The 121,013-nt window shown below is 45.2% G+C and overlaps 2 protein-coding genes and 1 pseudogene across 2 annotated transcripts; 1 reads left to right on the top strand and 2 right to left on the bottom strand.

Annotated features, from left to right (window-relative positions):
- Positions 1 to 16,259: 16,259 nt before the first annotated feature.
- LOC142433165 (mitochondrial pyruvate carrier 2 pseudogene) lies at positions 16,260 to 16,809 on the bottom strand (annotated as a pseudogene).
- A 6,485-nt stretch (positions 16,810 to 23,294) lies between these two features.
- ACE2 (angiotensin converting enzyme 2) lies at positions 23,295 to 65,375 on the top strand. The gene is made up of 18 exons (XM_075538567.1): positions 23,295 to 23,569; positions 29,202 to 29,360; positions 30,564 to 30,657; positions 32,323 to 32,466; positions 34,750 to 34,847; positions 37,011 to 37,116; positions 39,605 to 39,702; positions 43,047 to 43,216; positions 45,314 to 45,540; positions 48,512 to 48,656; positions 51,556 to 51,654; positions 52,817 to 52,939; positions 54,150 to 54,310; positions 55,769 to 55,839; positions 59,262 to 59,362; positions 60,705 to 60,818; positions 62,949 to 63,143; positions 64,883 to 65,375. Exons 1-18 carry the CDS (start codon positions 23,306 to 23,308, stop codon positions 64,989 to 64,991), a joined length of 2,478 nt encoding a protein of 825 aa, XP_075394682.1. The 5' UTR covers positions 23,295 to 23,305; the 3' UTR covers positions 64,992 to 65,375.
- Positions 65,376 to 67,560: 2,185 nt separating this feature from the next.
- On the bottom strand, positions 67,561 to 120,721 carry BMX (BMX non-receptor tyrosine kinase). The gene is made up of 18 exons (XM_075538890.1): positions 120,581 to 120,721; positions 118,324 to 118,428; positions 115,355 to 115,436; positions 108,986 to 109,105; positions 105,964 to 106,025; positions 100,679 to 100,854; positions 97,463 to 97,534; positions 96,296 to 96,349; positions 92,211 to 92,265; positions 90,679 to 90,758; positions 87,457 to 87,584; positions 85,014 to 85,088; positions 83,420 to 83,591; positions 81,823 to 82,039; positions 80,941 to 81,005; positions 76,519 to 76,637; positions 71,934 to 72,091; positions 67,561 to 67,727 (listed from the first exon to the last, which is right to left on the bottom strand). The coding sequence occupies exons 1-18, from the start codon at positions 120,716 to 120,718 to the stop codon at positions 67,653 to 67,655; spliced, it is 1,953 nt and encodes a 650-aa protein (XP_075395005.1). The 5' UTR covers positions 120,719 to 120,721; the 3' UTR covers positions 67,561 to 67,652.
- Positions 120,722 to 121,013: the final 292 nt, after the last annotated feature.

Raw genomic sequence — 121,013 nt, 5'->3', positions numbered from 1 at the left:
AAGCATTTGACAGCATGGCCTACCCTGTCCTTCCCTTTGGCATACTTTCCCCTTGGCGTTTGTGGACAGAGCCCTGGCTTTTTACGGGTCCTCTTGCTCCATCAGCCACTATTCTATCACCCCTAAAAAAGCTGACAGAGAAATGACCAGATGAAACATGATCCGAGTGGTATTATGAAAAGCATAGTTGAGCTGCACGTTGTGAAAGGCGGAAGAGAAGTGGATCTTATGCCTAAAGAGGGGGCGGGGAGGGGAGATCATAGCTGGAGTTAACTATTCTCTCTGCTGATAACTTGTTTGCTATGCAGCAAGATCTTGGGGTCCCAGGGAGGAAAAAAATTGCAAGTCACCATTGTACATAAAGGGTTGTTTTCTTCACCCAGTGGTGGAGAATGCTAGGGCCAGGGGAATGCATATGCTTAATACCTGACTGGCCACTTCCAAACCCAGACACTTCTGGAACCATCTGGTGGCCGCCCTTGACTCGAACACCCCGGATGCTCTTCCTGGTTTTTTTTTAGCCTTCTTCATATGACATTCCATTTTTTTTAACTGAATGCAGCTTGGAGAGTGAATGTATTTGGGCATACGATGCTGCCCCCAGGCCCCATGGGGACTAGATCTCTTTCTTGTATGTACAGCCCCATCTGTCCTGCCGGTTCTACCAAATCTAACATCATGGGTGGTCCCTGGAGAACAGCGTTTCGTAAAACAAAAAGGAGGACCCCCAGTGAAGGAGCTTTGCCTTTTTTTTTTTGATAGTTCAAGGACTGTTTGTTAGTCTTTAGGAGTGTTTTCCGGTCGAGTCTGATGGGGTGCCATGCCCTGGCCCCAAAGTCTATTTTTGCTGTTCACTGGGGACTTCATTGCTCTGTTCTCCTTGCTGTTCTGTTGCATGTCCTCAGTGTTTTGCCTAAGTGTGGTGGGGTCAGATGGGGCGCAATTCCCACACTGTGTCTCCAGTGTTGTCCCTTGTAGGGCTATGGGTCAGGAAGGGATATCCTGTCTCATAGTGGGGGCCAACCATAAATAAATTCTTTTTTGGAGGAGGGGCAGGTGTCCATGTAGTTGGGATTGGGGCCGGCCTCTCAGATCTCTCCACTGGTTCCCTACTCCATGCCCATATGTTGCATTCACATCTTGGAGCACCAGGTTGAAGTCTGGTCCCTCTTTCCCTGTGGAGATGTAAACAATACCGCCCCGTTCAGTGGGTTAGTGCCCTGTTCCCCTGCTACCCATTTCTTTTTCCCCCCTTTTAACTCCTCCTTTTAAGTTGGCTACCATATGTATCCCTGGATTTGATCTGGCTCCTGCCTTACTACTCGGAAGAGCTTTTCCAATGGGGTGTAAGTCTTTCCCCAAAGGACACTTCCTTTAAAAAGGAACGTGGAGGGTTATTGTGAGACTCATTTGAAACAAATAATGAAAAACGTCAGAGTCAATATTCTGTGAGTGACATTTTATTCATTAGAAGTGATATTTAATAGCTGAATGTCAGAGTAGGATAACATCCATTTGGAAAGACTCAACCATATATCATATATCTAGCAGAGAGATGGTGGGAAGGAACAGAGATATTTAAATTATCTTTTTGAATTTTCAATAGAAAGAAATAAAAATGACATAACACTCTGTTAGTCTAATTGCACAGAAAAAGTTTCAGGATACATATTATTTCTAGTCCTAACAAAGGAAATATATATATATATATATATATATATATATATATATATATATATATATATATATATATATATATATATATATATATATATATATAGAGGGAGAGAGGGCAGGAGACTGTGAGACATTTGGGAATTGATCTAATTATCCCAGTATTATTAACTCTCACTTCATCAGGTAATGATAATCATGCTTTTAAATGATTATACTTTTTTTTAACTGTACAACATCATTGAGCCTGTTGGGGTTTTAAAAATCAACTGGTCTCCCAATCAATTGGGCTTAAAAATCTGATTGGAGTAGATGAACAAACTCTTTTGTTCATCTAACTGAGGACGGTGGAACTTTGTGAAGGTCAAAGGCTAATGACACTTCAACTCTTACATTGGGAAATGGAGCCTGTGACTTGTCTTCTAGTTATGCAGGGATGGGCCCCCCACCCCATCACTTCATTGCTTGGGGATGCTACAAGCAAAGACGAAAATGTCCATGGGATGACAGGCCCATAAGTAGAATGACTCATTCATATTCTAAGCCTTGGGCTTTCACTTGGGGAAATTCCAGGCGACTTAACTGCTCTTTGAGAGGCAAAGAAGATTGAAGCCCATGAATAGAACAACTAAAATCTTGCTCAAAGATATCAGAAGTTTGCTGATTAATACCTTTGCCAGGGTGACTGCGGCTCAGATTGAATTTCTGCCATAGATCATAACTTGATTATCATCTGCCTCGCTATAAAGAATGCCAAGGTTCATTTCCGTAGTACAGTGAGTGCTAATTTTGAACACAATGCTTCGACACAGCCTATTCCCATAGATCAACAAATCACATGCCAATGACAAAACTTTCCAGAAGAATAAACAGGCGTCCTTTGGAGCTGCAAAGTAGTGTGCCTGGCAGCTTTTCTCAAAGTTTTGTCATTATTTCTTTGTATTGGAAATCATTTATTTTAGAAATAATTCAAAATAATTCTTCGGAATACATGCTTTATTACTCAGGGGATTTTTGTTTTTTACTGTTTTTCATGAATGTTTCATTCCATTGTCACAATAGGCCTTTGGGTAGATAAGGCAAGCCTTCCTAGCTCTACTTCCCCGAAGAGGAATGGAAGGTTATTTGAATTTCGTTATCTTTCCCACTAAATCACATGGTGTTTAAAAACCTACATGAGTCGTGTTAGACGTCTCAAGCGACTTTAAGTACGACTATTCTACTTCTCACTTATCACCCTGTAAATATGCTCTTCTGTTAACTCCACTTCCTGGAATCACCTGGACATGCCACCTTGGCCATGCCAGGCATGTACATGCACCAGAATCTGGACTCCTGGACCTGCAGGACTGAGGCGTGTGGAGGGAGCCATCGTTTGCTTCTGATCATAAGTAGCTGGCTAACTGTGGGGTGTGGCATTCACCTGCTTTCCCTTGATTCAGGGCCCATGTGTTTGGTTTCTGTTTTTTAATAGTTTATTGGCACTTGCTTCACATTTCATACATTTTAATCATTCAAACATAGAAAGAAGATTTGTGCATTCATTACGACAAATCAATTTCACAACATTTTCTTCTAGGACACATTGTGGCAAGCTCCCCATTTGCCCTCCATTCTCCTCTGCCACAGCCCTAGGCAGTCATGGATCCAGTTGCTGTCTCTCTAGAGCTATCTCTCCTGGATTGCATACACAGAGAATCAGACAAAACACCAACAGGATGCAAGCGAGCGAGCAAACAAAACCCACCACAATGTTGAGACAAAACACAGAAAACGCTCAGTCAAAAATTGAAACAACTTTAGAATGGATCAAAACCGAGATCAGATGATAAAGTATTACATTTTAAACTAACTAGCATTTTATCTATCTATCTATCTATCTATCTATCTATCCTCCCACACACCCACCCATTTATCTATCGATTGATCTATCACCTCTGACTTTTTTTGGGGTTACTGACCTTGCCTTTGTTTCGATGTGCGTCTGCCCTCTTTTCCTCCTTCCTTCAATGCAACTACTCAGAACAGTGATAGTATGCCAGAAAGCCCCTTGTGTAGGTCATCCTATCTTTTCTCCCCTCCCCCTCCCTTCAGGGGCATTAGGTTATTCTTGTGGGTATTGCAGGGTGAATTCTAGAAGCCTCTGCTAAAACAGCCCACCACCATGCTCAACGGAGCCTCCTGGGATAGACATAGGTTTAAAAAAAAGGAGACAAACCCTGGCACAGCCTGTCAAAGCTGGAGACCAGACGGTATCATTGCTTGATGCAGACTGCTCCATGCCTCCCCATTTGCCCAGGTGAGGAGCTTAAATCTCCCGCCTTTACGTAACCTGCCCTCACACCCCTCTGACCACTTAGAATACCAAGCCAGTGCGATCAAGTCCCTTCTGATTCCTGACAACCTCGTGTGTGCAGAGTGGAACTGCTCCATTGGGTTTTCTCGGCTAGAATCTGTATCAAGTGGAGCACATAGTGGGGTGCCACAAGTCAATAGTCTAAACCCACCAGTCACTCTGAAGGAGAAAGATGCGGTTTTCTGCTTCCCTAGCGAGGCCCACCTCAGAAACCTTAGGGCTACTTTGCTCTACAGGGTTGCTATATGTCAGAACCAACTCAATGGCCATGGGTTTGGTTTGTTTTTGAACCCGGATGGAAACGGATCACCCGGCCTTTCTTCTGCACCGCTGTTCCAACTGTCAACCTTTAGGTTCCTAGTCAGTTGTCAAGTACACGTCATTTGTATCACCTGGAAACCTTGTCCGCCACCAAGATTTAATCATACAAAACAGAAATTGTTCAAAGTCTAGAGAGAAGGTGCCCTGGGAAGAGCTAGAAGTGAAAGGAGGGAGTAATAGGTGCATGTGTGTGTGGGGGGGGGGGGGGTGGAAGCCTAGGGTACCTCTACAACGGTGGTTCTCAACCTGTGGGTTGTAACCCTTTGGGGGGGGGGTCAAACGACCCTTTCACAGGGGTCACCCGATTCATCACAGTAGCAACATGACAGTGATGAAGTAGCAATGAAAGCACTGTTGTGGTTGGGCTGGGGGTCACCCCCACATGAGGAACTGTATGAAAGGGTCCCGGTCTAAGGAAGGTGGAGACCCACTGCTCTGACTAGGAAGTGGGGGGTGGGAGGCTGCAGAGGGCAGAAGAGGTTACAGCAAGGCTGCGGTTGGATTCTTCCCAGAAACCCTCCACATTCTTCGCCTTTGGGCAAGACCACATTCAAAGCCTTCGCAGTCAAGAATTCATCCTATCAGTCCCCCCAGAGACGCGGATTACCCAACCTCTTCCAACAGTCTGCGTCAGAGTCAGGAGATGTCAAGGCATTCGCCCTTAGGACTAAACAGGACCCTTGGCTATGTCCTCTCAATTTACTGCTTCCAGTTCTTTTCTCAGGAGAGACAGAGCTGTCTGGATAATATCTCTGACACACTGACGTCAAGAGCTTCAAGGCAAAAGTAGTCCTTGGGTTTTTTCCCCCCTTTCTTCTAGTTCTCAAGCTTGGCTTCCCTTTCTTTTCCAACAATCTTACTAGTTCTTCTCAGCCTGTGCTGCATCCCACAGAGAGGGGGCACAGATTAGAGCTCACTGCCATCAAGCCATTTTTGATGTACCATAGTCCTGTATAAGGCTTCTGAAACTGTAAACCATTATGGGAGCAGGCAGCCTCATCTTCTTCCCTCGAAACAGCTGGTGGGTTTGAACTGCCAACCTTGTGATTAGCAGTGCAATGTCTAACTCAGTGACACCAAGGCTCCTTCTGTGGTACTCTGTTGTTGTTAGGTGCCCTTGAGTCAGTTCCAACTCATAGCGACCCTCCGCATAACAGAACCCACCGTGGACCAGGCCTGTGCCATCCTCACAATTGTTGTTTTGTTTGAGCCCAGTGTGTCAATCCATGTTGAGGGCCTTCCTCTTTTTTCACTGCCCCTCCACTTGACCAAGTGTGATGCCCTTCTGCAGGGGCTGGTCTCTCCTGACAACATGTCCAAAGTATGTGAGACCAAGTCTGACCGGGTGATGCTTTAGTCAGGGCTGATTATCTGGACTGGTATTTTATGTTTATGTTCCCGCCCCCCCCCCTGCCATGCTGTCTCCCTCTTGTTATTGAGACCACTGCATATGCACATCCGAGCAGAATTAGTTACGCTGTGCGTGAACGCCTTGTTAGCTGTGCAACCAGGAGCAATAACTTGGTTCTTGACATCACTAAGTTTGTAGTGCTCTATAGATCAGGGTTGTCCTGAGACGCTGACCTGTGCCTTGTGGGCACAGAAGCCTTCCTACCCACTAGATGCCAGTAGTATCCTTCCCCCTGTTGTAACAACCCCAACATGCCTCCTGGTAAACAAAACTACATTGGTTGAGAACCACTGTCATGCTTTGATGAGAACAAAGGTATTCCCATGTTATCTGCAGTTGCCGTCTGTGAATCTGTGATGTCTAATTGCTCTATTCCTAAACATTCAGGGCCTACTTCGAAAAACCTGAGTTACTAACAGGATACAATCTCTCTTCTATGGAAATCATGACAGGAAATCAGATATAAGATGTCCAAAGGGTATCTGTAGCCCATGTACTTTTTTTGTCATTAGGAGACCATAAGTAAGACTGTTTAGTTGCAGCGATTCTGCTTCCTCATGCCTTACTGTCCTTGTTCTCCAAGCCCCCGAATGAGAATTATCTCAAAAGGCCTTCTGATCACAGAGCATCTGGGTTTGAAATTACACTACTATGACTCAAATCCCAGTTTGATTGCCGCCCACCATTTTCAGTTTGGGAATGAAAGGGAAGTTGATCCAGGAAAGCCCTTCCTTTTTCATAACATGTTGCTAGCAGTAGATGTGATGCCTGGAACGACCAAGAGGGGCGCCTTCTTCAGCGCAGAATTCAATTGGCTGAGGGTGGCAGAAACCTGTTTTTTTTCCTGACAATACCACTAGGTCCCTATATGAACGAACTCTGCATTTACTCTTTCCTTTATGCGGGTGACTAGATTTTCTTTCTTACTTCAATCAGTTGAATAAGAATGCTCCTTATTTGCAGCCCCAAAGCATCCTAACTGAATAATGGTTTGGACCTTGCTTCAGTGGCATGGTTCAGGCGGCACACCAGTTTAGCCTTTGCTAGATAGAATGTGGAGATGATCAAAGGATATTATTAATAGCACACACAAATACAATTATGCTAAAGGTCTCACAAAATGGTCGCAACAGCTGAAGCCAGATTAAGAAGAGGACATAGAACGGAGCATGTCCTTGCTGCTGTTAGATGATTCTTGACAGAAAGCAGAAACTAGCAGAAAGATGTTGCCTGTGTTTTATTGACTATACAAACACACTTGATAGTAGTGTGGACTGTAACAAATTATGCATAACCTCGTGAAGAATGGGCGTTCAAGAACACTTAATTGTGCCCATGCAAAACCTGTACATAAAAGCTGAACATAATTGTACTCAAAAGGAACCTGTACATAGGCATTGTTTGAGCAGAACAAGGGGGTTAAAATGCATCTTATAACATCAGGAAAGGTGTGTGTCAGGGTTGTATCCTTTCTCCAGACTTATGCACTCTCTGTGCTGAGAAAATACTCAGAGGTGCTAGGCTATATGAAGGAGAATGTGGCTTCAGGATTGGAAGGTTTGTTAACAACCTACAATTTGCAGAGGACACAACCGTGCTTGCTGAAAGCAAAGAGGATTCGAAGCACTTGCTGATGAAGATTCAAGACTTTTGTATGGATTATCCAGCAACATTAATCAAACAAAAATCTTCAAAACTTAACCGATAAGCAGCAGCATGATCATTGGAGAAAATATTGAGGTAGACAAGGATTCATTCTACTTGGATCCAATCAAGGCCAATGGGAACAGAAATCAGGAACTCAAAGGGTGTGTTGCATTGGGCAAATCCGCTGCAAAAAGCCTCGTTACGTGTTAGAAAGCAAAGATATCTCTTTAAGGACTAACACGTGCTTCACCCAAGGCATACTATTTTTAATTGCTGGGCGATGAATCAGGAAGACCCGATTCTTTGATGCCTGTGAGTTGTGGTGCTGGTGATGAACATTGAAAAGCCCATGGACAGCCAAAAGAAAGAACAAGTCTGTCCTGAAAGAAGTACAGCAAGCGTGCTTCTTAGAGGCAAGGGTGGTGGGAGTTTATCTCGCATAGTCTGGGCATGCTATCAGGAGGGACCACCTCCTCCTCAAGCTGATGGATCAACAAAGTGACTGGAACAATGGGCTCATGGAGAGCAAACACTGTGAGGCTTGTCAGGACCGGGCAGTGTTTTGTTGTTCTCTTGTACGACTTGTCACTAGGAGTCTGAACCGACTTGATGGTACCTAGCAACACATAGCAAATGACCCCAAAATGTACTGGCTTGAAACCACAAGCATTTAAGATTCTGTGATTTGACACTTTTGGGGGGGTTCTCAGGTCGCAACAGAAAAATTCTTCTGAGAAATGCTTATGATTATGAGCCGTGCTGGTGATGCAAATCAAAACAGCCGTGACAGCCGAATTCAAAGACAGAGAAAACAGTTAAATGCTGGATCAAGTCAGAGATACTAGAGCCTTCATGCACGGCTGGTGGGACTGTAAATATGCACAGCCACTGTGGAAAGCCACTGTCGGCCGCGACCTCAAACAACTGGGAACAGAACTTTCACCCTCAAGAAGTAAGAGCCACCTCACAACCAAACAAAATGCACAGCCAGGTTCAGTGCAGCACAGTTCACATTAGTGAGAAGATGGAAACAATGTAAATGTCCACCAGTAGAAGAATGGACAAGAAACCTTGGCACATGCATACAACGGACTACTATACATCACTGAAAACAATGATGAAACCACAAGGGACCTCGGGGCATGGAAGGGCCTGCAGAACATTTTGCCGAGTGAAAGTAGGTAATCGTAAAAGGAGCAATACTGTAGGCGGCCACTATTACAAAGGAGGAAGAAGGGGAGGAGAAACAAGACAGACTTTCATACTAAAGGGAACAGACTTCGGAGAGTACCTAGTTGGGGAGGGGGGGGGCAAGGGAGGGAAGATGAAGGCTGACAGATGTCAACTTGGGTGAAGGGAAAGATAGTGACCCAGGAAAGAGAACAAGGAGACCCAAAGACGGGATTAGAGTAAGCTATTGGAGGGATTCATAAGTAGTTTGAACAGTTGAGTCCCAAATTGATGATCTGAAATGTAAGCCTCCACCTAATTTAAAAACAGAACAAGTTCTTCCGGTCTCATGCATGCATCTGTGGTCAGCTGCTAGGAAACTGGTGGCAGACTGCTCTGGACTGACCTCTGCTTGATTGGCTCATCTCTTCTCCAGGAGTCCCTTGCTCTTGAAGGAATTCAATTCAAGCTTGTTCACTTTGTGGTCTCCATAGCCTCTTGAGACCTACACTCAGAACTTGCACACTATCACTTCTGCTACATTCGTTCGGTTGAAGCAGAATCAAGGAGCAGGAGAGGGTCTATATGTCCCAGTGCGGGAGAGAGCACAGTCTTAATGTAAAGGACGTGGAGACAGGGAAGAACGGAGTCATTTTGAAAGCTACCACTAATCCCTCATGGGAAAGAGTGACAAGTCCTCTCTCGAATTAGTTGAGTAGCTCAGCAAATATATGGGCTAAAATCTGCGCACCTGCATTTGTTGTTTGAACTTGGGCTCTTGAATGGCCCTCTTTAAGTCCTTTCTTTTCCTACTAAATGAAAATGATAATAGTTCCTTACTCATAGGGGGGCTATGAGAATTCGAGAAGATAATGCTTGTGAAGTGCTTGGCATGGTCCCTGGCATATAGATAACACCATCATCTACAACCTTTAAAGACAGTCCTGTACTCTCTGATCAATGCTTCTGGCCTCCATCGCCTCTTTCCTAAGTTAAGTAATAATTAGGTCATTTCTTATCTATTATGGCAAGGAGCTGGGTTGCCTATGCCAAATGCTCTTTGGTGGGTTTCTTGGGGCCTGGCCAATTGCCTTGCTTTGTCCCTGGGCCTCAGCACCAGTGGTTTGTGACTATCAACAGCTTTCTCCTTGGAAGAGTGCTGGGCTGAAATCCAACCTGGGTAATAGATGGAGAGTTATGAATTCCCCCTACCATTTTTTTTTCTTTCAGTTTGCCAAGGAGAATGTTGCCTTACAAAAGGTATCTCCAGGGTGCCCCATATTCCCAGGCTTCAAAGGTCTTCCAAAGACATCTTATGGAAGTGTGGAAGATGTCAAGTTGATATTGAACCTGTGTGGCATTTGAGTCTAAGGACTTATGGACTTATTGATCAAATACATTCAGATAGGATTCTGAAATAGCTCCCAAAGATGAATAAGCTTCTCACTGAGCTCTTATTCCCTGGACAAATCATGGGGGATTCTAGTATTGATCTCAGAGAAATTTTTAGGCAATACTAACCATCAAATCCAGTGAGAAGACTGAACAGAGAAAAACATTCACTATATTGAAGGTTTCTTCAAGTCTACCCCCCCCAACAGTTTTATTGGCACCTAATTTACATATCATACAATATTTTTAAGTTTTCAATTTTTACAAATACTTAAAGATCTCATCCTTGTAGAGGCGGCTGAGGCTTTGCCTGCTCTTATGGAAACCAATGTTGATATTGAGCTCCAACAATAGCATCTTAAGGCACAATGACATTATCTAAATCCCAAGGCCCCAGGGCCCCGGTTCTTTGCTGGATGGAATCTATGATAACACTGCTAACCACAAAGAAACTGGCCCCAGAAAATATGTGATGCTGTGCTGAACTTTATGGCACTAAACACAGTTTATATGCACTCAATACATTCCTCAGCCAAAGAACCAGCCTGGTGAGATGGAAGAAGGACTGTAAAATCTTAGGAGGGTCTTTGGTGTCAAAGAATGAAGTGTAGGAAAGCTGTTATTACCCAACCGAGCCTCCAATTTTTATACATTCATGTTCTTATGATTCCTGCCTCATGAAAAGCCTAGAGATTTTGATTTGGAAAGTTCTTATAACTTGAAGTTCATCATTCGCATGGGCATGAGATGAGAGAGGCATTGGCATCCAGGCTGGTACTTCCTGAAGCTCAGATGTTAGGTACCTGAGGATTTACATTGTGATTTATTCATTTCTCATTTTTGTGATTCTGGGAATTCGAAGCCTCTTCTACTTGCTGGCCACACCTTCTCCTGGCTTAGGTTCCAGAGAGAGTGCACGCAAAAGAGCCATGCAACCAGATCAACACTAGTATTCTTGGGCAGAGGGCCAGTCCTCTAGAACAATTTAGACGGACACGTTGTAGCCCCATATAGACCATACCAAGGCTCCTTCTTTAGAAGAACATATAGACCAGATCACACCTCCTACTGAGCCCCCTCCAGCTCTCCAGAACTCAGATGCCCTCACAAAAGGTACCCAATCCTTAAGGTCTATAATCCTTCCAGCACCACAAGTGTTAATATGTGCTCTAGTTCTTGGATGATGTGTGTCAGGGAGTAGTGCAAATGGACGAGAAGAGAATATAGTACATTGCAAAATCATGAACACTCACTCCGCCATGGCCCTCTGCCTTTGCAAGAATCCTTTTTCAATCTGAGGACTTACTTCTTTGTGACAGTTTTATGTGACTGTGACAGTGAAGTGTATTGACAGCACTCTAAGTAATTTCCGGCTCGTCAACATTTTATTGATCATACATTCACTTTTGAGTTGTCCCCTTAACCAGCAATTATGAAAGGATGAAAATATTATGTAGAAATTTGTGATGCCAGCACTATCCTATGGGGAATGGAAGTAGACTTTTAAATTAGCGGTGAGGTTGGCGTGATACCTTACAGAGAATCCCTAAAGTTTTGTAATGTGTAGTTAGTTTATTTCTCTATAACTGGTGTTAACTGCTGGAGCCCTCGTGGGCAACATGGATGTAGTGGGTTATGTGTTGGGCTACCAACCACAAGATCAGCAGTTCAAAACCACCAGCCATTCCATGGGTTAAAGATGAACCGTTCTACTCTGGTGAAGACTTATAGTCTCAGAAACCACTGGGGCATTTACCCTGCCCGATACGGTCCCAATGACTCAATGGTTTGATGAGTTTTAATATTGACTAATTTATTCTGAAATAAGCACATCTACTCCTGTACTTTAAGTTGGAATTGAGCTGATGACATTGAGTTTGGTTTGGCTTTTATTCCAGTACTAAGGAAGCCTTGGTGGTTCTTTGGGTTAGGCCTTGGGCTTGCTAACCACAAAGTTGGTGGTTCAAAGCCATCAGTCATATGAGACTATCTGCTCCCATAAAGCGCCATATATAGGCTCCCTTTGAGTTGGCAGGAGAGACCAATCCTTGAAGAAGGACATCATGTTTAGTAAAGTACCGGGTCAGCGAAAAGGAAGGCCGCCGACGAGATGGATTGACGCACGACTGCCACATTGGGCTCAAGCATAGGCATCGTTGTGAGGATGGAGCAAGACCGGACAGTGTTTCCTTCTGTTGTGCATAGGGTCACTCTGGGTCACAGCCAACTCGACACCTAACAACAGCAACAACACTAAGAGTGGGAATAAAGTCTATGGCAATGGTTGAGTATTCCGGTACCAGACTTGTTAACAAGTCCGGCATCTCTAAGAACTCTAGGTCAGAATGATCTCATCCTGGCTCCGCTGAAACGGTGGCGGCTGTGGGACATGACTACTCGAGCAGGTTTTCAGTTTAGCCATTAAATTGGACTTTTTATGAGCTCTGTGGTTACTTGTTTACTCCATATTTGCTAAAGCTAATTACTGGACATGGAGCCCTGGTGGAACAGTGGTGCCGAGTTGGGCTGCGATCCTCAAGGTCTGAAGTTTGAAACCACCAGCCTCTCCTCAAGAGAAAGATGGGGCTTCCTACTTCCCTGAACAGTTCCGGTCTCAGAAATTCCCAAGGGCCATTTTACCCTGTCCTCTAGGGTCAACTTGATGATATTGACTCAATGGCAGTGAGTGAGAATTCTTAGACATAGGATGATCTTTAAGCCACAGTAACTTCTCAAATATGGAATTTTGATGGCAACCGAACCTTTGGAGTATACAGCATGCCCCCCGTCACTCCCCCCCCCACCACACACACACACATACACACACACACACACACACACACACACACACACACACACACACACTCCCGATCTTGGAATAATCTAGCAATGCTAGGATGACCTATGTTTTGCTCGTGCAGTTTAAAGAGTTTGTATACTTTCTGACTCCTGGTCCAAAATCCTTATTCCTGGTTTCTTTTGTTATTTTTCTGGAACGTGCTAGTTTGTGCTCCTTACTTGAGGGATAGGCTCCATCCGGTCACCTAGGAACGCTTGATGACCACAGCTGTGAGATAATGAATGCTAGCTCATGGCCACAGATAAGGCGGCGCTGAGTAGGCGTGAAGAGTCAATGCAGCATTCAAATGGGAAGAGTCGACAAATAGATTTAATATAATAATGAAATAAAAATTATTAATTTTTATTGCCTTTACTCCTCTGACACCCAGTTTTCCCAGTCAGCCTGAGCTGTGTCACTATGGTAGTGGTGACATACAGATGATCCATCTCATAAACTTTTAGCGAATCCTTACTTGAGTTGTTGCCTAAAGCACTGTGTGCTGAGATACCTGGCTTAAAGCAAAACCGCACCTGCATGCAATGCATGCCTTTGCTACATATTCATCAATAGCCTGGTCTTAGAAGAAATGACTTCAGAGAACGAATTTTCTTCTTTCTAAAAAAATCACGTTATTGGGAGCTCTTACAACTCTTCTCACAATCCATCCATCCTTTGTGTCAAGCACATTTATTCATATGTTGCTACCATTCTTTTCAAAATGTTTTCCTTCTTCTTGAGCCCTTGGTATCAGCCCCTCATATTTTTCTCCCTCCCCCACTCACCCTCTCTCATGAGCCCTTAATAATTTATAAATTATTATTATTATTATCATATCTTATACCGACTGCTAGAGAGAGCTGGTTTTCATTTTCCTTGTTTATGAAAAAGGTGTTAACAACGTCTTCCGTAGAGAGTCATTTGGTAGATTCAGGGACTAGACATTGAACCTAGTTCCTGGCTCATAGTCACCAGGTTATTTTTCTTCCATTTTTTGGATCATCTTAACTCTAACCGTCGCTTCTCAATACATATTTTATTCAAGAAAATGTTTTTCCTACCTCCTCTTTATTTGTATCCATCACCTCTCTCAGATGGGCGAATAAACAGATAAAACATACCTTCTTCACCCAGCACTATGTTGCACCTGGGCTCGGCCAACTATTACTCTGAAGGCAATGGAAATCTTGTCTTGCAGACCTACTCTACCTAAAAAGTTCTCCATTGAAATGGATGCCAATCTTATCTTTCCAAATGTTAAAAAAAAAAAAAAAAAAAAAAAAAACCCACCCACCCAAACCTTGGGGTGATCCTCGATCCCTTTCTTTCTCTCACACCTTCCATTCAATTCACCAGCAAATCCTGTTGACTTCACTTGCAAAATGGAGTCAGAATCCATCCACCTCTCATTCACTCTCCTGCGACCATCAAGCCACCTTCATATCCCACCTGAATGGTTCTAATCATCTGGCCTCCCTTTCTTTAAGTTTGGCCCCAATGTAGTCTTCTCCACATGGAAGCCAGAAGGATTTTTTCTGAGATACAAATGAGATCATGGCATTCCTATGCGCAGACGCTACTGTGGCTCCCCATTTCCTGTAGGAGAAAGACTCCACTCCACGTTTTTACAATGACTTGCGGCTCTAGCTATCAGTGGACACCAGTGGCTCTCTTGTTCTAGTGTTACTTGTTTGTACAGTCAGGTTGAGGAAATACATCCCCTAATGTATGACTGGCCACTGTTTATTGGCTAAGCTACAACATGACCATGTCCTCGGACCTGATAGTAAATGGCTCCAAAGACTTAACTGCTATTCACTTTGCTGTCTCAGCAGGCGCTGGGTTCACTGTCACTTCTTAGTGTTATCAACTTCTAGTAGCCCTACCCCCTGCAGAGCCCCTCCCTGCCCCTGTTCTGCTCTCTGCTAAGCCCGGAGCAAGAACTGTACTACTATAAATCCAGGCCAGTAATAATCAGTCCAGTTTTCCCGGAACCCACAGTTGATTCTCAGCTCTGTGAATTCTGAATGTTGAATGTATGCATGTCAAGCACAAGGTTAAACCCTTGATTGGGGCTCCTAAGTGCGACCCAGGCACTCGTGCAACGTTTGCTATTTGGGCACTGTCGAAAAGAGACTGCTACGCAACTAGAAATGTAAACAGGAAAGAGCTTAAGCTTCTCATTTGGGCTATAAAACCAAGTTGCTTATGTTTTTCTGTAGGCCATCTTATGTGTAAATCCTCTTTGCATGATCGCCAGATGGACAAACGTAATTGCACCAAGGGCAAATACTCCTGTAAGCAGTTTTCAATTGCTCCCTGCGATCTATTCCTGATCCCACACCTTCTTTCTGGCAGCGGTATGACTCCATCCATTTTAAGACAAGAACTAGTACCAAATATCCCATTTCTCCCTGTTTATCAAAGTTCCCCTCTCTGCGTGAGGGACTAGGGCAAGGCTTTGCTGGCTATTTGACAACCTCTTCATTTATGACTCAGTGGAAGGCCCTAGAAAGTGGAGCAGGAAGGGCAATACGTAGCTCAAAGTCTATGTACTTTGCTCAAGGGGAGTGAAGACTCACCCTTCGGTCCTAGCTTGAGGTCCACCCTTAGGGCCTGACTGAGCTCTCTGGTTATCTGGCTTTGCTGGAGGGCTTGGCAGACAGCAGAACAGAACAGTGACAGGGAGGGGAGTTACCATGGGCTGGGCCACTAGAAGTTGGTACATTAAGAAGTGACAGTGAACCCAGAACCTGCCAAGACAGCAGAACTGATAGCAATAAAGCTGCCTGGAACCATTTACTGTATGATCTGAGGACAGTGTCATGTTATAGCTTAGCCAGTAAATGATATTTAAGATGATGATTCTTGAGTCATCTGAAAAATAAAATAAAACAATATTCAGGCAACATCCTGATGAAAATGAAATGCCTTTTGAGAGATTTCTCCATAATAGGCTTGCTTTTTTAAATGTAAAACTGGTCTAACGAAGCAGGAAGCTCTGGTTGTGCTTCTGTGCCCTTCATTCTCTGGGTGGATGAACACTTAGTCCTACGGGTAGTTGGCGGATGACTGACCCCGTGACTCAGTGGAGAGGAAACCCAAACCCAGCCAAATCCGTGTCCATGGGTTACAGAGTTCAAATGCGCCACCGAGTGCTCTTGGCTCTGCTCTTTATGGAAGTAGCTCGCCAGGTCTTTTCTTCCGAGGGATGCTTAGGTAGCTTCAAATCACCACCTTTTCTTTCTTTCTTTTCTTCTATTAAATTTGCATTGTTGTGTTTTTGTTGTTGTTGTTGTTGTTGTTAAATCAAGCACCAGCTACCAGGTACAGTTAATGTATTTTTATCTTCCAAACGTTCACATGGTTTCGCATCACCTTATCCATAACCAAATAGTAAGTCAACTCAGGTCTCAGGGGTTCCGTCCACATCTAGACTGTCCAGGTGATCAGAAACTCTTTGATGTGTTTTCTTTGAGTTCTTGACTCCATCTCCAAATACAAAGGCGTGGAGAGGCTCCTGCTGCTCCCAGGAAGAAGTGAACTGCAAACTGACTCCAGGTTTTGGGAATGATGAGAAGTGAGTACGTTGACCAAATAAGCCCCGTAGCCAGCCAAACCACAGATGGTGCAGTGCTGTTTTTCGGCAGGTCTGGCCAAGTCAGCCAATCCTGCGCACACCATCTCCCCTTTCATAATGGGAGGCCCCACAAAACGGTCCTGAGACCTGCCAGGACCTCAATTTCTTCTTTTTTTAAAAAAATCATTTTATTGGGGGCTCGTACAACACTTATCACAATCCATACATGCATCCATTGTGTCACACACATTTGCACATTGGTTGCCATCATCATTCTCAAAACATTTGCTTTCTTCTTGAGCCCTAGGATGAGGGACTGATACCAATGGCCTCAATTTCTCAGGCAACATCAGCTCCACTATATCTAGGTCCCGGTGGTAGGTGGCCCACCGGCCTTGGGCGGCACCGGTGGCCACCATCTCTGCCATCCAGTAATTGTGGGCAGCCAGACGGGAGAGTCGCCATGCTGACAACCGAGGACAGCTGGTCAGTTTCCCCAGCCACAGTGCCTTGCATCCTCCTCCTCCTTAGGGCGCCTTTTCCCTCGATTCACCACCTTTTCCATTGTTTGGGTTGTTGTTGTTCAGTCCCATGGAGTCCTCTAAGGTTTTCTTGGCTACAATCTTTCAGGGACTACATCACCAGGACTTTCTCTCATGGAGCCTCCCAGAGAATTAGAATCACCTGTAATAGAATTCAATTATCAGCTGAGTACTTAACGAGTGTGCCACTAGGCTTCCTTTTGATTAGCAGCCAAGCCCAGACTGTTTGCACTGCCCAGGGCCCTTCTGTGGAGAGTGTTGTTGTAAGGTGTCATTGAGTCGGTTCTGACCCATAGCGACCCTGGGCATAACAGAACAGAAACAATGTCCAGTCCTGCCCAACCTCACAATTGTTCCTGTGTTTGATCCTATTGCAGCCGCTGTGTCAATCCATCTGGTCAAGGGCCTTCCTCTTCATCACTGCCCCTCTACTTTACCAAGCACGATGTCCTTTTCCAGGGACTGATCTCTCCTGACAATGTGCCCCGAGTAGGTAAGGTGGAAAGTAGAGGTCTCTTAACCAGCCTCGGATCCAAGTCTAACTCTCCTACATACCCGCTGTTGGAATTGGGGCCAGTAATGGGAACTCTTGGGAACTCAGTGTCCTTTATTGTCCAAGGAACCTTTTAATGCATACCTGACAAGGTTGTTATGAAGAGTTTAGGTAGAGAGGCTGATGCTATGTGTGTGCAATCCACAACGCCAGCCTCTGTTACATGCTGGGAGGGAGCCGTTTACTTCCACGACTTTCTCATTTCCCTCTAAAGAATGGTATTGATCTCCAGTTCTCCACCTGGTTCATCCAAATCAGAGCGTTCACCACCGACCCTGGCTGTCATCAGAAGCACACCGTGGTCCTGAAAAGTCCTCTGTGGGTGGGCTTGTCCCTGACGGACAGCCCGAGTTTTTTAGCAGATGCCCTTATTCCAGTGGTTCTCAACTTTCCTAATGCTGTGACCCTTTGATACAGTTCCTCATGTTGTGGTGACCCCCCCAACCATCAAATTATTTTTGTTGCTAATTCATAACTGTCATTTTGCTACTGCGATGAATCGGGCAACCCCTGTGAAAGGTGTCATGACCCACAGGTTGAGAACCGTTGCCTTATTCATTCCCTTCATGGGTTCTTCCATCCTACTGATTCAGCAAATCTCCTGCCATACAGGATCCTAGTGGCCAAGGGAATCTTTGAGTCCAGTTTCCGGCCAAGCGTTGCCACAATGTCCTTCACAGATAAACTTGCAGATGATTTGATTAAATCGTCGAACAATGGACGTTCCCTAGGGATTGCATAGCTCCATCTTATTTTGTGTGGCTTTTATTACTAGGCTCTCAAAATTGTCCTCTGTGTTCATATAATACTGGCAACATCCCTAAGAGATACATATCCTATTAACATCATTGCGATAAAACAATTGGGTGTCTAAGTCACCTCCCCCCCAAAAAATCCCAAATCCCAACCCAAACAAACCCGTAACTCATAGCAACCCTATAGGACAGGTTAGAACTGCCCTAAGGAATTGCTGAGACTCTAACTCTTTACCATCTCATCTTTCTCCCATGGAGTAACTGGTGGCTTTGAACTGCTGACCCTGCCAAATGCATAACCACTACACCACCCAGCAGAGAAAATCCATTATATTACTACCTAGAGTCTTCTTTGAAATGCCAGTCACATGATGGAAGAGAACGGTCCACTCTATTGTCTCTTCCATGCCAGAACTGTGCTTCAGATTATAGGACATATCAGCCAATTTACTTTCTTGTTTATTTTCCTCTGGATGCACTCCATCTTTCTCAAACATACTGATGCTCAGAAATAAGCACAGTGCACTAGATTAGATTATTTGATAGCTAATGCTTCTAGCATCAAAGTCTTAGGGGGTCTAAGATGGAGTCATTTTTACTTGGGCAATAAAGTTGGACTTACAATTCTTATTTAAGTGTATCTTCAACCAGAGTGACTACTGTGCTTCAGAAGCTCCCCCATGGATCCCCCTGCTTGCACCCTCACCCCTGCAGGGTCCCTTCTTGAAGCAACAGCCAGAGTGATCATATGAAAACATTGATCAGATCAGTTTTCTGCTCAAAGGTCTCTCATGTCTTCCCATTTTTCCCCACAGAAAAAGCCAAAGTCTTAAATTTTGCTCTAGGATTCCTTTGAGCTGGCCCCCTGTTCCTTCTCAGACTTCACCTCCTGCCACTTTTTCCTGCCTGCTGGCAATCCAGTCACAACAGTCTTTTGATGTTCTTGACCTGCCTACACTCTTCTCACTGGTTATTTCATCTGGCTGGAGCAGATAACACAAGACTTTCCTTCCTTCCTTCTTTCCTTCCTTCCTTCCTTCCTTCCTTCCTTCCTTCCTTCCTTCCTTCCTTCCTTCCTTCCTTCCTTCCTTCCTTCCTTCCTCCTGGCCTCTGTTCTAAAGTCACCTTCTCAGAGAGGCCCTCTTATAGGCAGTCTCTCTCTCGCCATCCCCATCGTTCTCCATTCCCTTATCTTTTTTGTTACATGCCATCAGATTTCTCTATTTGTTTCTTTCATCCCGACTGCTCTCTCCTAGAATGCCATGAGCCCAGGGGCTTATCTTATTCATTAGCGCATATGCACAGAGTCGAATCATTGTTAGATAATCGATGAACACGGAGTCCCTGCTTGAGCCCCACATGATTACTTGCCCATCTAGAAGTGCCTCAGAAGGTAGACCTGGCAATCTGTTTCCGAAAGGTCAGAATGGAGCTGTGGTTACATAATCTAGTGTCAATTTGAGGATTAAGAGTGTAGGGGTGGAGTCTAGGCTGTTAATCATGATATGGCCAATGAGATCTCTGTGTGGGCATGACCTTCCCCTAAGGATTCTGGGGATTCCTGAATTTTCCTCCTTGGAGGGGGGAGACTCTCTCTGCCACTCCTTGGGAGACATTGCAGCTGACAAGACACATGGATGCAACCAGACCTCTGAAGCCGGAGAAGCCATAGAGAGACCCCTGCCAGCGCTGAGGTGCTTACAACGCCACTGGACCCAATGACTCTCTACCCACTGGCTTGTGATCATGCTGCATTTGGCGTCATTGCATGTGTTTTGTGAATCTGAAGAGGACTCTATATATTAGTATTGGACATATGGGCTGATATCAGACTTATAGCCTTGGACTGGACTGGGTTGGGATGTTTACTTAATGTACAATTGCCCTTATATATAAACCTCTTCCTTATACACATATGTGTCCTTGGATTTGTTTCTCTAGTCTACCCGGACTAACACAGGAACCCAGTTCTGTTCTGCACACATGGGGTCATCCTAAGTTGGAATTGGTTTCATGGCAACTAACCACAACTACTGAATAAAGATGCTCTGTTGTTTTGTTCAGAGGACTACCTAATCCCATAGTGTTGTGGTTGTTTTAAGCATATTTAGATTGACTTGTACAACTTTCTGTATTATGAAATGCATTAGTAAAATGACAGATACACTCTCTTTGGATTTCCCCTCCCCCCTACAATTCTAGTCTCATCTCAAGCCTAAGAACAATTGTGAGGCTGGCTTAGGACCAGGCAGTGTTTCGTTCTATTGTGCACAGGGTCGCTATGGGCTGGAACGCACTTGATGGCACTTCACAACAATGATAGTCTCTTGTCAGGAAGGAAATGAGGCAAGCAGTATCTGATTTTTTTCTTAGTGGAACCAGAGATATTTTTCTAAGTGGAAACTACACTGTAAAAAGATTACATTTTATTCTTTAGCCAGGTGTCGAGATCAAACTCTCTACTTTTGAGTTCATGAAATGCACTCCCCCATCCTTTCGAAAAATATGAAGAGCTTTGTCTTCTCATTTCTTCTGACTTCCCATTCCTACCCCAAGACAACTCATTCTTTATGTGGGTTGCATTTCTAGGTTCTATCCTATGTCTCCGTGAAGTCTGCCTTCTCCAAACCAATGAGAGGTCTCTTCCAAGTAACCATCGGCATCTTTTCAGGGGAGACTAAACAGGAATTGCAACCATTTGGCCTGTGCTAGCTGAAAAAGTGGTTTGCTATGAAATCGAGATAGGCAATTCTCCTGATGCCTTCATTCCTCATAGCTTCAGTGCTTCTGGAAGTTTTCCGCCTCACTGTTTCACCAGACTTTTTGTCCACCTGCTTTTACCTTTGAGATTTCATCCCTTGCTTTCTTCCCCCCCCCCAAGTGATCGTGTTAATCTTGTTTTCTGCCTCAATGAATTGAATTTGAACTTCGCTTATTTTTCTTCCCCTCTCTCCACCACCCTGAAACCCAAGGACTGCCTTCAGGAAATGGCCTGTATGGAGTTTTGTTTCAGCTTTTCTTAAAGTAGAATTCCAACTCTTTGTTCAGAACCTGCCACTCGCTTGTTTTCCACCCCACCCCCCATCCTCACCCCCACCCCTGCCTGAAGCAAATTCTTCTCAGCTTCCTTGACTTGTGGAGGAACTTTGCTGGGACAGACCTTTTCACACTGATATTTTCCCCATCTTATTTTCTTGTTCCATTCATTAACAGTAAGTCTTATATTTGTCAGCGACTTTTTCTTTTTGCTGCAAAAGGCCTATCTATTTTGATTGTTGTCGTAATGGTTCTTTGCTATGCAGTGAAACCAAACCATCATCGTCACTGCAGGGAAGTCTTCATCTACCTCCCTGCGTGCTTTTCCACTGTTGCCTGAAACTGACTCAGGTGCCCGTATGTACTCTAGAATCAGCCTGCATGGATTCCGGTCGTGGCTCGCGAACCTGAGTGTGTTTGGGGCAGTGTGAGCTCTTTTAGTCTCTGTTTCATAGTCAGCAAAATGGTGATTGGTATTTACCTATCGATTTATGATGATGATGAAAGGTGGTAATACTTTGTAAATGTAAATGCAAATCACTTTGAACAGTGTTACTTATCATGGACCTCTACCCCCAGCCCCCACCCTCCACCCATCTACCATAATCTAGGAAACTATGGGCCTGACTCTTAACTAAAAGGTTGGCAGTCAGAACACACCCAGAGATGCCTTGGAGGAAAGGCTTGGCTAGCGGTTTCAAACCGCTGACCTTGTAGTTAGCAGCCCAACTCTTGATCACTAAGTCACCAAGGTTCCTCATTTTACCATCCTGGTAACCCTATAGGACAGGGTAGGACTGCCCTTGTAAGTTTCTGATGCTATCCTCGTTTTTGTTCTTGAACTATTCACAGAGATTACTGACAGATTACTGTAGGTCACAACAACTGATTGAGGAAAAAAGTGCTGCTGCTAGTTGGTCATTCTACCTCTCCTGCTTACTGGTAACTTTGAAAGCTCTATGGAGCACAAGCTCTACTCTGCATGGGCTCACTGTGGGTTGGAGTTGACTATGACAACTGGTCACTATCATTTCACCTGAGGTTGGGAGACTTGTTTTTCTGGGTGCAGAAACGTTTCCCTGTGTGAAGGTTTCACAATCACAGTCAAACAGGCCCATGAGCCCTGCCATTTCGAGTGCTTCCTCTCTTTTATCTATGACACTCAGACCTATCGTCCCAAGGCAGCTCCTGAAATTTAACACCACAGCCACCGAAACCTCTCCGGATCCCACGTGGGTGTGATCACAGGGGATGGATGGCTGGGACGCCATTTGGATTTCATACCACACTCTCCCTTCCTTGTGATCTCCACGGAGTTTGGAACAGGTGAGTGAAAGGGAAGGAGGCACAGTAGGTCCTAGCTCCAGTGTTTAACAGGGTCATCTCAGAATGGGACAAGGGACCTTCTTAACCTGTCCCAAGTCGGACTCAGACTCAGAGCATTAGTCTGTGGAGGGAAGGAGGGATGGAAGGGTGTGCGGGTGGGGGGCGGGAGGATACTCTCAGCATTTTTCTAAATATCCATAAAAATGAAAGGTTATCAGGATAAAAACAAATGCATTCCATAAGAACCAAGACTGAGCCATTTATTTAGTAAGAGAAATAAAAAGAAATGGGGCTGGGAAACTATTAATGGAATTGTCTGAAAAAACGTATCTATAAGGCAACAAGCTTGCCCCCATGGTCCCTAATTAGAGGCCTCTTTTGTCACTGTAAAATTGTGGCACTTTCAGGACATCTTAAACAGCTTTTTAGTAACATATTAACCATATGTAAAACTTTTGATTTGGCCGTAAAGTGCTTGGGAGAGCTATGATTCTCTAGGATTAATGAATAACATTTGTTTATTTGGTTTCCTTAAAAAAATTTCATTCTAAAATCTGTTTATATATCTGTTCCCTCCACGATGAACTCTATATAAGTTCAGCAGATGGTTGGCTGTGCTTTCTATTTTTTTTAAATTTCTTCTTCATCCTCTTTTTTTTTTTTTATCTTCTCTGCTCAGTGCCCAACCCAAGTTCAAAGGCTGATGAGAGAGGAACGCTCACGAGGAGCTTTGACTACAGGAAGACTTCTTCAGTGGATGGGATCTTGGTGCTCGTGGAAGATGTCAGGCACTATCTGGCTCCTTCTCAGCCTTGTTGCTGTATCTCTTGCTCAATCGACCACCGAAGACCAGGCCAAGAGCTATCTGACCGAATTTAACAAGCAAGCCGAAAACGTGTCTTACGAAAGTGCCCTTGCTTCTTGGAATTATAACACCAATATTACCGAAGAGAATGCCAAAAAGATGGTGAGTTCTTTTGATGACATAAAAGGGTATTTGTTGCTTCTTAAAGAAGAGATTACTACTCATAAAACGGAAAACAGAAATCATATACATTCTCTTATCTCTGTGGTTAAATGTTTGCTTCTGTCAACCTGATTCTGGGGTGCCAGATGTCTAAATGTAGTTGACTTTGGGGTTCATTTGGAATAGTATTGCCATAGAAATCATTGGTCTCAGTGCAGACTCCTGGAAGCCAGGGGGCATGCTTTAATAGAGTTATGGCCATGATTCTCATTATTGTCAAGGAGTCAAAACATGTAGTGGAACTGCCATCCAGGATTGAGTTTAATAATTTCCCCAAGCCTCCAATGCCAACAGGGATATCTAAAGATTCCGTACGAATGATACAGTAACTGAAAAATGCAACTCGCGGCTTAGTGGCAGATTTAGCTAGTCATTAAGTTAACCAGGGGTCGGGTATCGCTGGACTTGTGACTGCCTTCCCTCCCTGTCTGAGAGTTCCGAGGGATTTCTAAAGGTCACAAAATCCATCCAGAGCCCTCCAGGAAAAGCTATAATTAAACCAGTTCTGACAAATATCAGCATGCCTTGGGAAAGCAAGATGCTTTGGCTATTGCAAGGGTCTTAGGATCTCTTCGTTCACACACCCCAGACCAGTCTTCTCATGCACTTAAGTCACGGACAATGGAATCGCATTACTTCAGAGAATACTTTTCTGTGTGTGTGAGACAGCTGTATAGCAAAACATTCTTTCAGAAGGATTGTTCAGGACCACCAGTCCTACCCCCCGCCATGCTTATTAGCTTTTCATGTTTAAATTAAACTATTGCCCTTCACTGGACTGATCAAATCTGAGACCTGGTGCCTCTTTAGAAATCTGCCAAGAGGATGTTTCTATTTTTCCCAACCTCAGAGAAATCCTGGTGCGGATAGCCTAGGAGGGTCCTGGGGCAGGCTGTTCTTGTCTTTTCTCTCTTCCTCTTCACCCTTGCTCTTCCTCGCTTGAAATCTGGTCGTGGCGAGAGGTGAAAGTCGTGTGTTGTGTCTTGTGTGTTAGCTGAATTGTCCTGGGTGGCAGTAAAGGAAGATGTCCTAGCATCGCGCCAAAGAGTTTTGGAGCTAGCTTGTCTAGGTTCAAATCCACACTCTACCACTTTTGAGCTGTAAGAACTTGAGCTAGTTAATGAGCCTCTCTGCGCCCGCAGTTTCACACCATTCCCATCTGCCTCAGGATGTAGTTGCAAAGAAGGAAGGAACCCCCAACGCCACAGGACAACAGGTAGCCATCCTTACTAGGGTGGTTGCTGAAAAGGCAGGTGGCAGCTGTGTGGAGCGTCATGTTATGGAATGGGATGTGTGCGGAAACCATCTCTTTGGCTCATTAAGCACCTTTGAATCGTCCTGGTTGATTAGAGCAAAGGCCAGGAAGAGGAGGGTATAAATCTCACCATGTGGCTGAACTGCAGGAAAGCGTGGGTCTGTTAAAGGAAAAATGGAAAGAGTCCCCTGTAGGAAGCCAGCAGACTGGTCTCTTCTGCCTTCAGCGATGGTGAAGGATGACTTCATGCTAGTTGGGGCCCATGGGTGGGCTTGCCTGGGGGGAGGGAGGCAATGGGGGAGGTGAGGATGATTCTTTCTCCCCTGCTCCTATCGACTGAGTGTATTGAGAAGTGCCCCCCCACCCCCACGCTCCATAGGGATGTTTCTATCTTTTAAAGCTCAGAAAAACACTTGTCCCAGGTTGATGAGCTGTGGTGTGTGTGTGTGTGTGTGTGTGTTCCTGCCTTTCTTCTCTGTCCCTCCTCACCATTACTCTTCCTCAGTTTAAATCTGGTTTTGGCGGGAGCTGTGTATTGTGCATTCGCTGTATTTGTTGAATGGTCCTAGGGGATGGGGGCACTGTGGGAGGTGCCACAAGTGATCCGAACACGAGAAGGCTGCTGAGATATGATATCCTGCCAGGGCAGGGAGATCATATTTGCACTGTAAAGTGTAAGGGTCTAATGTTTGGACTAAGTGTGGACTCTGGGGCCAGACACGCTGGGTTCAAATCCTCACGCTGACTCTTACAAGCTCCAATAGGGCAAGTTTCCTAACTTTCTTGAGCCCTACTTTGCTCAGCTGGAAAACGAAGGAGCTGATGATCCTAGTTGTTGTTGATCCCTCACTCACGGTGACCCCAAGCACCATGAGACTTGCTAGACATGCAAGCTGGATTCAGAAGAGGACATGGGATGACGGATCTCAGATGGCTCTTGGCTGTTAGCAGAGTAAAGCAGAAAGATGTTTACCCATGATTTAGTGACTACGCAAAGGTAGTCAACTCTGTGGACCATAACTCATGCCCAACTCAAGCCATGGGATTTTCAGTGACCTCATATGCATGTGACACTAGACTGAAGAAGGAAGATGGGAGAATGGGCCCCTGAGAATCGTGGTGTTGGTGAACAGTACTGAATAGACCATACGTGCCAGAAGAGCGAACACATCTGTCTTAGCAGAAACACAGTCAGCATGCTCCTTAGAGGGGAGGGTGGCAAGACTTCTTCTCACATACTTTCAATATCAGGAGGAGCCACTCCCTGCAGAGAGGGATCATTTGCGGGGAAGGCGAGGGTCAGGGAAAAAGAGAAAGACCCTCAATGAGATGAATGGACATGACGGCTGCAGCCCTGTGCTCACACAGGAGAAGGATTTCACAGATGTCACAGGATGGGGCACTGTTCTGTTGTGCATAGGGTCACTGTGCACAAAATGACGTGTGTATGTTCGTGTTCAACCAGGACGGCATATTGAAGACCATCTGCCATTCCCAAATTGTCCCCTGGTGTAACTTTCAAAATCAGAAGACAGGGTTTGTCAATCTATGGACCTGACCTGTAATGGAAGTTCTTATATCAAACTGTGAGGAAGTATTTTAATGTAATGAACCTGTTGCTTGTGAGCCAGACTCAGTGCATGGGTCCCATAGGGTTTTCAATGGCTACGTTTCCTGAAACAGATTGCCAGATCTTTCTCCTGCGGCTCCTCTGGGTGGACTCGAAGTTCCTGTTTTGCAGTGAACCTTCTGTACCATGCAGGGACTTCCGCAAGTGGCAGGGACATTAAGAAATCCAGTGCTCTCCTGATTTGCCTTAGCTGGCTGAGCTGCCTTGGGCAAGTCACGTCCCTGATGACTTTGTCTCTTGGAATGTAAGGAGGTTGGTGGGTACAGGCAACATTTCTCAGCAGGTAACCATGATGACCGGGTAAGTTACATTTGTGGAAGATTAGATCCGACTTAACAGGAATCACATGCCCTGGGATCCTTGTTCAGACGAGTTTTTCTTTGTCATGAAGAGTAGATAACATTCATTTTAGTGACATCACCCAGGGTGAGACTGAACTTTCCCCATCACGGGACTTGGAGTAACACAAAATAGGCTGTCGAATCACCTCCACATTTTGGTGCAGTCGCTAACTGATCCAAGCACACTGGCAGCATGCCAGCCATCCACCAGCGACACCACGGGGAGGACAGGGGTGGTCGTCTGAACTCTCATGGTGACACCAGGCCTGGGAGAGTAGAACTTTGTCCCATAGGACTTCTAGTGGCTGGTTTTCAGACGTGGGTAGCCAGGCCTTGCTTCCGAGGTGCCTCTGGGTGGACTCAAACCGCCTGTTTCTTGGCCAACAGCCAGTGCACATAGTCTAGGGATTCCAAATGATGCATATGGCAAGGGCTCCAAAAGAGCAATGTATGTTTGTGAACTTTTGAAAACTCGAATGTAAGATTTTACATGTTCCATCCTGGAAAGTACAGACAAGCATATCCTGTGGGGCAGTTCTACTCTGGGACTCGACAACAGGCACCAGGAGCAATCCTTATATGTAAGGCTTGCCGGAGGTGGTCCTGAACATGAGGGCTTGCCCTGAACGCTCAACTCTGGCCACAGACATGGCTGTTGGTTCCGTCGCTGCCTTTTGTCTCTCTGAAATGGTCCCTTCGAGCCCCGGAGCTGTGTAAACTGCTGTCTATATATTCATTTCATCCATTATTCAGGTACAAGAATTATACATAGCTATCGACCCAGGCCTAAATCATCTGTTTGGTATGTATGAACTGACTTTCATTCTCAGCACAACTGCTAAGCCATCTGTTTCACTTGGTCTTGGGAGCCTTAGGGGAAAAGTACAGAATAAATTGTAAATAGTATTAGAAAAAGGGAATACTAGGTCCTTGGGGACCCAAATGCAAGGCAACCTTGCGGAATCTCTTCGTGATGGAAAAGCGCAGCCCTTCAGGATGGTAATGATAAATGAAATTCTATCTGATGCCCTTGTTCAACGTGCTGTCCTTTGGTATAATAATCAAAAATAATGTTCTGAGACTGAGGACTTTAGGGGCATTTTGAGTTGCTTCCAGCATAGATTGAGAATGGAAACATCCCTCTCAGTTGCTAGGACCATGGTGAGACCATTAGCTTTGGAGTTGATGCCCTTGGTGTTCCTGTGGGTTTGCAGGACTGTGATCTTCTGGAAGCACATTGAGTGGGTTCCAACCCCCCCCCCCGCCAAGGGACACCAAGGAATCAACTCAACACCCACTGAAACTAGAGTTCTTCAAATGCTGTATATGCACACCAGTGAGAGAAATGCTTCTCCATTCTTTTTTTTTCTTTCCATTTTCAAAATAATTTTTGGGGGTCTTGTACAACACTTATCCCAATCCATACATACATACATACATTGTGTCAAGCACATTTGTACATTTTTTTGTTGCCATTATCATGCTCAAAACATTTGCTTTCTACTTGAGCCTTTGGTATCAGCTTCTCATTCCCCCCCTCCCCACTCCCCCCTCCCTCATGAACCTTTGATAATTTATAAATTATTATTATTTTGTCATGTCTTACACCATCTGATGTCTCCCTTCACCCACTTTTCTGTTGTCCGTCCCCCAGGAAGGAGGTTGTATGTAGATCCTTGTAATCGGCTACCCCCTTTCTACCCCAGCCTCGCTTCTCCGTTCTAACGGTCACTATTCTCTTCATCTTATCTGAGCCACCGCTGTCCCTTCCAGACACCATATCCATCAGGTCACATCCCTATTTGGTTTCTTTTGCGGGTAGAAAATGACCATCACCGCCATAGGGCCACACCTGAGGCCAACTTTCATCTGGGGTCATCATTGAAGATCAGAACCTCTGGGCTACACCAGGGCACCTAGGTGCTTTCTGTAAAGAATCTCGTTTCTCAAGGTTTCCGTCACCACCATAATCATTAAGTCTACCTGGCAGTCTATTCTGTTCCCCTGTTAAAACATCCATCTTTGACTCCTTGGAAAAGTCACCCATGTCACAGCACGAAGACCACACAGCCCAGGGCCTCACAGTGTGAATCATCTCTGAGAATTCCATTGCAGCTCTGGGGCCAGGATTCGTGATGGGGAGGGGCGGGGGAAGGGGCGGGGTTTGAGAAGAACGAGGCAATGAGCCAGAAAGAGAAAGTGACCAAGAGTGGCCTCATCACCCTTAACCTTCAGCCAAGGAGAGGACTAAACCTTTCACCAGATGGTTTCTGAACCATAGCTTATGCTCTATGCCTTCCGACAGCACCATCCTCACTGCCGTGTATATTTTTGTTGTTGCTGTAGAGTGAAGCTGGGGCCAAGTGGTCTACCTTTTATGAAGAACAGTCAAAGTTGGCCAGCAATTTCTCACTGGAAGAAATCGCCAATCCCATCATCAAGCTTCAGTTACAGGCCCTGCAGCATAAAGGGTCATCGGTGCTATCAGCAGAGAAGAGCCAACGGGTGCGTTTGTGGATTGTTTTTATCTTGGGGTCCAAGAGTTTAAATATTTGGGAACTCTGAAATGTTCCTATCACCCCTGGCTATTTCCTTTATCTGCACAGATAGCAATACTGACCTTAAGCAAGAACCCAGTGTCTAGGTGGGATGATCATAAAATTTACCATCCAAACTGGGACTCTCCCCTGCCCCTTTAAAAATGGCTATGACAATATATCTATATCATCTATCTATCTATATATCTATCTTCATATATGTATATATAAATAGTTGCCAATTAAACATTTTTCTTCTGTTCAAGTCAATGAGATTGGTCTCTTTGTAGCCGGGAGCTTTCTGCACATGGTGATACAGTGTTTAAACAGCCCCCCTTGCCCACTATGTGCCAATCACGTTGTGCAACTACGACCAGTATCTGTTGCCAGTGTTCCCATCCCTATCCACAGACACTCACTGCTTCCTAAGCAATGATTCTCCCTCGCCTCCCCAGCTCCCTCCACCCTTGGTCACCACTATTAAACTCTGATCTCTATACATGTGCCTATTCTAGGCATTTCATATTCAAGAGATCATTTTCATGTTTTCTATTTGTCACACTTGGACCCTTTTGAGAGTGAAAGGGGGGAGCTGTTGAAGACCACACTATTTGAAGAGCACACTTAATGTATGCCAGTGGTTCTGGGAACACTTGGCAAAGTTGGGTCCTCACATCTGGGGGCATGCGATTGGCACCGAGTGGAAAAGGGGGGACTGCTTAAACACCCTACCATATGCAGATGGCTTCCCAATTCTTTCCCAACAAAGAATTAGCTGATCCAAAATGTGGACCCTGCTAAGCTGGAGAAGTCAAGTATGTTGTCTAACAGTTGCCTCCTTCGATTCTTGACTTTCCTTTGCAACCGCCTTAACCAGTGGTGAAGAGCCATGACTCAGGGATGGGTGGTTCTGCTCTCCCCAAGATCGCAACTCCATGTGTGGGTTCTTTCAGGAGGGGGCAGAGTCCCCACTACTAAGAGTAAAGCCACTCACCTGCACTTGGTTCCACCTTCTGGCTCTGGGGACAGCGGGGGAAGTAGAACAACAAAGACATTACTCCTGGTGTATGAGAATATATGGAGATAAATAAATATTTTTAATCACATGGCCAAAAAGGACATCTTTAACCTTTTTTCTATGGTTACATTGCTTATTACCTTTCCTTTACAGTTGGACACGATTCTCAACACAATGGGCACCGTCTACAGTACTGCAAAAGTTTGTAATCCCAATGATCCAGGGAAATGCTTTCTTCTTGAGCCAGGTAGGCTGTTCTTTTTGCATTGTTGTTAGCTGCCATGGAGTTGGGCCAAGATTTGTGGAGGTCTCAGGCACTATGAAAATGAGTTGTTGCCCAGACTGGCACTATCTCCAGGACTGGTTTTTGGTAGAACTGTTGTGATCCATGAGATTTCACGGGCACATTTCTGGAAGTGGATTGCCAGGCCTTTCTTCCTAGTCTGTCTTAGTCTGGAAGCTCTGCTGAAATCTTTTCAGCTTCATAGCAGAAGGTAAGCCGCGCCCGGCAGACAGGAGGTAGCCTTGGCCAGGAATTGAACCTTGATCTCTTCAATGGAAGGTGTGCCTTTACTGCCAAATCACTACTGCCCCTATTACTTATTTTGAGTAGCCATTTGTGTGTGTGTGTGTGTGTGTGTGTGTGTGTGTGTGTGTGTGAAGTTATGAAAGTCCTTGTCTGGCTAACCCAAAGAAGATAAAGTTCCAAATATGTGAGTTTCAACATGTAGATGTTTTTTTTATGTCTAGCAAGATCTTCTGGTAAATTTGGTCATGCTCATATAATTTCATTGCATTTATAATCATTTCAAGTAGTGTCTATAAGGATGAGGCAAAAGGTATTGCTACAAAATCATAGACATCCTTATTGAACAAACATATCAACACATGAAGTGATGGTTTCTCAACTTATCCTCCTCCTAGGTCTAGACAGGCCTGAAAATGGCATTTCCATAGCTCTAGCCCTTCCCCCAAAGAAGCCTGTGCTCTTTGATTTCCACCAAATGAAAACAGCAGTTTTGCCTTCCTTGAGGAACTCAAATTGTGTTCCTTTTCAATGTTCTTGGATACGTGGGAACCAAAAGAATTCTAAAGGGGCAAGATCAGGGATGTAGGGTGGATGGGGTTAGTTTTTCCCAGGACATGCTAGTAGGACAGCCCTTGTTCCCCTTGAACAATGAGCAGCGCATGGTCCCGCTGGAGAAAAGTACAAAATCTCTGGCCTTTTCCTTACTGATGTTGTTTTCAATTTTCTTAAGACTTCTTCCTAATAAGCCTCACCCACCCACCCCATGATTCTTCTGTGTCCTTCAAGGAAACTTTATCTAGACAAAACCCAGTTGCCAGAAACTTCTGAGGTCACCTCTCTTCCTTGAATTGATCTTTTGAGATCTTGCCAGCCTTCCTTAAAATGACTGATCCATCAAAAAATGGTTTTATGCAGAACATCAGAACCTGTGGCAAAGCTTCAATGACTTGGGAAGATGGCCACTTGGGCTTTGATAAAAAATGTGATTGGTAGTCCTGACCTAAAAGTCATTGTGTTCCCATGGCACAGAGTACCCATTTTCTTTCTTTCCTTCTTTTTTTTTTCTTTTTAAGACACCCTAATAAGACCGAGATGGAAGTATTATTGAGAGAATGTGCCTGCAGCCATTCACTGAGCACAGAGACATGTATCAACACGTCCTGGGAATAAATCTGTGCAGTGTGAACCGGATCCTAGTAGCAATTCTTTTACTCTTGCATTCCTTGCAGGCAGACATGAACAAGCAATGCAATTTCTTTTCATAACAGACGTGATCTGGCTAGCTGCTAATCTTGCTGCTACCCCTTTAAAGTCCCTATGCTTATTTACACATAGAAGGCCTACAAATGGAAGCTGGTTTACATGGGTGCTTTGTGATAACAGGGTTGGATCACATCATGGAAACCAGCACAGATTATGACGAGAGACTCTGGGCTTGGGAAGGCTGGAGGGCTGAGATCGGCAAGCAGCTCCGGCCGTTGTATGAAGAATATGTGGACCTGAAAAATGAGATGGCAAGAGGGAATGGTAAGTAAGTCTGCAGAGTCTGGACAGCTCCCTGGGAGACCCCAGTGGATGGTGCTCTGCTACTCATTTAAAGATTGGCGGCTAGAACCCAACTAATGACATCACAGGGGAAAGAGTGGCCTTGAATTAGGATTACAGCCAAGAAAACCCTTTGAAGCAGTTTTCTGCTGTAATAGAAAAAGTCTCCCTGAGTCCAAAGCCATTCAACAGCACCAGGTTTCTTTTTCTTTCTTTCTTTCCTTTTTTTTTTTGTTTTGTTTTGTTTAAACAAAAGAGGTCTGGAAGTCCTCAATGGGTCACAGGGCCAGTTCACAGGATGCCCAAATCCGCCCTTTCACATCCGGGCTGCCCCTAATTGGAAGCTCATCTGCTGAGCCATTCAGGGTACCCCTTGCAAGAAGAAGCCTTGACATTCTAAAGTCTGAAGAGCTCAGGAGTGAAGGTTTTCTACAAGAATTCAAAGGAAGCAACTATCTAGTGAGGTCTCCGCCATCCCCCACCGTAAAGGAGTCTAGAAATTGAATGTAGATTCTACATCTTGGCCCACATAGTCAGAGTTCATTCTCAGAGGTCATGGGAGGGTGGGGGAGGTGTCTGCCTCAGGGTGTCACCCCAGAAAGAAAGAACAAATCAGATGAGTTTCAGCAGCAACCTTCTTCTTTTCAGCAGTTGCCCTTAGAATTCAAAGGACTCTTGGCTACACAGTGGTGGTGTGATCAAAGCCCTTAACTGAAAGGTTGGGGACTCCGCGGGGGAGAAACCGGAGGATCTGTTCCCATAAAGATGACAGCCTAGGCAACCCTAACCGGGCAGCTCGACTCTGTCCCATGAGGTTGCTCTGAGTTGGGACCACATTAACGACACTCAACCACAACACAGCCAGAAAAGACCGATCATGCTGTGGCGATTCATAGCCTCCTGGGGCAGAGAAAGGAAGAATTTTTTCATCTGTCCTTTCTAAATGTCATCCGCCGTCGCCGAAGCTCTAGGCAAGCTCTAGGCAACAATAACAAACACAGCCATATCCCGCATCACTCTCCCTCCAACTATTTTATTCCTCTATTCATTGGCTGGATCCGCCATTGCCAAAGTGTCTGTAAAACTAAGTGCCTGAAAAGAGTTCGCTAACTGGATTAGCTGAGAATCCCAACACAAGCTCACATTGCCTGACGGAGAAATACTAAAGAAAGCACATCAAGATGTGCTGTGCATGTCTATTAGGTACATTGAGTTTGCATGTCATTTGAGAACCCAAACAGGCCCAAGACATCTGAAAACTGAAGGCACGCAGCAACATGTGGGTGAAATGATTCAAATGTCCTAGCGTGTGTTCTGTTCTAAAGGTCAAGATGCAAACTGACCTATGAGAGTTAAAAGACTCAGGCAGAAGGGAATAGGAGTGCACTTCTGCTCTTGACCATCCATCTGACCTTGGATAAGTGACTTCCCCTCTGGGAGGAGCATGCTGTTAATCTGAACGCATTCACTGCCCTCATAGCAAGAGTGCAGGGTAGAACTGCCCCTGTGAGTTTCTGAGACTATAACTCTTCATGTGAGTAGAAAGCCTCATCTTTCTCCCTCAGAGTGGCTGGTAGTTTCGAACCTTGCAGGCAGCAGCCCAACACGTAACCACTAGGAAAGCCAAGCCCCTTGCTTTCCAATTGATTCAGACTCGTGGTGACCTCATGTAACAGAAAACGGAGGTCCTTAGGGTTTGCTTGGCTGTACTCTTTATGGGAGCAGATTGCCATAGGACTTTCTTTCCCGGTATTGCTGGGTGGGTTCGAACTGCCAAACTTTTGATTTGTATAGGAGTACAAGCACAGGGACCAACCAGCACAGAAAGGAAGGGTTATAATAATGATATACTCTTGTAGGATTTTCAACATGCTAAATGAAAGGTCCTCTTCATTGTCGTCGTCATTGGATGCTGTCAATTTAGTTTGTAACTCACAGTACAACTCAGATTAGAATTGCCCCATAGTATTTTCTAGGCTGTCATCTTTGTAGGAGTACATTGCCAAATCTTTTTCCCAGGGAGCCTCAGTGTGAGTTTGAACCACCAACCTCTCAGCCAGTGGCCAAGTATTCAACTGTTATCCCGCCTGGCTCCTTTAACAGTTATTAGCTAGTGTTTTCCTTTACTTGCTTCCCTTTGAGTTGATGTGCAGATGGGCACTAAAAATGTGATAAACCCATAGCTTTGTTTAAGTTCCCACAAAGCTAAATTATGTCTCTTGTGTTTCTCCTCGTTCTCCTCTTCCTCCCCACTCTTTTTCACAGGTTATGAGGACTATGGGGATTACTGGAGAGGAGACTATGAAACAACTGAGTATACCCGCAGCCAACTGATTAAAGATGTGGAACATACCTTTGAACAGGTAACTTAGGCACTTCTTCTTTGACCAGCAGGTAGTCAGAGAAGATGAGCAGAAGTACAATACATATTTGAGAGATTAGATGGAGACTTTTTTGGGTAATGAGTTTGCTAATGAGAGAGGGTGCGAGTGGTTGTACAGCTGGAAGGATGTCATCAGTACATTGTGCATGTAGAAATTATGTCTTATTATGTTTACATAGCCGCTCTTGCCCATAGTAGCTCATGCTCGCAACAAAATCAATTTAGAGACATCTTCCCTTTTCAAAAGGACGATCAGCAGGAATGGTCTTCATGAGCTACTTGGGGTAGGCAACCATCTTTCTTCATTGGCCGAACCATAGGCTTTACTTCCTCTTCAGGACAGCTGGCACCATTATTTCCTTAGCCTTTTACCGAAGGAAGCCTTTGTGGAGAAGGGAATGTCTTATGAGCAGAAGGCTTTCTCCCCACTACCCAGTGCCCGTTCTTTCATTCATTTAGTCCCCGTGTTTCCTTTTGTTTCTGCCCCTTCAAGCTTCTAGTGTGACTCTGGGCTCCACCATCAGCATCACAGTGGGCTCCAAACCCAAGCCCACTGATCCTGATGCAGAAGGACCCGATAGGATAGAGCAGAGCTCCCCCCAGGGCTTCCAGGGCTTCAGGAAGGAGCAAAAGCAAACCCTCCCGAAAGAAACGGGTAAAGGATTTGAATAAGTACTTCATCAAAGAAATGAGAAAAATGGCAAGTAAATAAGAAAAAAAAATGATTGGGGAAATGCACCTTTAAATCATGAGGAGAATCCATTACACGCCCAGCAGAGTGGCTGGAATTCGCAAGGCTGCCAACACCAAGTGTTGGCAGAGATATGGAGAAATCGGAATCCTCATATACTGCTGGTAGACATGTAAAGTCATACAGCCACTTCGGGAAATATTATGACAGTTTCTTTAAACAGCTAAACATATACTTAGCACATGACCCAGCTATTGCTCCTGTAGCAGCTACCCAAATGCATGAAAACATATCGCCACAAGCAGTTTTCAGCATAGATGTTCACGGTGGCATTATTTGTAATAATCCCAAAGAGGAAACAACCCAGCTGTTCTTTAGCTGCTGTGTGTGGATAAACGAAGACATGGCCACACAATGGAATACCAATCACTAATAAAAAAGAATGAACAGCATGATGAACCTCCCAAAACATTCTGCTGAGTGAAAAAGCAAAACACAAAAGGCCACCTATTGCAGTATTCCAATGATACGAAATGTCCAGCAAAACAAGATAGGTGAATCTACAGAGACAATAACTGTATTAAGGGTTCCTGGGGCATATGGCAGTGGAGGTTAGGAGGAAATAGGGAGCTAATAATGATGAATACAAGAATGAGGAAATTGTTCTACACCTGATTGTGGTAACAATATACAACACGTCTTGATGCAACAGAACTATTGAATTATGACATCGGGATTGTCACATACTAAAACAGTTCATACATAAGAAAACTCTACTCAACATGGATGCCTTTTCTGGATGGTAGATTATATTTTAATTTTTAAATTTGCTTTAGGAATGATGAGGGTAATGAATGCACAAATGTACTTTACACAATTGATATATGTATAGATTGTGATAAGAGTTGTATGAACCCCCAATAAAATGATTTTTAAAAATTAAAAAACATTATTCATTAGGTTTAAAAAAATCTATTTCTTTTTTTGGTTGTTGTTGAGAGTGTACACAACAGAACAGATATCAACAGTTTCTTTCTCTGTACAATTCACTGACATTGATTGAGTCATCTTGGAGTTGTACAACCATTTTCAGCCTCCTTTTCCAAGTCGTGCCTCCCCCATGAACAGGGACTCACTGCCCTGCCCCTTATGTTTCTTATCTAGTCTTTCATGCTGTTGTTTGCCCACTTGATCCCATGATACCTCGATTTTTACAAAACAAAGTAGGTGACGCCTTCAAAGGAATTTTTCCTGCTTCCCACAGTGGCACTCCTCCCCATCAATACTTGCCAAGCAGGACTGCCTTTAGAACGCTCCAGCGGATTTGAGAGGGAAAGCAAGCATGTTCTCAATCTGTATTGAGATTCAAAAATTGTTTAAAGGTTGGGGGGTTGGGATCGGAAATTGGAAATATGCACCCTGGGTTCTCAACTTTCTTTCCGGGTTTTTCAGATTAAACCGTTATATGAACATCTGCATGCCTATGTGAGGAGAAAGTTGATGGATGTCTACCCTCAGAAAATCAGTCCAACTGGGTGCCTCCCTGCCCATTTGCTTGGTAAGAAACCCCGGGAATTCTCTGAGTACTTGGCTCTTTGGTATGTGCTTAAGTCAGATTGAGTTTTGGAGTAAGGCTCCAAAATAAAACTTTTTGGAAAAGTCTGTGACTGAAAAGAGAGGAGCACCATGCTAGAAGTCAGGTTTTGAAAGTGCTTCATTCAACAGAAGAATCCCAAAGCAGAACCCAAACTCGCTGCCATCAAGTCAGTACTGACTCATAGCGCCCCAGCTGCTATTGTGAGTTTCTAATACTGTCACGGCATAGGAGAGTAGAAAGCTCCATCTTTCTCCCACGGAGCAGCTGGTGGTTTCAAACTGCCATCTGGTGGAAGCAGCGCAGTGCATAACCACTATGTCCCCAGGGCTCCAAAGGGGATTTTTAAATCATCCTCCGTTGCAGATTGAGCTGACCACAATTTGAAGGACAGATTGTTTCAGATAAGCAAAGACAGATGAAGGCCAAGTTCAAATGAGAACAGAAATGGGGACAGGTAATTTGTACTCCTCACATGGGTTAGCTAAGCTCCCAAGAGGGAATCAGCTAGAACTGAAGGTTTCAGTGCTGTACTGCTAAAGGGAAGAAACCATAGGCCGGAGGTGATCAGGAGCGAGAGGAAGGTTTTCCAGAACTAACTCATAGCCTGACTGAAAGCATGCGAAGTTCACTTGCAACTGCCGTTAGTCCTTGACTTGGAATTATTTGAGGAATGAAATCTTTGTCATCACTAAAGAAGAAGCCTAGTTTAGGAAGCCAATCAGTGTTACAGAACTCTGAAGCCTGCCCCTGACCTTTGTAGACCCTCCAAGGTCTGGAGCTAGCTCTTTGTATGTCCCCATCCAGACAGTGGCCCCAGCAGGTGAGGCCAAATAACATGCATGCCACATCCTCTCCATTGCAGTCAGGCTTGGTTGCTTGTAGCCAGTTCTCTTCTATAGCCCATGTCAGCTCTGTGAGCAGGAGCACATCTCGGCGAAGGGCCCAACGAGTCTTTTTACTCAAAAGTAATTATAAATCCTCTGTACAGGTTATAGGCAGTTGTTTAGTTTCTGCTTAACCATGTCTGATATGATGGACTCTTTCTTCTAAGGCAGACTAATCAATTGGTAGGTGGTACCAATGATAAGATAATTCGACCTTACGTAGAACTGAATTATTCCATGCTTGGAGGCTACCCTGAATGTTTTGATTCTTCTACATCTAAAAGACGGCCTTCCAGGCATAAGCAGTTATGCATTGGACTGCCATCCACAGGGTCTGCAGTTCGAAACCACCAGCCACTCCACAGGAGAAAGATGGGGCTTTCTACTCCCATAAACAGTTAACAGTCTCAGAAACTCACTGGGACTGTTCTCCTTTGCCCTATAGGCTTGCTATGAGTCAACATTGACTCGATGGCAGTGAGTTTGGTTTTTTGTTATATCTCATAAAATCTTGCATGATAGCTGGACCAAGATTACTTACTTGCTCAAATACACATGCTCCATACATTTTCATGACTATGATGATTATCACATGTATATACCCTTTTCATTTTTCAAGTCCGATGTCCTGCGCAAAGTTCCTGTCATTCCCCACAATCCCGTTTCCCCCATTTGTTCTCCGAATGAGTCATACACTGTCAATGGCCATCACCATATGTTCAGATGCCATGCCCAGACTAAGTAGTTACTCTAGATGAGGCCTGACCAATGCACGGGACAATAATACCCTGACTGCTTTGTTCTAGATGATATAAGTCAGCAGCCTAGGGTCATATTTGATTTTTGGAGGTACCCCACACTGTGACTTGGCTCACATTTGGGTCTTTTACATATGGCCTGAGCCAAATGTCACACACCCTCTACTTCTAGGATGGATAGAATTTTTCATTTAAAATGTAAGCATTGAACTTCACATTTGTCTTTATTAGCAGTTTTCTTTTTGAAAACAAATCACCAGTTAAGTAGATCACTATGTTTATTATCGTGGAGTCATTTCTAACCCCCATGTGTGCAGAGTAGGTCAAGGCAGCAGATCACCAGGCCTCTCTTCTGAGGCACATCTGAGTGGGTGGGAACCACGAAACTTGTGGCCAGTGTCAGTGTTTTACCCATTTGTGCCACCCAGGGACACTTGAAGTGCCAAAGGTGAATCTTGGTCACTAGTTAGCTGCCACTCTGGAATGATGAGCCTGTAAAATTTCTTGAATTTAGGTTCATAGTTAATTTGTAATGTTTTGTGGATGGTGCCTTATATACATCCCTTTCTAATCGTCAGTAATTTGATAGCCCATATATTGATTAAATTGGGCTTTCACATGATAAGAGAAGGGAAGATGGGAGAAACTGGAATGGTTTACAAATGAACTTTGCCTAACCCCATCATGTCTTGCTTGCCACTGAAACCTGCTAGAGGAGATGATGGAGGTATAAACAAGTGTAATGTACAATCAGGTCTATATTTCTACTGTCTTTTTTATATGTTAACAGGACTTTTTTTTAATTAGGTGATATGTGGGGTCGATTTTGGACCAATCTGTATCCTTTGACAGTTCCTTTTGGACATAAACCCAACATAGATGTCACAGATGCAATGGTGAAGCAGGTATGAAGAAGAGGTCTTACAAACCCAATCTACATTTTCAACTCTATTTCTTTTTATGACAGTTTCTTGCTCTTATCTTTTGCCTATGAAGTCATCTAAATAAAAACCTTTCAAGCTCATTTAAATTTAATTTCCTCATGTAGCTGGTCTTTTTTTGTATTTTTTTCTCTTTCTTGTGTAGCTGGTCTTTCATGGAAAAGATCAACACTACATATGATGAGTCTTTAAAATAAGTTCTTTCTTTTAAAAAAAAATCTCTCATTTTAGGGTCTGAGTACCTGAGGGGCGGGGAGCAGGACATAATTCTTGCTTCTTCCTTCCCACTTGCCCCCATCACCCCTTTCTTCTCCTGTAAAATAATTTTTACTTCACTTCTATTTTACTGAAAAATCCAAACTCTCTGCCATTGAGTCAATGCCACTCATGGTAACCCTATAGGACAGGGTAGGACTGCCCTTGTGGATTTCCCAGACTGGAACTTTTTACTGAGGATCCTGGATTATGCACTGGGCTTCAATCCACAAGGTCAGCAGCTCAAAACTATCTGCTGCATCCAACTCACGGGGGTAGTTCTATTTTGTTCTCTATAGTCGCTGTGAGTTGGCATCAACTCATTAGCAGTGAGGGGAAAAACAACAACTTTACAGTTGCAGAAACCTTGTCTTTCTCCAGAGGAGCAGCTAGTGGTTTTGAACTATTGGCTTTGTGGTTAGCAGCAGGCCAACCCATAAGCACTAAGCCACCAGGCCTCCTCATTTTACGATGATGGTATTTTACCATCTCAGTATAATTGCTTAACTTCTGTGTCCCCGTTCATAGATTTCGTTTCTTTTCCTTTCTCTCTGCCATGGTGTCAATGCTGACTCACAGTGACCCCTTGTGGATTTCCAAGATTATAACTGTATATGGGAGTAGAAAGTCCAGTCTTTGGTGGTTTATACAATTATAATGATTCTTTTCTTCAACTAAAATTCTACCTTCTGCTAGCTATATAGGAGGGGCCTTCAAAAAGATCATGGGAAACTTCTGTTAACTTTTAAGTCCATTTTTCCATGAGTAAGTTGAAGTGACATTGCAATGAACAATGCCCGTCCTATGAATGGTTGGTTGTAAGTCACGTTGCAATGAGCATCTTTGAATGCATACTTTCCCTCGGGAAATGTCCACTGTAGAAAAAACGCATGAAGCCGCAAGGCCTTCCAAACTCGTCTTCTGCAGATTGAGGCCCATTTTCTCCAATGAGGGCGGGAGGCAGGCATGTAGCTTCTCTGGGCCCACCTCACAGTTGAGCAGCAGTGGATGTCTACCTGCCTGTAGCTCCTCAGTTTTTCCTACAGGGTGTTCACACCCACCATCTTTCCAGATGCTACCCTTACCCAGGACCAGCATTGTGATAGCTCCGCTCCGTGTTGTAGATGCAGAAACGAGCTTTTTTCTTTTAACTTTTTATTGTGTACTGAATGCCTCCATTCCAATTTCCACAATGTATCATTACTTACCCCACTTCCTCCCGGTCTCCTGTTTCCATTCCTGATTCTTTCCTAACACTGGGAACTTTGTTCTTGGCTAAACGCTGCCCTTCACTAGTTTATTGTTCTCCCCTAGCTCCAGACTTGAAGGGTGACTACAGGGCCATAGTTTTGAGGTTCCACCTATCCCATCCATCTAGTAAGTCTGGGGTCCTTTTATGATTTGGGGCTTGTCCTACATTTCTCCCACTGCAGTCAGAATCCTCAAATGGGACCCTTTTCAGTAATAGGTAGTGGTAGCTAGGAATCCAGTTCTGATCTCAGGGTCTTGGAGGCCGATGTTTACAAGGTCCATTTGTCCATTGGCCTAAATGTTTCCATACGTCTTTGACTTTCATCATTCTTCCCCCTTGAGGGAGACTCAGAGGACCCAAGACTCCAGTTGCTGCTCACTACAGAAGGATGAACTACATTCTGCAAAAGGACCTTGATGCCTTCGCGAGTCTATACTCCTGATACCCAGGAGAGATTATAACTCTTTATAGGAGGAGAGAGCCTCAGCTTCCTCGCATGGATCAGCTGGTCGGTTTGCACTACTGACCTTGAGGCTGCAGCCTAAACTCCACCCGTGCCCCATCTTCCCATGCTCCTGATGCCTGTGCCCAAACCAGTTCCTACAAAGTCAGTCCAACGTCTATGACCCGATGCTATGTCAGAATGTCGCTTTTTTTAAAAAACATTTTTATAGCAATTTGCTTTGGATATTCATAGTTTATTATTAGCATGTTTTTTCAGCTTCACAACTCATTGGTATTTTCATGGAAAGGTTTGGAATTAAAAACTAACAATTTCTTGGATTTGGGGTTGTTGTGAAAATATACACAGGAAAAACATACACCAAGTCAACAATCCCTACAATTCGGTGATGCTGATTCTACTCTTTTTTTTTTTATTCTACTCTTTAAGTGGTGCAAGCATCACAGCCTCCTTTTCCACACTAGTATTCCACCGTTAATATAAACTCACAGTCCCTACGTTTCCTAGGGAGACTTCTGAGTTGCTTTGTCAATTTGATCCCATATGTAGCTAGTTCTCTGAAAGAGCACAAGGCTCAATGCAAACTTCTTTGTGGTTTAAAACTTTTCGTTGATCTCAGGTCAATAGTGTTAGGGGTCCATCTGGCCTCAAGCACTCCAGCATTCCATGAACATGCATAATTCTCTTCTGTCTTTCCTCTATGTGGTAAAATATTCTTCTATAGAACTTTGATCAAAACATCTCACCAGACATTAACTGTGCTTACGAGTCTGCGCTGTTTTGTCCTACCTTTGTTCTACTTAAGAATGCCATACTCATCTGTATCAAAATTGCCTGATACTAAGCTCTTAAAGGCCAGTAGTAGACAGTAACATCAAAGAAAGCCCTACAGTTGCATGCCCTGTTTGCTCTGCTCAGGGCTGTCATAGAAGGAAAACAAGATTTGACTTGTCTTTCAGATCAGAGGAAGCTTTCTGTGTCCATCAATGTGATTCATCAGGTGTCTGCCAATGACACAAACTCCCTTTGCCCAATTTCGGTCTTATCTCCTAAGCAGGGTTAGTCAGTTCCTGGGACATTAACGCCCAGCAGAGTTTATTGGGTGGCAGATGTCTACTGTTGCCTCTCCCTAACTTGGGGACATTCTAGAAGTTTGGACTCCTATGCATACTGCGAAACAGCCCACCAACTACTGGGCTACCTCTGGAGCCAGGACATCTATTTCTGCATGCCGCCAAATTGCCTTCCAGGAAGTTGAGAGCAATGTACACATTCGCACGCATGCCACTGTTTTCATGCTGAAATGAAAGACTGTCCTTCTCCCCCCTCCCCCCACAGGGCTGGAATGCAACCAGGATATTCAAGGAGGCTGAAAAATTCTTTATGTCGGTGGACCTTTCTCCTATGACTCAAGGATTCTGGGACAAATCGATGCTCACTGAGCCAACCAACGGCCAGAAAGTGGTCTGCCACCCCACCGCCTGGGACCTGGGGTTGAATGACTTCAGGTAGCACTGCCCTTACTTACCAGCGGGAGGGCGAGGGTGAGGTGGAGGTTGAGCTTGGATTCCTGCTCTGCTTCTCTTAGCACAGGAGCTGGACGGCGTCGTCATGGTTAGGTGCTGGGCTGCTGATGGCCAGGTCAGCAGTTCCAAACCACCCGCTGCTGGGTGGGAGCAAGAAGAGACTTTCTATTCCTATTAAGAGTTATAGTCTTGGGAAAGCCACAGGGCCTGTCAAAACCGCCTTGATGGCAGTGAGTTTTTGGTTTTCTCTTAGCACAGAGAAGCTCAAGGAAGAGGAGCGCTAACACTCTCCAAGGGAAGGCTGGGAATCTGGGATGGCACATCACGGCTTTCCCAGTAATGGGAGATTATTCACTGGCCCTACCACAAACCTTTAGACAATCCTTTGGAAGCAACAGTCAACTCTTAGAAAGGCATGGTCAGGGGGATGTTGTCCCCATTTGAAAGAGTTGGTGTTGAGGTTTATGGAGGATCAGTGCATGAATCAGGCACTGACGCAGGACAGGCGAACAAAGAAGCTGGGGCATGTCAAAAGAGCTACGGCATAGTGGGGGATTAGAAGAGCAAAACTGAGTACACCTGGAACAGGGGGTAGGAGCAGACAGGACTCTGTGGGTGACATTCAAAGTGAATGTGAGAGGCAAGAAGGGTTGGCTCAGGTGGAGAGGGAAGGAGGACAGGGGGGGCGGGGGGAGAGGATCAGGATCCAAAACAGAGAGGTCAGCCCTGCAGGGGGTCTGGGAATCAGCTAGCTTGCAGACCCTGGGAGGAGGGCCTGCATGAGCACAGGTTTCATTTCTAATCTAGAAAGAGGAGTCATTCTCAGGTTGCAAATCTGTGAGTCTTGGGTTGGGTTTCCTAGTCCGAGAAGGAGATTCTTGTACAAATGCTTTCTTGAGGAGTAAAGAGAAGGGGACCGAAGCTCTGGAGCAAAGGGGAGTGAAGGCAGTCGTGGGGAGCAGGGGATGGAGGGAGCTGAGCAAGACTGTGGTCTCAGCGGGAGGTTTGCCACTGTGAGATCCCATGAGACGTGATTCATCCCACAGATTCGTCCCATTGTGTTGCAAGAGGACTAATCTTTGGGCAACCATGCTCATCACTGGCTCTGACAGCCCCAGAATATAACCTCCTGGTGGTGATCAAGCCTTCCACCTGCCAAGGGCAGTGAAGGAGGGGTTAGCTGCTGCCTTTTGGCACTCATGACTCAGGCTGCTAAGTGATGGGTGCATCTGCCTGATAATTGGGACCTGGTGGGGCCTCCACAGCATCAGCTAGAGTAAGGGTTTGGCAATGCCTTTCGGTGTACGGATGGATTAGGCTTTGTGAATCTCTTTTGCAACTGCTCACCTCGGTCCTTGTAGCATGCCAATAGCCATGTTGTTATTGTTAGCGCTCATTGAGTTGTCCCTCCGTAGATGACACAGAAACTTATGCACTTGACTGGGTTCTAATAAAACTTTATGCATAAAACCAGGCAGCCTGCTCATTAGCTAACACATGAGTTGATTCTGTTGCCAGGTAGTACCAATTACTTCAGAACAGAACTGCACTCCGTAGGGGTTTCAGTAGCTGATTTTTCTGAAGTGGGTTCATCAGACCTTCTGAGGTGCCTCTGGACATGCTTACCCATGGTTACCATTTGCATAACCTAGGGACTCTATTCTGTGCGCAGGAGGACAGGATTCGGCCTACCCATCACTTTTTGTTGAGCATGAGTACAGTTTCCGGTGGCAGAGTGGTTACGCTTTGGGTTGCTAACTGCGAAGTCAGGAGTTCAAAACTACCAGCCACTCCTCAGGGGAAAGACAAGACTTTCTATTCTCAATTCCTGTAAAGAGTCACAGTCTTGGAAACCCACAGGGACAGTTCTACCCTGTCCTATAGGGTCACTATGAGTTGGCACCGACTCTATGGCAGTGAGGGACTCCAGTTTCTAGGACATGATAGGTAGGAACACATGGTTCACTGGTGAATACATCTGGGAAAGAAGATCCCTGCCCCCCCAAGCCCCATAAAACTACTGTGATGAGGGCATACAATTCTATGAGGCCGACTTTGAACTTGTCCATTTCTGTGCAGGATCAAGATGTGCACAAAGGTGACTATGGATGATTTCCTGACAGCCCATCACGAGATGGGACACATCCAGTATGACATGGCATATGCCAGCCAACCCTTCCTGCTAAGAAATGGAGCTAATGAGGGGTTCCATGAAGCTGTTGGGGAAATCATGTCACTGTCTGCTGCTACGCCTGAGCATTTGAAAGCCCTTGGCCTCCTGCCATCTGATTTCCAGGAAGATAATGGTATGAATATTCTCTCATGGCTTGTGCATGAGATTCTTTGGTTTGATATGGGCAAGGGTTATTGTTTTTGTTTTTATAATCAAGCAAAGGAAATCTTTACTTTTTGTCACATATGCTAGAAAGTAGTTATGGGTATCTGGGAATTACTAAGGAGTGCTGGTGGCTGGCGATGCGTGTTGGGCTGCCAGTCGCAAGCTCAGTGGTTCAAATCGGCCAGCTCTTCCGCCAGGGAACGATAAGGCTGCTCCTGTAAGGACGACAGCCATTACAATTTGTGGGGCCCTTCTACTCTGTCCTACAGGGTCTCTCTGGGTTAGAATAGACTTGACAATAAGGGGTGGGGGGTTTCCACTAGTAAAACAATGAAACTTCATTACAATACATCAAAATGTAGCTTCGTGGCCTTTGAAAAGGGAATGAGGGTGGTCGTTGAATACACAGGCTGGGGACCCTAAGAAACATTTAACACACTGAAACCCAAACCCACTGCCATTCAATCCATTCTGATTCATAGCCTTTATTTTCAAGACTGCCAATCTCTACAGAAGCAAGTCATCTCATCTTTACCCCACAGAGCAGCCAAGTTGGTTTGAACCACCAACCTTGCAGTTAACAGCACCACCAGGGCTTTTTCACATATACCACATGTTTTCTTCCTTAATGGAAAATGCTCTAAGTTTTCTCTTTATAAATGATGCTAAAACAGGCCCACAGAACGGAAGTGGCTTGTCCAAAGTCACCCAGCAGATTAGAGACAGGGTTCTGGACAAATCCCTCTGGTTTTAAGTTAAAAAGTTCCCCCAAATGCTGGACTTGGGCCAGATTCCATAAACCATTGTGCAGAGTTGTAAACTGAAGCCAACAAGAGAAAGTAACTGGACCGAAATCATAGTGCGATCTAGTGGCAGTATCAGAACCAGAGCCCAAGTCAAACTAATACTTTTCTTGTAATGTTGTACACAGCACAGTATGACTTGACCTGTGGGCGTTCTTACAAAATAGGTGGCAGACTAGCAAGACTGGAAGGGACATAATTGCACATCTAAAAGCATGGGTCTCATGCTGTAACATTCCCTCTGATCCAGGCTGTTCTTTGGGATCCCCTGACAAACAGCCCATCATGCCTGAGGCAGCCCATTTCTCTTTGGGCAACTTGGATTTGATAGAACATGATAAATGCTCACGAGATCCAGATTCTTCCATGAGGATGCCATGGCTTTGATTTCCTCTGTGTCAGCAGGATAATTAGAGGCAAAAGCCTTCATTCCTTCGATACATTTCTCTCTCCACATGATAGCTATCTGGGATGTAAACATCGAGTCCTCTGGCTGGAGCTTTTGGCCAATGAGGTCAAGATCATGAGCTCTATTTTTAAGTGAGCTGTTCACTGTGCTTTGATCATTGACTCCAGACACTCTGTGAACTCAAAAGAGCCTGAGAATAGGTCAATGTAAAGCCCCCATCATATTTGAAGAGTTGCTGTAAGCACAAACCCAGGACATTATAGATCAAAGGTGGTATCTTCCATGAAGGAAGAAGAATGGGGGAAAAACAGTTATCAGTAATAATACCTACCAGTAATACATAATTTTAATATTTCATTCATTCAAAATAAATGCCAGATAATTATTTTATCATTTTTAATATTCCCTGCAAGCAGGCAAAGATGGCTGAATCACTATAGTTCTTAAGATGGTACTAACCCAAACCTATTGGGTGGATTAAAACTCATAGCCACCGTAGATAGGTCAGAGCAGAAATGGTCCTTAGGGTTTCTGAGGCTGTAAACCTTAATAAACTGCCTCATATTTCTCCTGCTGGGAGGCGAGTGGGTTTGTACCAACCACCTTTTGTTTAGCAGCTCATCGCTTAACCTTCAGCGCCAGCAGGCTCCTTAAGATGGTACTAGACATAGTTGAACTTCTGGTTTGGAAAAAAATCTGTTTCTTCTTTGGCTTTGCCTTTGATCTGTGAATGATGCTTTAGGAGGAAAAAAACACAACCCTTTCTTCCTCCCACCCCACCTTCTCTGCCTTCCTTTCTTCTTTCAAATAGTTAATGAGCACATACCATGTGTGTTCAAGGCATTTTGTTTCCTACCCCCCACGGCATTTTAACAGACCCTGCATATACAGTGTTATGCCAAGTCGATAAGGTGTAACAGAGCTTGCATTCCCGTGAGCTTCATTTATATGCTAGGGAGGATCTCGGTTGCCTAGTTTCTTCACAACTAAAGGATAAACGGAATAGCATGATGTGTTTTTATGGTGAGAAAAATGTCAGTGCATTTAAATGACATTCAAGTTTTTACTATCCAGTGGGTGGTGTTTTCCAGGGACCCTCTTCTTCTTTCACTGGCTTTTGACCGCATCTCTCTGACGTTTATTTAAGAAAAATCCACAGAGAGCATCGAGTAGACCTTGGGCTATGTATACAGTCTTGAATGGAAACGTAACAGTCGTTGCCACCACAGGCTTACAGTAATAAGTAGTATGGTTGGGAAAGTTGATGAACTAGCCCTAGGTAGCTCTGAGACATGGTGTTTAAGGTAGGCGATACCAGGAGCCCTGGTGGCCGAGTGGTTCTGTGTTGGGTTGCTAACTGCATGGTCAGTTCAAACTTCATCTGTTCTTTCATAGAATGATGAGGCTTTCTACTCCTGTAAAGAGTGACAGTCTCATAAACCCAAGGGGGCATGTCCATCCAGTCCAGGAGGATTAGGGGATACCTGGGGATTTTATTTAGCCATTCTATTACAATGCTTTATCCTATTTTAAATTCTTTAGTTGGAAATATATATATATATATATACACATCTATATATCTATATAGAGAGAAGCCACTTCAATATTTCTCTGGTTTTAATCCCTAGAGTGAACGTAATACCTTGAGATGAGGAAAATTCTCTTTGGCAGAAAATATATGCTGTCATCCTCACCTTAATTTTTCTCCTTTGCCATTTTGTTTCCAGAAACAGACCTGAACTTCCTGCTCAAACAAGCGCTCACAATTGTTGGAACTCTCCCCTTTACTTACATGCTGGAGAAGTGGAGGTGGATGGCCTTTAAGGGTGAAATTCCCAAAGATCAGTGGATGAAAAAGTGGTGGGAGATGAAGTAAGTAAATGGTTATGGAATCGGAAAATGTTTTCTCATGTGTCTACCATTTCCATTTTTTAAAACATTTTATTTGGGGCTCATGCAATTCTTATCACAATCCATACATGCATCCATTGTGTCATGCACATTTGTACATTCGTTGCCCTCATCATTCTCAAAATATGTTCACTCCACTTAAGCCCTTGGTATCAGCTCCTCATTTCCCCCTCCCTCCCCATTCCCTCTTCCTCATGAACCCTTGATAATTTATAAATTATTATTATTTTTTCATATCTTACACTGTCCAGCGTCTCCATTCACCCACTTTTCTGTTGTCCATCCTCTAGGGAGGAGGTTATATGTAGATCCTTATAATCGGTTCCCCCTTTCTACCCCACTTTCCCTCCACCCTCCGGTATCACCATTCTCACCACTGGTCCTTAAGGAATCATCCATCCTGGATTCCCTGTGTTTCCGGTTCCTGTCTGTCCCAGTCAGTGTGCATCCTCTGTTCTAGCCGGATTTGTAAGGTATAACTGGGATCATGATAGTAGGGGACCGGGGGCGAGCAGGAAGCATTTAAGAATTAGAGGAAAGGTGTATGTTTCATCGTTGCTACACTGCACGATGACTTGCTCATCTCCTCCCAGAGACCCTTCTGTAAGGGGGTGTCCCGTTACCTGCAGATGGACTTTGGGTCTCCACTCCGCACGTCCTTTCATTTACAATGATGTGATTTGTTGTTCTTTGAGTCTTGATGCCTGATCCCTTCGACACCTCATGCTCACACAGGCCGGTGTGCTTCTTCCTTGTGGGCTTTGTTGCTTCTGAGCGAGATGGCCGCTTGTTTATCCTCAAGCCTTTAAGACCCCAGATGCTATATATATCTTTTGATAGCCGGGCAGCATCAGCGTTCTTCACCACATTTGATTATTCACCTGCTTTGTCTTCAGCGATGGCGTCGGGAAGGTGTGCATTATGGAATGTCAATTTAATAGAACAAAGCATTCTTGCATTGAGGAAGTACTTGAGTGGAGGTCCAATGTCCATCTGCTTCCTTAATACTAATCTATAAATATATGCACATAGATCTATTTCCCCATCATCCTATATAAATATATTTACATATGTACATGCCTGTATTTAGGCCTCTATAATGCCCATTGCCTCCTAGTCCTTTCCTCTATTTCCTTTTACTTTCCTCTTGTCCCACTATCATGCTCAGCCTTCATTTGGGTTTCAATAATTGCTCTCAGTTACATTGCCCTACCAGACCTCTCAAACCTTCCTTGTCACTAGTTTTGGATTATTTGTTGTTCCCTTGTCCCAGGGTTGGCCAACACCACTTCCTTTCCCCCACTTCCCCCTCTCCCATGCCTTACCCCCCCCCCCCCCCAGGAACCATCAGTCCAGTTGTTTTCTCCTCCAGGCTGTTCATCCAACCTATCTTATCTAGATAGACCTTCAGAGATAATAATATGGACATTTCTTTTAGAAAAGTTTAGATACATCCGACTGTCCTGAGGGGATACACACACCTACAAAGGGAGTCTTTTGTTATCTGTATTCTGCTGCTTGAGGGCTTCCTCTGGCCACTTGGCTCAGTAAGCCACAGGAAGGCCTGAGAAACTAACACTGCTGCCCTGTCAGCCCTCAGCCAGTGATGCATGGAGGGAAATTGGTGGATACATATCTCAGCCAAGGTGTCCTTGATAGGACCATTCTGAGGTGAACACTCGACACTGCCCCCTTGAGTTACTCAGAGGGATTAAGCTCCTATTAGCCTCAGTGGACTTTCTTGGTAATTCCCCCTTTCAGGGTGCAGTTCTGCTTTGTCTCTGCCCCCTTTCCTCACTTCTTTGCCAGTGTTTCCTAGGTTCATCTCTCTGTGTGTGCTTCGGAGAGAACCCCATCGCAGACTGCATGAACCAATGGGTTCAAAGACTGTTTCATAGTCAGAGTACCTGGGATTTCACCGGCTAAATACTAAAGACTGGTGACGTGGGGTCAAGTATGTGGAAAATCTAATGACATGAAGACAACGGCAATGTCATCCAACCACACCACCGTGCGCCCGTGCGCACGCATGCACACACAAACCGCTTTCTTTTGATTTGGGAAGTGTTCAGTGGGATGTCGCCAGCTCCTCAGAGGAAAATTCCTGGGCTCTGTCCCCCTCCTCCCCCCGCCCCCAAGCAGGGTCAGGTGACCCTAATGAATGTTTATCTTCTTATGTGTGAGGCCCCCCATTAAATGGGGATATTTTTTAGTAAGTGATCTACTTAATTCCTTTGTAAGAGTTCTTCTTTTGTCCAATCTGTAAAACAAAAACAATCTGTCCAATCACGAGCAAGTGGAACGTGGTGTCCCAACATGGCGAACTAGAGCGACGTCACTGAATTATACTTATGCCAAACCCTGGGGGAGGGGCAAAGGTTTTCTCATATGTGCGGAGTCTCACCACAATTTTTTCAAGTGCCAGAGAGTAACGGTGGAGGCCTTTTCAATATGTGTTTGGCCACGCAAGAGCATTTGACAATTTTAATTTTATTTAGAGGCCTTACTCTTTGTTTCAAAGGTATAGCTATTTTCCCATGGGATCTTCTGGATGAATTGAATAAATGAGAGCTACCCACCTACTAGGCTTTGGTGGTGGTGGTGATGTGAGGTGCTGTCATGTCGGTTTCAGTTCATAACCCTGCCCGGCCCCTTGCTTGATAACACACTGCCATCCTCGTAATCACTGCGATGTTAGGAGTCCATGTTGCAGCTACTCTGTCAGGCCCCCTTATAGGGTTTCTGTTTCACCTAACAACCAGTTACAACATAAATACCACTGACTGATGAAACCACAGGGATTGTGCCCAAGTCTCCTTCCTCCTGATGGCTAACGTACATTCTTCTTTTCTCTTTAAAGGAGAGAGATTGTAGGGGTGATGGAACCTGTGCCTCATAATGAATCATACTGTGACCCTGCAGCTCTGTTCCACGTTGCTAATGACTACTCATTCATCCGGTAAATGACAGTATTCATTGCACTGTTTTACTCCTCAGGTGTGCGGACTCCTACACTAAACCACCAGACCTCTGCTATTGAGTTAACGCCGACTCAAAACAACCGTAACAGGACAGAGTAGAACTGACCCTTTGGGTTTCGGAGACTTTAACTCTTGATGGAATCAGGCAGGCTGGTCTTTCTCCCTTGGGGCGACTGGTGGTTAATAGCTCAATATGTCACCTACCATACCACCGGGGCTCCTGGGTGTGCTAGTGACTAAGACATAGGGATGATTGAGTAAGGGTGATCGTTTCTCTTTCTAAGTTCATGCCCCACTCCCAGAAGCTCAAAAGCAGATGATTCCTTTGAATTCAACTGAACTCAACACAATTTATTGGATTAAATACAACTTGGCTAAGATTTTTGCACCCCCATCAAGGAATTCGTAGTATCATTTGGAGAAAAAAAATTTGTTTGCCTTCATTACTGTCAGTGTTCAGAGTCTAAGGAGGAAAAAACCACTTTTTTTTACTTAGAGTTCAAACACCTATGTTTCTCATCTTGTGGTGCCCTGACCCTAAGATTCCTGAGTCCTAGTTTCCGTATTTGCAAAATAGAAATAATATAGTTGCCCTAGCTAAAAGGATCAATTGATAATATTCATATGTTGTTGCTACTAGGTGCTGTAGAGTTGGTTCTCGTGATCTATGACCCTATGTATACATATACATATAACATATACATATAACAGAACATGACTCTGCCGAGTCCTGTGGTTCTTATGTTGGAGCCCCTTGTTGGAGCCTCTGTGTCCATCCATCCCATGGAGGACCTTCGTCTTTTTCACTGTCCCTCTAGTTTACCAAGCATGACGTCCTTCTCTGGGGACTCGTCTATCCGGAAAACATGTCCAAAATACATGAGACCTAGTCTCATCTTCATATTAGAGGGCTATAAATCTACATATCACAAATACAAGACAACACTGAAGAACGTAATATTGAATTGCTGATTTATAAACTAATGAGCTTGTAAGGTTTATAAGTGGGTCTTTCTAGAGACAGATTTGACTAGTAGCTCTTTGGTCCATTGGGCTACAGAATTGAATTGTTTGCCCCAATCAATGACGCTACCATGGTAACTAAAGGTGGGACTGCTTTTCTGTTTGTCTCTCCTACAGCTATTACACGAGGACTATTTATCAGTTCCAGTTCCAGGAAGCCCTTTGTAAAGTGGCTAACCATCAGGGTCCTCTGTACAAATGTGACATCTCCAATTCCACTGAGGCCGGGAGGAAACTGCTGTAAGTGAAGAAATGCCTCAGAACCTTGGCTATCTCCCAGTATCCATTGTGACCCATCCCCACGTCTTGTGGCCTTGGGTTTAATTCTATATTTTCTGAAAAGAAAATGTTTGGCTTCACCATGTCCTCTTTGTCCCCATCGTCAATGCTTGTGGTCAGGTAGAAACCAAGGCCATGTGGATGCAGGTTGAGGCAGCCTCGTCTTTCCATACCTGAACGAAAGCGTTCCCTTTGTGGTCGTTGCTTGCAAAGGTCCAGAGGGTGGTAATGAATGCATCTGCTAACAAGCGACTTTTCTTTCTTTCTTTTTTTTTTAACATTTTATTAGGGGCTCATACAACTCTTATCACAATCCATACATATACATACATCAATTGTATAAAGCACATCTGTACATTCTTTGCCCTAATCACTCTCAAAGCATTTGCTCTCCACTTAAGCCCTCCGCATCAGGTCCTCTTTTTTTCCCCTCCCTCCCCGCTCCCCCCTCCCTCACGAGCCCTTGATAATCCACAGATTGTTATTTTGTCATATCTTGCCCTATCCGGAGTCTCCCTTCCCCCTCTTCTCTGCCATCCATCTCCCAGGGAGGAGGGCACATGTGGATCCTTGTAATCAGTTCCCCCTTTCCAGCCCACTCACCCTCCACTCTACCAACATCGCCCCTCACACCCCTGGTCCTGAAGGTACCGTTCACCCTGGATTCCCTGTGCCTCCAGCTCCCATATGCACCAGTGTACAACCTCTGCCCTATCCAGTCCTGCTAGTTAGAATTCGGATCATGGTAGTTGGGGGGAGGAAGCATCCAGGATCTGGGGGAAAGCTGTGTTCTTCATCGGTACTACATCGCACCCTGACTGACCCATCTCCTCTCCTAAACCCCTCTATGAGGGGATCTACAGTGGCTGACAAATGGGCCTTGGGTCTCCACTTTGCACTTCCCCCTTCATTCACTATGGTATATATATATACATACACACATACATACACACATACATACATACATACACACATACATACACACATATATATACATACATACATATACATATTCTGTTTTTTTCAGGTGACTTTTCTTATCGGCTCAGACCCACCTGAGCCAAGTCAAAGAGAAGGACCCATAGATCCTAGGTTCTAGATGTAAATAGAGAATTGGATTCCTTCAACTGGCTCCGAATCCCTTTTTTGTTTGTTTGTCTTTTTCATCTAGTGGTATGCTGACACTCGGAAAATCAGAACCCTGGCCCTCAGCATTGGAAAAGGTGGTAGGAACGAAGAATATGGATGTAACCCCACTTCTCAAATATTTTGAGCCCTTGTTTACCTGGCTGAAAGAACAGAATAAGAACTCTCCGGTGGGATGGACTCCAGGTGAGTACAAATGAGTTGGCCCACTTCATATTGCTGTCTCTCTGCTGCTCCCTAACCTACGCTGCCCTCAGCCTCCGATGCTGTGAACACGATGTTTTCAGTCCATATCATAGGTTAAGTGTATTTGGTCTATCACACCCTTTTCAAAAATAATTGCTCAGTCCCCCTCCCCGACTCCCGCCACCCCCTGGCAATGAAAATCTTTTGTACTATAACTCATAATCCTGGATAAAGTGTAAGGATCTGCTTTTGCAGCCCCCTTGGATCATTCCAGTGGCCCCCAGGGGGTTGGTATCACCCACTCTGGGAAACATTGACCTTGCTTCTGGCTCGACTATCATTGCACCTGTCATTTTATGAACAGGACACTAAACATCTGCCCAGTACCTAGTATACACTAGGCACAATGAAGGCCTCATACACTCACATTGTTTCCAATCTGCTTTATTCGTCCCTTCTTGAAGGCTGTCTCACCTTCTCAATGAAAGTTTATTGCAATTTTTAGCAAAGCAGTTATCCCTGTGTGCCTCCTATGTCAGCAGAGCCAATTAATATACTGCTTTATATCCTCTTTTACTTTTTGCTTGTCCTGGAGTTTGCACTTGCCTCTTTTTGTGTGTGCATATCTACATACTGTCCCTCCCGGCCACACACCCCCACCTCCACCACCCCAGCTCCTTGAAAACAAGTGTTCCTTTCAGCCTTCCTTTGTTCCTAAAGCCTCTCCTCTTAGAGTGTTAAGTTGTTATAGAGGATTCCTTGTTGATCTGATAACCGCAAGGTCAGTTGTTTGAAACCAGCAACTGCTCCGAGAGAGAAAGCTAGGTGAGTTATTGTCTTAGGAAGCCACAGGGAAGTCCTACTCTGTCCTACACGGTCTCTATGTGCTGGAATCAACTCAATGGCAGGGCGTTTGGGAGTTGGTCATCTCCATCTGAACTACTGATTGATTCCAAGTATTCCACTTGCTGCTCTTCTGGATTGGCTCAACTGCTTCCTGGATCCCAGATCTTTTTCCTTTATTACCTCATTTCACGGGAACACAATCTCTAAGTTCCTTGCTAAGCCAGAATCAGGAAATAGGAGGCACAACTGGTCCCCAAACTGGCTGTAGCCACATCTTCACTTTAGTCCTCCTGTTTTCAGCTTGACACCTGTTCCCTACCCTCTGTCATCCTTGAGTCCCAAGCCTGCCTGGGATTCTCTGGCTCTTCAGGGATCGATGCGCTCTCTGGGTATTCCCCAGGCCATGACCTCCTGTCCTCCAAGAAAGCAGGCCTTCCAAGGAGTACCTCCTCCATCACGTAGCGTCTTCTACAAGGATATTTTATATCTTGTTGGGGGAAAATGTGCTTTTTACTTGCATTTAAGTGGGATCTTTGGAGGGAAATAAATAAATACATGTGGATAACCTGTCATCTGGAACTAACTGGTTGTCTTTGATTTCTTCTTCCTCAGTTACTTCTCCCTCACTTTCTGACCCCATCAAAGTGAGGATAAGCCTGAAATCTGCTCTGGGAGACAACGCAGTGAGTATCCTGGCTAGTGGGGCTATGACTTTCCAATGCGTTGTCCCTAAATGGGGCAGGAGAAACTGTCTCAGGTGCTCAAAAGCATGGAGGCCACATGATTCCCGTCCGAGGTAGTAGTCCCAGGTTCCGGCCTTCAGCTTGCTTTGTTTTAATGGCGAGGCTGTGCCTACTTTCTACGGGTTGCCTTGAAGGCACTATGAAGCTCTCAGGCAAACATCGCTACCCTCCCAATTCACTCTTATCTCCATTTGAGGAAGAGGATTTAGACGGACTTTGTGAGTTTGTATGGTTTTAGTAGCAGCGGGGATGGTTTTCTGTTTGTTTTTGCCATCTGTGTCCTGGCTACAACCAGCACCATCCACATCACCTGGGATGCAGAATCCCAGGCCCCGGTTACACTGCTTCGTTGACCTGCTTCATCAGCTTGATCAGCTTGCTGAATCAGTATTTTAGCCGGAAGCCCCTCCTCCCCCAGGGGATTCCTAGACATCGTAAAACCGAGACGCTCTGAGTTTGACTATTTCCCCCCTCCAACTTGGCTGTGTGGGAAGTTGTACACATACGAATGCCTTGCTCTCACCTTCAAAGATTCATTGTGTTGGTCTGGGGTGTGACATCCAGAGTTGTGTGGCAAGCAGTCCAAAAGCTCCCTAGGTGATGCGACTTCCAGCAGCACCTGCAGACGACTACCTTAGAGATGCACTTTGAGGTTACAGACAATCGTGTTGTGTACACTTTCACATGCATTACATTAATCAGCTATGACTTTCTCCTGGACACCTTTCTTAGGTGATCTGGTCTGAGGAAGTAGGCACTTTGATTGGGAAAGAGAAGGGAGGGAGGCATGGTGGTGGTGGATGGTACCCAGAAACCTTTGGAGGGTTCGAAGGCATCCTGAGGCTCCTGGGTCGAACAGCCCAAGGTGTTCCAGAAAATTGTTGTCTGCACTGGGTCCATCCAAGAATTGTTTTTCTACTTGCTTACTTTTCATGGGGAGTTCAATATTGCCCAAGGGTTCAGAGTAGTTATAGTATATATATATATATATATATATATTTTATAGATGAAACAGCAAACTATAAAAAAGTGAATATTTAAGAAAGGGCTAAGAAAAAGGAAACTGTATTGCTTCCCAAACTCTGAACATTCAAATCCCTGTTGCTTAATGACCATTGGGTGTTTATGGGATCATTTTACTGGCTCTTCCTTGGCCTCATACATTTTAATAGCAATCAGCAGATTGCGATGATTTTTAATGATGTTTTTCTCAACTTTCATGTCCATGTGTGAGATGATGAGTGAATAAGCATCTCAACAAAACTAAACTAAACAAAACACAAACACAAACAAAAAAACCCAAACTCACTGCTATCGAGTCAATACTGACTCATAGTGATGCCCTGTGGGTTTCCAAGACTGACTGTTTATGGGAGTAGACAGCTAGTCTTTTCCCCGCAGATCTGCTAGTCGTTTTGAACTACTGATTCTGTGGATCACAGCCCGATACGTACATAACCACACCACCACCAGGACTCCTGAAGAGGCTCCAGGACACTGATATGCCTGCTCACCCCTTACTGTTGAGTCGATTCCACATGACTCACAATAGAACTGAACTCTAAAGGGTTTTTAATGGCTGTGATCTTCTGCAAGTAGATCACCAGGTCCTTCTTCTGCACCACTGGGTAGATTCAAACTGTTAACTTTTCTGTTAGTAATTGAGAGCAAAGAGTTTGCACCCTACAGGGACCTTAGATGAGATTCATTTACATATTGGGGCCAGCATGTCTGCTCAGATCAGACTATTTCCTGGTGAAATCCAATTTGATATTTGGCATTTTGAGAATTCACCCTTCAGGATTAAAAAAAAATCTGTAGTAGTATTCTAAAAAATATTCTCATTAGAAATATTAAGATCAATATTATAATATGATTCATAATAATATTGTGATTAAAATAATATTTTGCTCCCCAAATCTGGATGAAACCCAGCTGAAGTGGATGTTAAGGATTCTTTTGAAATATTTTTTCCTCAAGGTCTAGGGTGGGGGAGGCTCCAAATTTATCCCATTCATTGATCTCTACTGCCAGCTACTGGAAGAAAGAGGGATTTTTACACATACACTCTCCCCTTCCCCATCCCCCCCCCCCCCCAGGCCATTTTTTCATCTCTTTCATCGCCTTACTGATGGCATAGTCCTAGTGGATTATGTCCTGGGCTGTTAGCCTCAAACTGAGCAGTTCGAACTCACCAGCTGCTTCTGGGGAGAAAAATGGGCTTTATGCTCCTGTAAAGATTTACAGCCTTAGAAACCCAAAGACTCGCTCTATAGGGTTAGAATGGATTGGATCGCAGTGAGAACCAGAATCACCAGATTTACTTGCTGTTGTCAAAATGCTATGTATTCCCTTGGAACTCAAGTTTCCTTCATCTTTTACACTTATAATAGACAGCTTGAAAGGCGCTCTAAAAATAGTTAAAGCATTGCTGTTATTTGCCATACAGTCAAATGTTAACTCATAAGGACCCCTTATGACAGAGTAGAACTGCCCCACGGATTTCTTAGGCTACACTCATCACACAGGGAGATCTCCAAGTCTTCCTCCCATCGAGTTAGCAGTCTGGCATGTAGCCACTGGGCCACTAGGCCTCTGTAGATTGTTGTGGGTGCCATTGAGTAGACTGGCTCAGGGTGGCCGGACATGACAGTGTTGAACTGCCACAGAGGGGTTTCTTCGGCTGCAATCTACCTGGAGCCCACCAGCAGGTCTTTTCTCTTGCAGAGCCACTGGCAGGTTTGTCCTGCTGGCCTTTCGGTTAGCAGCCTAGCGCTTAATCATGGCCCTCCCAGGGCTCCTGCAAGACTCCATATGCCTGTGTAAAACACTTAGATATCTCAAGCAAAATCCGCAACTCTTCTTTGACTCTCATCTGTAAAACTGCCCTCAGAGTGTCCATTTCAACTAACACCCAACGCCAACTGAATCCATGAGTTCGTAAAACAGTTTCAGTCAGAAGACGAGTTAGAGCTGCAGTTTCGGAATGGGAACCCAGAGGGAAGGGCTTGGTGCTTGGGGTTTGAACAAGCCCACCAGGTGATGCTGATTCTTATTCAAGTTGGAGAATCACTGACTTCATGCAAGGTCCTTGGGGGATATAAATTGTTTGCATTTGACTATTCGTCCAAAGGTTGATGACTGAACCACTCCCAGGGAGCACCAACCCTATGGGACAGTACCAGTCTGTAACTTGGGTCACTATGAGTTGAAATTGATGGTGATGGGGATTGGTTGTGGTCGTTGGTGTTTTCCAATGACTAGCCATTCTTCTTGGAATGTTAGAAAGATTACCAGCATCATATTTTGTTGAGCATGTCCTATGTCGTCTACTGAGCAGTGTCTGTCTTCTGACTTTGCAGTACGAATGGAATGAGAACGAAATGTACTGGTTCCGCTCATCTGTTGCATATGCCATGAGAGAGTACTTCTTAAGAGTCAAAAACCAGATGGTTCCTTTTGGGTGAGTTGACTTGCTGGCTTCGTAAGTGACTCCACTTCCTTTCTTCTTCAGTCCTTGGATACGGTCTGCCTAAACGGTTCTTCATGGGAAATTCAGAACCACCTCCTAATCACATGCATGCTTTCTTGATATACTGGAACCTGGCCCTTTTTATTCTGGAAGGGTTGTGGCTTATTTGATTGGCAGCTGATACGATCATTGTTCTTATTAAGCGCCCTCCCTTTCTCTCACATGCTCTCACCCATTCCCAGACCTGCCTTCATTGGGCTTATGTTGTAGTGTGCATGTTGCATGTGTGGGTAGCAAGCAACAAAGGGTCAAACTGAAATATAATAGTTTTCAATGGTGATACTTTTCTAGGAAGAAAAATTCCACAGGAAATGGGATAGAGAGTGCTGGTGTGTGTGTGTGTGTGTGCGTGTGTGCGTGTGTGTGTGTGTGTGTGTGTGTGAGCTTTTACCAAAATAACCAGACAGGCCTCATTTCCACTTGAGCAAGGATCTGAAGAAGAGAGAGCCAACGGTGCAGATAACAGGGAAATGTTTCAGTCGAAGGGAACAGCAGGTGCAAAGACCGTGAGGACGGAATGACCTCCATTTGTTGAAAGCAGATCGAGGAGACAGTGCGGTTGGAACAGAGTGGGCCAATAGACGATAAGGTGGAGATGTGGTCGGGGCATGATGGCATGAAGGGGAGGCAGAGCTGTCCTTGGGGGCCTCCAAAGCCATTCTTAGCTTTGATCGTGAGTTAGATTGGTAGATATTGAAGGGTTCTGGGCAATGCAGTTGGCATGTAAGTTGTAAGAGGATCATCCTGATAGTGGAGAGCTACCGCTCATGACCTTGCCGTGGAGGTAACAGGTCACCATTCACTGGAAAGGGGCAGGACCGTTGAGGGTGTGTGTGTGTGTGTGTGTGTGTGTGATTGTAAGTGCATCTCTGTGGATAGCGTGAACCGTCACTACCTGCTATACGATTTATCACAACTCTAAGTGGCCAGTGATTTCTGGCTGATTCTCTGGTGTTTTCTGTGTGGACATTTTCCATCACTGGGGCAAAAAACATGGTTTTGATCCGGTGGCCGAAAATGGCCAAGGTTTGATTGCCCTCAGAGTTTAAGCAGTTGAGTCATGGGCTTTGTGTAACTGTAATGGTTTCTGGACAATAGACAACCTCCAGCTATATCCTCCACATTCCCAATGGGTGTCCACATCTCTCACTCCTTTACACCAAGTCCCTCTTCTGGGCCCCTCCCTGGCCTCCTTTCCAGTGAAGTGGAAGTGTTATTTCTTTATTTTATCCTTTTAGCATTCAAGGAAGGCGTTTCTCTTGTTTTTCCACAGAGTGGCCAATGTGGAGGTGAGTGATTTCAAACCAAGGATCTCCTTCAACTTCGTTGTCACTTCTCCGCAAAGCATGGACTACGTCCCTAAACTTGAAGTGGAAGAGGCCATAAGGTGATGTTTTACTTTGAAACATACTCAGTACGGGTGAGGGGGACATCGAATGTGGAAAGTCCTAACACAGAGACTTCTCTATAGGACCGGATTCATTTTTAGATAGCAGTGTTTCCAAAGACCCGTTTGCTATTCTTTGACATCATGGTATGCTAGACATACCCTGACATAGGGCATATTCTTGCCAACTGTGTTAGCTTTGGGGCCCTGGTTGCCTAGTGGTCACAAGCTAGGATGCTACCTTAGAGGTCTGCAGTAAGACACCACCAGAGAAAGATGAGACTTTCTACTCTCATAAAGACTTACAGTCTTGGAAACCCATAGGGGCAGTTCTATCCTGCCCTCTGGGGTGGCTATGAGTCGCATTGACTCGGTGGCAGTGAGTTTGTTTGTTTGGTATGTTAATTTTGAGGCCTGGTGGCTTAATGATTATGTATTGGGCTACTAATTTCAGGGTCATAAGTTCAAAATCCCCAGCTACTCCAGGGGAGAAAAATGAGCCTTTCTAGTCTTGTAAGGATGTATAGCCTTAGCAGCCATCTAAGTGCGGAGTCAACTAAATCCGTATGGAAGAAGCACGCCAGTTTGTGTGATCCAAAGATGACAATTACAAAATTCTAATATGGTGGAGGGAAAAGTATCAGAGCTAATATTAAGAATAATCAATTTGTAGAAGGCTGTGGAGGACAGTGGGAGCCCCAAACCCATCAGCAGATTATCTGGTCAGACTGAGTCACTGGTAGATCTGCTCTAGTCACAGGCAAGAGTCTTGTACCAGCCTTGCAGTCAGGCAGAGACCATTGGAATCTTGAATATGCTAAATTGCATTCAATACTTGGCCAGGGGTCCTCTCTATAGACCCGAGCTGAGTTGGTTCTGGGTGCAAGAATCTCGTACTTGTTCGGTGACGGAAATGTCTCCCCGGGCTTTTGGAATGCTGATGAGGGCCTTTTTTTTCTTACCTATTATTGTATTTTGGTCTTTATATTATTATTTTATCCTTACCACCTTACTTTGATTTTGTTTTTTATTGTTTCTGTTGGGTTTCCAAGTTTGTGACCCACAGGAGGAGTGGATGCATACTCATGTTCAAAAATTGATATGATAATGATTTTATAATTCTTGATATGATTGAATGATTGAATTGTATGATATGTAAAGTATGTGCCAAAAGAATTGTTAATTAAAAAAGGATAGTGTCACGATTTTCTATAGCTTTGCAATCTATCAATCTGTGGTTAGAGATATTTGTGGGTTAAGTAAAGGAATATATATGTTTTGCTTTATAAATTGTATGGCTCTTTTATTAGATGTTATATATTACTAATGAATGATAATGTAAATGAAAGCTGAAAGATTTAGTCTTTAGGGACAGTTCTACTCTGTCCTATAGGGTCACCATGAATCAAAATCAACTCAAAGGCACTGAGTACAAGTAGATTAACTTTGTCTTTACAAAACCACAAAGCCCAAACAAACCAAATTCAATGCCATCCAGTAGATGTTGACTCATATCAACCCTGTAGGACAGGGTAGACCTGCTCCTGTGGGTTTGTGACATTGAAGGTTCCCCCCCCCCAACAATTTTATTGACACACAATTTGCATATCATACCAGTGAATAGTTCGATCATTTAATCATATCAAGGGGATTTGTACAATTAGCACCACATCTTAGAGCATGCCCCCAAATTGCTTATAAAATGAGTTGTGCAGTCACGATCAGTTCTAGAAAGCCTTGTTTTTCTCCCTGCTGGTTTTGAACTGATGACCTTGTGGTTAGCAGCCCAATGAGTAACACTGTGCCACCAGGGCTCCTCCTTGCCTACACAGGAGTGACTTCCAACCACGTGCTCACTTCCATACCTGTGACCCCCTTTTGTTGTTGTTCTTGTTCCCTGCTGAAACTGCTATCAAACCAAACCTAGGTTATAAAATGTGAAAGGTGCATGACTATGACAACTCCTCTCTGTCACAGGAGGATGACATGGCTATTGATTTTGATTTCATTATTATTTTAGGCATACATTCTTAGGACTTAGGCCTTATCAAATCCTTTCAGGGACAATGATCTGAGGGGCACATCGTTCTGCATTCTTTTCCTTTGCCTGAGTGTCCTCTGTCCTTGCAGGATGTCCCGGGGTCGTATCAACGATGCTTTCCGCCTGGATGACAACACTCTGGAGTTTGTGGGGATCGAACCGACACTGGCCCCCCCATACCAGCCCCCCGTTACCATCTGGCTGATTGTTTTCGGGGCGGTGATGGGAGTGGTGGTGATTGGCATCGTCCTCCTGATCTTCACCGGGGTCCGTGACCGAAGGAGGTAAGGAACCATCCCTAAGACGCATCTAGCAGAGTTTAGGAACACTGACCAGTAAATCTGTAATAAGTGGAGGGTGATGGAGGCTAGTTACTTGGGTGAGCAATTTTGCACTTCGATATCCTGCCGCAGCTCCTGGCAAGGACCCCCGATTCCATTCACCCTTCCAGAACCCTCCTACTCAGCCTAGCACACAGCATGGGAGGCTCAGGCCAGCTCCACCTGAAGCATGGCATCATTTCCCTCACAGGGGTGGGGTGGGGGTAAGGGCTGGGCTGAGCTCAGGGCGCTGTCCTCACTGCCCAAGCCTCCTTGTTCTAGAAGAGACCCGAGGAGACTGGATCGGTGATGGGTCTGAATGGTAGAATCATTCAGGAATGATCTCTGAGATGTGCTCCCAAGAACCCTTCTTTAATCGCCTACGTTCCTCCCCAGGTGGCCCTGACTCTGTCTTTCATTTCATGCGTGTCTGACCAAACCCCAAACTAAATTCACTGCCCTTGAGTCAATGCTGACTCATAGCGAGCCTATAGGACAGGGTAGAAGTGCCTCTGTGAGTTTCCAAGACTGCAACTCTTTATGGGAGTAGAAAGCCCCATCTTTCTCCCGAGGAATGACTGGTGGTTTCGAACTGCTGAACTTGTGGATCACAGGCCAACACAGAACCACTCCACCACCAGCCAGACACTCTCTAGCTTGTTCTTGAGTTGAAGATCCAAGTTCATGGAAGATAGCAACTGCTGGGGACCTGATGTCTAGTTTTGATCTGTCACAAGATTTGTTTTCATTTTTTCGGACTTTGAGAAACCATTTCCTTTTACTGGCTTATGGATCATAAAGGTTCTGACTCTTTTAGAAAGGAGCCCTGGTGGTAGAAATGGTTGAGTGCTCAGCTGCGAACTAAAAGGTTGCTGGTTTGAACACATCTAGCTTCTCCGGGGGAGAAAGACGTGGAAAGCTGACAGCCTTTTAAAAAAACCTACGGGGCAGTTCTCCTCCATCACATGGGGTCACCATGCATCTGAAATGACAAAATGGTGACTGGTTAATTAGTACATGTGCCAGGGACTGTGGGTTCTCTGGTGGTACTACGGATTAAGTGTGGGGCTGCAAACTTCAAGGTCCGTAGTTCGAAACCAGTAGCTTCTCTGAGGGAGAAAGATGTGACTGAATATTTACAGTCTCGGAAGCCCTTTGAGGGCAGCTCTGCTCTACCCAGTAGGGTCGCTATGAGTCAGAAGCGACTCCAAGGCAGGAGGTTTGTGGGTGGGTGCTCCACCTAATTGGCTTCGTTGCCTTGAGCCTCCCTCTCGGTGACTTGAGGCCACATCCTTAAACGGGCCTCCTGCACTCTATCAGCGTTGGTGCCAACCATTTACGGGGTTGCAGCCGATGCCATCCTAGCACTCTGGAAGTCTGTAATCTAACAGGAGAAAACCAGCGCGCAGATGGCTTACCCGTAGGGCTGCTAACTGCCAGCTCAGCAGGTGGAACCCAGCAGCTGCTCAGAAGGAGGGAGAGAGACGAGACAGTCTGCACCCGTCAAGAGTTACAGCCTCAAAAAAAAAAAAAAAATCCGAGGGAGCAATGAGCTCTGTCCTGAAGGGTCTCTATGAGTCAGAATCAACTTGATCAACTTGTTGGCAGTGGGATAGAAATCAAGGATTGAGTCAGGGGACTCTAAGGAAGGCCGTAGTCATTCTGATAAGACTGGCTTTTAATGACTGTGCTTTATTTAACAGGGCCGCCCGAGAAGCTGATGATGAAAATCCGTATGTCTCCGTGGGCTTGAATAAAGTCTCGGACAAGCAAGGAATCCACAACGCTAATGATGTCCAGACCTCATTTTAGCAAGCTGATCAGATAGCTCCAGGTGACTCTATAGGAGGCCACCACTAATTCCAAAGTACAGCAAGGATGAGAGTGAAGCTATTAGTAACTGTTCAAAGATCACAGGCTCAATTCAGGCAGTGCCGTCCAAGACAGAACGACCACAGGGAGGGTGCCCTGCAGTCCACGGCTTTCAGTATTTATTTTTGCCTCAGGAGCTGACTTCCCTTGTATTTCCTGAAAGGGACGTTGATATCAAAGCAGAATGGAGAAAGTCTATCTTTAACACACACACACACACACACACACACACACACACACACACACACACACCGGGCTGGTTGGGAGAAGAGAAATGTAATGTTGTGGAGTTGCTGGAGTTGAATAAAAGGCTTTATTGTGTAAGCAAGTGTTGGCCTTTGTGTGGAATATGTACGGTTGGCTTGGGAGGGACGAGCCAGTGAGCAGGCCGTGCTGCAAGAACTAAGAAGGGAGAAGGGTGTGCAGTGTTGTCTCTGATTTATCCAGCCCACAATGGATGACACACTTACTATGTGTAGACTCGGTCCAAGAATCAGAGGGAGTTTCCACAGTGACATCTGGACTGGGGCTTGCCTGCTTCGATGTGACAGGTCTCGAGGAGAGAGGAGAGTCCAGAGAACAACAGGTGGCATGGTGGGCAGCCCCTTCTCACTTCTGAACGACTTGACTGATTTCTCCTTCCTGACAACACTACGTTTGAACCAGGGGTTTCCATGAACCAACCAATACCCTCCTCCTGAGCACACCCAGTAGAAACACACTTCCATTGCTCTGGAACAACCAATCCCAACCGAGCACCACTCTCTGGTGTAGGCTCTCTATCGCCTGAAGCCACTGTACTTGCCTACAATGTCTGAGCAGCGCCAAGCCCAGGGCAGACCCTCCACTACTCACCAGTCGCCCACAGGCCTGTGCTCTCGTGTGAACTCAGGGACGGGGGCTTTGGTGGCTTCTGCTTACATCTTCTTTTCATGGATAGAGTCACTGTCTGACTGCCGGAACCCTTCACCCAACTTCTCAAATTGCTTCATTGTCCCAAACAATGATAAAATCACTCCAACAAAGAGTTCTGTGGATACTTGAGCCCCTTTGTGAGAAAGTTAGCCCTTGGGATTTTGGTCCCTAAGACCTTGAGGGTCATAGAACAATGCTGGGTGCTTCCGTGTTCTCAGAGCTCCATGGAGAAACGTTCATTTACACCTCAGCACACAGGTCTCAAACTCGGCGGAAACCCTAGAGCTTCCAATGCTGGGGTTTCAAATCATTAGAGGGCAATTGTCCAACAAAGCCCGGAGATGAGCCCAGGCTGATACGGAATCAAGACTCACAGTGGGTAAGGCTAAGGGAAAGACATCAAGTGGTGACGTAGCATCTTTTAAAATTTGGTTCTGTGTGTAGCCTGCTTAATACATGGTTTTCCTATAACTTAGCTGTATTTTTAGGTTTGTGTACATGAGGACACAAGAAGCTACTGTTCTGATCTGGACATCAGATGAAAATGGTGCCATCTGGTTTGAATTATGGACCAACTGATGATGCCCCATGGGACAATGGGATGGGGGGTCAGCAGTAGAATTGTTGACTTCCTCTGGGAGACTGGGGTTTGATTTCTGGCCACCCCACCTCATGTGCAGTCCCTACACCTCTGTCAGTAGAGGTGTGCAGATTATTTTGATGCTGAACAGGTTTCAGTGGGAAAGTGCAGACTAAGATATCAAGAAGAAAGGTCTGACAACCTGCTTCCCAAAAGCAGCCATTGAAAATCCCATAATGATAACGATCTGATCCACAGCCCATTGTGGGCATGGCGCAGGGCTGGGCAGGGTTATTTTTCATTGTACTTGGGGGAGAAAGATGGGACTTTCTACTCCCATGAAGAGTTACAATCTCAGAAATTCATAGGGGGCAGTTCTACCCTGTTCTATAGGGTCACTATGTGTCAGAATTGACTCGATGACAGTGAGTTTGGGGGTGTTATGAGTTGAGAGCCAACTGGATGCTCCCTAACAAGAATAACAGTAGGGGACCACATCATGAGGCCTCTTGGTGCAATTCCCACTGACAGCATCAGTATCCTCTGGAAGCTTATGAGAAATACAAATTCTCAGAGTCTTCCAAAGTCTTTGGGGTGGGGCATAGGAATCCCTATTTTAATAAACTCTCTACTTGAGTCTCATGAGCACTATCATTTGAGAACATTAAAATATGAAGGCAAATGTCCACATTTTGGAGCCTGCTGATACCATATTTAATTACCATGATGGTGACAATATAAAGAGAAGAGCAAACATCGGACAAATCATTTTTCAATTTTGTTCAGTGTTTACACATGGTCCACACCCTCTCCATATTGCAATCAGAAAATATGCTCCTGTTATAGCTTGGGAAGGATTCTCTTGAGAACAGCATAAACAAAACCACTCAATGGAGCCTACACATTTCTTACCTCGTGACTGTCTAGATAATAGAACAGACAAACAGCACACAGAACAGCAGTGAGAAGAACTAGTTAAATGAAATCTAGCCTTGCTACTTTCTCTTTCATGAAGCACAAGCATGTTGGTCAACATGTATACCCCTTCTCCTCAACTTGGCAGATTTCGTCTTCAAGGCTTGCCTTTTTCCTGGCAAATTTCTTCTTTAAGGCCTGTCTTTTTCTCGAAGTGGTTCAATGGCAGCTAGGAGTTGTTGAAATGCGGGACGCTTTTCTGGGAGCTAAAGAAATACCCTCATGTTAGTTAATGGATGTTATCTTAAAAAAGCCCTATGAACATATTCATATTGCAGCTTTTCAGATGTGGAAACTCTACAGATATTTCTGTGCGGTCTGGACCAAGGGCAAAGACACTGTCACAACCCTCCACTCTTTCCATGGTCTTTGTTGGAGAGGTTAGCCAAGGCAATGAGACAGAGAGAAAAATTGAAACCCCAAGAATTGGAAGAGAAAAAGTAAATGTGTCTTTGTTGGCATAGGCTATGATTGAAAATCCATGGTAGAACTAGCCCAACCAGTGAGCGTAGGACATACAATTAACACACAAAATCAAGTCTTCATAGATATCTACAATAACCTATTGGAAGGCTTAGCTGAGAGAAAACACCATTAAAAAATATCAACAACCACAATAAAACATCTCGCAGAAAGAATCTCCCCAAATGAAGAAAACTTGAACACACACACTGCTAAGAATACAACTGTAGATTTGAATACATTGAAAAACATCCCTTGGTCTCACTCACTGTCACTGAGTCAATGCCAACTCAGTGACCCTATTAGGGTTTCTGAGACTGTAACGATTTAAGGGGATAGAAATAGAAAGCCTCACACTTCTTCTCTCCTTTGGAGCAGCTGGTGGTTTTGACATAACCACTACGCCACCAGAGCTCTCTACAAATGTCCTTTTGAAATATGAAAAGATACTCAACCATGCTCATAAGGAAAGATGTACACGTTAGGGCTGCACTACAATGCGATTTCTCATCTACCAGCAGAGCAAGCACTGGAAAGCGTGACAGCAGCCTCTGTTGGAGAGGTCTTGGAGCACAGGCCCCTCCCCTCTGACCATGCTAGCGGGACATCAACATCCCTGGAAAGGACTTCCCAGGCTACTTTCTTTTAAGATAGAAAGGGAAACAAGAAATGCACGCACAAGACGTTTGGACGAGAGGAAGTTAGAGTAGCTTAAGAAAGTACTCCAAAGGAGTCCTGGTGGCTTAGTGGTTACACATTGGACTGCTAACTGCAAGAAAGTACTCCAAGGGCCATCACAAAGTATTCACATTCCAGGCAGTGATGGAAGTTTAGAGAGTTCTGTTGGTGCAATGGTTAAGCATTCAGCTGTTGAAGAAAAGGTTGAAGGTTCAAACACAGTGAGTCCATGGGAGAAAAGACCTGGCAATCTGCTCCCAGAAAGACTGCCCATTTTCCAGGAGGAAAGTCAAGGGAGATGGAGGAGCGAGCTAGGAGTCAAAGGGCATTTATGGAGGTCTAGACAAAGACATGTACATGCAAATATATATAGGAGGATGGGGAAATAGATCTATGTGTCTATATTTATAGGTTAAGTATTAAGGTGGCGGAAGGACCTTGGGCCTCTACTCAAACACTCCCTCAATGCATGAATACTTTCTTTTATTAAATTGGAACTCTATGATGCTCACTCTCCCGACACAACTGCTGGAACCAAAGTGGGTGAACAAGTAAATGTGGTGAAGAAAGCTGATGGTAAAAATAAATAAATAAATTAAAAATAAAAAGCTGATGGTGCCCGGCTATCAAAAGAGATAGTGACTGGGGTCTTAAAGGCTTGAAGATAAACAAGCGGCCATCTAGCTCAGAAGCAACAAAGTCCACATGGAAGAAAACACCAGCCTGTGTGATCGAGTGGTCCCGAAGGGATCAGTTATCAGGCATCAAAGAACAAAAAATCATATCGTTGACTGCACACCTCCATGATAGGATCGCTGAAGACAAATGGGTGCATAAACAAATGTGGTGAAGAAAGCAGATGGTGCCTGGCTATCAAAAGAGATAGTGTCTGGGGTCTTAAAGGTTTGAAGGTGAACAAGCGGCCATCTAGCTCAGAAGTAAAAAAGCCCACATGGAAGAAGCACACCGGACAGTGCGATCACGATGTGCCAAAGGGACCAGGTATAAGGCATCATTCCAAAAAAAAGATATATGTGTGTATATGTATGTATATGTGTGTGTGTATATATATATATATATATATATATATATATATATATATATATATATATATATATATATATATATATATATATATATATATACCATATTGAATGAAGGGGGAAGTGCAGAGTGGAGACCCAAGGCCCAAGTGTCGGCCAATGGAGATCCCCTCATAGAGGGGTTCAGGAGAGGAGATGGGTTAATTAGGGTGCGAGGGAGTACCGATGAAGAACACAGCTTTCCCCCAGATCCTGGATGCTTCCTCCCCCCAACTACCATGATCCGAATTCTACCTTGCAGGGCTGGATAGGGCAGAGGTTGTACACTGATACATATGAGGGCTGGAGGCACAGGGAATCAAGGGTGGATGATACCTTCAGGACCAAGGGTGTGAGTGGCGATGCTGGGAGAGTGGAGGGTGAATGGGTTGGAAAGGGGGAACTGATTACAAGGATCCACATGTGACCTCCTCCCTGGGAGAGGGACGGCAGAGAAGGGGGGGGGAGGGAAACTCCGGATAGGGCAAGATATGACAAAATAACAATGTATAAATTACCAAGGGCACATGAGGGAGAGGGGAGTGGGGAGGGAGGGGAAAAAAAGAGGACTTGATGCAAAGGGCTTAAGTGGAGAGCAAATGCTTTGAGAATGATTGGGGCAGGGAATGTGCAGATGTGCTTTATATAATTGATGTATGTATATGTATGGATTGTGATAAGAGTTGTATGAGTCCCTAATAAAATGTAAAAAAAGAAAAGAGGAGAAAAAAAAAGAAAATGATTAGGGCAAAGTATGTACAGATGTGGTTTATACAATTGATGTATGTATATGTATGGATTGTGATAAGAGTTGTATGAGCCCCTAATAAAATGTAAAAAAAAATGACTGCCCATTGTCATCGAGTCTATTTGGCTCATGGTGACCCTATAGGACACAGTAGACTGCTCACTAGGGTTTCTGAGGTTGTACATTTTTACAGGAGCAGAATGCTTTAGCTTTCCCCGCAAAAGACGCTGCTAGATCGGAACCACTGGCATTGTGGTTAAAGGCACTAGATACAGTCCTGAGGCTTGTTCCCTATCAAGATGACAGCCCAAGAAACTCTTTGTTGGAGAGGTTAGCCAAGAATTGGAAGAGGAAAAGTAAACATATCCTTGTTGGCACAGAAGATAATTGAAAATCAGTGGTAGACATAGCCCAACCAATGAAGAATTCACAAAGAGAGAAGGCCATACAATTGGATTCCACCAGACAGAGTTGCTGTGAAATGACTGAACGGCACCTAACAAGTTAAGGACTCAGCAAAAAAAAAAAATGGTATTCTGGAGTGCTGCAGACAGCAGTTCTCCCACAGCTGGAATCAAGGTTCTCATAGAGACAGAAGCACAAGGACTCTTTATGCTGGATGCCTCCATTTATCTCTAGTACCTTGCACCCGCCCCCCCGGGACATCGGCACTCTCTAAAGAGATCTCTACTACCACCACTGCCTGAACACTTTATAGATGGACGCCTCTGATCCACTCCCTAGGCCTATGAGGTGGTGCCCCATTTTACTGGGGGCACCGAGATGTTAGGAAGCTTGTGTGGTGAAGGCAGGCTCATCTTAGATAGTCTGGCTTCAGCGTCCGTGAGTCCACTATGCCTATTTGCTTTTGATTCGTGAATGAATGAATGTAGCAGTAGGATCTTCTCTCCATGAGGTGGGACTATATAATGTTTATGAACCCCAGACTCTCAGGTGCATGTTCTTTAAAAGCCCCCTTGTACTAGACGCCACTACTCAAAGTCTACAATGGCTACCCCAACAACGACCCCAAATGAACAGCCCAAAGCTTGCACTCCTGCCCTTGTCCTCAGCTTGCAAAATCTGGACCGGAATGATGCTTCCCGACTTATTCCGAATGGAGGCAGCAACGACCCCTGCCCAGCACATCAGGCAGTGTTGCGTGCTCTTGGCCAATGGGGTTGCTATGAGTAGGAACAACATGCATGCCCTGCTCATTCCTGCGGGATTCCACAGAGTTGGGATCGTCTCAGCGGCACCAAAGCACAGTAAGACCATGGCTAGAGGCATTTCCTTATCGTGCTTGCTTTCAATGACAAACACTTGAGGGCAGGGCCTCAGGACCATTTCTACTTGCTCTGTGGCAGGTACTTCCCATCACACAAAGCTCTGCCCTGTTGGTGGCATCTAGAGGGTTCCAGTTGGCCCCGGGGTATACTTGCCTCATGCCAGCAGCTGTACATGATCTGGTAGACGGTGTCAGATGCCAGCTGGGGTCGGTAGAGCCGATGACCCTGAGAGACTTTCACCACCACCTGGGAGTTTTCATACAAGTCATAGGGCTGCTTCCCCAGGGTGAAAACCTCCCACATCAGGATCCCTGCAGCGAGAGTGGAGACAGGAACGGAGAGTAGTCAATGTCAGAAGCGATGGGCTGTGAGGCCTGTGTTTCCGCCAGCAGGACAGAGGTGAGGGCTCCCTGGAGATATGAGTCCTCAATAATAAGGGAGCAGTGTGGGAGTGGGCTTCTGGAACCCAGGGTCCCCATCCCACTCACTGAGCCCCAGAAGTCTGTCCTTGCTGAGTTATAAAAGGCCAGGGAAGCCACAGAGGCTGCTGCAGGGAGGTGGCTGGTCTCTTTCTGCCTTGGTTGCTGCAGGCAGCCCTGAAAAGTCCACCCAATGGAAATGTAAAGATAAAATCACTGGCAACAGTCACGCTCATTCATAATCTTTTGTGGGTCAGGTGTCCCTAAATGAATCAGATAAAATCTCTCCCCTGAGGAAAGGGGCAGACTGGCAGTTTTGAATATTGCTTCCGAATGTACACAGTCCCCCAAAGCTGATCCAGGCGAAGAGATGGAGTTCCGGCATGGTGATCCAGAGGGACATTTGAGGTCAGTCAGATGTGGCCTCTGAGTCCCAGTTCTGCCATTTCCAGGCTGGGCAAGTTTCTTAACATCTCAGTCTCAGGTGTCCCAACCAAAATAACGGTGCTATGTATACCTGTCCCATAGAGTTAATCGGAGGCTTAAGCAGTATGAACCCACTTTGCTATTTTTGTGCTATTGAGTGGATTCTGACACTAAAGGACGTAGCAACTCTGTAAGATAGAGTAGAACTCGCCTGGGCTTTGATAGCCTATCTTCTTTATGGGAACAGATCTATTGGGTTCAACCCCCCCACCTCTGGTTAGCAGTCCAGTGCTTCACCATTGTGTCACCAGGGCTCCTTAGACACAACATGGAGTGCATAGAAGAGTGCCAGAATGTGTCCCAGGCTTGCTTAATGGTGGTCATGGGGAGCTGTTCTGGCTCAGGGAATCTCAATAGGAATCCAGGCTCAAAATTTGGAAAATCAAAAATATAGAAGAAGGAACAAAGTTATTTGAGAATCATGACTAGGCTTTAAGACAAAACAACCCCCCTCCCCCAAACAAACTACAAACTCATTGCCATTGACTTGATTCAGATTCATAGGGACTCTATAGGACAGGCTCGAACTGCCCCTGTGGGTTTCGGAGACTGTACATCTTTATGAGAGCAGTAAGCTTCATCTTTCTCCCTTGGAGTGGCGGGTGACCCACTAGCCACCAGGGCTCCTTATGACTAGGTTACTAACTTCAAAATTTTGTTAACTTACAGAACTATCAGTTGTATGTGAAATGTTTACAATAAGGCAATGACTTCATGTGTCTGTGTTTAACAAACATTCTAAAGCAACATCTAAAAGAATGTTATTCCCTTTACATCTCTTGCTTTGGAAGGCTAAACACCTATTTCAAGAATGTGAGTAGGCACCTGTGAGGGCACACATAGTTTGAGATTGGCTGATAACTCAAAGGTCGACATTTCAAATCCACTCAGATGCACTTTAGAAGGACTACGCCTGGCAATCTGTTTCTGTACAAACGACAGCCCATGAAACCTTAAGGAGAGCATTTCTACTCTATAACACCCAGGGCCTCCTAAGGCATAAATCAATAGCAAAAATATAATCAGGAATAAGGATCAAAATCCTTGTGATACTTTTCTTTGAGAGTTGTTCTCAGAAGCTCATGTTCATTTTATAAAGCCTCATCGGGGACGCATTATTTAAGAATGCATTTAATTCTTAGAAATAACCAGAAAATATCTAGAGCTGTGTTTTGGTGTATGAAGTGAGATATCAAGGTGAATGCCACAATTACTGGTTTGAAAACAAGCTGTAACTAGTACCGTCACTGCTTTTAATGAAGCGTGGCAATTGCTATATGGAGATTGGAACTAATTTTGACCACAAGGTACAAAAATTACTCAGCACAGAATGATAAGTATTCATCAAAATACCAGCTTAGTGTTTGTTTTTTTCCTGTGCACATTGGACATTATTTTGGCATGAACGATGTCACCTTCACAAAAGTAATTGTATTTCTTTTAAAGATTGCATGCTATAGAAAAATAAATGATTAGATGTTCCTTTTCCATAGCCAGTCTTAAAGATGTCAAACAACAATAAAATTTTGCTTATGGATTAAGACAGGCATGAAATAGGTCCCAGTCATATCTAATGAATCCTGTAACTTTATGATAATTTAGATGATTTATCCTGGGCAGATCTGACAGTGATTGAAAACAAGCTTAGCATTTCTCATGATGTAGAAAAATACAAAGGTGTGTGTGTGTGTGTGTGTGTGTGTGTGTGTGTGTGTGTGTAAAATGAAACCATAGAACCCTTTATTAAATAAAACTATCCACCTGTGAGGCTAAGCGTCTCCACCCTGCGTCCATCTAAACCTGCGCACTTCTGAAGGCAGCGCTTTCATCTCTAGCATTTTCCTGAAGAATTTTGCACGATTTGATTTATACCATGTCAAAATGGTGGTTTGGGGCATCCCTGAGGGGTTCGAATTGTGTTCATTTTCAATATTCTTTGAGTTTGGGGGGAACCAAAAGAACCCTGCAGAGGCAAGCGCAGGGCCGGAGAGCAGATGGGGTAAGGCTTCCCCACGAAAGTCTCCCAGCTCCCCGCAAACAATGCACCTTAAGCAGGTTCATCATCACGGTGGAAAAAAGTTCCTCCACAAAGCATCGCTTTCCTGGCCCCCTTTCCCACCTCACCCCCCTCTACCAATGCAGTTTTCAACTTTCTCAAAATGTCTGTCTCAAAAGCCTTTGGGATAATAGTGTGTCCTTTGAGAAAATCTATCAAGATGACTCCCTTTGGAATCCAAAACAAAAAAAAAAATCACCGTGCTGAGCTGACCTCTTAGCCTTGAATTAACAAGTCTGACAGATCCCCCTCAGAAGCCACTGTTTCGATGAACTCTCCTTTTATGAAGGCCTCCTAGAGATGAAGACAGTATCCTCCTGCCGGAATTTGTCTGCAGCCATCCACTGATGGCAGAGACACGCTTAAATACATTCTATTTAAGTATATGGCAGCAGTATTTTCTGACTTATCTTGTAACCAAATCTTCGGTCGTACTTTCTAAACAGTTCATTTGCTCATTACCTTCAATACATGGTCTTGGAGATCTTTTAGTAAAATCCAACCCAAACCAACCAAACTCACTACTGCCCAGTCGATTCCAACTGATAGTGAGCCAACAGAACTGCCCCCCTGGGTCTGCAGCTCAGCGCAGCAGCACGCGGCCAGTAGGAGTCAGCCCATTTCCTGTGAGGACGACAGAGCTAGAGAGGGCTGTGCTTTCGACTTTGTGGGCTCCTTGGGCTTTGTGGCCACCACTCAGCTCTGCCTCTGTACTGTGGTTATGTGCCAAGAAAACTTGATCGACAGAAACAGTGATCAGATTTAGTCCTTGAGCTGTGGTTCGCTGGCCACTGCTCTGAAAGGATTTTTTTTTCTCAAAAGCATTTTACTGAGAGCTACTACAGATAGCATATCATTCTGGTGTTCAATCACATCAAGCAGCATTGTACAATTGCTACCACAAGCCATTTCCAAACATTCTCTTCCTTTGTGAACGCCTTGACATCAACTCCCCTTTACCACTACCCACACCACCGTTACCTGTGCACAGTACCTCCACCCCCCAGGAACCCTTATTCTGCTTGCTGATTTTTATTTTGTTATTATTTTAATCGTTTTATTAGGGGCTCATACAACTCTTATTACAATCCATATATATATATATTGTGTAAAGCACATCTATACATTCATTGCCCTCATCATTCTCAAAACATTTGCTCTCACTTTGCTGAGTTTTATCAAGGAGGGTACTTGAAGCTAGGCACGGGCCACAAAAAGCACTGATTCCGATTTGGTATTTACACCAGAGATGTCAAAAGAATCATTCAATTCAGAAGCGAATGATTGTCTTGGGCGTCCCTGTACCCCAAACTGGCTGGCGTCACTGACGCCCTCCTGGAAGGCGTGGTAGTTACACTTTGAGCTATTCTCCGAAAGGTCAGCAGTTAGAAATCACCAACGGCTCCAAGGGAGAAAGACGGGGCTTTCTACTCTGGTAAAGAGCTCCAGTCTCCAAAACCCACAGGGGCACTTCCGTCCTGTCTTGATGACAGCGAGTGATTTTTTTTAAGTGCCTGCTTTGCTTTCGCTTCCTGTCATTCCATATGAAGATCTGTGGTAGACAAGCTTTTCTCCTTTGATTTTAGGAGACATATGCCGCCATATGCAGCAGACCTCCTAACACCTGGCCCGTGTTCGTCCACCTTCCGCTTGTCTCTGGCCGTCCTGGGGATGTTGCAAGTGGCCGTGGGCCCTTTAAATATGGGTGTTGTTGCTCTGGTGGTTTCCTGTTGTGGAAGCTAGCTTAAGAAACAGCCCTGTGTGGCCACACACTTACCGAATGCCCAGACATCGGACTTGCTACTGTATTTGAAGTAGTGAAACACTTCTGGGGCTGACCACTTGACGGGAAACTTGGTTCCTACTGAGCTGACATACTGGTCATCAAGAACATACCTGTGGGAAAACATGGACACAGACCTTAGCGTACACGGTGGAGCAAAATGGCATTGATGGAGGACATGGAGCCAATGAGTCTCGGCCGAATGCCTCCATTTCCTGGATCCTTTGCTTCCTCTGAAAGGGGGAGCTTAGCTAGAGTCTGCTTATGACCCGAAAGCAGACTTCAAAATAAGATGTAACTTGGAAAATAGCATGTCCCAAATGCAAAAAATTGTTGGCTACAGAAGAACACGAAGATGTCAAAAATTTTTTTAATTTTAAAAATTATAAAAAGATGTTAAAACAAAGCAATAAGAAAAAAAATCAGAATCCTACCCAAAGATAATGTGTTGTTCTACCACTCCAGATATAGTTTCTGCTTGAACTTTCGATTGTTTAGCCCTATCAACAAGGAGCCTTTATCAGAACCCCCACACCAAACCCACAGCCATCAACTTGATTCCAACTCACAGTCACTTTTAGGATAGAGTAGAACTACCCCCTAAGCAGTGGTTCTCCACCTTCCTCATGCCGTGACCCTTTCATACAGTTCCTCACGTTGTGCTGACCCCCCCAACCATAACATTATTGTCATTGCTACTTCCTCACTGTCATTTAGCCTCTGTTATGAATCGTCATGGAAATATCTGATATGCAGGATGTTTTTTCATTGTATTCAAATTGAACATAATGAAAGCATAGTGATGAATCACAAAAACAATATGTAATTATATCTTGTGAAATATTTATTTTTAATGACAAGTAAATAAAATGTTGTCTTGAAGCATGGTGTAGCATGGGTAACAGTCTTCATGCGGGGTACTCGTAGGTGGGCGTATCTGCAGGTGGGTGGATCTGCCTGGAGATGGATAGAGGAGCAGTGTCTCAGTTCCTAAGACCATCGGAAATATATGTTTTCTGATGGTCTTAAATGACCCCTGTGTAAGGGTCATTCGACCCCCAAAGGGGTCACAACCCACAGGTTGAGAACCACTGCCCTAAGGGTTTCTGAGACATTAAGTCTTTATGGAAGCAGCTAGAATCTTCTTTCTCCTGAGGATTAGCTGGTGGGTTTGAACAATCAACCTAGTGGTTAGCAGTCCCATGTTTACCTGAGAGCACCACCAGGACTACAAGGAGTCTTCAAGTGGTACCAGTGGATAACACACTTGGCTGCTAACAGAGGAATTGGAACGTTCAAGTCCATCCAGAAACCTGGGAAGAAAGGCCTGGAGATCTCTTTTGGAAAGATCACAACTCTACTCTGACACAGTTAGGGTCGCCATGAGTTAGACTCCACTTGAGGACAAATGGTTAATTGAAACAAAATTGAGCTTCTGTTGCATTTGAGATCAGCTTTTATTTTTTCATTTTAATGGCACCACAGCCCAGTCTCTCATGTCAGGCTCCTGAAACTTTCAGGAGAAAGGACCGGGTCAGGACTCTGGGAGAACAACATTCTTGGCTGCCTCTGGAGAGCAACACACATTCAAAGCAGCATGGTTGGCCGCCACCTTTGATTGGGACATAGCTATTTGCTTCCTGCTTGGGTCAAAATATCACAGGCAATAGACCATGTTGCTGTGCAACATATACACGACCCTTGTTTACAACAAGGACAGCAAGTACTGAGCTGCTTTGAACTGATTCAAAGCCCTGGAACAACCGTATCTCAGGCAACTATCATGACCATCAAAAGCAATCTTCGAGATGCTCACTGTACCCTTGTTTTTGTAATAGTGATAAAGTTGAAGTCATTGTGATGTTCCTATGCTAAGGAGAAAACACTTCACAGGCCTGGGCAGTGTTTCTTTCTGTTGTACATGGGGTCGCTCAGAGTTGGAACTCACTTGAAAGCATCTAATAATGTGTTGAAGAGTGATTAAATATATTGTGACACATAAATACAGTAGCATATGAGATAGTCATGGAAAAAATCGTTCTGTATGCGCCAAAATAAAAATATGACATGGTAAAAGCAAGCATGTGCTCACGTGTATCACATGAGCCCAGTTTTATGGGAACAAATAGTGAGTTATGTATTTGCAGACGTGATTGGGTGCACTTAGGAATGACATCTGAAAGAACACCCACCAACAAGTTAGCTGTCATTACTTCTAGTGCTGGGGGGGCTGGTGGGGCAGAGAGGGAAGAGTCTGCTTTTTACACTGTTGCTTACATTTCTCCCTTCTTTTTGTCTCTACCACATTCACAGATTTATTTGCAGGAAAGGCAAAGACACATGAACAAAAATTCTCTATAAAAAACTTTTAATATATATATATACACACACACATACATATCTATTCATAGGATTGCTTATATTTCTTATAAGAAGCCCCTATTAATCATATAGTAAATAGGAAGGAGGAGTTTTATATACTTGCACCCCTATACCCTGGTTAAGGAGCCTTGGTGGCACTCTGGTTTAGGCATTGGGCTGCTAACTGAAAGGCTGGTGGTTCAAATCTACCAACTGCTCCTAGGGAAAAAGATGAGGCTCTCTATTTCTGTAAAGATTTATAGTCTCTGAAATTCTATATTGAGTCACTATGAGTCAGAATCTACTCAATGAGAGAGGGCTTTTGGGTAGGAGTCCTGGTGGTTGCTAACCAATAGGTTGTAAGTTCAAACTTAGCAGCCACTCTATGGGAGAAAGATGAGGCTGTCAGCTTCTATAAAGATTGAGGATTTACTGTCTCTAAAAATCAATGGAGCAGTTCTACTCTGCCTGATAGGGCCACTATGCGTCAGAATCGACTCAGTGATGGTGGGTTTTGTTTTGGACACCTGGTGGCATAGTGGTTAAGTGTTTGGCTGCTAACCAAAAGGTGAATGTTCTCACCCATCAGCTGCTCTCTTGGAGAAAGAGGTGGGAGTCTACTTCTGTAAAGGTTTGCAGCCCTGGAAGGCCATTCTACTCATAGAATAGGGTTGCTGCGAGTCAGAATGGACTGAGCAGCATTAGGTTTGGCTTGTGGACACCCAGACAAAAGGAACCATGGTGGCCAAATGGTTAAGTGCTCAGCTGCTAACCCAGAGGTCAGAGGTTTGAATCTACCAGTTGCTCTTTGGGAGCCTACCTGGTGACCTGCTTCTGTAATGATTACAGTTTTAGAAACCCTATGGGACAGTTCTACTCTGTCACCTTGGGTCACCATGAGTCTCAATCGACTCGACAGCACACAACACCCCCCAGACAATACCAACAAATCATAACTCATTTAAAAATAAAAGAAGATGAAAAGTATGGGAATTGAACATTTGGATTTATGGGGAAAATTTTGCACACGCAGAAGTATGTTAGGTATTACTATGTTAACCAACAAGAGCAGAAAAGACTGAGTGAATCCATTTTCTAAATAGTAATACAAGAAATAAAAAACAACAATACTTTCAAAAGATTACCTTTCCCAAACCCAAATTCAGCACCATCGAGTCAATTCATATCGACCCTATAGGGGTTTCTGAAACTGCAACTCTTTACAGAAGTAGAAAGCCTCATCTTTCCACTGTGGAACAGCTGGTGGATTTGAACTCGTAACAGTGTGGCTAGGAGCCCAGCATACAACCCACTATGCCACCAGGGCTCCATTTTTGATGGGTAAGAAGGAGGGTCAAGAGAAAGGAATGGAATGGTTCTATAGGTTTGTCATGACTGTGACCGATTATGTTTTAGCTTTTTAGAACTGATTATAAAGAGAAGCAAAGGTGACCTATGTAATTAAAAACAAAAACACGTTAGAGACCATCAAAAGAATCTGAGTTTACTTTCAGGTCTTTTTGACCAGAACACTTAAAGACATGAACACAAAGGTTTCCTTAGCATTAAAGCTATGATCCTTTGAATAGAAAACCCAGGAAGGTCTCTGGGAGTTTTGATTGACTTACAATAGATCTGAAGTATGTCATCCTTGTGAGGTGCCATCAAGTCAACTACAACTCATAGCAATCGCCATGTGACAGAACCGAACTTGCCCCATAGAATTCGCTCTAATCATAATCTTTCCAGGAGCAAATTGCCAGGCCTTTCCCCTTTTGGAGCCAGAGGGTGCGTGGGAACTGCCAACTTTTCAGTGAGGAGTTGAGCCTTCACCGCAGTGCCACCATTGGGCCAGTCAATGAGATGGACTGACAGCGGCTGCAACAATGGGCTCAAACACAGCAACAATTGGGAGGATGGCCCAGGACGGGCCAGTGTTGCCTTCTGTTGTACTCCGGGTCACTGTGAGTCAGGACCGACTCTATGGCACCTAACCTGTGATGGTGATGGACAACGAGGTGCTAATGGAAACTTGTGTCTTTGGGGTTAGCTTACCTTGTCATCCCAAAGTCAGATACTTTCACGGACAGATCGCTGTCCACCAAGCAGTTCCGAGCAGCCTTTGGAGGAAAACCAAAACCGCCAAGTATTAAAAGTGCCCACGAACTGCCTAACATCAGTGTCCAAGCTTTTGCCCCTCTTTCTCAGAAGGCTGTGCACAATTGATGGACGCTCACAACCTCCACGCCTGGAAGTCATCTGCATTTCCTTGGCCACTTTCCAAAGTGGAAGTGTGCTCCTGGCAGCCACCTGTCCATCCCTGTTGGCCATCGTGAAAGATGTGCCACATCAAATACAGTGGCTCAGTTCGACGAAGAGGATGGAGGAAGGGTTGTTAAGGACTGGCTCTCCACCTCTAGGATGCCACCCATTCCTGGAGGCACTGAGAAAGGCGAGACCATTTACCATCTCTTGGAAAGCCCTGGCTTTGGAGGCATAATTTCTGTACCGCGTAATTGCTGTACCAGAGCACACGGGGATTTACCAGCCTCGCATGAAGGGCATGTCTGCTATTCAGTACCAGAAACTCTCCCAAGAGAAGCCCCAGTGATCACAAGCATCCCTCCCACCCAGAGATGCTCAGAACAGGCCTTTCCTCTTAGTTTTTGTATTTTCAGTTATTGCATCAAGTGACTATTTTCTCTGTAAGCCCTTCCAGGAGCAAAGGTCAAGTTGGGGTGAATGGTGCCAAGTAATGCTCCACTGGCCCAGGTCTTTCCATTTCATCCCTTCTCCTTTTTACCACAGTCAAATGAGAGCAAGTCACAATTGATGCATGTCAAAGTGAAGGTGTCCCCTTCAAGGTCCCTCCTCATGGAGGTTGGAACCATGGGGACCTTTCTGTCCTCACCTTCAGCTTCCCAGGGCCTGGCTTACCAAGTCTCGGTGTATAAACTGGTGGCTCTCCAAGAAGGCCATGCCTTCACACACGTCGTAGCACATTTCTAAGAGCTGGGAGGGCTCCAGTCCTTTGCCATGGCTCTTCAGGTAGTTCAGCAAACAGCCGTTGGTTATATATTCCGTCACTATGTAGATGGGGTATTTCTTGGAACACACGCCGTAGAATTTAACCAGCTTGGGATGGCTGAGTTTCCTGGAAGTAATACATTTCCAAAGGTCAGTTCTGAATTTTCCACACTTGGTGTTCTAGATGTTCTGGAAAAGAAGCCCTCTGAGATTTGTTTGTTTGTTTGTATTGTTACAGTGGTTGTTTTCATCCCCCTCCCCCACCCGGTGGCATAGTGTTACACATTCAAACACCACCAGCAGCTCTACAGGAGAAAGACAGGGCTTTCTACCCCTGTAAAGAACTATAGTCTCAGAAACTCACAGGGGCAGTTCTACCCTCTCCTATAGGTCACTATGTGTCAGTATCCACTGGATGGCGGTGATGAACAGTGAGAGACGAAAGCCCGAGAGTGTACGCTTAGTTCTCACAGTGGGAAGACATTTGCCCTGGACAGTGCAAACAGTTTACCCTCAACTGCCAAACCAAAAGACTGGTGGCGTGAACCTCAGAAGCAAAGGCCTGGAAATCTGCTTTGTAAGGGTAGAAGCTTTGAAACCATCCGGAGCTGTTCTCTGAAATACATGGGTCGCCACGAGTCTCAGCGGACATGGCAACTGGCTTGTGTTTTTGTGGCAAAACACGTTTGAACATTCCACTCCAAGAGACTATGGAAGCTTCTGCCAGATTCTTCTGTCCTACTGCTTTGCAGGGCTCCACTTAACCTATCCAACTGGGTCCTCCACACAGGCCAAGGAGACCACCGAGCCCATCCACCCTCTTCTTGACCACCCTTGGGGTTCTATGACTCAGGGGTTCCCCATCCACATAGACTTTTACAGTCTCTTTCCAGGGGCCTAGTCCTCCAAGGGTGGAGAACACCATCGGGTAGCCAGCCTACGCCAAGAGGGATGGTAGATACACAATTCTTGGTGGGGGACACAGAGAAAGTGTAGATGTACTGGATGTAGTTGGAGGTGGGAGCAGGACAGAGGACCAGGAATGTGGGGTGGGAACATAGTCCAGGGGCTGGTTTCTCTACAGAGTCTTGAGAATCCTAACTTCCAATAAAGCACTTTAGGCGGTTACGAAGGTAATTTGTCAAAGTAGCAGCATATAACTGTTTTATTGGAACTCTGTTAGCTCGATTTAGAACCTCTGCATATTTATACCTAGGTCATGCAGAGAACCTTGCTCCAGACATTGCAAATGTCCGGGATTGGCCTCTCAGTGCTAATGTATTCTCATCCAAACCAACCAACCAGCCCTGTGGCCCGTGAGTGGATTCGGACTCATCGCACCCCCACATGTTCTAGAGGATGATTTCTCATGGGGTTTTCTTAGATGTCATCTTTACAGAAGCAGTTCACCAGGCCTGCCTTCCTGGGTGCCATTGTGCCCCTTGAGCATGATGCCTTTCCCATGGTGAGAACTAAGCTTCCGCTCCTCATGTAAGCTTCCGCTTACATCATGGTCTGCGCCTCCTGGAAGAATTCATCTTCAGACATGGAGCCTTCCTTGATCATTTTGACGGCAATGTCGTACTTGCCCTTCCACTTGCCCAGCTGGACCACTCCGAACTGCCCGCTGCCCAGCTCCTTCATCAGGCTGATATCTTCGCGCTTCAGTTCCCAGATGCCTAAGAGGACAAGGCAGATGCTCTTTAGGACCAGATCAGAGGGCTGGGGAAGCTAACAGCCTCCCCAATTCTCACCTTTGGTGAGAATTCCCCCAGGTCATATGCAAAGCAGCAAGACTTTAAGAAAAAAAAATTTCATCAGCTAAATAAAAATCTACAACATCATCAGTCAACCTTAGGTGACCACAGGACAACACCTCCTCAAACAACACTGTTTGTGAAGCAGCTAGAGTTATGGCCCAGGGGGCGCAGAGTAAAAATACCGCCATCCTTAGACCTCTGTGACTTTGTGTCCAATGGTTTTGAGGCCCTTAGCAAACCCAGCTCATTGCTATCAGTTTGATTCCAGCTCTTAGCAACCCTACAGAACAAGAGTGGACTTGTCCCCTAAGGTTTCCCCGGCTGTCATCTGTACAGGAGCAGACTGCCACGGCCTTTTCCCACACAATGGCTGGTGCATTCGAACTATTGTTCTCAGTTCACTGCTGAGTGCAATAGCCATTGCACCACCTAGGCTCTTCCGATGCCCATGACCCTATAGGACAGAGGAGAACTGCTCCTTAGGATGTTTGAGTAAATCTTTATGAGAGCAGACAGCCTCGTCTCTTTGTCATGAAGAAAGTGGAGGGAGGGAAGGGGGCACCGATCGCAGTGAATGGCACATAACCACACAACCCCATCCAGGCGGAAGAACAACAGAAATCAGAGGTGAAGGGAGACAGCGGTTGGTGTGAGATTTGAAAATAATTAATAATCTACAATCTATCAAGGGGCCATGAGAGTTGGCGGGGGAGGGAGGGAAAAAAAGAGGAGCTGATCCCAAGGGCTCAATGGAAAGTAAATGTCTGGAAAAGAACAGTGGAATATATGTACATATATGTCAGATACAATTGACGTATGGTTTGTAACAAGAGTTGTAAGAGTCCCCAATAAAATGATTTAAAAAAAGAAGAAGAAAGTAGATAGGTTTGAACAGTCAATGGTTCCATTAGCAGAACAACGGCTGATCCATTTTGCTACCAGGGCTCCTGTGATTCCCTAGGATGGCAGAGTATTGTAGAGTATCCTCCTGAACACACATGGTTGAAAGGCTCCTGAGCATGCCGGGGCACTGGCTCCACGAAGAAGAAAAGATGAGTAGCGAGGTACTGGAGGGGAGGAGCAAGCCCAGTGAGAGGCAGAATTTGACTACTCTCTTTGTCATGTTGGGGGATTGCAGATGTAGGCTAGCAGGAGGATGGCATTGGTTGTCAAAGGACTAAGTATGTATATTAGTGATGAAGCCCACCCATCTGACACAATTGGAACAGAAACCTCCAGCCCATCATTGACCTTTATCAGGCAATTGACTACTTTTTTTAACAAAAAGAAAGAAAGAAAAAGGTGGGATATGGACTTTCAGAGCCCAAGGTGTGTCCATACCACTTCCCAGGGGTGCAGAGATGGGGACCTTGTTGGCTTTGGTTGACACAGGGTGGCGGAGTCGGGTGATCATGCCTGTAATGGAAACAGCATCATCTCATTACATCCCATGACATCTCATCCCACTCCACCCCACCTCAACCCATCTTATCCTATCCCTCCCAACACATTTCATCACCACATCGCATCTCACCTCATCCCATTCTATCCCTCCCCAGCCCACCCAATCCCACCCCATCCTATCCCACCCTATCCCACTCCATCCTATCCCACTCTATCCCACCCCATTCCAATCTCATCTCATCCAACTCTATCCCACCCCACTCTCCCTCCCCATCCCACACATCCCACCCTATCCCACCCATCCTATCCCAGTCTATCCCATCCCATCCCACCCTATCTCACCCATCCCATTCCCATCCCCTCCCACTCTATCCCACCCCATCCCATTCCACTCTATCCCATACCATCCCACCCCATCCTATTCCCATTACATCCCACCCTGTCCCATTCCCATTTTATCCCACCCCTCCCCTCCCACTCTGTCCCATCCCATCCAACTCCACCTACTCCACCCCATCCATTTACACCCTTGCCTAAATTCTCTCCAGATTAGCTGGGAAAGCAAAGTCTTCAGGACATTATGATGCAGAAAGATGATCCGATCTGATCATACCCATCCCACAGTTGCATTCAATTTGCCTGAATTGACAAACTCAATGTTTTAAAAAACTCACTGCCATCGAGTCAATGCTGACTCATAGTGACCCTCTGTGGGTTTCCGAGACTGTATACAAGAGTAGAAAGCCCAGTTGTTGTCCCTCAGAGCTGCTGGTGGTTTTGAACTGCCAACCATGAGTATTGCAACCCAATGCATAACCACTACACCACCAGTTCTATATAAAGCTAAGGTTAAAAGAGTAAAACAAGCTTAAGTGATTGTTTAAAAGGTGAGATACCAGGCGCTTGGTGGACTCTTTTATTTAAGCATTTCCCCCACTTTCATTTTACTATCTCTTTATAGTATTTTATTTGAATATGTGTTGCCAGTTGCTGTCAAGTCAATTCTGACTCATGTCATCCCCATGTATTTCAGAGTAGAAGTATGCACCATAGTACTTTCAATGACTGATTTTTTAAAGGCTTTCAGTAAATACGGAAATATACTTGCATGATAAAAATTTCAACACTCCAAATGAATGCAATATGGAAAATAAACCATCTAAATAAAAAAAATTGAACCAGCTGGTTAATTGCATTAAATGGCCAAGCTATTTTCATTGTGCGCTTTGAGTTATGGGAAAGCTGGGTTAAGATAATCATAGTATCTGGTTTAGCTGTAAACCCATTCAACTGTTAATTTCATGCTTTGCAGTTGGGTATTTTTCCAGGTCACAGGAAATCGCACATATGGTCTTCTTCTCTTCTTCCATTTTCTACGCATTTGTTTGTTTTCGCTGGTCCCTCACTTTTAATTTTTTTTAAATGTACTCTTCCAAAATACATGTGTGCGCGCATGAATATAAGCTCTACTGTATAGATGCATTATGTGCATCACAAAATATATACAGAAAATGTAGGAGAGTGAGATTTCTAACCATCTAAGTATACCTATACTCCAAGGGGGTTTCTTGTGCATTTCAAGTTGTGATCATTCTATCTGGGAGACAATATCTTATACTATGGAGTCCCTGGGCAGTGCAAATAGCTGATGTCTTCGACTGCTAACCCAAAGGTTGGAGACTCAAGTCTCCCCAGATGTGCCCCCAGAGAGAGGCCTGGCTCTCTTCTGAAATAGAAACCAGCCACTGAAAACTCTATTGAGCACCGGTTCTTCTCTGACGCATGTGGGGTCGCCATGAGTCAGAATCGACTCAATGGAAGCTGCTTTTGAACATAAAGGTATTTGCATGAACATGTCTCTGAGACATGTTGAGCAAAGATAGCAAGTTGAAAAGCACTACATGTCAAATGCTCTCATCTTTGAAAAAAAATGACAATAAAGCTATATGAGTAAATGATATATACATCTACATGCAATGAAGAATACATTGTAGTATCAGTTTAGGGGGGAGTCTAATCTGGCAGAATAGACACCAACTTGTCCGTAGAGGTGAACTCTCTATATTATATCTTTTTTCTAATGTGTTTGAATTTTACCATCAACTTCTCTTCCCTAATCAGGAAAGAGACAACAAATCTTTTTCAAAAGGACATCTCTGCTTCCAAGTCATTGAACTCATTGCACCTCCCTCGCCGAGGCACAGCGGAGTCAGTCAGTCCAGGAAACGTGAGTGACAAACCAAAGCAGGAATCCAGCTGGGAAGCCACACTTTTGCTCGAGCTTTCCTGGCTCCCGCTATAATTCAGGTGACTGGGAGGCTCGGCTTCTACAAGCAAACCTAGCGAGGACCCCCATAAAGGAAAGCCTGAAATCAATTACCTGCTGAATTGTGTTGATGATAGTGAATCAGTGCTGGAATGGAATCAAAGCAGTAGTTTTCAGCCAGGTACACTTTGTTTTCTGCATTTGTGTGCACGTGGTAATGTTTCACGGCTCCTTTTTTATCTCTATTCAAGAAGAAAGGATGTTAGAGGATGATTAGAAGCAATTGTAGCTTGAGACAATGAGAGCTCAGATGTGTTTGAAAATTTGGGAAAGGAAGGCAGAAGAGGTCTTCTGAGCCTTGACATCTGGCATTTTTGGAAAGTGCTGATGGCCATTGGTAATTCTGGCAGCAGGCTCCTTATCGGGGGACCTTTCGAAGACATACAGAATTCACCTACAGTACAATCCCCACTTCTGGACTGCTCCTGCCTTGATCCACGAAAACCTGGGCTCTTCTTCGGAGGATTGAGCAGTGATTCAGGGTCACGCTCTGAAACAGCAGTTCTCTTTCGGGACAAGAATGGAAATACAAAGGCAAGTGGGCTGTGGGTGTTGTCACTCCAGAACGTGGGTGGCATGTTCTTTGGGAATGTGGGGTGGAGGTAGAGAGGCAATGTGGATGGACATGGCCTTTAATTTTTTTGTCAGAACCTTTTCCACATGAGGCTCTCCCCACTTTTGCTCCACTTTAATTGTATTTCATTAAAAACATCAACAAACCACCACTGAAAAACAAATACAAAAACCCAGCTATCAAAAGATATAGCATCTGGGGTCATAAAGGCTTGAAGGTAAACAAGCAGCCTTCTAGCTCAGAAGCAACAAAGCCCACATGAAAAAAGCACACCAGCCTGTGAGATCACGAGGTGTTGAAGGGATCAGGTATCAGGCATCATCAGGAAAAAAAATCATATCATTGCAAATGAGGGGGGGGAGTGCATATTGGAGACCCAAAGCCCATTTGTAGGCCACTAGAGATCCCCTTGCAGAGGGGTCTCAGGGAGGAGACGAGCCAGACAGGGTGCCATGTAGCAAAGATGAAAAATACAACTTTCCTCTAGTTCCTAAATGCTTCTCCCCCCCCCCCCCCACTATCATGATCCCAATTCTACCTTGAAAGTCTGGCTATACCAGAGGATGGACACTGGTACAGATAAGAAATGGAAACGCAGGGAATCCAGGGCAGATGATTCCCTTCAGGACCAGTGGTGTGAGTTGCGATACTGGGAGGGTAGAAGGAGAGTGGGTTGGAAAGGGGGAATCAACTACAAGGATCCACATGTGATTTCCTCCCTGGGGGACGGACAACAGAAAAGTGGGTGAGGGGAGACGTCGGACAGGGCAAGATATGACAAAATATTAATTTATAAATTATCAAGGGTTCAAGAGGGAGGGGAAACCGGGGAGGGAGGGGGAAAATGAGGACCTGATACTAGGGGCTTAAGTGGAGAGCAAATGTTTTGAGAATGATGAGGGCAACAAATGTACAAATGTGCTTTACACACAACTGATGTATGTATGGATTGTGATAAGAGTTGTATGAGCCCCTAATAAAATGATTTGGAAAAAAAATTTTTTTAACAAAACCACTCGGTAAGTTTTGCTAGAGTCCCTGGGTAGTGCAAACATTTGAACATACTTGGCTGCTCATCAAATGATTGGAGGTGCCAGTCCACCCAGAAATGCCTCAGAAGAAAGGCCTGGCAATCTCCATCAGAAAAAAAAATTAGCCATTGAAAACCCCATGGTGCAGAGTTCCATTCTGATGCCCATGAAGTAGCTATGAGTTTACATCATCAACGTAAAGACAACTTTTTTCTTCCATTAGCGTTTACTGATTGAAGTTGTTTAATTTGGACTCTTTATCTACTTGCTGATTTCTTTCACAGGTCACCTTCCAAACTGAATCTGGAGTCAGGAACTTGCCTAGGAGATTAGATTTGGCCCAATCCACAGGGCCAGAGTGCCACCAAAGGTTTGCTTGTCAATGATCCAAGTCATTCCCCAGTTTTTCCTGAGTTGGTCTTAACCGCTATGGAGGTATCGCAGCAGACAACGTTGTACACGTAGAGATGCGACTTCCGAGATGGGAAAAGGTCACATGACCACTCAGTGTTCATGTTGGAAGTAGGCGCCCTGTCCAAAAAAATTCTTAAAATACAATAACTTTTTGGAAACCACTTAAATGTCCCCCAAGAGGTGAACTGGGGCCTATGCAAAGAGTGGATGACAGAGAGGTGAGTGTGATTGAGGGAAAGCAGACTGCATTGCTGGAGGTCCTGTCACTTAGGAGCTAGCTGGAAGGGTCTTTTAAAACCTTGACGCTCCCTCCTTTCATCCTTAAAATGGTGCCAATACAAACCACCTTTCTATTTGCTGCGCAGGGTGGTTACAAGGAAGGAAGAACTCACACCCAATGGGGAAGTTGGCTTGTAAGACTCTGGACGGGCAGTTGGATATTGTGACGATGACTTGCATGGTATCGCCGTGAAGTGCCTTCTAGCCCTAAGTGTTGGGGGATGGAGCAGGGCAGGCAGAATCCTTTCCCTCGACAACTACAGTCACTCTAAGTCCTTTGTCAAATGCTGACTCTGTTCCTGGCACTGCTGGAAGAGGATACATGATCCAACCCCATTTGAACCACAGAGTGAAAAATCAGAATTATCATGTTCCTTTTTCACGAGAGGAAGCTGAGGCGCAGAGGTTTACACACCTGCCCATAAAGCTCTGAAATGGCAGCTCTAGGTGTTGAGCTCAGAAGTGCGTCTGCAAACTCTCTCCAAAGGGTCCAGTGCCCCTGAGAGAAGCTCCCCAGGAAATGCAGTTGCCCTGATTCTGCCTTCCCTGAAGGGCGGCTCCGTCTAGAATGGCATATTCAAAACCAGACCTGGGGGGAGGTTTTGTGGGTCAGCAGGGGTTTGAAGCTGAGGGTGGGGCCCCCATGGGTATTTCTCTACTCTAGGTTGAGACCTACATGAAAGGGCGTCAGCCTGCAGTTGCAAAGCAAAGGCTTACTCTGCTGTGCTCTTCCTTGCCCATTCAGCCGCTGCCTGGGGGAGGACAGGAGTGGCTCACCCAGCCAACAACCTGTTTGACTAGAAGGGGTGGGGCTGGGGGAGGGGAAGGCATCCACACATAGTCAAATGCTACAGAAATTTTTTGATTCAAAAGTTGGGCCTTTCAAGATAGTCTCTTATCTCAAACTGTGACTGAGTGAGTAGCATAGTCCAGGGACATACACAGGAGACCAAAGCAATAAGGCCCCGTGATACTTACTTCACAGCATGGCTGAATAAGGACACTGTATACATCCCAACCTGGCTGGAATTTCTGACCATGAATGCTCCTTCTTTTCCCTGGAAGGGAAGGACCAGGTGTAAGACACAGAACATTTGCATTATTCTAGAGAACTCGTCTTCAGTTTCCCCGCCCCACCCTCTTCTTTTCTCCCTCAGTCTCTTTGTAGATCATACCCTTCAATCCTTCAACGCTTCGATATTGCCTCTCTGGGTCCTGTTTTACCTTCTCTAATACAGTTTTGTTTTGTTCTTCGCGTGGGTCTCATCTTTTCAACTCTCCAAGATAAAATTTGAAACCTAATCGACCATGTGAGTTGCCATTGGCTCAATGATAACCAGGAACCACCAGATCATGCTTATGGAAGCTTCCTTGAAAATCCAGGATACGGAGCTCAGAGTTGCAGTTCTGCGCTCCACTTGTCTTTCTCCAGGGCTTGGGCTAACCATGAGCGGATCTAGATTCCAAGAGGGCAGGCAAGAAAAGCCATAACGATGGCTAAGCTGAGGTCTGAGCAGAGGGACGTCACTTATACCCATCAAAGAAGCATGGGGTGTGTTCGGTGTTTTATTAGGTTAAACCATCTCCAAGAAAACACTTGCCATTGGTGAGTCCATTCCAAATAGCAATTCCCTTGCTCAATTCTGACTTAAGTGCCGACATAACAGAGCCATGGTTATACTGATGGCCTCCAGTCCATCCCCTCTCTGCATTTCTGATAGGTATTTGGATGGAGCAAACTGTTCGCGTCTGACTCCTAACCAAAATGTTAGTGGTTGGAAGGCACTCGGAGGCACCACGGAAGAAAAGTCTGGAGTACTGCTTCCGTAAGGATGGAAGCCAAGCACACCCTAGGGCTGTCAGTTCTACTCTGTAACACATGGGGTCTCCATGAGTCAGAGTTGACTTGACCAGGGCTTGGGTATTTGGCTTTCTGTATGCCTGGTGTGCTTTCCCCTCACATCGACTCTGAGCTTGACCACGACACTTGTTTTGACCCATGAGACATCAGAAAGCCTAAGGGAAGCAGAGAACCCATAAATACTTGCACACACAGTGGGCTGGACTTCTTGGGACCCTGTCTCATGATCACCATGTCGTGACACAGCCCAAGTTACTAGGTGGAGAGGTCACATAGAGCAACATTGAGGCGCACTGGCTGATAGTGTCAACAGACAGCTATCTGTCGCTCTGGGAGGTTCCCTAGGCAAAGCCGGCAGATGTGCCTCCTGCACAACCGATACAAGAATCGTGAGGCAACCCAGATCACTGTTGTTTCAGACCACCCAATGAGAGGGCGGTTCATGAGACAGCAGGGAAGAATTGAAACAGAGCAAGTGGCTAGATCTAAAGCACTTGGTAGCCTATGGGCTTGACAGCCAGCACCATGGTGCGCTCACTGTAGAATGAGCACTAGAGATTCTTCCTGAAGCCCACTACTGTAGAGGACCTGCAATAGGAACAAAAGGGTGTCCTTGGACATGATTTTAAAGGACAACGAGATGACTTACCTTTTGTCTCAGCAACTGCTCAGACTGTGACCTGGAGATGTTACCTGCAAACCAGCTACAAAGAGAAATAATTCCATAGTTGGAGATTAAGAGACTTTGAAGCCCATAACTTGTCACGACTCTTTCTCATCTATAAAACGAGGTGGTGGCTCAGATCAAGGGATTCAACACCTGAGAAATGCCTGAGATTTTCCCAAAGCACACATCCCTCAGTTCCTACCGGCCATGCTCTGCACTTTTAAATGGGTGGCATTTAGGAACCCTTGATCTCCTTCCACCTGACCTTGAACTTTTCCACCATTGCACCATTTTGAATGGAGGCCAGAGATGAGAGCAGTGGCCAAGGCATGCCAATGGAAAAGTCGGAATCGCTAAGGTTGGATGCACCTGTCTTTCACCTCTATTGCTTTCTTCACCTAATCTGATGGTTCTCAACCGTCCTCATGCCGCGGCCCTTTAATCCAGGTCCTCATGATATGGTGACCCCCCCAACCTTAAAATTATTTTCGTTGCTACTTCATCACTGTCATTTTGCTACTGTGATGAATCAGGCAACCCCCGTGAAAGGGTCGTTCGACCCCCAAAGGGGTTGCAACCAGACACACACTTCATAGCACCTGTTTTCAAAACAAACACTTTTGTTCTTATTGTTTAATCATTTTTTGATGTTCCAGACTTACAGAAGCATTGCAAACAGCGTGCAGACATCTTTCCATACAACTCAGACCCAGTTCCCCATTATATTAGCATCTCGATAATTCGCTTAGACATTCGACCCTCAAGGAGGTGAAGTTTAACTCCCCACTCCTTAAGTGTGGGTTGTGCACAGCACAGCGACTTCCTTCCAGTGAGTAAGTGCACTGTGGAGACAGGGCAAGAGTAAATTTACAGAAGAGAAGCTCTAAAAGCACGTGATTAAGGTTCTTGGACACAGTGATAACTGATGGTAAGAATATGCACTCTTGATATGAGACGGTGAGATTAATGACATTTTGCCTCTGTGATCTTCTAACAAAGAAATAATGAGAGAAAAGAAAAAAAGAGGTCACACAGCTCTGGTTTAAGTATTAGAAGCGAGGATGGTGAGCCTCAGTCTTGACTACTTTGGAAGCATCACCAGAAAAGAGTCATCTCTAGCAAGGACATCATGTTTGGTAACGTAGAGGGAAATGCTCCAGGGGATGGATTGACACAGTGGTCGAAACAATGGACTCAAATGACCCCATGATCATGAGGATGGCACCGGACTGCGCAGTGTTGTCAATACATTCATACATAAGATCACCACTGTAAGTCAGAGCCAATTCCATAGCCCCTAACAATCACCACCACCACTAGGAGAAAAGAAAATGTCCTTTTTGTTTGTTTTCAGGGTAGCATTAAAGACCGTCTCTGGTCATACGGGGCAGAAGCAGTTGTGCTGCACTGAGTCAAAGATGAAGTAGGAGAGTCAGGAAGGAGTCTTCTTTAAATATGGCCCTTTGTGTCCCTACGTCAGCCAAGACCTTCCCATCTTACTTCCTCTGTGGAGCTCAGCAGGCCACAGGGCTGTTTCTCACAGGAGGTCAACAATGCCTTTGGGCTTTGGCCAATGTGGCATACTAAGGAAATGAGTAGGGTTTGAGGGAGGAATGGGGCATGGGTTTGGGGGGCTTGGGAGAACCTTTGGCCACAAGATGACACCTGAGGGGAAAGATGTATAGGAGGATAGAGGGTGCAAGGGGAGGATTGGAGAAGAAAATCAAGCTCTCTGGTCTTTGCATTAATGGTGGAGGGGCGTCAGCTGGTGGACATCTCAGCCAAAAGCAAAGACCCTTAGACCAGCCTGGTAGCAGCTCAGAAGACATCACCTTAAATACTTAATTTAGACATTTAACCTTGAATTTACCCATTTGTGAAGTGCATGATAGTGGTAGAGGGGTGGCAAGCTGGATGTGATAAGCTTGAAAGTCTCATACATCCTCTATAATTAACACTTGCAATATTAACTTGTGTTTTCTTATTAGTTGACATTTTAAGCTAATCAAGGTTAATCAAGTCTAATCAGAAGATCCTTTGGGGAATCTGAAGCAGGTTATATACATGTGGGGATTTGAAGAAAGAGATCAGGAAAAAGAAATCTTGAGAGGAGGAGGGAGATTACGCGTATGATTCCCCTTCCCCCCAATGCCAGTACCTGGATACGCACACTCACATGATCTCCCTTTTGTATATGTGCATGTGTGCACACATATACAAAAGTACACTCATACACACACATTCTCACATGTTTGTGTGTATGTGTGTGTGTATAAATACCTGCCAAAAACTGGATTTTTTTCAAAGCTACCATATATAGTCAAGTATAAGCCAACACAAAAATCAGCCTAGGCACCCAATTTTACCACAAAAGCTGCATAAAAAAATGCACTAAAAACTTGGCTTAAACACAAGTATATACGGTATGTATTTAAATATTTTTTACAAAACAATCTTTTCACCTTCAATGTACTGTCCATTACAATTGATGTATTTATCAAATCTATGATTCCATTCTTGGAAACATTTGTCAAAATTGTCAAATTTGATAAATTTGCTCAATCTGATTCCATTCTTGGAAAAAATTTTCAAATTCATTTGTTTGGATGGCTGATAGCACCTCCCACATTTTTTCCTTCACTACTTCTACTTCAAAATGCTGCCTTTTCATGTCCCTCTTCATTCGCAAAATAAATAAATAAATAAATAAATAAGTCGCATTGAGCTAGTTCAGGTGAGTCAGGTGTGTGGGCCATGAAAGGAATGCTGCTTTTTGGCCAAAAACTGGTGCACTGAGATGACTACGTAAGCAGGTGCATTATCATGGTGGCAAAACCAGCCACAAATCAGGCCTTTTTTGTCACCCATTGTTACGCAATCTTTTCAGAACCTTTAAATAGAAAGTTTGAGTAACAGTTTGACCTGGTGGAATGGTTTCCAAATGCACCAGGGGTCCACATTTTCATCTGTTCGAGGTTTGTTATCAATGGACATTTCACCTTTTTGGAAATGAGAAAACCACTCATACACTTGAGTTTTTCCCATAGCACTGTCCTTGTAAGCTGTGTTCAACACCACAACAGTTTCTGTGGGATTTTTCCCAAGCAGGAAACAAAATTTCACAGCTGTACACTGTTCTCTTAGATCAGCCATCACAGAAAAAAAGGTTCAAGCGAAACTGCTTTTACAAAAAAATTCATTGTGATCAGAGAGAACCTTCTCAGGGGACACCACTGGGTGCACTAACTCAGAGCAAGTTGCTCAATGCTTGCTTAGCAGGAAAAATTTGTACTCCGCTCCACGCAGCACAATTCCAGTTTGGGAGGTTTTGTGGTATATACATATGTATATGTTCACACACACATACACATATATATGCACACATATTCACATATGTATACACACATTCATACTTTGACTGTGTGATAATGTTTCAGAGGCTTGGCTCTGTATATTTCTCAAAATATTTCAGGGATGCCATTTCAGAGCAGGGAGGCCTGATTCTGCCGGTGAAAGCTCAGTGCGTTAGTCTCTAATGGCATGCGGGAGTACTCCCAGAATTCCAGCGACAATTTTACATAGTGTCTTCTTTACACTGTAAAGTGTCCCAATTTGGATACTAAATGAACAGGTCACCCTAAAAATAGAATCTGTCAGCATCGATGCTATCCTTTTCAAAATTCTCAGGGCGTGGTACCTTTTAACTTCACGTCAATTAGGCTCCACGTTAAGTATCTCCAAAAAGGTCTCAAACCAAAGAGGTCCATAGGGAATAAGCAATCAACGGAAACAACGCATCTACATGCTTTTGTCCCATATCTATGGGGACAAAGGGAAAATAAAAGGGACCCGGGCCAGATGATACCCAGTGCACGCGTGCAGATGATTTAGATAATCCAGACAGGGCAACATACTTCCACTGGAAATACTCTAGCTCACTGCCATCTGCTACTGTCATCCAGATAAACGGCCCCATGAGTTTGCCTTCTGTTTTAATGCCTTTGAAGAATACAATGGAAACATCCATGATTCGCATGAGAGGAGCACCTGCGGGGGGCAATACTCACTCATAGTCATTCAGGTCTTCTTCTTCTTCAGATGAGCTGGACTCAGGGAATCCCCTGAAGAAAAGGGGAAACAACACAATTGTGGCGGGGGGGAGGACACACAAAACACCAGGAAGTTTTTATACAATACAAATGCCTAGGAGTGCAGACTCAAATCCCACCCGGCTTTGATCCAGCCTTAGGCTAGGTTGCGCCTTCTTGCACATGGGGAGGGAAGTGATGAGGGAAGGTGCTCAGAATGTGGGGGCAGTCATGACAGAAGGGCTTTTTAGGTCAAGAGGTCCCCAGGAGGCCCCCAGGAACTCGGATTGCTTTGACCCTTCCATTAGAGTGGGCTTGTGAATTAAGAAAGACTAGTGACAGTGTTGGTGTAAAGTTAAACAAATCGCTCGGATTGTGTATGGAACAAGGACACCCTGGTGGCGTAGGGGTTGTGCTCTGAGCTGGTATCCGAAAGGTAAGCAGTCTGAAACCATCAGCCAGTGTACGGGGAAATTCGTCTAAACAAACAAATACCTTCAAACTCACCGCTATTGAGCTTGATTCCATCTCACAGAAACCCTGAAGACAGAGTCAATCTGCCACTGTGGGTTTCCAAGACTAACTGCCAGTGGGAGGAGAGCGCCTCGTGTATGTTCCATACTTAGGGAAGAGCTATTTGACACGTAGACATGCCTGAATCAGTTGTGCTAATTGTGGTGCAAGCACTTGTGTGTATCATGAATGTCGTTGTAAGGTGCTGTCCAGCCGATTTCAACTCACAGCAACCCATGCGACGGAGGAGAACTGTCCCATGGGGGTAGAACTGTCCCATGGGGGTTCCGGGGCTGGCGTCTTTCAGGGAGCAGACTGGCAGGTTTTCCTCTTGCAGAGTTGCTGGGTGGGTTTGAACTGCCAACCTTTCTGTTAGCAGTTGAGTGCTTAACTGTTATGCCACCAGGGCTCCTTAGATCACGAATAATAAAACATCAGGGTGAGGACGACTGTAACCAGAGTCATCGGCTCAGATCCACAGCAACTAACATCAATGAGGGCAGAGAGAAGAACCGGCTGGAAAGGCTTACGTTTCCTGGCCATGGAAATGATCGCCAATGTGGTGTGTTTTCGCTTACATGCCGGGGGGGGGGGGGGGTCAGGCAGTGGACGGAGTCTGTGAATTGCACTTACCACGAGATCTTTGAGGTGCTCTGGTTTACAAAATGCGTTTCCCTTCCGTGACTTCCTGCGAAATCTTCATTGCTACAAAAAGACACACTTCCTCAATTTCTATCTATTTATACATAGTGAACCCCCAGAGTCCTTTCGCTCTGAGATGTTTTTGTTTCCATTCATATTTGGACCCATGCCTCTCCCTCAGTCTGGCCATTTTAAACTAAGAAATCGTGTTCGTATCTGGGCTTTGCATGGACTCCAACGCAAGGATTGCTTGGCCGCTCTTCTGAAATGCAGAGTCCTAATAGTGGTTCATCGTGACCCCAAACAATGGAAAACGGGCCTGAATAAATCATCGGCACTGGGTGCGCCCTGATACTCTGGCAGCTCTGCAGAGGGCTGTATTTTGATGCTTTTCAGTAAATTGTTGCCACCCCACCCCCCTTTCTGTTGTCGTGATGACCAGGAAATGTCTAGACATTAACAAGCAGTGTCACGCCATCTGGATACAGCCGGGGCTTTGGGATGGTCTCCTGCTCCGCCGGCCATCATTTCAGCTCTTTTATTTGGGGTATTAAGCAGAGTCCAAAGGCTGTTTTATCTGGAATGGAAGACCGATTTCCTGTTTGCCTTCAGAGCTAAGGTTCTTTTTCAAAAACACACTTCACAGTGGCCGGCTTCCTGAACAAGGAAATGCTCCTCTGGCCCCGTTTCCAGAAAGACCTGGAGAAAACCTGTATGTCAGAGTGTCTCCTTCCTAGCTTGTCTAAGAGCCGTGCCCGCGGGGGCAAATTCCTATCTTCCGGAGACAACTCTTGTTTTCCAAAGGCTAAGAAAGCAGTGTACCGAAGGTCTGGGTGGTGTGATTGCTGATTTGCTCAGTTGTTCACCAAAAGGCTGCCAGCTAGAGTTCACCCAGGGGTGCCTTGGAAGAAAGGCCTGGAGATCTCTCCCCTCCCCCAACACACAAAGCAACTCAGCCACTGAAAACTCTCTAGAGCACACTTCTGCCCTGACACATGGGGGTGGGTCGCCATGAGCTGGGATTCCACTTGGTGGAAATTAGTAACTGAGTTTGAAAATAAGTGCAATTAGCCATCTGGTTTGTAAGAACACACAGAGAATGCTTGTCGAGTAAGTGTGTCACTTAAGTGGATACACATATTGTTGTTCTTGTTGTTGTTGTTAGATGCCATCGAGCTCATTCTGATCCACAGGGAACCTCTGGACTGGGAGAACTAAACAAATAAAAAACTAACTCACTGCCACCGAGTCCATTCTGACTCATAGCACCCCTATAAGGCAGGGTAGAACTTCCCCTGTGGGGTTCCCAGACTGTACATTTTTATGGGGTTAGAAAGCCTCATCTTTCTCCCGAGGAGCAGCTGATGGTTTTGAACTGTTGACCTTGCAGCTGGCAGCCCAACGTGTAACCACTACCCCACCAGAGCTCCATTAAAAACCGTGAGGCAGAGGGGCATGCTTTTAAGTGGGGAAACTGATCATGATGTTGAGGGGAAAAGGCAGGTGGCAAGGAAGACTGTGTGGCAAGCACTCACTTGGATATTTCGATCTTTTCTACATGGAAAACAAAACTGTTGTTGAGGCACACAGGTGGAATGGTCTGCAATGTCTATCTGCTTTAGAAAGGGACACATGTCATTTTACTGGAAAAAATGATGGAAAAGCAGTCCCAGGAAAGATAGTAGTAGTGCCACAAAACTGGTAAAATGTTATCTGAGGACATGGCTGCTTTGTTAGAATCCCAGCTCCACGAAGCCCTTTCTGTAATTGTGCTATTCCCCTCACTGATACAACCCCGCGGGCGGGATCAACTGGGCCATCCCTGAGTAGCTAGCTTCCTGACGTACTAGACAAACATCCAGGGTCCGGACTAGGGCCAAGTGTCTGAGGCACTGGACTCCGAGGAGCCAAATGGCAGGGACATAAACAATTGAAACAAAACAAGACAAGAAAACCTCAGCCAGTAAAGGCTTCAGTGCTATATTTAAACATAGAAAGAAAAAAGACGCCACAATGAACAGCACCGTTAAGTACTTGATTACTATCCTAAAAGTTAGCTGTTCAAAGCCACCCTAAGGCACCCCAGAAGAAAGGCAGGGCTATGTGTTTCAGAGAAAATCCTATGGAATAGCTCTGCTCTCCCCACAAGGGGTTGCTATGCATCAGAACCAATCCAACACGTCACAAGAAATGGCAGCCACAGCGTGGGTGGCTCTACAGCAATCGTTCGGGGAGAGGGGACCATAATGCACTTGGAGTCAGTCTCATTGACCTTCTCCTTTCACAAGAACTCTGGGCTGCAGGCAAATGACCACAACCCTTGCCTCGGGCACCACATGAGGGTTATTACGCTTGGCCCTTAGCTCAACCTGCACCAAGGGGGATCACCACACTTGGGACACTGTGTACGACATGAAGGCACTTACATTTTTTCAAGTTCCATATGGCCCAGTGGCTGTATCATCGGCACAGTGAGGCATTTGCTTTAGGGCAAAAGCAAAGGAACGCACAGAATAAAGGAATGAGAGGGCAAGGGAGAAAAGAAAGAAGAGACACGTGATGAGTCAGAGAACTGCTCTGTGTGCACGTTGGCGGACGACGGACGTTGGCATTGGTCCGAATGCCCAGGACTGCGTGAGAAGATGGTGGGCAGGGCACATGGTGAGGGGGAGGACAAAGGAAGGGTCTCTCTGGGTCCATCTCTCAATTGGATACAACAGTGATTGAGCATTGACTCTGGGCCAGGCTCGGTACCAGATCCCATAGAGAGAGAGAGAGAGAGAGACGATGTAGGTCCTTGTTGCCTTCAAGGCATTTTGAATTCTGGATTCTGGTAGAATCTTAGGGCCAAAAGGACTAATCAGCTCAGCCATGGCCCTGCCTGAAATGCTACCCAGCTTTTAATTCATCATCAAACACAATGCAAAACTAAGACCACACCTAGCTCTTTCATAAAGAAGATATGTGCGTAGGATGGTGTATTCTGGAACGGGGGTTTAAAGCGGGGGGCAGTGAAGGGGATGGAGTAAAATGTCCAGGCCTCTGCTTCTCAGGCTTCTGGTCCAAGCACGGAGCCTTTCCGGAAAGAACAGCTTCATCTAATCAAAGCTCTGACAACTTTGAGGCTGGGGTCCATGCCTTGGAGGAGGGGGGCTGGGTATGGCTACTCTACATTCTATATAGTCAGCTTGCAAGCTGGGGTTTTACCTTTTCAGTTTTCTTACTTGCCACCAGTCAGGGCAGTCTTCCCTTGGGATGTACCGCATGTTGACGTTTGGCTGAGAGCCATAGGTTTTCTTTGAGTCGCCATCATACTGGGCTAGCATGGTACTTGAAGATGGTTTCTCCATTTTGAGAACAGGAACGGCCCGAGGAATCTTCAGCTTTGGAGGACAAGAGATTTTAATGTTATCGCAGGAAGTCACAGATCCAAGTACTAGGAACTGACAACCTATGTATGTCAGTTCTTAAACTTCCAAAGGAAGGAAAGAAGGAGGAGAGAGAGACAGAGAAAGACAGACAGACAAAGAGAAGGAAGGAAAGAAGGGAAGAAAGAGTCGATACGTACTGGCGAGAGTATGGCTCTCTCCTACTTTGCTGGTTAGAAGAGGAAGCGGTACAACTACATTGGAAAGTTGCTTGTCGAACCCACTACAACTGGACATGCATCTTATGACTCAGAAGTTCTACACATCTACCCAGCTGTCATGTGATAGCAAAGGTCATCTAAAACAATGTTTCATAGAAAAATTCTCTCAAATTGATCAGAGCCGGAAACTACCTAAAGACACACCAAGAATACAAATGAATAACCATCCTTGGATGCAGTTGGTTGAGTACTGACCTCCTATAACGATGTCTATGCCATAACACTAGCGCCTATGCATATAGTTAGTAAAAATGGTAGAAAGGGGCCTTGCAGATGTGACATAGTTAAGGATAGATGGGCCTGATAGAATCAGAAAGGTTCTTGTAAGTAAATTGTGAGAAGAACGTGAAGACAGAAACCAGAAAGGAAAGAGGATGCTACACCACTGACTCTAAAAACGCAGGAAGGGGCCACAAGCCAAGGAATGCAGGTGGTCTGTCTCAAAGCCAAATTCACTCTCAGCGAGTCAATTCTGACTGATAGCGACCCTATAAGACATAGACCGGGCCCTGTGGGTTTCCTAGACTGTAATTCTTTACGGCAACAGAAAGCCTCATTTTCCTCCTGTGGAGCATCTGGTGGGCTGACCTTGTGTTCAGCAGCCCAAGTGCAACCCACTAGGCCATGACTAGAAGCTGGACAAACCAAGGAAAGAGATTCTCTCCCTGAACCCTCCCCCGCAGAAAGAGCTCAGCCCTGCAAAGCCATCTTACATTGGACATCTAGGACTACAAGCTAATAAATTTGTATGTCTTGAAGATACTACAGCTGGGGCAGTTTGTTACAGCAGCAAAAGAAAGGGGCACAGTGGATAGTCACAGAAGCAGATGCTAGCCGGCAAGGAGAATAAACCACAACCACAAACCAAGAAACAGGCAAATCTCACAAATGGAGCAAGGCAGCCAAGACCATTCTGCATTCTTTGATTCTGTTTCTGTAAAAGTCAGAACCAGGCAATCTGTGCTGTGATCACGATGACTATCCATGACTCTTGACAGGGTCGGGTGACTGCAAGGGGTGGCACTGAGGCTGCTCACCACAAGGTTGGTGCTTCCAACCCACCAGTCACTCTGGTGGAAGAAAGATAAGGCTGTGCTCCCGTGGAGAGCTACAATCTTGGAAAACACCCGGCGTCGTTCTACTCTGTTCTGCAGGGTTGCTATGATTCAGACTTGACTCCATGGCAGCGGCCTTGGTTTCATTTGGGTTTGGGAGTTCTGGTAAAGGATTTCCGGTGGTGCAGTGGGGTAAGTGTCGGATTGCTAAAAGGTCAGAGGTTCAAACCCATTATACAGCTCTGTGGAAGAAAGATGTGGCTGTCTGCTTCTCTTGAGATTCATAGCCTCAGAAACCTTGCGGGGCAGTTCTGCTCAGTACCATAGGGTTACTGTGAGATTCAAGAGCAGTGAGTTTGCGGGCTTGGGGGTCTGACGCTCTTTCGTTTCCTAATCAGAATTGAGGTGATCCAGGCGTGTTCAGTTTGTACAAGTGCGTTAAAGTGAACCATTAAAATGTGTACCCTTCTTTCTCAGCGTATGCTATGCTCTGACGCCAAGTTCCCGTCCCAACTTGTATCCGCTCTGAAGATGTATTTTTTCACACAGCACTTTATTTTCCTTCTCTCGGGGACTACAGTGGATTTTGGCTGAGGCTTTGACGTCCTGGAAAGTTTAGTTATCCAGAGCGTGTTATTTATGAAACTGTGAGGTGGGGATTCTCCAAAGAGAAGCACAGTGGAAAGTTCCCTCAGCGGAAATCTGGCCCGCGGGGTGGGACAGCTGACTTTATTTTCTCGGCATAGCAGAGTCGGCCCCTTATGGTATTCTCTGGTAAGAACAAAACAAAGGAAAGCATGCTTTTCACGATACCCTCTTGGGGCCCAGGTTCACTTGGGCAGCTGATAATCAAAACAGGCTGCTAGAACTCTCAGCCGCTCATTTGCCTGCCTGGTTCTTTCCCCCAGGCTATTGCCCACAGATTCCCTTACCAGACACAGAATGCTATGGTTTCTGGCTCTGAAAGTTATCCTCTGATCTTAGATTTGTTTAAAACCACCTTGACCGAGGTCTCATTTACACACCACACCCCTTTCCCCAAAGCTCCCATCTCACTCCCCTGGAGACCCCCTCACAGCGACCTTCGAGGACAGAATGCAATGGCCCCTGTGGCTTTTGGAGACAGAAATTTTAAAAAATCCAATTTTATTAGGGGCTCATACAACTTTTATCATAATCCATCCATGCATCAATTGTGTAAAGCACATCTGTACATTCATTGCCCTCATCATTCTCAAAACATTTGCTCTCCACTTAAGCCCCTGGCATCAGCTCCTCTTTTTCCCCTCTCTCCACGCTACCCCTTCCTCATGAACCCTAGATAATTTATAAATCATTATTTTGTCATATCTTGTGCTGTCTGACGTCTCCCTTCACCCATTTTTTCAGAGACAGAAATTTTTAATGGGAGTAAAAAGCCTTACCTTTTGCCTGTACACCAGCTTGTAGTTTCGAGCTGCTGATGTTGTGTTTAGCAAAGACCCTATGTCACGTAACCCGCCGTGCTCTCAGAGTCCCTATGCTTCCTTTAGAAGTGCACAGTGCTATGGTTTGCTTTTAGCAAATTAACCAAGCTGGACAACCTTCGTCACAATCCAGTTTGAGGCCTGTCTATCCCCCCAAGGAGATCCTTCATGCCCAGTCTTCCCTCCCTTCCCGCTCACCGCCCCAGGCACCTGCCACTCTACCTTCCCTCTGTGCTCCTTAGCCTTCCCGGTGCACGCACGGGTCTTGAATAGCGTCACAGGGACATGTTTTCCAAGCATCAGAACTGAAGCAGGTATCCAAACTAAAAGAGCCATGTGCCCCGCAGCAAAGTAAAAGCCCTAAACTTAAAAGAACTCAAACAAACAAAAAATCTCTCCAGCTTCCCAGCCACGGAGTCAAAGCCGACTTACAGTGACCCGACAGGACAAGGTAGAACTACCCTCTGCATTTCTGAGACTGTAGCTCTTTATGGGCATTGAAAGCCCATCTTTTCCCCAAGGTGATTTTGAACTGGTGACCTTATGGTTAGAAGCCCAATGTGTAAGCATAGTGCCACCAGGGCTCCCATGAGATGTTTGGTTTTTTTGCCCTCTACTATCTTGGCTGGCTCACAGAAACTTATAGGAGTTTGCTGGCTGGATAGGGATGAGTGAAACTCCCAAGACTAAGTTCCTTAAGTACTCTTCAGATCTGCCTGAATTAATAGCCAAACAAGAGACAGGTCTGGAAGGGGGACAGTAATAGGAGTGAAGTAGACTCCCTTTAGAATCATCATAGGACCAAATGGGTAGCATTTCCTCCAGGACAAAGTTCAGAAGGCTTGGGAAAGCTGGAGGGCTGGAAACAAGAAATCCAGGAAACCCAAGAAGAAAGATAAGTGATGGTGCCATGGTGAAAAGACTGAAGAAAGGTGGAATGGATAACTTACGCTCTGTTTTGTAAGCCCTCAGCCAATCTCCAGTAAAATGTTGTTGGTGTTGGTATCTAAGTTTTACTTAGAAAGAAGTGTGTGTGAGTATGTGTCCGTAAAAAGAACGACCCAAGACACTATAGACCCGCTGGGTGGAGGGTGATCTTCCAGGGCACCACTGGAAGGTTACTGGATGTGTCTTCTGGCATTTGAGGAGGCCGGGACTTGACTGGAAAATGGAAAGGCAGGAAGCTGTGGCTGGGAACCCAAGGAGGAGTGGCCTGTGCTGTAAGGGCAAGCCTGATCCAATTTTATTAACCAGAGCAAAGAAGGTTTTGTTTGTTTTCCTGTAGGTGAACTCCACCCTCGGGAGAGAGTTGGCTGGACGCCCTCTTGAAAGGAACACTGTCCCGAAAGTCTGAACTGACGTGGTAGAGGAGTTAGAGATGGGAAACCAAAGAGCTAATGGTCAATGCCGTGCCTCTGTCCCATTATGGTATTAGAGATGCCACCGCCCAGCCACTGGGAAACTCACGAAAGTCCCCCACAAGATAAAGCATCTCACCCAGAAGCGACCTACTAACAAATGATCAGTCCAAACCAGTGTGTGTGTGTGTGTGTGTGCGTGTGTGTTTCATTAGGTTCCCTCTCCTCAAACCTCACCCCAGAAAGGGTCAGGGGAAAAAATAGAAAGTAATTATTAACAACAAAAAAAGATGATGATAGAAATCTTAGTTTCTCCAGGATCCTCACCCAATGCAGGTGCCCAGATGATGTAGACCCGTGCTAGACGGAGGAGAAAAGTTTTGACTTGGAATGGCCTTGTTCCATTGCCATATGCTAGCACCATTAGATATATCAACTCAGAGATGCCTGCTGTCAGTAATGAGATTTTCATCATCGGGGGTGACAGGGAAATGCTATGGAGCCCACCTGAGACTGGCTGATGGGGGGAAAGTAACTCAGTTGTTTTTTGCATATGCCCTAGGGAATCCCATACAATCACCAAGACACACAGGGAGGGCCATCTTGCTTATACAGGTGGGAGGAGAGGAATAACCGTTAATACCAACTGCATGTTTATGTAGAGGCCTTTGAAGAGCCTTCCCCACATGCACCTACTCTTTTGGAGGCTGGGAGAATGACTAAGCCCTTTTAGGATAACGATTGGGAAAAGGCCTAGTATAGTAACTCAGTACAAACTAGTGAAATAGTCCGATACGAGAATCCTTAATTTGAAAAATGCCTCTTGTTCTTGGTCACCTCTGTCCTTTCTCTCTTGGCTGAACAGCTAGGCTGGATCCCTCATTTTTCAGTCTTGAAGCTAGCAACCCTTGGTTTATTTTCTATATATCCTGACAATAATAATAATAATGTAGTATTCACTTACCACCCTGTCTTGGAATATGGGCGGTCTCTCCTCTTCACTGGTTGCAGTGTGCAGCTCAGCATCTGGAAAGGAAACCCGAGGAAAATCAGGAGGAACTTTAAAGAAAGCAAAACAAACACCCAATGCTATGAATCCACAGAATGAACCCGTTTATTGGAATGATCCTCCAGATTCAATGCATTTACACACAGCATCTGGAGTCATGCTGTCCCTTTCTTGTATGGCACCCAACTCAAACATTGCTTCTCTGCTGATCATCAAAGTCCTTCCAAATGTGCCTAAAGCAACGTAGCTTCCTTTACACCGTACCATTTCCACTGTGTATTTGAGCTACAGGTGTCAGATCTCATCATGTAGTGTGCATGTACTACCTGCGGGTCAGAATCCATGTCTGATCCTGCTTTGATTGGCCCATACAAGATGTGTGGGTCATTGTTTGGGAACAATCAATAACTCCTGAAGAAATGAATCAATCAGTTGCATGTTCTTTTTCTCTTCTTAGGATAATTGTTGATTTCTCTTCCCGTCCTCAGATATAGACAGATGTCCAGGCTCTGAGAGTGAAGGCACTGTATGCTTTATACATAGATAGCCCATGTGGTTTATTGCTCATAGTGGGACACTTTTGACAGTTAAAGGGTCTACTTTTCATAATTAGGGCAGGCTGGCAGGCACAGAAGGGGACTGTCCCAAACAAAGTGGGGGAGATTAACAATCTACCTGTAACTATGTAGTGGAGTCTTGGCTTCCTTTCCAGTTGCCAGTAGCTCAGCCATGGAGGCCATAGGAGTCAACTACACTTCAATACCCATAGCTGTCACATCGATTCTAACTCATAGGGATCCTATAGGACAGAGAAGAACTGTCTGTGGAGCAGTTGGTGTGCTTGGACCACCAATTTTCCAGTTAGTGGTCAAGGACTTCACTGTGCCACAGCTATGGGCGGGATACCTGCACACTCTGCAGTTTTCTTAAAAAGAAGCTAGCAAGAGAGCCCATGGAACCCAGGACCTCTGCCAGGTACCATCAAGATAGATGGTGTTTTTCCTGCTCCTCCCCAAGGAGCTAGACCAACGTCATAGCAGACTTCTGACTTTCTGGGCAGTGTTAGCACACTACAGACAACATCACCAGGGGAAATATTAAATACTCTAAGGCAGCAGTTCTCAACCTGTGGGTTGTGACCCCTTTGGGACTCGAACAACCCTTTCACAGGGGTCACCTAAGATCATCGGAAAACACATATTATTTCTGATGAGCTTAGGAACTGCGACACCGTTCTTCCCTGGGTCTCCAGGCGGATCCGCCCATATGGGTACCTGGCATGGACTGTTACCCATGCTACCCCATGCTTCAAGACAAAATTTCATTTATTTGTCATTAGAAATAAGTATTTCACAATATATAATTACGTATTGTTTATGTGATTCATCACTGTGCTTTATGTTCAATTTGTAGCAATGAAAATACCTCCTGTGTATCAGATATTTACATGATGATTCATATCAGTAGCAAAATGACAGTTATGAAGTAGCAACAAAAATAATTTTATGGTTGGAGTCACCACCACATGAGGAACTGTATTAAAGGGTCATGACCTGAGGAAGGCTGAGAACCACTGCTCTAAAGAGACATTCCTCTTCAGCCCCTTCCAATGGAGAGAGGATCCATATACATGGAATCCGTTGTGGTTCATCAAATCACTATAATTCATGAACGGAAAGGGCAATGTCATCTCATCAAGGCTAATCCATATTCATTGAGATGGCTAATTGAGATGGAACAGTTAGAACTGATTTGGGAGTAAAATTACCAGCAGTAACATTATTAACATGATTAGACAGGTGATGGAGATGAATTTGAATAAGCTTTCCAGTGCCTCTGTGTGATGCTGTCTCACACCATGTCAGTCAACTCTTTCAAAGCACCCCATTAGATTCCATCCAGGCTGGTAAAACTATTACCGATGTAAGGTCTGCTTGTAAGATTTGGCTGACAACTTAATGTGGTTAGACAATTAGAGACTTTTAAAATCTATGTATTGGTGGTTGGGTGTTGTCGAATCTTTGCAGGATCAGGTCTTTTTCTCCCAAGGAGATACTGGATGGATTCAAACTACCAACCTTTGGGTTTGCTGCCGAGTACTTAATTATTGGGCCACCAGGGTTCCTTCTACAATATCCAAGTCCCTCGTTGCTGTGGGACTAGACTTCCGAGTAGCATCTGACTGTAGTTCTAGAAAATCCTTCTCTACCTTCTCTGGGTGGCATTGAAAAACTAACAACACAGCCAGCCACAGTCAAGAGATCTTTTCAAAGATGGCCACCCCTTATCTTGATTTATCTGGCGATTCAGTGTTCCTTACATTTTATCCTTTGATTTCTTTTTACAGACAGTGGGGTTGATGTTTTCTAAAAATTAGTTTTAAGAAAGGACGCCTGGTTGCATAGTGGTTACCCATTGGGCAATAACACACATGGTCGGCAGTTCGAAACTACCAGCTGCTTCATGGGAGAAAGAGCTCTCCACTCCCTCCCATAAGCAGTTATAATCTTGGAAACCCACAAGGGGCTCGGCTATGAGTCGGCATCGACTCAATGGCAGTGGGTTTCGGCTTGAAGAAAAGAGACTGGTCTTCCCCTCTTGTGAGAAACTTAGCTGTGCGGACCCTGGTGACCTTGGAACTTATCTAAAACCAGGGAGAAATGCAAGAGAAAATCATTCCTTATTTCACTCCTGGATCGACAGCTGAAACTCTTCCTCACGAAAAGCCAGCATGGCAGCTGGTACGGTTGTTCTTGATTTTGATGAACATAACCCAGTTGACTCTAGAATTCAATGTTCTTTGCCCAACAGCATCTGCAAAGCTGGATTGTCTGGATGGCAACTAGTCTGGAAGAGCTTATCTTTCTCCACTGGAGGGCTGGCTGGTCTCACTTTGCTTAGGCAGGTTTAGCCCCAGTAGAGTACCATCTACCCAGGGCCAGCCCCCGCCCCCCACCCCGAGGGATTTTCACATTACATGCTTCCCAGAGGGTACATCCGGGGGCTGCTTTACAAGTCTGTTGGCAGCACAGGAACTTCCCGTCCACGAAGAACCCGCTGTGGTACTTGATCAGCAGATGGGGGTTGCCCCTTATCTCTGGGGAGCAGGCAGAAAGAAAACAAGATGTGAGCAAACGTTGGCCCAAGACAAGAATCACACTCAGTCAGCCCCATTAGCACAGAACAATGGACAGTCCGTCCTGCCAGCAACCAGACGAAGCACACAGGGGCCCCGAAGGACTTAAGTCTCTCACGCCGAAGTTAAGAAGCCCAAATGGAAAAGAACAGTCTATGCACGTGTACAGGGAGAATGCCACAAGAACACATCTCCGTCTTTTTAAAAAATAGTGAAAATGATTCCTATAGTTTAGTTTACCTTGCGGCTTTTCAAAAGGCATTTCTCAAGGAAGCGAGTGGGTTAGGGCATGAGCCGTTTGTGGCCGAAGGAGGGGCACAGGGTGGGGCTAGGTGAGAAGGTTTGAATAAACTTATATTTATTTCCCACTTTTTATTTGGAAAAATTCAAATGTGCAGAAAAGTTACGTGAATAGTACAATGGCCTTTCAAAGAGCCTCCACTGATTGCAGTGTGCTGCCAAATGGATTCTGACTCACAGTAACCCTCCAGGACTGAGTGGAGCTCTCCCCCAGGGTTTCCAAGGCTGAGCTCTGGACAGAAGCTCATTCCCACCCCTTTTTCCAGCACAGTGGGTGGTGAGTCTGAACTGTTCACCTTGCCACAAACACTTCACCATTGCGCCACCAGGATGCCTGTCTTTTATCTAGAGTCACCAATTGTTAATTGTTTGCCACGCTTGCTTGGCTTCTTTTTCTCTGTCCACACATAGTTCTCCTACTTATAATGATCGTGTGATGCCTAATCATTGGAAAGTAATTTGCACTCTGATCTAAATAATGTCACTTATATATCATCTGGCTTTGATAAACAAGGACATACTCTTATGTGGGAAATTGTTGCCAATTGTCCCAAGAATGCTATTTTTCATCTTTTCTTTCTTCTTCTTCTCTTTCTATTTTTTTTTTGCTGATTTAAGATCTAATTCACAATCCCCCCTGGATTTAGTCATTTTGTCTCTTCAGGTTCCCTGGAATCTAGACCTTTCTTTCTTCTTCCCTCATTCCTTCTTATCTCTGTCATGACATTGACCTATGGCAGTGAGTTTGAGTCATTGGGGTGTCTAAGCCCCTGGGAATGCTATAATAAATGATCACAAAATGGATTGCTTTTCAAAAAACACCCACCGAAACCCAGAAATGTATTCACTCCCAGTCTGGAGGCTGGAGGCTGAGATGATATACTAATAAAAATTAACGGGAAGTCATTATAGAGATCATAAAAGCAAAAACAGTTCAGATGACAAAATCCAAGTGTCTGCTGTAGGTACAGACTGTCATGCTCATTCATTGAACACATTCCCTGTCTTCCTGTTCTCTAAACTCCTTGTCTCCTCAGGTCAGACTCCCTATACTTCCTGCTACTTGGATGTTTTTTCCGGGATAACTAAGTCTTTCTCCAATGAAGCCGAAAGGTCCACATGGCAGCATTCATGGCTAGCACTTCCCCTTTACATAGTTTTATCCCCTCCACCACACTATCTCATTTAATCTACACAATAACCCTGGGGGCAGCTGCTCTTGTTATCTTGGCTCTTGCAAATTTAGGTGCTCTGGGTTCAGAAAGGCTGATATTGGCTCCCAACGCTATGTTCCTATTCCAACCCCAGAACCTGTGAATGTGACCTTATTTTCCAAAGGGTCTTAATGTGAAATAAGATTGTGAGATGTGATTATCTAGGATGATCCAGATGGCCTGAATGCAAAGAAGTGTTCTGATCCGTGAGAGTCAGGAGGGCACATACACAGAAAAGAAGATGACAGGGAGACCCAGGCGCATTTGAATGACGTGACCTTAAGCCATGAAATGCCAGTCATGGCAAAATGGAAGAGGCAAGACATGGCTTCTCCTCCAAGAAGTGGATTTAAATTTTTAAAATCATTTTACTGGGGGTTCTAACACCTCTTATCACAATCTAAACATGCATCCATTTTATCCAACACATTTGTACATTTGTTGACATCATCATTTTTGAAACATCTTCTTTCTATTTGAGCCCTTGGTATCAGATCCTCATTTGTTCCCTCCCTCCCTTATGAACCCTTGATAATTTATCTTTTTCTCTTTTTTTTGTCTTACACTGACCACTGTCTCCCTTCACTCACTTTTCTGTTGTTTGTATCCCTTGGGGGGGGGGTTATATATTGATCATTGTGATCGGTTCCCCCTTTTTGCTCTCACCTTCCCCCTACCTGCCTGGTATCGCTACTCTCATTATTGGTCTACAACATTCCTCTAGTTCTTTAATGCTTCCTCCACCCCCCCACTATCATGATCCCAATTCTACCTTACAAATCTGGCTAGACCAGAGGATGTACACTAGTACAGATAAGGGCTTGCAACACAGGGAATCCAGGACAGATAAACCCCTCAGGACCCATAATGAGAGTAATGGATATTTTTTTTAACGTTTTATTAGGGGCTCATACAACTGTTATCACAATCCATAGGATATTGTTTTAAGCTCTCCATTTCTCTGGTTATTTGCCATAGCGGCCAGAGGAAACTCATACTGGCATGGCACTTATTCAAGCTCGCAGACTTGGACCACAGCCCTCAGCTGACCCCGATGCCCGCTCTCCTGCCAACCGCCATTCGGCTTGATGCTTTAGAAAGAAGAACACACTTTATGCATATGAGGTCAGCTGACTTCAGAATTCTGGTAGCCCATACTCTGACTTTCCACTAAAGATTCTAAGCCAGGGTATTCTCAATCCCCTCATATGCATGTGACAGTTGAACATTGAATCAGGAAGACACAAGAAGTGAGTGGGTGAAACACTGGGCTTTCTACTCCTGTAAACAGTGACAGTCTTGGAAACCCACAGAGGTGGGGCGGTTGCTATGAGTCAGCACTGACTCGATGGCAGTGAGTTTGGTTTGGGGAAGAAGAATTGATCCACTTGAATGATGGGGCTGGTGAGGAATAGTGAACGTACCAGGGACTGACAGAAGAACAATCAAATCTGCCCTGGAAGAAGGCCAGCCAAAACGCCCCTTAGAAACCCCAATGAAAAGGCTTCTTCTAATAGACTTGGAACCTGTTCTCAGGAGGACCAGATCCTGGAAAAGGACATCATACTCGAGGGGTCAGCAACAAATGAGAGGAAAACCCTCAAGGAGATGGACGGACACAGTGCCCTCAACCACGGGCTCAGGCATAGCAACCACTGTCAGGAGGCACAGGGCCAGGTAGGGTTTCATTCGACTGTTATGAATCAGAACCGACTGTACGGCACCTAAGAACAACAACAAGTTTTCCAAGTATAGGTGAACATCCCAGAAATTCCATGTCCACTTCAATTTATAAAGACTGAGCCAAGCATAGACACAAAAGAGAAGTCACTGGCTAGCAGTAAAACTTGGTAGGGGAGCCATTTTTGAGTAAGAGAGCCTCTTTGTTTTCTTTGGCAGTCATGGTTGACCAATCGGACTGCTAATCAACTCCCTGTTACCCTCTGCTCTCATATTACCTTCAATCTGACAGCTGATCCCACCACCCTTTTCTCTCTCTGCCTTCCAGCACTGAGGCTGGGAAAGCGACCTTGGCCATGACACACAGTTTGGGCCAATTAGACATAAGCAGGCGGTCACAAGAGTTTCTGGGAAAGCTTTGAAACTCTTTCCCTGCCATGGAGTTGATACTGACTCATAGCGACCCTATAGGACAGGGTAGAGGTGTCCCTGTGGATTTCCCAGACTGTCACTCTTTTCTGGGGGAGTGGCTGGTGGTTTCAAACTGCAGACCTTGCGGATCAAAGCCCAAGTCTTAACCACTAGGCAACCGGGCCTCCTCAGAGGCTCTCTGGGAGCTTCTAAGGGTGGTAGGGCAGAAAGCTGGGTCGTTATTGACTTCACTGAGCTGCTGCATTGGTTCTTACTTGTTAACGTAGGAGGAGAACAAGCATGGCTTCTTGAGTGAGTCTTTTTACCTCCAGCCCAAAGCACCACGAACCAATAACAAGTCACTTATGAGGAGCCTTGGGGGTGTAGTGGCTATGTCTTGGGTTGCAATCTGAAAAGCGAGCAGTTCAACATCATCAGCTGCTCCTTAGGAGAAAGATGGGGTTTAGTACTCCTGTAAAGAGTGACAGTTTTGGAAACTCACAGGGGCAGGTCTACCCTGTCCTACAGGGTCGCTATGAGTCAGCAGCGACTTTATGGCGGTGAGTGAGTGAGTGAGTGAGTGAGTGAGTGAGTGAGTGAGTGAGTGAGTGACTGTGTTTATGGCAACCCTAGTGATGAGATGTCACTGAGGTATGATGAGAGGCTGAAAAATGCGCTTTCGCTTCCCTGCCTGAGCTGAACCCAGGATCCACCCAATCCTGCCTATTTCATATGCCTCCCGGAGGACCCCATGATGGGGACCCCCGGGCATGACCGAAAACAGCACATAAGAGCTGTCTCCATAGCAACTGCCCCCAAGAAGTTCCGTCTGGAGGAGCATTGGAAACACCATCTCTGAGTCCCTACTGGGAGTGCCCATTCTAAGCAGAGTGACTCCACTGTGTGTGTAGAACCTTTTCAAATCAGAATCATTCATATGTCGACCATGACCCTGCTCCTCAGGGAGAATGTGCTTTCTCATTTGACTGGTCAGGCAATTGAGGACCAGAAATAGCAGAGCATTTTATGAGATGACACAGGAAACAGGACTTAGAGGTGGCTCTGCGTGACTCTAGGAGGGGTGCTGTTCTCACCTAAGCAAGTTGGTAGGGATAGAGGAGCCTTCTCTCCTCATGGGACCACTTGATTGTCCTACAGAACAGGTTGCTGACATACGTGGTACACATAAGTACCACACATATTTTCTGTTTCTGGGGTTTCTTGGGATGTTCTCTCCATCCCACCTCACGAATGCTGGTGTCAGGGCAGAGGTCTGTGCAGCTGAGTCAAACAGAAGGAAGTTCATTAGCAACAGACTGCTGTGTTGAGAGGTTATTGTTATTCCTGGAAGAATAGTGTTGTGAAGTGTTCGTCTCTTTGGGCTTTGGTACAGCCACATTATATACAGGCTTATAAATCTATTTACTGCTTACTGTGTTTTTGTGGAGGAACTCTGGTGGCATAGTGATGTGTTAGGCTGCCAACTGCAAGGTCAGCAGTTCGAAACCACAGACAGGGTTTTCTACTCCCATAAAGAGTTACAGTCTCAGAAACACAGAAGGGCAGTTCTACCTTGCCCTGTACGGTCACTATGAGTCGGAATCTACTTGATGGCAGCAAACTTGATTCAGGTTTCAGTGTGTTGTTGAGAAGGTGTGGTGTTTGTGATTAGGAAACATTCAAGTGACTGTTTTTCTCCTGGCTCATCCCACCTATCTGATCACCAGAGTCCATTGGGATAGATATGCCCACCTACTATATATCAAAACCCATCATACCTAGCAAAAAATTTAAGATGCTGTGTGATCCAGCATGCATTTCATTAGCCAAAAAAAGGCAAGCAAGCAAAGCAGCCAGAGAAACGCTGAGTAAAAAGCATCATTGAGCCCTAGTTTGACTTGCATTTCTACTGCTTAAAAAGTTGAATTTGGATCACTGAGTCTTATGACCTCCGTTATCAAGTAGGTGTCATTGAGCATGTCTATTTCACTTCAACAAACAACAATGCACACACACACAGTTTGCAGTTCTAACCTATCCAGGGGCTGCTGAAGCAAGACCTGATCTGCTTCCCAGAGATGGCAGCCTGGAGGACCCTAAGGGGCTCCGTTTTATTGTGACGCAATGGGGGTATGGGACAGATGGAGACTTACACCACCCCAGTGCATAGAGTTGTCGAGAAGATGATGCGAGGAAATGTTTTCCAAGTGCTCGAGAGAGCACCTGGCCACTGAGAAGTAGCTTCGCAAATGTGAGACGCGAAGAATCCTGTAAACGTGGGAAGAGCAGCAGCTACCGGAGCCGACACAGCCCTGAGGTGACCTGGTGAAGCCGAGCACACTGCCGGCAGGTGGCAGGGATATGAAGACACAATAGTCAGCTCTGTGTGAAGCAGGGAGCAGGAAGGGGACTCCAATTCCCAGGCTTCCTCTAGCTAACAATGAGAATGCAAAATGAGACGTAGCCCCACCACAGGGCCCCCGGGTAGGAAAATGAGCAGATTCTCTCTTGGCCTCTGGACCTTGCACTGCCACATCGTTCTTCCGTAAAAGCCTTAAGCGAGCTCCAGCGCTGCCCGCCTCTGGTGGTTGTTTTTGTTCCTTACCTTTCTGTAATGCTTTCAGCCACTGACTTCTGCTCTGCTCGTTCAATGCATAGATGTAGAGAAGTCCCTCTTTATAGACTATCTGCAAAGGGAAAGATGGATGGCATAGAGGGTGCATTGACATAGGCAGCCTTGGAAACCGGTGTCATTGCAGATGTGCTATTGTCCAAGCGTTCTTATATGTGACATAGATTAGGTGAAAAAAAAAGTCTACAAAGGTTCCTCCCCTACCCCACTCCCCCCCCCATCATCTCTCAATGTTATTTTTAACTGAGATCCTCTGAACACTTGGGAAAATCAGAGCAAAGCAGAATCCTATTGGAGTGAACACTGAGCTCTCCGCAGCGGGTCCCCGGACCATAGGGCCACAACATGCAAGAGCTCACCGATGTCTGAGAAGATCGTCGCCCCGTGGAGGCCTGAGGGAACCCTGGTGGCAGAGGGGGGCTACAGTCTGAAACCACCAGCTGCTCCACAGGAGAAAGATGAGGCCTTCTTCTCTCATAACGAGTTCTAGTCTCAGAAACCCACAGGGCAGTTTAGCCCTATCTTACAGAGTCCTGTGAGTCTGAATTGACTTGATGGCAGTGAGTCTATTTGGAGGTTTTTGTTATTTGGGGGATTTTTTTTGAGATATACCTGTTGATATACTGGATTATGTGTTTGGCTACTAACCACAAAGTCAGCAGTTCAAGTCCACAAGCTACTCTGAAGGAGAAAGATGAGGCGTTCTGGTCCCATAAAGATTTAGAGTCTCAGAGACCCACAGGGGCAGTTCTCTATCTTATGAATCCTCTCTCGCTCTCATTTTGGAAAATGTTTCTCTACTCTGTCCTTACAAACACTCCCAAGGAGAGTGTGTCCTTTGCTCACTTCACTGTCCTTATCAGTTGTCAGCGAGTCTAATCAGTGTACAGTCGCTGCTTATATTCAGTGTTCAGTCGCTGCTTAAATACATCTCCCTGGTACTTCATTCCATTCACTCCAGTTCCAGGCTGAGAAGCCCACAGAACAGTCGCCTCGTACTGTAGACCTAGGGCATAGTGGTGACACATTGAGCTGCTAACTGCAACATCAGCAGTTCAACATCTCCAGCTGCCCCTTTCTACTGTCATAAAGAGTTAATCTTTTAAACCCACAGAGGCAGATTTACCTTGACTTATAGGGACTTTGGAGTTTGAGTACTTTAGACACTTGTTTAAAGATCACAATGTTTACCTTCCACCCATCTCGAGTAGACTCGCTTTTTGTTGATAAATAATGCACAGCATGTTTAGAATGCCTCCTGGCTGCTGGGCTCTTCACTAGCGACATTATTATTTTAACTCTATGGCAAAATATGTGATTCTGCGTGTTTTGCAGAGAAGGAAACAAGCTCAAGGAGAGGTTGAGGATGGGGTTGTGATGACAAATATAAATGGGAAGCTGGGAGCTCTGTGCACCTCCAAAGCCGATGGTCTTTTGAGTCCCTAATGTGTCCGGGTAAATGTGAGACTCCTGTGAGGTTCGTGGTTCAAACCCACCAGCTCATTAGTGAGAGAAAGTTGAGGCTGTCTGCTCCCGTAAAGATTGACAAAGTCTCAGCAACTCTCTGCAGGTCCTCTGTGAGTTGGAGTCGATTCAGTGGCAGTGGTTTGAATATGTATTTATTTGTTTGGGTTTATCCCTCTGTGTGTTGGTTTAAATTACCTTCCATTGCGCACAGCTCCTCCTGGTCTCTCCCAATTGGGTACTATTTTCTTTTAAAATGAGAAGTACTGGTTGGTCATCACCTGGGTTATATTATTTCACTGGATTATTTTCTTTTGCTTCATTTTATTGTAGACCACAGACCCCTAAGGGAGCCCTGGTGGTATAATGGGTTATGAGTCGGACAGCCAACTCCAAGGTCAGCAGTTTTAACCCTCGATTCACTCCAAAGGAGAAAGACAAAGCTGTCTGCTCCTACAAAGATGTGCAGGGAAAGTTCTCTCCTGCTTTAGAAGGTGGTGATGAGTCGGGATTGACTCAATGACAGTGGGTTTTGAGCTTCTGGGAGTTGGGACAGGTCCCTAACATAATAAGCACTATCCTTCAGATGCGAGAAGGAATTGCCCGTGATATAATGGAAGTCAGGCGTAGCCGAGGTAACTCAAGGCACACTCGTATCGCTTGCCATCATTGAAAGGAGTTCAAGAGAAGATGGACACTCTGTAGCATGTGAAGCCCTTCCTGCTACAGCCCTGGCCACCTCTCCAGGCTCAGCTCCCTCCACCCTCTCCCGGCTGGACTCCTTGGAGCTCTCTAAACACGCTGTCCCTTTCCTGTCATCTGTGCATTCTTGGTCCCCACTCCACATCTGCTTCTCAGCCCACGGGTCACTGCCAACAGATGCCCTGACTTCCTGGGATGAGGAGCGCTGGATCTGCTTCCCAGGCTCCATGGCGGATTCTGCCACCATCATCTTAGCATGCCGCCCTTATACTGTGCTTCCTTCTGGGTATATTAGTCTATTCCCTCACTCTTTGTGTAAGTGTGTGTGTGGGGGGGGCGGGGGGGGTGATTCCTTCCAGTATGCCTGTGCCTTATCAGAGTCCCTCAACAAGGCTTGCTGGTTGGGCCTCCTGCTACTTTCACCCTTGCTTCCCCTTCTTGCCCTAAGAAAGCTGATAAGACAAACCAGTTGCCATGACTTCAGACTGGAGACCACACCATGTGGGGGCTCTGTAGGGTTTTCACAGCTGTGACTTTACAGAGGCCAAACCCCAGGCTTTCATAAGGAGGTGCCTCTGGCTGAGTTCAAACCCCACCCCCGACACCCCCCCCCAAACTTTCAGTCAGCAGCCCAGCACTTCACCATTGGCTCCACCACAAAGCCCTGACCTTGTCTCCACAAATCATCATTCTGCAGCATCACTGTTCAATCCCTAAGAGGAAACCTTAACGGTATAGCCTGTCAGATGGCACCAGAGCACTGCTCCTCGCCTTACCTGAAATGGGTACTGTCTCTCCACGGGAGTTTGTTCCTCCAGGTTCACTTTCTCCACGCATCTGATTTTCTTGATCTCGATGGTGCCTTTCCTGCTGCCTCTTTTCTGGGTGAACCAAAAGGAAACGAGAAGGCAAATGTGCCCTTATAGAGATCTAAATTAAGGCATGTACATATGTAAATATATTTATATATGAGGATGAGGAAATAGATCTATGTGCATATCTTTATAGGTTTATTATTAAGGTAGCAGATGGACATTGGGCTTCCACTCAAGTACTCTCTCAATGCAAGAGTACTTGGTTCTATTAAACTGACATTCCATGATGCTCACCTTCCCAACACAATCACTGAAGATAAAGTGGGCACATAAGCAAATGTGGTGAAGAAAGCTGATGGAGCCCCACCTATCAAAAGATATAGTGTCTGGGGTCCTAAAGGCTTGAAGGTAAACAAGCAGCCATCTAGCTCAGAAGCAACAAAGCCCACATGGAAGAGGCACACCAGCCTGCGTGATCACAAGGTGGTGAAGGGGTCAGTTATCAGGCATCAAAGAAGAAAAACTCATATCATTGTGTGCTCACCTTCTTGATTCGAACACTGAAGACAAATGGGTACATAAGCAAATGTGGTGAAGAAAGCTAGTGGTGCATGGCTATCAAAAGATATAGTGCCTGGGGTCTTAAAGGCTTGAAGGTAAACAAGCGGCCATCTAGCTCAAAAGCAACACACCAGCCTGCATGGAAGAAGCACACCAGCCTGCATGATCACGAGGAATCAAAGGGATCAGGTATCAGGCATCAAAGAACAAAAATGAAACCACTGTGAATGAGGGGGAGTGCAGTGGGGGCCCCAAAACCCATCTGTAGGCCACTGGACATCCCCTTACAGAAGGGTCTCGGGGAGGAGACGAGCCAGTCAGGGTGCAGTGTAGCAACGATGAAACACACAACTTTCCTCTAGTTCCTAAATGCTTCCCCTCCCCCTCCACACTATCATGATACTAATTCTACCTTATAACTCTGGCTAGACCAGAGGATGTACACTGGTACAGATGGGAGCTGGAAACAGTGAATCCAGGACCAATGATCCCTTCAGGACCAGTGGTGTGAGTGGCGATACTGGGAGGGTGAAGGGAGGGTGGGGTGTAAAGGGGGAACCGAGTACAAGGATCTACATATAACCTCCTTCCTGGGGGATGGATGACAGAAAAGTGGGTCAAGGGAGTGGGTAAGATATGCCAAAATAAGAATAATTTATAAATTGTCAAGGATTCATGAGGGAAAGGGAGCGGGAAGGGAGGGGAAAAATAAGGAGCTGATACCAAGGGCTCAAGCAGAAGGCAAATGTTTTGAGAATGATGATGGGAACAAGTATACAAATATACTTGACACAATGGATGGATGGTTGGATGGTGATAATAGTTGTACGAGCCCCCAATGAAATGATTTTAAAAAGCAACAGAGAAGAGGCCACCTCTGGCACACAAAACAAAGCATAAAGCTAAGGTTCTGCTTGAGGGATGGGGACGCTTCTGGGGAGCAGAGACAGGTATAGAAAAATCACCTTCCAGTTTATCTGTCATTGCCAAGATACAATAACACAGGACCTAGTTCTTGAGTGTGAGCCTTGAAACCAGGCTGGGAATTGTTTCGCTATCCTTTGGGGTCTTGAGTCAGCCCTCAAGAATCACGTGATATAAACTTGGGATGTGTTTCAAACCACCTGCCAGGGGGCTAATCTACTGAGGAAAACTACCATTCAACTCCACAAAGCATCTGCTTGTTGCGGCGGTTTTATGATAGTATTGTATCGAACTTAGTGTAGGAGAGTTAACAACCATACTGAGAGGACTTCCGGCAATATTTCAAGCAAGCGTCAAAAGTGACCAGGTGGCAGTGAGTTTGGGTTTCGCCCTAGGAGTATAGGGGACAGTAATGAGAATTGTCCTGTGCACCGTAGGGTTTTTATATCCTTGGTCTTTATCCACTAGATGTCTCTGAGCATCACTGCTAAATGGCCCATGGAGAGTAGGGTGGGCCCCGTTCTTATTTGGTTTAGTGGAGTTAATGGATGGGCGTTTTAAAATAAATTGTTTTTGAGTCAATTATACCTTGTGAAGAAAAGTCACTGTGAATAAGTAAATGAATATAAGGAGTTCTTTATTATGTAACCTAAGTAACCTGATCCTGGTTTTTTTGGTGGAGACTTGAGAAAAAAATAAACACTAATAAAACAATGCATAAGCAGGGGCTCACCATTTTGTCATATTCGTAGTAGGAGAGGTTTGTTTTGGTCAAAACAAAAAGGCGTTCTTTGTAATTATTTGGTGACATTTTCTTCTTTTGCTGTGACCTTTTGAGAAGAAGTTCCTCCAGGATGGATTTTGAATCCATATTATCGTCCTAAAAGCAAAGGAAGACATTAAAAGGAGAGTTGGCAGCATCTAGCAAGGTCCTCTCTGGCTTCATTCAGTGTCCTGGTGGCATAGTGGCTTACATGATGGACTGCTAACTACTAGGTCAGCGATTCAAAACCACCAGCCACTTTTGGGGAGAAAGATGAGGCTTTCTGCTCCCGGAAGGATTTACAGCCTGGGAAACCCAGCAGCAGTTCTACTGTGTCCTCTAAGATCACTGTGAGCCAGCATTGGCTCGATGGCTGCAAGCTTGGTTTTAATTCTCATCCAGG

The sequence above is a fragment of the Tenrec ecaudatus genome, chromosome X, assembly GCF_050624435.1.
Source record: "Tenrec ecaudatus isolate mTenEca1 chromosome X, mTenEca1.hap1, whole genome shotgun sequence".
Taxonomy (NCBI): domain Eukaryota; kingdom Metazoa; phylum Chordata; class Mammalia; order Afrosoricida; family Tenrecidae; genus Tenrec; species Tenrec ecaudatus.
The sequence above is the reverse complement of the archived record's forward strand: the minus strand, read 5'-3'. Positions and strand labels throughout refer to the sequence as shown.

Excerpts from the sequence above, each read along its gene's own strand:
- ACE2 (XM_075538567.1), top strand. The coding sequence starts at position 23,306 with ATGAGAGAGGAACGCTCACGAGGAGCTTTGACTACAGGAAGACTTCTT. Across the intron at positions 34,848-37,010 it reads TGGAACATACCTTTGAACAG|ATTAAACCGTTATATGAACA; the intron begins GTAACTTAGGCA and ends CGGGTTTTTCAG. Across the intron at positions 52,940-54,149 it reads GAGGCCGGGAGGAAACTGCT|TGGTATGCTGACACTCGGAA; the intron begins GTAAGTGAAGAA and ends TTTTTCATCTAG.
- BMX (XM_075538890.1), bottom strand. The coding sequence starts at position 120,718 with ATGGATTCAAAATCCATCCTGGAGGAACTTCTTCTCAAAAGGTCACAG. Across the intron at positions 76,638-80,940 it reads TCTGACTTTGGGATGACAAG|GTATGTTCTTGATGACCAGT; the intron begins GTAAGCTAACCC and ends GTTTTCCCACAG. Across the intron at positions 72,092-76,518 it reads GTCCGATGTCTGGGCATTCG|GGATCCTGATGTGGGAGGTT; the intron begins GTAAGTGTGTGG and ends CTCTCGCTGCAG.